This window comes from Manis javanica, chromosome 9 (assembly GCF_040802235.1).
Source record: "Manis javanica isolate MJ-LG chromosome 9, MJ_LKY, whole genome shotgun sequence".
In the NCBI taxonomy this organism is placed as follows: Eukaryota; Metazoa; Chordata; class Mammalia; order Pholidota; family Manidae; genus Manis; species Manis javanica.
The window spans coordinates 46,057,845-46,202,023 of record NC_133164.1 but is presented as its reverse complement, the minus strand read 5'-3'; the positions used below and the strand labels follow the sequence as shown (position 1 = coordinate 46,202,023).

The following is a 144,179-nucleotide window of genomic DNA, read 5'->3' as shown; positions in this document are numbered from 1 at the left end:
TGAGATATCATCTCACACCAGTAAGGAAGGGTACCATCCAAAAGACAAACAACATCCAATGTTGGTGAGGTTGTGGAGAAAGGGAAATCCTCCTTCATTGCTGGTGGGAATGTAAATTAGTTCAACCATTGTGGAAAACAGTGTGGAGGTTCCTCATAATGCTCAAAATAGAAATACCATTTGACCCAGGAATTCCACTTCTAGGAATTTACCCCAAGAATGCAGCACTCCAGTTTGAAAAAGACAGATGCACCCCTATGTTTATCACTGCACTATTTACAGTAGCCAAGATATGGATTCAATGTAAATGTCCATCAGTAGATGAATGGATAAAGAAGATGTGGTACATATACACGATGGAATATTACTCAGCTATAAGAAAAAAACAGATCCTACCATTTGCAACAACATAGACGGAGCTAGAGGGTATTGTGCTCACTGAAATAAGCCAGGCAGAGAAAGACAAGTACCAAATGATTTTACTCATATGTGGAGTGTAAGAACAAAAGAAAACTGAAGGAACAAAACAGCAGAAGCACAGAACCCAAGAATGGACTAACAGTTACCAAAAGGAAAGGGGCTGGGGAGGACGGGTGGGAAGGGAGGGATAAGGGTGGATAAAAAGAAAGGGGGCATCACAATTATTATGTATAGTTGGGGGGTATGGGGAGGGCTGTGCAGCACAGAGAAGACAAGTAGTGATTTTATAGCATCTTACTATGTTGATGGACAGTGCTGTGAACGGGGATGTGGGGGGGGACTTGGTGAAGAGGGGAGCCTAGTAAACATAATGTCCTTCATGTAATTGTAGTTTAATGATACCAAAATAAAACTAATTAAAAAAATGAAATTTGTGTTTTTATGGAAATTGCATAAAAATGTGACATTCATTCAAAGAAAATTTTGTTCTGTTAATCAATTAATGTATAGGAAAGTACCTCCAAAACTTAGCAACTTAAATTCACAAACATTTTATTATATGCTACAGTTTTTTTAGGTCAAGAATCTGAACAGAGCTTGGCTAGGCAATTCTGCTCCCCATTGGTCTGACCAGGGTCACTTGGTTTTATGGGACTGATTTAGGCTCATCTGAAGGTTCCAAGACAAGTCTTACTGATATACCTAATACTTATTAATACACATACCTAATTATCAGCATAGGCATAATTTGAACGTGGATGGCTGGAAAGCTCCCTCTCCATTTAGTTTTTGGGCGCTCCACATCATTTCTTTGGCAGGGTTTTTGAATCTCATGCAGGGCGTATTAGGTTCCAAGAGACCAAGGCTGAAGCTTCTAGCTTCTTAAAGGCCTGGACCAGCAACGAGTCACTTCTGCTATACTTTAGATCAAAGCATCAGATGCCAGCCAAAATTCAAGGGAAAGAGAACTAGATCTCACTGCCAAAAGAAAAGTGGCTAAGAATTTGTGGCTATCTTTAATCCACCATAGTGAACCCCTGCCCACAAATTATTTGCATTCTTCCAACATACCAAAGACAATTATCCCCTCCCAAGACTTGTGAACTCTAATTCCATTTCAGCTTCCATCCAAATAGTGAAAAGGAGAATTTCCCCACATAATAAATGGTGCATAATACAGTATATAAGACAAGGCTGAAATTCAACCAATACGTCTGTGGTGTATAGGAAATGTTGAATCATTAAAGCACTTCCAAAAATTGACTCAGCTGAACTACTGACTCTATTCTCAGCTGGCAGGGCTGTTCCCAGACCTAGGTTTTTGTTTATCTTTAGTTCTCACTATGCGCACCCCCCTTTGTTGCTCCTCAAGCAGAGATACCGCGATCTGGAGAAACCAGGTGTTCCCTAGCTCATATTAGGCTGCTAATGTGTCACGTGGTGTGGGTTTTTTTCCCTGCTCTGTCCTGTGATGTGATATGGTCCCATGCCTACCTGTTTGGCTGAAGCTGCCCCTGTTCTGCTGAAACCTTGGCTTTGACATTATAGAACAGCTCTATGCCCCTCCATACTGAGAAAGAATGAAAATTCAGAGGACAGCATGGGCTCTGCTACTGTTCTACTTGTAAATTATACCCCCTCGAGTCTTCATACCTGTACTCTGGCAGCAGCCATGTGTGTCAGTAAGCCCTTCCTTTATATAACATCGTCCAATGAAAATCTAAATCACCACTGTTCAGGCATTTGTGCATCCATTTAAAATTATTTGGTTTATCTGAAAACGGAAGACCCAGCATGTTAAATGAAAAACTAGAATTTATAGACAAACAGAAATAATGCATTTTGCCCCATTTCTTCTACAAAGGCTCAAACTTTGCAAAATTCACTGATTTCCATTTAAAAAAATAATGCGGCTTGTTTTCCAGGAAATCTTACATTAAGTCTTTTACAAATTAACTTTTCAATGAAATTTATTTTCACAGTATCTGCAGAAAATCACAGAGAACAAACAACAGCAAACAAATTTGGAGTCTACTTCTGGTAAAACAACAGCAGTTTTGATTATATGCATTTATAAACTCATCAGCTTCACTCTGACTGATTTTTTGACATTTCAATTTCAGTCTATACACCTGAAGTTTGTCTAGTAAAAAATTCAAGACCCCTATATGTCCCTGGAAATGTATGACATTTTCTACAAACATAACATAGCTTCTGACAGAGCCAATTACAAGCCATCAATTGCAACTCATACCACCCAGGTCATTATGTGAACAGCAGATCACATCCATATCATTCACTGAGCACTTTGTTAAATTATTTTTCTATTATTACAAACATAGGACTTTAAAAATGAACCATCTTTGAAAAAACCCAACTAAAAAAATTTCCAATGCTGACTCCTACTGGGACCTAGTATCTGGATAAACTATCTTTTTAAATTTACATTTTTGATTCATTGTGAAAAGGAGATCCTGTTCCATACTCTTCCTAACAAGTTATTTTCAAAAATGGGAAAAATCATTGATCTTTTAAATTCTTATTTTAAAACTATCCTTAATTAATTAATTAATGTATCATAATTCCTGAGGACCCTTTAATCACTGCTTTTGCCCTTTCAAAATAGAACATCTTATTTCTGAAAATAAGGAATATTAGGCTTTTTTCCTATATGTTGTGTTACTTTATTTGTTATTACACTGGATGAAAATTCAAGATAAACACAATAGCAGAAAAATGTCTTAAAATTAAATGGGAATTCTATATATAGTCTTATGACATTACACACTTGTAAGTTAGCAGCCTAGTATGAGCTAGGGAACACCTACTTTCTCCCTATCCCAGTGTCTCTGGTCCAGGAACAGCACTGGGAGTGTATGCAGTGCGAACTAAAGACATACACCTACACGGTTTGTATTACTAACTTTTTATCAGGTGTACATTTTATTTTATCAAACTTTTATTACCTGTTACATAGTTTTACTTTTTCTTTGACGTATGATGAATTTAATTATTTTAACATATTGAAACATAAATAGGCTGATCACATTATCCTTTCTGAAAATTCCCACTTCAGTATGTAATGCTGGATTTGCTTGGCTGATTTTGTAATGTACATACATTTTAAAAACTAAAATGTTCCCCTTAATATCTGAACAAGGTTTGTCTTTAGTATTTTTGTGTGTGTGTGCTATGTCTGCCAAATTTTGGTACCAAAGGTAGGAATTCTTCGCTTCATAAAATGATTTAGAAATTTCGTATCCTATCCTATACACTAGAACACCTTTACAATGTATATTTTTTAAAAGCCACTCTTGTCAAATTTTAAAGAATTCACCCTAAAAATCATCTGACCCTAATGTTTTCTATTTGAGATAATTAGTAGACAAATGATTTTGTTATGTGTTAGGCTAGAGGTCTAATTTTATTCTCCACTTCTTATAAAAGACCTACTAATCATTTATATTTTCTAAAAATTTTTCTTTTTGTTCTGATTTTTCAAATTCTTTTTGAAAATATATTTACTAAGTCATTCCCTTGTAATGCTATAAAATTTTTATTTTAAACTGTATGCTTCTTTTATCTCTTTTCCTCAAATTAACTAGGAATTTAAGTTTTCATATTAAAATAATTATATTTATTTTTAATTCTGCTACCTAATTTACTTGATTTTTAATTATATCTCTATTATCTCTCTTTTCTATTTTTATTTTGTATGCTTGTTTTATACCATAATTTCTCTTCTGTGAATGCTTAATTTTGGCCCTTGTTTTCATCCCGTGAGTCTTTGACTCCAGAGGGTCTCCAACTTATGACGGCTTGACTTAAAATTTTACTCTATGATGGTGTGAAAGTGGCACACACTTGGTAGAAACCTTTATTTGAATTTTGATTTTTGATCTTTTCCTGAGCTAGAGATAGGCAGTGTGATAATTCTCCTGTGATTCTGGGCACAACTCCACCAGTCACGCAATCATTAGGGTAAATAAGCCATACACTTAGCCACCATTCTATATCTAGACAATCATTCCATTTTTCAATTTCAGTACAGTATTCAAGAAATGACGTGAGATAGTCAGCACTTTATTGTAAAGCAGGCTTTGTGTTAGATGATTTTGCCCAAATGTAGGCTAATGTAAGTGTTCTGAGCACGTTTAAAGTAGGTTAGGATAAACTATGGCGTTTTGTAGGTTAGGTGCATTAAATGTGTTTCCGACTTAAGATATTTTCAACTTACAATAAGTTTATTGTGCTGTAACACCTTTGTAAGTCAAGGAAGATTTGTGTTTTGTTATAAACAAAAAAAAAAAAAGCTAAATTAAGGCACACTTGTTGAATCCGTTGACATTTTTAAATCTCCTTACTACACTACTACCATCACAACCCCTGCGAGAAGAGCAACTTGCCTACTATTTATTTGTTCAGTTGTACATGTCTACTTCACGGCTCTTTAGATTAGTCTATTTTTGTCTAATGATATGTGAAGAAATACTTTTCATTCATATCTTCCTTCCCAATGATTTATTTTCAATTAATTTTCTTTACTACAAAGAATATTTTGATTTATAGAAACATCTTAAAGCAGAGCATTCATATTTTTCTGTACTATCTTTAAATATTGTTTCTGCTCAGCTTTCTCTTTCTCTTCTCCAGCAAAATCAATAATCTCTTACATTTTCCCTATACAACACTAATTCAATTATCTACACCATTCACGATGACTTTCACTCAGATACAATACTCTGCTTCTTTCATTAGTGATCTGTTTTCTTTTGTCTTTCTTCTCAGGGAAATAATTAGTAATTCAACCAATTGTTCTACTATTTTTTGTGTTACATCTATTATTTTCTTCCTGATTTTCCCTATCAAACACATTTTCTTGAATTTTATTGTTAACAAAAGGCAGGTTTCTAATACATATTTCTTTTTTCCAAAAGCATTTCCCTATCTTTAGATGCTTCCATAATATCTTATTTTATGTTATTTAACTTCCCTGTTATATTGGAGAGAATAGTTATGTGTCTACTCATAACTTGAGTGAAAAAGGGAATATTCAAGTCTAGAGAGCAGTTTTGAAGACCACCAGCAAGGTAATGTTCTAGTCTGCTCAGGCTTCCATGACAAAATGCCGCTGATAGGTGGCTTAAGTAACAGAAAGTTAAAGTTCTGGAGGCTAGAAGTTGAGGTCAGGTGCCAGCATTGTTGGGTTCTAGTGAGGATGCTCTTCTTGGATTGCAGAGGTTGTCTTCTCCCTGTTTCCTCACATGCAGAAAGAGCAAGCTTCCGTCTCTGCCTCTTATTACAAGGACATTAATCCCATCACTGGGATTGCATGCTCTTGACCTAACCCAAATCTAATTTGCTCCCATGACCCCACCTCCAAATGCCTTCAAATCGGGAGTTAGGGATTCAGCATGTAGATTTGAGGGGAACATGAACATTTAGTCCATCAAAGGATTATCCTTCTGTTCCTTGGTTGCTATTAAAATTCTGCTATTTGATTTTAAGTTTATATGGCTGAGAAATATAAATATTCTTTTTTTATCTCAGTGTTTATTGTCACTCCAAGAAAAACAAAAGCTCTTCCATGGACCCTTTAAATTATTCACAGAACTCAATATAATTCTGGGTACAGCAATAAAAACTCTTACCTCACATTCTGTATATATATATAAAGCAAAGTCCTTGATTTGAATTAATACAACCATCTGTAGTATTACTGCTGTTTATAAATTTGTGATTTGGGTTAAGTATCCTTTTTCACTCAAATTTTTTAAAACCAAATACTTGAATTGCTCCTTTATATACTCATCAACTATTGAGTAAGGTCACAGATTTTTATGTTTTTGCATATACAAAAAATAGATTTGAAAGCATATGAATGTATTAAATGCATTAAAATATAGTTGAAAACATGTAAAGGGAACACAGTGTTATACCTGTTTTCTCTGTCATATACTACTTGTCTAGCAGAACTATTGTACTCCAAAATGAGCAAGCAATGCCACTGTTAACAAGGCTCTTTTTGGAAATTGTTAGTAACTTGGCTTTTTTTGTGTGCAGCTTTCCAAGTCTTAATTTTTTTTCTTTGGCTGGCCCTTAACACTTACAGGGTCTGTTACCCATCTGTATGTTTTGAATTCCCATCTTTCTGTTGCATATTCCCTAATATGCTGAGTTCAATCATCAATAATATTAGAAACCTTAATGGAGTATGTTACTGTTCCTACATCGTGGCCTTTAAAAATAAAAATCCCTCATATTCTCGTTTGTGTATATCTATACTTTATATAAATATACTTTGCTGTAAGCAACATTTGAAAATGTTTAAGGCTATATTCATGACTTTTAATTTCTTATTATTTACCTAATAATATTCTTATCATCACTTTGGGAGACTTGCCCAGTATATCAATAGGGCCACCACTACTTTGCATGAAATTTACTTGCATATCTTATCTCTCCAATTAGAATGTAGATCTTTTGTGGGTAGAGATCATATCTCATTCATCTGTGCATTATTGGTACATGGTATACCACTGAAAATTGTTAAGTGAACTAGACAATTTCAGGAAATATGTTATAGGCTCTCCATATAGGTCCTCTATAATTTAGGACCTGGTGCTATTTGTGGAAAGAATCAGTGGCAGAGACCAGAGTGAAGTCCCTGTGCTACAACTTAATGGCCATGTGTCTTCAAGCAAATTATGTCCATAAAACAAGATTAAAATTTTTGTATACCCCATAGAGTTGTTTGAGAAGTAACTGAGTTATGGTATAGACCACCTAGCAAGTGCTGAGTAAATGTTAGTCATCATTATTATCATATGGGCATGTTCTTATTATTATATGAATATGTTAGTTATGTAGTAAATAGTATTCTGAAGGGCAGCCTTAACATTAGTTGAATTACTTTCAGGTAGTTGTCATAGAAATGGAATTGACTATTTTGCTTGTTGGTGACCCAATTCTAGCAATCAACAAAGATCAGTGGTAGATTTGTATGATACAGCCATAAGGAAGATTCGAAATTCCTAGAGCTTTGTAGCCCAAAAACTCAATAGCTCATTAAAGCACATTAGCAAGACCACATGTTTGTAAGGAGACTGTCTGTGATCTGGGTGTTTATTACTCTGTCAGTGTTTATAACTCTATTTACTCCCTAGGCTATCATTTTATCTTTAAATCTCCCACACTGGCTACAACATTGGCAGATAGTAGACACTCAATACTTAAAAGTGCTCTTCTGTAAAACAATGGCCTGCTTATAAAATCTCAATTTATTAAGAAAATTAATTGGGAAAATTTGTATTCTTATTATTATTTGATTCATATTAATTAAAATAGAGATAAATTTTTCAAACTGCCTTTATTGATGTTGTTATTTTCCTGAAGTGGCTTTGCTTAAGAGTTCCTATGAGTTTCATGAAGTGAGTGATGTGTGGACAAAATCATGAAAAGAAGATTTTCTAATTTAAACTTTTGTATTTTGCCAAGGGTATTTTTTTATCATTTTAAAATTTCCTGTCAAAGAAATGTGCAAACGTGTTTAATCATGAGATTTAGGGAGAGAATAAATCTTGCATTCCAATATTATAAAGAATTAAGTATATTAATAATAAAGTTTTTAATTTTAAAAATGCTTCAAGAATGTTATTATGCTTGTGAAAATATGAAATTAAATTTAAAAATTTAATGAATATACCTTTAAAGGAACAGTGTGATTAGATAAGAAAGTACAAATTATAATATAGTTTCTCTTTATCTGTTTTTACTTTTTAGCCACTCACTAACAGTCTTTTATTGAATTGTAAAGTAACCCCAGTAAGAAGATGATATTAATACACATTTTACTGTTTAAATACTTAGAACATATAAGAATATCCAAGTACAGATTGACATACAAGTATATATCAGTTAAATCAAATGCTTAATCATGAAAACATTCAGTTTGCCATATAGCAGTTTAATCTTTTGTATTATTTTGGATGAGTCATCATAAAATGGTTCCATTCTCAATAACTGAGGATTGTGTTGCTGGACAGCTGCATCTGACGAGGTCTCTCCCTGCACAACAGGTGAAACCTCAACCTGGACAGGGGAGGGTTCTTGATTGTGAATAGAAAGAATTCTTGAGCAGGTCAGATAAGTGAGTGTAGGTAAGGAAGGAATTCAGTAAAGCAAGAGCAGCAGAGAATGGCAGCAACCATACAGGCAGCAGAAAGCAAGGGAGAACGGAGGGAGGAGAGGAAAGTTAATTGAACTCCTGCTGGCATAGGGGAAATTCCCTTGCCAATTCCTGAAGCCAGCGTCACCTGGCATCCTGTGTCCGCTTGAATCTGCACACCATGGGAACTAAGCCCCTGCCACCCCAGGATCTTGAGGAGCTACAGAGCACTGGATGGAGTAAGATTATGTTCTGAGAACTTCCCAAAGGCACATAAAGGAGACTTTCAGGCAGGATACTAAAGAGCATGATTGTAAAGTCACAGTCCTGTCCAGGTCACCCAGGCCACAGGAACTTGAAAGCCCAAATCAGAGGTCTCAGTGGCCCCTCCCTACTTATCTGAAAAGAGACAGAGAGAGTGCACACTTGTGCTTAAGTATAGAAAATAAAATGAAATAGCAAAGTAACAAAGACACTTAGGACTGGAAGAGTGCAGAGACAAAAAGCAATAAGTTGAGCAGGGAAAAGTTTTTATTTAAGACAAAAAAGTACACACTTGAAGGAAGAGGAGTGCAGGCAATCTCAGAGAGGAGGTGAACATAAAGGCTTAGGATTCTATTTTTTAAGGCTTTCAAGAATGGGGCAAAGTGTGCTCCCTGTTTTTTTAAATGGAATCTTAGCCTTCAGATGGAGTCCCTCCTGTTCTTACTATACTGTTTATATCTCAACATTTCTCATCATAGGCAGGAAAAGCTAATCATGATCCTTGCCCCAGGTCCCTGCCCTCCTTCAGTTGGAGACTGATTTATATCACTGAACAAGGAATGATGTGGTTGAAACAATTTGTTATAAATAAAAATTCAGAATACAAAAAACCTTATTGATGCTTATTAAAGGTAAGGCCTATATTTTCAAAAAACCCTGACTCACTATTAGAACCTCAGCATTTAGCATAATGCCTGACATATGATGAACATTTAATACATTTTTTAATGAATTTATTTATTAACACAGTTTTGAGTGAATACACATTTATTTTAAAGAATAAATGCAACTTCAGGTCATTATTATTATTATTATTATTAGTCCTTATTATTAAATGATTAATGAACTAAATACAAGTTTTTTTTGCTCCAAAAACTGGGGCCTACCAAGAATTGCTAAGACAAATTAGACTCAGTCTCTCCTAACTGAGAGATTACAGTATAGAGAGAAATGAATCATCTTGAAATGATGAAGTATTGTGGTAGGTTTAAAATGACATTCCTAAGGTGAAAAGAGCGAAAGGGCACCAACAAAGGAATGACTGACTAGATCAGAAGTCTCAAGAGAAGACTTCACAGGGGCCAGTGATGTATTAATAGACTTCAAAGTATGAGCAGGGAAGAGCGTTAAGAGTATTTTGGGCAAAAAGTGAAATAAAAGAAACTATTATGTTGGTATGTAGGAACACTGTGTTCAGCAAAACCTATAAATTATTTTTGTAAAAGGAATTACTACAGATGTGGACAAGAGATGATTCTGGATTGATCGTCTGGAGCCAGACTATAAAAGACTTCTGAACTCAGGTCTCTTGCTAGCAATGGAGTCAACAAACTTTTTCTGTGAAGGGCTGAATAGTAAATATTTTAGGCTTTGGGGGAGACATGTGATCTTGGGTATAACTACTCAATTTTAAACTGGTAGTGTGAAACAGCCATATATAATATGTAAGTGAATGGATGTGTTACTGTCCTAATAAAACTTTATTTATAAAAACAAGAAATGGACTATAGTTTCCCAAGGGCTGCTTTAACATCTGGGTAAAAAATTGTCATTAGATTTTATTTGTATTATAGGAAAAACAATTTGAAAACATTAACTTGATCTTTTACTTTACCCTTGTTTTGTGCTGATCTCAGCCTATTATTAACCAGTGTTGTGGCTGGACTAGCCTTTGCTGTGATTATGACTGCAAGATAGCCACAGTGTCTTATAGCCATCAGTGAACTTTGAAAAAAAATTAAAAATAACAAGGTTTTATTGCTTTGAAGTCCTGAAGGGTACATGGCACACCTGGAATGAGCCAGTTCCTGAGGTTCTGCTTCTATCAGAGCCTGGGGTGGGGGCATAGGGTTCCTCAGGTTCATTCTTTATTGGTAAATTTAAAACATAAAAGCAGGAATTTAAAGCACCAAGAGAAAAACAAGGGGACCAATGGTCTCTTATTGAAATCAACCAAGATCTCTAAAACAGAGGGGACTGGGGAAGGGGGATGGGAATGCCAGAGGAGGAGTGGCTCTTTATCTAGTCACGTGGCTGGCAAAGCTGTTTTTGAAGTGGTAGCTTCTTTGAAGTGACAGCCTAGGCAATCAAAGTTTAAGTCAGGTAACTCACATTACAAAAAGAAAACCTACATGTCAGGACTTACACTATAACCCTTAAAGTAACATTCTTTTCAGGGCTTCCACCTCCACCAAGCCATGAAATGTATTATCTCAAGGAAGAGGATCTGTGTAATAGAAACAGTGAGTAAGCTAAATTCATTATCATTCTTTTTTATCAAATAATGATTTGATCTGGCAAATTTGATAATAAAGGTTTAGGTAAGGAAATTCCTGATCAGGCAAGAAGTAGAAAATAGAAAAAATAGAAAAGCTAGCCCCTTCCAGTCCCAGGGGACTCTATTAAAAATAAAAGAGAGAAAAGCAAAAGAGCAAGATGCTTAGAATATGTCCATCACACTTAAAAAAAAAACTATAAATTCCTTTAGGCTTCAGGATTCCATAAGGACTGGTGTGTTAAAGGCAGGATATGGATTCACACATGCAATCGTAAGCCCAAGTGGATGAGTTGTGATAGGAAAGTGCTCCAAAGACCAAAGGAAAGATGCAGTGATGCCATATGAGACATGATGATTTATGGGGGACTTATGTCCAGGGAATCTACGAGTGGCTGGCTGGTGAGGTTGTGCACCTCTACCAAGGACAGGGAGGGAACTGCTTTTACAGGAGAGGAAACAAAGACTACCTATGTGCCAGAGGCAAAGGGACACAAACTGTGTGCTTTGTAAGTGTGAGAGGAGTGTTGGTTTTTTTCCTCAGTTCTTGTCTCTGCTGCAACAAAGAATTGAAGGGCAGTGACACAGTAGTGAAGCAGACTAAAATTTTTATTTAAAGTTACTTGCTTAAAGAGAGAAAATGTACAGATGACCTCAGGGAGGAGAGGCACCCTGAAAGATTGGAGAAAGTTTAAGGCTACACACTTAGAAAGTACAGGAGACCCCAGAGAAAGGAGCACCCTGAAGGGTTGAAAAGAGAACATTTAAAGTTAAATGTTACACACTTAGAAAGTTAGAGCTACCTCAGAGGGAGATGCGCTCTGAAAGATTGGGGGTTCCCCCTTTTAAGGATTTTTCAGGAATGTGACCAAGAGCTGGGGGTGCAGACTTGTTAAGTCATCTCTGAATATTTAAAATTAACTTAACACAAGGAATTTACTTCTCTGACTTTTCTCTGAGATACCAGCAACTTGGTCTGGAAGCATATCAATCAAGACCTCAAGGTGGGCTGAGTTACTGTCTGTTTCCTAAAGAGTAAGTTAAGAATCTTACTTCTTAACTTCTTGGGTTTTAAAATGCAATCCCATCTTTAAGAATGGAAACCTTTCTGCCTTTCACTATGTTGTTTACAGCTGGGGCTGCATGGTAAATTAATTGCCCAGGTTGCAAATTACTTGATTAGGGCTGAAGGAGGAAAAACAGCATAAAGATAAAGTTTAAAAATAAGCTGGGCCTGCATGATAAACACATTCAAGACATGGGCTATGCTGAGGTAACTCCTTTATCTGGGGAATATTCAAACATTCCAGGCCAAGTTGCTCCTGGCTTTTTGAGCTTTAACTGATTAACTCATTAACTCTAGGTCTTTTTTAGTGGGCTTTCCTGGCCTTATTCTCCTCCTACCCTACTCATATCTATTTTCCTGCCTAAAATAAAAAAGGATCATTCTTGTGTGACCAGTACCCCAAGGAACAAAATATTGGTCAGAAGGGTTTGCCTCCCAATAAGATGTTCCCATAGATAAGACAGGCCTGAATCTGGCCACCTGAAGGCCATCAACATGCCACATACATAGCACACCACCTGAAGGAGAATACAATGTGTACATATGGTTGTATGGTTGTTCTGGGACAAAAGGTTACAAGAAGATAGTGCTTGTTCCCACATGGGGGTTCCTATCTACCAGTCATATATGGGACTCTAGGAGATCACCTTCTTGGCTATTCCCCACACTGACCCAGGGGCGGCCCATCATGGTATCATGGTGCATATACCATGGTTAGTTGGAATCCAGTTTTGACTTTCCCTACTGGCTCAGTTCCCAGGTGCATTTGATAGTATGCAGAACCTCCTGATACTCCACGGAAGAGACAGATAAGGTATTTGACATCAAGGCTATTAGCCTGCATGGTGCCTACTATTCCAAAGGGAAAGTTTACCCAAAAGTCAAGATGGCATAGCTAGCAAAGGAGTCCAAGATTCAGAAGGAGGGCATGGCACACCTCCTGAGAAATCTACAACATGTGTCAGCTAGGTAGAACTGAGTGCATCGCAGTGCCCCATCAGTACCTGGACAAGCTGTGCGGGAGCAGACAAGAGTTACTAGAACCACCACACCAGAGGCCTATAAGTCAAGCTAAACCATCCCACCTCCACATTCTGAAACTTCTATTTGGGGCAGGTAGAGGGAAGGTGGGAGGGTTTGCATAACTAAAATTTAAGAGATGAATAACTTTTCCCTAAAAAGAATGAACACACAGAATAGACAACTTAAATTATTATAAAACTAAATATTCAAAAGTAATTTAAAAACTAGTTTTTTTCTTATTACACATTAGGTCAAAGGGCTTATCAGATTGAATCAATTATAGATCAAGTACAAAAGCTCAATTTTCTTTGCACATGTGTAGTTTCAGTATGATGTAGTTGATTATGCAATTCTGACTTTTAGAAAGCTAACCTTGAAAGAAGTGTAAACAAAAAGCAGGAGGAAAAAAAGCAGAGAGGAGAAAATATTCATGGCAGCGAAAACAGCCTAGGAGATTTGGTATATTATGAGTAACCTGAACTAAAAAATGTCTAATAGAAATAATGGAAGGACATGAATTGGAAATGATTTCTAATATTTTTATTCTTTTAAAAAATTATATGGTTTTATTATTTAATATAGGATCATAAAAACAAGTGTGTGGTTAATAAAATATTTTTATCTAACCTTATGTTCTTTCTCTAAAAAGTACATCATGCAATTTTCTTCAAAGTTTATGTTTCTCATTTTGTTTTTTTCTCCACTATGCATTCTAAAATTTAAATTGAAGTCAATGTATAGGCAATGTGAAGATGACAAATTAAAATTATATTCCAAAATCTACTTAACTGATAAAATAGTAGGATTAATTGATGGATTTGATTGTAGGTTAGATAGTGGAGATTGAGGGAAAGAAAGCAGCTGAGATTGACAATAGTATTTCTTATTTGTAAAATTAAATAGTGGTATCATTAAGTAAGATAATACAGGAGGAGTAAGACTTAGAAGCAGAAGCTAGTTAACTTAGACTGAGTTGTTAATTTTAAGTTGTTTGCAAGATATACAGAAGGTAATGTATGTCAAAACACAGGAAGAGCATAGCAATCATCCATAAACTGGGAATCATAAGAACGGACTATTCCAAAGATGACTCCAATCAGGAATAGCATCTGGAGCAAGTGAGGCTGATGTCTACCAGAGAGGATCAGCATTTATTAAGTGTGCAAAAGGAGAGAGATCAGTTAAGATTCCTAAGACGAAGAGTTAATTTCATGATAAAAGAAGAACATGAAAGTGTAAACTTACGAAATTTAAGGAAGAACAGTTTCACAGTTGTAGGGGATGAATAGCAATGTCAAAAGCTAACAACAGGCCTGATTGAATGAAAAAAACTTAGAAGAGAGTCACTTTTTGCATGGATTTCAGCAGCAACAGAAATTTCGAACGGTAGTCAAATGCTGTGGTTGAGATATGAATAGACTGCAGGAAGTGGAAACTTTTTGTTCTTGTAATTTGTTATTTTCAGAGTCTGGAAATGAGAAAAATCAAAAGAAAATACAACAGGTAAGGAAGGAGGCTGACACAAGAGGAAGATAAGAAAGGACTCAGATACAGGTAAGTTTGATCTCAGGGCACTGAGGTAAGTTAAAGCTTTGAGTACCCTTATCTGTTTTGCTCCAGACCAAGCTGAATAGGAAGAATGTGCCAAGAAAAAATTTGGAATAGTCATTATAGGAAATAAGAAAAAGACGGACTATGGACTTTTATATATGTGGCAGGATGGCATTGGGATTGTAGGATATATTTAGAAATCATCAAGTTGTAATTATTTCATTCTGCACTATTAGTTAATTATCTCCTTAGCAGGCTGGAAAAAGGGAAACTCCATTTTAAGATCCCAACGTGAGAAAAAGATTCTATATTTTTCTTATGTTAATCTCATTTGCTTGAAAAAGGAATAGTTCACTGAAATGTTTTTTAGCAAACACTTAGAAGAGAAATCATGCTTTTTTTTTTTTTAAGGATCTCTAAGAACAGGAATTGCATCAAGGATCTGACAAGCTCTAGTAAAATTAGTATAAAATCAGCTGTATTATATAACAAAATTTGAATTAGTCAAAACTTCTTAGAATTAAAAAACATTTTTAATCAAGTGTGTCTTATAAAACCAAATGGGATATATTAACCACCTGCAGAGGTAGGTCTCTTAAAATAACTCTCTTGATAAAGAATAGGAAGACTTAATTTGGAAATGCTTAAAACCAAAATTGAATGATATACAATAATACCTACAATATTACTCTTAATTTGCATTTGTATTGTGGAGCATCAGCATGGCAAAGTTTTAAACATGGACTTTATGAGAAGATCTGGGTTCAGATTATGGTTTAACTCCCACTGTATTTTTTTTTATTTGCAGCTACTTGAACAGTTAAAATCAATTGTTTGCATGGTTGTCTACATTAGACCATAACTGAGACAGTGGGTTTTGTTTTGTTTTGTTTTTGTTCTTTATCTCTATTGGAACAACTTACAGTATGAAGGAATAGGTAAGCCAAGGTTTGGAGCCTAGTTGATGCTAAATAAGTGACACTTATTATTGTTATTATTTTTATACACATTTTTCCATCAACTTTTAAGGAGTTACACTAGAGTGTAACTCTTTGTACACTACACACTAGAGTCCTGTATCTCTAGTACATCAAAGTAAGGAGAGTTTTCTTCCTACAATAAAAACATAATAATCACCCCCTTTACAACCCTAAATTGATTCATGAAATTGTTCACATATATTTTTATAACCCATTCAACTGATTGGCTAATGTGAAAATGCATGAGTTTTCTCTTGTGAAAAATAATGACCTCCATTTCGCAGCTAGAAGGTTAAGAGAATCATAACAAGTGATTTAACAAGGAGAGTGGTGTTAGAGCAAAAAGTAATGACTTATAGGAATTTCTATCTTTAGCAAATGCTAAAATTTTTGAAACTACACACAAGGTATTCTTTCCTCATGGATTAAAATTAAATGAGAAGGCAAACTTACTTTTCATGTAGAGTTGGTATACCTAATTAGGAATGTATTATATTATTATAGTATATGTGAAGCTCTTTTCCTAAAATAAGCTTAATTTTTCTTATTGACAGGATGGTATATTCACAAGCTCTAAATTGACTTTCTTAGGTGCAAGAACAATAGGCTGGCTACATGAGAGTCTCTTTATATTGTATGGAAACACAAAATACCAAACACATACCACTTCAGAGTCATATTTATTAAATTTCATTTTTTGGGACAAGACAGAGTTGAAAGCATTGTTAAAGTAATATTGCAATTACAGTTTGCGCTCACACCGCAGCAGGGGGATTCTAATTCTCAGTATAAATGGTTATATAGCTGGTAATGCAGATGTATCTTCTAGTTAGTCATTCTCATGAAAGCTTCTCCTGGGGTATGTCATACCTCCAACCCAGAGGAAACAGCAGCAGGAACAAAACTGGCTTTGGACTGGAAAACTAAGTAATGTCATTTACTCATGAATGCAATAGTGCCCCTGGTAGATTGTTGATATTTTAAGAAGCTGTGTCACTACTACTATTGTAAAGTGGATGCAGCAATTCAAAGCAAAACTTCTCTGCTGATTCTGCATTGTTATATGTGGAATGGCTAGTATAAACAACATGTAAGCCTTGCGGTATTTTAGGAGAGAAAGTATTAATCAACCACCAGGGAATTCACCCCATACTAGACCCCCTGAGGATTTGGAAAGTATTTTCAGTGGAGCAATTCAAAAGCTTCTGGCAGTCAAGGTTTTTGGTATGTTAAACTCAACTGCAATTCTCACTGAGAGGAGAGGGATGCTCTGCAATGCCTAATGTGACAGTGTGTAGCAGCTAAAAAGGTGTGGATTCTGTTGTTTATTCCTACATTTATTTTATCTGACAGAAACCTACTTATGTCCTGGGGTTTTAAAGTCATGAAATGTAAAGTGTGTATGTGTTTTGTTTTGGTTTTTTTTTGGCAGTTGGGCAAACTGCATATTTCCAAACAGAACTGAAAATAAAAGACAATCAAAAGACGTCACAGTACTCAAACTATTTTGTGGTAAATCAGGCTTGAACTTGGTCTAATGTTAGGTGATCATAAAAGTGATTAGATTCATTTTTCTTTTTATCATCCAACCCCTTTTAGATTTCTTGAAACAATTTATCCCATTTTAATAATATTAACTATTTCCATTACTACATACAATCCCTTAACTAGAGATAACTTCTTTATAAAAAAATACTTATTATTAGCTGACAACTGAAATAGAATAACTGCTTGCTTGACCTTGAGTCTCTGAACTTAATTTGGAGAGTTAAAAGTAATTCAGATAATTTACATGAGAAGAAGTTAAGAATATGATAAATAAATACATATACCAATAGCATTCTCTCACAACTTTTTCATATGCATGGCTTTTATTACCTCATTGTAGCCTAATTTAGGGTGTAGGGACAGGGTGAAAAAAAGGAAAGGGAGTAACAGGGAAAGCAGAAAGGGAGTACATCACTTACTTATAGAGAAAGTGATTGTAATGGAATGAAAGGCACCAGAGTTAAATTTTCTGCCAGTTTAGTTCTTTCCATGTCAAAACACCACATAAGCCTGAAAGAATTTTAGGAGACAAAATCTTTCGATATCAACATGTTGAAAAATATGGGAATGTTATAGTTATACACAGCATATTTAACAAAGAGAATAAATACTTATTATGTAAAATGGTATCTGAATATAAGAAAAAAATGTAAGGAAAACTCATGAAATTTAATATGAACTTTTAGAAGACACACACTCTATTAATACCTGCTTTAATGGACATAATAGCAGAAAATTCTGTTTGCATGGAAGGACGTGAAGTGATTTTATGTCTATACTGTGTATACATAACTACATTCACCTCTGCAGCTCTAGCTACGTTATCAATGTTTTAGTGGTCAATTTTCAGTTAGAAGATGATACATGCATGGAATTTGCAGCATTGTGTGTATATGAGTTATTGCAGATGCAGGTGGTATGATTAGTCCCAAAGAAAAGAAACCAGGATTAGGCCCAAGGGATTAAATTGTGCTCATGCTACAGAAAATGTCCCAAATTATTCTTATCTAGTGTTTCATGTAATTTATTTTACATCTAAATCACACAGAATTTCCACCATTTCTTGATTCTTCCATTCCCCTTTCCATTCTAGTGATTCCATTCCATGCCAATGTTTATTATTTCCATAAGCATAAGAATTTGTATGCCTTAATAACAATTTTAATATTGCAGTCATCATTAAATGCCATTCAGTGTTTTTGCTGTTGTTGTTTTAAAGCTATTCCTACATTGAAGTCTTCCTCTACTCTCTGAAACTTTATTTTAAGAGACTTGCCTCTGCCCATTTGGCAGGATGGGTTTGAACAAACCTGTTTTTAAGCAATTATTCTGAGGACTACCAAATTTTGATACAATGTTTGCCCTTTCTTATGGATCCTGTTACAACACAAACATAAAATACTATGTGCATTTGTTGCTAAACATATCAATAAAATTTATTATTTTTTTCATGTCATAGGATATTCTTATTGTGCCCTCAGACATGACTGCCCCTGATGCAAAATCTGATGTCATTCTTATTTTTGTTGTATTGTAGGTAACCAGGCTTTTGTTTCTGGGAACTCAGGATTTTTCAAATTCCTTAGTGTTCTGCATTTTGGCCTAGGTATATTTTAGAGGGGAATCTTCAAATTTTTTCTCCTGCTTTTATTCACGGGAATCTTTCAATATAAAAACCCATTTATATTCCCTTCCACTCCAGAAATTCTTTTTGTATTGTTTTGATTGAATTAATAATAGACCTCATGAATCTCTTCTCCATATACATATATTTTTTCTTTTAACTTCATATTTTTATTAATTTTTTTAAACTCGATAATTTTGGCTCTAAATATTTGTTTATTCTCTTTACTGTGTCTTCAAGATCCCTGAAGCCCATTTGAAGGAGTGTGGTTTTGTTACAGGATTGTCTGGATTCAAAATATGGCTGCTCATTTCTAGGTGGATAGTCTAGTTACTCAGTTTCCTCCTTTGTGCACTGGATATAACAGCATCAAACTCATAAATTTGTCGTGAGAATTGAATGAGTTAAGAATATGTCAAATTTATAGAATAGTACCTAGTCTACTATAACCATGTTGTTTAAATGAGGAGTTGATACAGGTTTCTTTCTCAGCTTTTTAGGTCTGTTTCCACAAGGAAGGCTGATGAGGGACTCCACATAAGAGGATGCCCACGCAGCGGGGTGCTTCCTGCAGCTGCTTGAACGGAGCACAATGGCCACAGTGAGGAACACTGCATTCTTTGACCACAATACTTCAGTAACTTTAGTAAAACTAGGAAAAGATGGTCTTGTATGCTTTGTAAAATTTTCCTTCCGAACTATGATTTCTTTCTCTTGACACCTGCGTTTGGAGCTTCCTGTGGCGTATCTGTCATTTAATTTGAAGACTGGGTCTCAGTTTTAAATCTGGCCACGACCGTTGCTGCCTGTGCTTTGTATGTAGGGCAAGGGTATGGAGAGGGAAGCTTGGGCCGGCTCAGATGTTTTAATTAAAGTTCTGTAATAAATTACCTAGACAATTTCTTCTTCTCATCTCCTGCTCTTCGGATTTATGGATCCTGAGTTTAGAGCTTGTCTGAGGTTGCTTGGGAAGGAAACTCTCTCAGGTGTTCACAAGTGCTGCTTGCTTTCCTGTTTCGTTTTCCTAAATCCAAACCCAATTTATTTTGTCTATATTCAAGGAAATTTCTGATCAACTGCTGTATACTTTTTTCTTTTAACCTGTTACGGTTCACCATTTTATTTTCTTTTAATATGACTACTCCTTATCTAGGGACAAATCAGTTCCAGGGAAAAAAAGAGTCACTACAAATAAATCATTTTAAAGCAATGACCGAAATTTTATATGAGGGAAGGACAAAATCCAGTTTGGGAGATTAGCTTAAAAATAAAAAAAATAAAACTCATTAAGATTCTATGCAAATTTTTCTTCATCAGTGGTTAATTATTTTAATACGGACATGTTGTGTATTACTTTGCATTTGATTTCAAAAGCGCTTGCAATTCTCTAACCTTACTACCATTGCTTTCATGAAATCCTGCATCTTCCTTCAGAATTTCAATTTTGATTGTTAAAAATAATACACTATGTTTATTATTGTCTTGTGGAGTGTTTGAAATAGAGGATTGTGGAGGAGAAAATAGCTGACAAAATTTTGATATAGTAAGTCAAAGATCAGCCGATTTTAAAGGAGAAGATGAATTTGTGGTCTTATTACAATGGTCCTTTTACAATAACTTTGGCTTTCACACAAGCCTTATAGGGGTTCCACCAGTGAAAACTCTAAGAACGCCTATGTATATATCTATCCATTCAATAGAATGAAAGGGCTTAAAATTTTTTGTTGTGTATTTTATTTTTATTTTTGAATTTTCTAGTGAACTTTGTCTCTTTTCTATATCAGAAACCCTATTTCCTGTATGCCATAAAAACCAATAATCTCAAATAATTACTAAATAGTTATTATAGTTAAACCTTGTTGAATATTTTGTCTTACAACACTTTTCCAATGTTGTTTCAAATTAAATAAATGGTAAGTTTTCAGTATAAGAATTCAGAGATGAACTCTTAGCAATGGTTACTTATTTTAATGCATTAATTAATCATTAATGTTATTCTATAAAATTTCTGTTTATTACTTATATATGCACATATTCTTTGTTACACTCTTAATTTACATCATCCTAACTTGCAGGAAGAGACATACTAAGATATTTTATTGGGACGAATCCCAAACATTTCCTCACCTTAAGCTTTATTTAATAGGATAAGGCCTCAATAATTGTTGCTTTCTTTGTAAAAGCCTTTTACCCATGATAAGACTTTTTATTCCTGCCCACCAAGAATTTACAAAGGTGCAATACCTTAGCAGTCTGTTACTTTCTGTATACTGGTCTCCTGGACATTTTCAGGAGGCCTGAGATACAACTGTGTACGTTTTTTTGTCAAAATCTTTTCTGTTTTTCCTTGATGGAGTGCATCTTGTCCCTATCTACTTATATATATATACAAGAGTGACTTAGCCACTCTATTTTCAAAACCACTTTTACACGGATGTATTTGTTCTATATATATAGCCCAGGGTCTTTCCATAGTATAACCCCATAGCCAAGTGATAATAAAAATTTTTCTGTAAAATTTCTATGGTAGTTCTAACATTTATAAAAGTCAGTAACTCACCTGTTCGTACTGAAAGAAACCTGCCCTGTTAATCAAATATGCACAATAATTTAAGCTAAATGCTCTGATCATGTTAACAGTTTCAGCGATTATTACCAAAGACTGACTAAAGCTAAAATAATTTTATAAGTTTGAATTTTTATTAATATATTTAATATTATTTCCAAGTATTAACCTATTATAAGCTATATGAATATGGAGCATCAGTGTTAATTCACCTCATTTTCTATAAAATTCCAATTTGATTATGTTCCTTTCAGTAGAGGAGAAACAACTGAAGTAATACTCTTATTCATTAACTGGGATGAGAGAATGATTGATTGATAGCTTAATATTTAAACTGTTCTTCCATGTGCATTGAATTAACTCCTCTGTTGATAGGGTAGCTGTCATGCATAATGCTTAAACAGCTTAAATAACGAATTATTTCATTAAAAGAACTGCAGTATCATCATTGTTATTTGTTATTCATACAAATTATGCTAATGATTACCATGTCATATTTTAAGAAGCCTAAATGAAGTCCCTTAAAAATTAAACAATAATTTTAAGGCAATAAAGTAACATACTAGGACATCCCATTTGCAAGTAGGGTTACATGAGCCATGATTTTAGAAAATGGTTTTTAATGATGACCATATATCTCATTTGTTTATGTATTCTGGAGATTTTATATCAATATCTGTATATAAACATTTGGATAAATAAATGTGTATCTTAGGTATAGTTATAGTTATTTGATTCCTTTTACTTATAATGATTTACAAATGATAAAGTTTGCATACTTTTTGCTTAATTTACAGGCTCAAATGTTATAGACAACTATTAAATGTGTCCTCATCATGCCATCATTAACTTAGCTGTACTCAGTGATGTTCAAATGTGTATCTGGGCTAGCTGAAGCCGGCTGAGAGGCATAATCGTATAGCTCTTCTCTTGCATTTATTGCATGTTGAAATAACTGAAGGGCTATACCCATAAATTTGCAGGTGTTCAACTAAGTATTCTGTCAGAAGGAACATAACACTGTTATACGTAGTGTCAGAAAAGATCAGGATAAGTTATTTTAATTTTTATTGAACAGATGCTATTTACAAAACTTTGTGCTAGACGGTGGGGCAGACAAAAATGGTACACATCTTTATCCTCTAGGTCTTAATAATTTTCAGATGGAGAAGAGTGATATAACAATTACACATAAATGATAATGGAGAACAAAATAAAATGTGTGTGATAAGAAATCATAAATATATTACCATAACAATCTAAGAAAAGAGGAATCACATCCAATTGTAAGGAATCAAGAGAGGATTTATGTGGGTGTGGGCTTTTTAAGTGCGTCTTAAAGGATATTAAGGTATGACTGTGGGATATGACTGTAAAAGGTGCTATGATTTTAACAGGTACAAAGAAAGTGTTAAAGGAATTCTAATTAAAAAGAAGATATATAGGAAAACATAAGGCATGTTTAAGGAATGGCAGCTAGTTCACAATGAGAAATACATGTAAAGCACAGTAGATATTATCTGAACACCACTTTATTTTAACATCTGCTTCTTTATCATTATTACCTTAACAGAAACAAAATTCCATCTGAGAAGCAAAACCTGGGGAAGGTGGACCAGATATATAGTCTTTCCTCAGTTCTGTGACTATAATGCTCTAGGTTTGTGGGTGTATATAAGAAAAATTCTCTATTATGATGCTAACTCTAAATGTAAGGTCCATATCCCTGAAGTAGCTAAATGAATATGCAATATTCTGTAAGGCTTTCATGCTCAATAGTAATGTGATACAACTATTTATCAGCTGTTCTCACAAATTCTCCAAAGAAATAAAGTAAATAAATGGAGGCATAGCAACTACTTGCCACCTACTTTCTAGAAACTTCCATGAGTATCTGATGGACAGAGTGAATGAGGAACATGATTAAAGGACAGCACCTTTGCCTGTCCCAATCCATTACTACTACTTGGGAGAGGACCTTGTCTGGTAATAAAAAGAGGAGACTTAGGCCCTACTATTATTCCAGTTCCTGATAAAGTAATGGCAAAGTTAAGTGCAGAGTTATTCAGTGATCATTAAGGTGTTCAAACTTAAGGCCCTGTTACTTCTGCAGTGTCCAAAACTTTGGTCACATCAAAGAGGTTTCAAGTAACCCCTTACTTGCTGGTTGCATACTGAAATACTGGGGAAGGAAAATGGCAAGGCATGATGGGTGAAGGGAGAGAGCTTAACCTGCTCATCTGCTCTCCCTAACCATCACATGTGTCCGCTACTCGCCTCCTGAAGGCCCCTCGGTTTTCAAATTGGTCTTGATTTCAGTGGCTTGCTCTAAGAGATCTGAGACAAATTTTGAAGCAAAATTAAATGTTACTTGATTAGTAACTAAACCCTTGCTAAGCTTATGTTCATATTATGTTAGGGAGCAGAGTTCTACTAAAGAATTTAAACTCACATGTAAAATTAATAATCTGTATTTCATCCAAAACCAAGAGAAAACAGGGTTCATTCTATTTTCAAATCCTGGCTTTGCTACTTACTAGTTATTAACCAGACATGAATCATTTTACACCACTTTTTTATAATTTCAGCTAAACTGTATCAACTGTGTGAGATTTGACTTCCTTTATAAATTGGGTAACAAGAGTTGCCATTTACAATATTGTTAATATTAATACCTACATTTTCACAGACTAGGAATCCAAGCCACAGAGAGGTTAAATAACTTCTCCAAGACCACATAGCTAGTAAGTGGTAGGCCCAGAGTTTGACTATGACAGTGTTTCCTGGAGTCCATGCTCACCACTGTGCCGTGAGAAGAAATCAGCAAAGGAAATTGGGAAGGAGTTTCATCACAGTGTACAGCAAATTGGAATGTTTAAAATGTCTAAGTCCAATTTCACAGCTTAACATCACCAGACCTTACTTATGACCAGAGAAATAAACACGATCTATTATTTACATAGCAAGTTAATGGAAACGATTCTAAGGGAAAAAAATTTAGTATATGTAGCATTGCTCTGTATCACTAAAATACATATTGGAAATAATCAAATCATACAACAGTGGGCAAAGATTTTGAGGATAATGTTTCCCTCCTTATTCCCCAATGACAACCTCCTTAGATTGGAAGAGACTAGAACAAATCATGTGGACCAACTCCAGCTACCATGGTTCTACATATACTTTTTTAGGTAGCTATTCTGAGACAGCCTTCTAAGCAGTGGTTCTATCCATTAGATGAGTCAACATCTTCTGAGCAGTGTGTTTCAATGTCTGTCATTGTAAAGAGAGTCAAGAAGTTGTTCTTCCTAAATTATAGCTTATTGTGCACATTTTCAGATAATTAATGTTCTGAACATAATGATTTAACTAATTATTTCTGAAAATAGCCCATTTTAATATATAACATACTCCTGTACTTTCTTGAAGTCACAGAAATCATATTGCTCACTTTTTTTAGTAGTTTTAAGAACAGTCACTTTGAAAAATAAAAAAAAACAGAGACTCAGAGTAAAATAATATTTTATACAGGATAATTTTGATCCATTAGTATTCCAGTTCTTGATCCTACTGTTCTTAGATGTCATGACCTTTTTATTTCCTATTCACCACATGCATTGTATTTAATATAATATATTATGACTTAATTTGAATTCATTAAACCATACAATTAGCTGCATATATTAATGTTTTTTGCCTGCCTTTTTTTCCCAAAATGATTCTCAGAGATTTGCACATTAAAAGCAAATGAAATGTCCTTGAGGAAGGTTCAGTAACTGGGCCTTAGTAAATATTATAAAAACAATAATTTCTTCATCAGTATGGGGAACTGGTTTCAAAAAGTCTGAAGAATATGAATTAAATGTTCTCTGGGAGAAATGGAAAAGGTTAAAATTCATCATTTTAACTGATAGGCTTTCTACAGGAAAATAAGTAATGAAAGGAATACCAAATATGGACTTAGTTTTATAGTCTTCCCAAATATGCTTTCTAAGGGGAAAATAATTGAATTATTTCAATTGCAAACAAGCTTCTTATGATAACTAATAATTTTATATTTAATTGTCCTAATGAGATATACTTCTTACTTTTAAAAACATCGAATGAAAAAATTTAGCACCTTTTTTCTTTTACATGCAGTGCAATCCATGAATTTTAATTTTAACTCCTTCATGTTTGATATGCTAGATCTCATGTTTCCTTTAGGTTTGAGCCTATAAAGGAACAGAATTAACTTCACTTGTAAACTTAAAACATCAATCTTTTCACAGGGGAATGAAATCTGATTTAAAAATAAAAACTATTATTCTTATCTTTTAGCTTTTCTTCATTTGTTGGGGAATAACGTCAGAGAAAGTTTAAGGTCATTAGCATTCTCCTGGTATGATTAAGAAAAAGAGAAATAGTAGTAGTAAAGCATGAAACTAACATGAGGAAGTTTTCTTCATTTCCAACCTTCATCTGATTAATGCCATGCAAACGATTGTTCTTGCCTTTGAGCACCTCTGGTATCACTGCCTTTACTTACAACTTTGGGGAGGTCTACAGACTACAGACTATTTCTAACACAGAGGAAGACCACAAATTTCCTTTCAGGAAATAGTTATTGAAGGAGAAGCAAAACTGTAATGGATGTAAAAGCTTTGGTTTTGTTTAAACAAAGGGGGACTTGCACAAGTGGTTACAAAAAGAGCTTGTAATACCTAGAGGAGCCTAGACAGCAGGACGGACATGAAGACCCGAAGACAGAGAATTCATTTCGTATCAGGGACTACATTTAGCCAGTGAATTGTGGGATTCTTTTGTTAAGAGTGGGAGAAATGGAGGCTTGATTTTTCCAGAAGCATTTTGTTTATGTGAGTAAGAAAGAGAAAGATTTGAAAGAGTTCATCCTTGATTCTGATACCAGATCAAAAGCCAAAGTGGAGCCCAAGGGCTAAGGTTGGCCAGGAAGTACCAAGACAAAGGCTTGGCTGGACAGACTACTATTAAACACACAGATCAACACTCAGCAGATGATTTCCTGGTCTTTACTTGTAGGACTTCAATGTAAAAAAACATTTCCAGTGCCTATTCTAACCCCACATTTCTTCTTCTTGCCCAATATTTTCTATCTAGTTTTCCATATATTCTGTGATACCTCAACATTTAAGAGAAATGGAATTCACTTATTAAAATACCAAGTAGAGCATTTAAAGCCAATCTTTTTCTAATCTTATTTTTAATCTTAGATTTGTTTTCCAAATATAACCATGATTTAAATATTAACTAGCCCATTACTACCTATCATCTTTCTCATTTTAAAATGGGGATAATCATTCATCAAATGTTGGGCTGGTTAAATGATACAACACATGTAAATCATCTGATAGTGATAAATAAATGATAATTATTATCATTAACTGTTAATGCTCTGTCATGTCTTTTAATTTTGGACATCTTTAATAATGCAGCTTTCCAGGGAACTGAAGATATAAGCTTAGTGTTTGTGGCACTTTGGGCATATCAACATGGTATGGACCATTTTCCTAGTTACCTTGGAGAATATAGCACTGCTGCTGTGTTTACTGTGGTACCAGTTGTATTATCCCAGGGCTGGAGAAGAGAGGATGGAGGTCAATCAAGTCTCCTCAGCACCGTCCAGCTACTCAGCCTAATGAGCAATTCATATCCACTCATCTTAAGTTTCCACTGTCCACGAAAATAGCATAAAAAACAAACTTGAAATATTAGCAAATAAAAAAGCCAAATAAATATATGTCTATGGGCAACACAAATTATCTCCTCTCATAAACTTAGATATAATTTTTATTTTAGTGGAGATGGAAGTGGCCTCAATTATTGGTATTATTTAATTATTTTTTTCTTGTGAGAGATTATTACCTTTAAGATATTTAAGTACAATTATGTTCAACACACGTCAGCTGACTAGCTCTTATACATGGTGTAATAAAGGCAAAATTAATCACAGCATGTTCCATTCTTGGTGCTGCATATCCTTTGTTCATACAACCATGTAGTTTTAAAGTTCTGTTTTATTACTACCATGTCTATTTAACTCAGTTGGTTAGCAGACACAGCTAATGAAGTGGTATGGTTGACATCCGTTTTCAGGCCAATTAATTTTACTCTGTCCACAGACCATAACCCTGACCTAAGGCAGGTTTTACTAAAACTGTAATGCCCTCTACTGCAAGGCAGCCAGCACAGGTAAATGTGATCCTTTTGTCCCATCTAGAAAAACAAGTCGACATCTATTTACAAGTCAAAGCGCTATTGTCTTACATAAACATAGCACACTGTTATTTCTTCTAAATTACCTTTACATGTTGAAATTGTTACCTTTTTCCCCCTGTTCTTTTGAAACAAGTTAGTTACCTGATAACTCAAATTCTTTTATTTTGATTAACCCTTGCGTATATACTCTGATTGCAGAGAGACTGACAGTAGTTTTTATGGTATTCTATCTGGATTTCGAGTTAGCATCTTTACAAAAATAGTCTCAACTTTCCTCTCCACAAGTCAACAAATAGGAATATTATTTGAACTTTCAGGTCAGTTTCTGTTTCAGCATTAAGTTTGATTGATCACCTCTACTCATAGCAGTATTATGAGCTAGGTTTATGACTCCCATAGGGGTGTTGAGCCTTTAGAACTGTATATATGTACTTCTTACTATTAGTTAGCCCCTAAAAGTGTGGCTGATCATTTTAAAACAGCTTATAAATCATTACAATTAACAACTTTCAAACTGCCCATCCAAAGCAACTGGCTTGACATGCCATCTGTTATTTTTCCTTTAAAACCCTCTCGTCTGTTTATCTAAGGCAGCCATTTAACATTTAAAATGATGTTCCTTTTTAAGGTGTGTGATAGGCTGACAAAGACAAGCTTTTGTTTTAATCATCAACAATTTCTGTGATGCGATGTAAGTTTTGCAGTGCTCAGGGCCCTTTACAAATCAAAAGGAATCCAACTAAAACAGTAATTAATGTCAAATGACTAGTCACAAAAGGCCCTATTTAATTAAAAAATTCTAATCTTTGATTAAACCTCATCACATATTCTCCTGATTGCAAACTGTTGTCTGAAAAAGAAATGTAATTTGGTATATAGTATATTGTCTCTCTGAAAGGAAACTTGCAAATTATATAACATAACTATAGTTTGCTTAGAAGTTGAAAATCATTTTTATCTTATATTAATTGTTTTTCTCTTTATGCCACCATACTTGGAATTCTTGTTTTCAATTAATAACATGCCATTTAAAAATAGAGTCAATCATTTATCTATGATTTATTAAAAATCCATTTAAGGATATTTTGGACCAACTATATATTTTTGTGGTTGAAATTAAAGAAACTAACCTCACTCATGCCATTTTGAATCAAATCATTATGGCATATTTTGTGCTTTTATTTGGAAATATTTTCAAATCTAAGAGATTTTTTTAATTCCTCTTTTTTTATGCTTCCATGTTCTAAGACCTATTGTCTCTTATTGCACATTCAAATCACTTTCCATTTTACTTATTTTATTTTGTGATCACAGCATTAGATTTAATTATAATTCTCCTAAGTTTGGACATAGATAATGTGTTATTTTAATTAGGTCATTTAAAATATAGATATGATCTTAAATGGACACAAAGACAAAATTACTGTTCTTCTGGGAGGTGCTTACTGCCATGCTTTTTCTCCATGTCAATGACAAGGAGCTAAACCATATGCACTCCATTAACACAGTGCTCATTCATGGTTTAATATTATTGGTTGACAGACTGATCTTTAATTCAGTGTTTTATTGTTATAGCTTAACCCACATTCAGTTTTTATCCATATTCACCAACTTTATGCCAATTTTATGTACCATTTAACCTAACCTGTGTCATTCTAACCATTTCTGTTGTTCTAAATAAATGATTAAAATAAGGATCTAAGAAAAGTTGGGGAGAGGAAAAGCAAAGGCATTCATTCTGTGTCTACTATTGCTCTATGTGTAACACTTAATGTACATCACTTTACTTACCAACTAAATTATTACCATGTACACTTTAAACAAAAAGCTCATTTTGTACATATGTCACATGGAATGTGTATTAACAGTAGAAGAATATGTAAATATTTTTTCATTATATTGATTAAAACCATATAAAATATAACTTTAATAGCAAGCTGTAGCACTTACTACAATTTGGCATCTCATAAATTATTTTTAATTCTAAGATCAAGCTAATGACTAAAGAAATAGAAATGTTTTCTTGAGACTTCATCTTAAAGTAGAATTGAGTCCTTGATTAATTATTACAACACATCTTAAACTATAGCATCAAGTCATTTATATGTATGACTTATAGTGAAGCAGTTTGCTAAAATTTGTGGATCTGACACTTCAGTAAAAAATGAAATTAACTCCATAAAGATAATTGAAACAATAAAGCAAGTTAAAAGACATACCATAAAATGATTCCAAAATTAATCCTGTCAAGTATTTAACATATGATGTCAAAACTGGTAACTATCTGCCTAAAATGGAAATATAAATATAAATTCTTACTGAATTCTGATGAGTCTCTTCTTTGAAAACTTAACAGACTACTGTAATTCTTTTATATAAAATAATGTAATAAATTCTCTAGTTCTGGAGACAGTTTCTGTGAAAAGACATATAAAAGAAAAATTCCACAAGACCAGTTAAACAGACAATGAAGACTTTATAAAAGACTATTGTAATAGGGAAGAAAGATTAAATTCAATTCCACTGAAACAAAAGGTAGGAGAGTTTTTAAATGTTGGGTGAGCTAGTGCAAAAGTACTAGCGGACATTGGTGGGTAGGTTTGGCCAGTGTAATTATCTGTATTTGCTGATTGCCACTCACAGAAGTTAGGCTCTAAGTTCCCACAAACTGGAAATAGGGGCCCTATATTTCAAGATTTCATTTCAAAAAGAGGGACAACTTCTAATTATTAAATAAATAAGTCCAGGAGATGAAAATCATAACATAGGAAATACAGTCAATAATACTTTATAGCTTTGTATAGGGATAGATGGTAACTGTTCCTATCATGGTGAGCATTTTGTAATGTATATAATTATGGGATCACTATGTTATAAGGCTGAAACTAATATAATATGATATATCAACTATACTTCAATAACACAAACAAACCAACCAAATCGATGGCTCCCAAGTTCTTGAGAAAGATATTCCTTGGTAATAGTAGATTTGTATCTCAAAAGGGCAGAAAAAGAATTTACAATTGCAAATTTCCGAAAGTAAGGGTTCTAAGTAAAGGTAGGTCAAGGGACTAGGGTCAGGAAGAAGCCTGCTGACATTTACTGACGTTGAAGGGCATGTCAAGTCCATTTGGTCAGATTATCTGTTTCATTTTTACTTAAAATAATGAGCATTTTCTGAAGAGGTGGGGCATGATATTAACAATAATTTGCCAATTTTTCTACTGTTCATTTTGGATTCACAGTAAGTCCCTCTTAATTATTAATGCCCCTTAAACATAAAAATTTAGAAACATTTGGCTTCCTCCAATTGTGATTCTTACAACACCAGCACTGAACCAGGTCGTGTGTTATAATCACTTGTCAAAGACCCGTTTAAGCATCATTAACACCACGCCGAAGTAGATATATTTCTGTTATCTCCATTTTATAATTGAGGAAAAGGAAGTATGGAAACATTTACAAAACTTGCACAAAGTCAAACATCCAGCATTTGCTTGAGCCCAGATACAAACCCAGGTAGGACAAGAAAGCACACATTTCTGGGTTTAATTGTAAAAGCATCATTCGAAGGATGAAATTAGCATCAGTTATGCAAAGACTTCTTTGTTTTTGTTTTTGTCTTGGAAAATGGAAAGCAGAGATGAGAGCAAATTAATACTCTTTGAGTCTAAATTTTTTCTTCGTATTGACTTGACATATTGAATTTGGCTCTGTTATATACCTTCTCCTAACAAGATAACAACAGATAATGATGATGATGATGGGGATGGGGATGGGGATGATGATGAAATTTGATTATTTAATTATTACAGATCCTGGGATTATGGTTTAAGTTCAATAGCTGATTTAACACTGAAATACCACAAGGGCTTTTTTCCCCTCCAGTGTTGTTGAGTCATTTTATTAGGTCAATGCCATTTACTTTTATTTAAAATCGTAACAGTAATAATAAAAGTATTTATTTGGTGCTTATTACTATTCAAGACTTCAATCAAGGATTTTACATCTATAGCTTACTAACTACGTAAAGAACACATAGGCACAGACAGAATAAAAATGTAGCATACAGTAACACAGCAAGTTAATGGTGGAGCCAGGAATTGAACTAAGGAAATCTGATTTCGTAACATTCACTCTGAATTGCAAAGCTCAGCTGCCACATCGGGTACTCCCAGTTTTATTTTATATTATTAACACACAGCAGAGAAAAATAAAATAGATTCAAAAGATCGTGAATCATTAGGCTATATTAAATAAGCCGTATTTTCTGAATGCAGTTCTTTGCCATTTGAAAGCTCTGTAACCCTGGAAAAGTCTTTTGATCTCTCTTACGCTCAGTTTCCTCTTTGAAAAATGAGAAGGACAATTTCTGAAATGCCTATTTGAGATGGGTTTTGCATCATTAAAATTAGTGTGTAAAAGTGTTTTATAAACTACAAGAGAGTATATAAGTCCTACTTAATATATTTGTCATTATTGTCACCTCCAAATATAAATATATAAGTAAAAATAAAAAGTAGGCCTCTAGACCCAGAAAATTGCAATTCAACACCCAATTTTCTATTGAGAAAGAAATGCTTCATTTTGGCTTTAAAAAGTAAATAAGTATACTTAAAGATATATTTAAGTTAAATTAAGCAACCTATTTTTTGAAACCTTTAAAGTTTTCCTCCATTTAATTAATTTAAAATGCAATAAATTTGTTTATTTAATTTAATAAATGTATTGGTTTATATGTAAAGAATTTGATTTAGGCTGTGTGTTTTTGTTTTACTTTATCAAGGTATCCAATCTTACACAAACTTTTTTACTAACCAAAGATAAGTTTCTTAAAAATCAAGCACAAAACTGATTTTTAGAAAAAAAATTTATATATTTTTTATATATAAAGTATAAATTGCTAATAATCAAATTGTAATTTTTCCTTTGTTTGGCAATGAAGAAAAATATTTTATATGCAGAAATTGACAGCGAACATTGTGGTGAGGTTATAATTTGGTCCTGCTTTATTTCTATAATTTTTATTTTGATAGTTCCAAATGTAAAGAATAATTGTAAGAATAGTTCAAAGAACTACCATGTATCCCTTACCCAGCAAGTTCAGGCTTCTCAGTAAAGTCTTTTGTAGTAAAAGATCCAATCCAGAATCATCATTGCACCAAGTTATATGTTGCTGTCATCCAAGTGGGAGCAGTCCCTCGATTTCTCCTTGACTTCTCCAGATTTGACATATGTCAGTCATTTGTTTAGATTGCCTTCATATCAGTTTCTTATTACTACTGTAATAAATTACCATAGACTTGGTGGCTTAAAGCAACACAAATATAGTATTTTACCATTTTGGAGGTCAGAACAAAGTGGGTCTCACTGGACTAAAATTAAACTGCCTACCTGATTGTAATTCTTCCTAGCAGATCTAGGAGAGAATCTGTTTCCTTTCCTGTTTGAGCTAGAAACCACTCTCATCGTTTGGCTTGTGGTCCCATTCCTCCATTTTGAAGTCAGTAACCTTGGGTTAAGTCTTCCCATATTGTCACTTCTCTGGTTCTAGCTCTTCTGAATCCACTTTCCATTTACAGCGTTCTTTATGATTACATAGGAACCACTGAAATAATCCAGGATAATTTCTCCATTCCAAAATCTTCTGATTAGCAGCCTTAAATTCCATTTGTAAATTTAACTCTCATTTGTCATGTAACAAACATATCAACAGATTCTAGGGATTAGGATATAGACATCTTTTGGGAGGTAATTATTCTGATTACAACAACCTTTCATTTTGGTTTTTAATAATGTTTCCTCAAGTATCTTCAGCAGGAATATCATAGATACTCTCTCTTTTTATTGTCCCTTTATTAGTGGTGATAACAATCAATTGACAAAAATAGCTCAGTGTAGTTTTTCCAAGGTAATGGTACTTGTTACCATTTTTTAATAGGTGACTATTTTCTGGTAAGATTCTTGAGATTATGTAAATATTACATATTTATCCCACTCTCAGTCACTACTTATTTTAGAATCCACTGATGTATCTTGCCTAAATTAATGATCATTCAAATACTTGCCAAATGATGATTTTCAGCATCATCACTTCTTCCATATATATTTTTTGACTTTCTGATATAAATAGCACTTTCTCTTCTCTGTTCTTAAAAATGTGTATCAGTGTGCACATGCAGTTTCTTATTTTATTCAAAGAGTTATAATCTACTGCATCATTATTTTGATACTCTAATGTGTCAATCTGCACAGTGGGAAAATTTTCAGGTTGGCTTCTATGTGTTTTTTACTATATCTCTATCATCCCTTGAGCATCTCTTTACTTTCTTACAAAACAAGATTTTGTGGGTTCATTTTACTTTTTCCCTACCCATACCTAGATTCAACAATATCTTGAAGGATACCAGGTTCCTGAATTGTAGAGTGATGTATGAAAAACAAATTGGGACTAGATGAGCTTACCACTACTGGAGTGTCACTTGTCCCAGACTTTTGCAGTGGAAAAAGCCAGAAAATATGTGTATGTCTGTACCATATACACATGCATCCTTATTTATTTCCGTATCTATTCATATATGTTGATAATCATGAGTACAGATTATTACTTCCTATTCCACTACAAAACTATATATAGAGTTCACACTGCCTCTACCCACTTCCAAATTTGTACCTCCCTTGGTGGAGTGTGAAATATGGTCAATCCTCTTGAATGTAGCCCATCTCCATCACTGCCAGGCCATTGCACCCTAGTAGAGCAGTCCCTACACCAGCTTAAGCCTGTCTAGCTCAGGATGCCTGCCTCATTTGAGTTTGCCAAATGGATTTTTGACAATGCTGGGAAGGAAGGAAAGCATGAGAGTGGAAGACAGAAGTAGGAAAGCAGTACATACATCTTAAAGAAAAGGGAGGGCAAAAGACAGAGAAACAGGAACCGTTAGTACTGCTTTTGTGAGAACAGTTTGTAAATGTCTATTGATTTTTACAACTTTATACTCAGAATAATTTCAAATTTACAGAAAAGTTGCTACAATAACAGTATTACATAGGACACTATAAATACTTTACAAGATTTATCTTTTGTAAACACATTTCCTCTCTCATTCTCTCTCTCATCTTCTCTCTTCTTTCTATGATTTGTGTGTATAAAGACATCCATCTATATAGGCATGTATGTGTATACATATGAGTCTGTGTAAACACGCACTTTTTTCCTAAATCATTTGTAAATTTCATACACCATGGCCACTTACTATTAAGTATTTTAACCTGTACTTCCTCAAAATTAGAATATTGCCTTATATAACCCCAGTAATTACAGGCATTAAAAATGTAATATTGATACTTTTTTTTTGGTCTAATGAACTGTATATATTCCAATTTTGCCACTTTTCCAAGAATGTTCTTTATAGCATTTTTAAAATTCAGTACAGAGTTCTGTCTAGGATAAGTTATTACAATTAATTGTCATGTCTCATTCACCTCCTTTAATCTGAAATATTTCCAAAGTCTTTCTTTGTCTTTTATGACACTGACATTATGAAGAACACAACTCTCTTTTTAGTAGATTATATGTTATTAAAATTTGCACTTTTGACATAGCTAATTTGTCACAAATTAACTTTATGTGAAGAATATTTGCGTGTTTGTAAAAATATGTTAATTGTGTCAATTTCAACATTTAATAAGCAAACTATGTATCTATTAAGAGGGAATTAGTTATATATATGATTATGTATCTACACAATGAAATCCTACATATGTTTTTCTAAAGCATAATGTTCTGATATGGAAAGATGTGCTAGATTTATAATTACTGGGAGAAAAAGAGAGTATATAAAAATGTCATTAGTATTCTACTCCCCCCTATGCATACCCTACCTAAGTGGTAAATCCTTCCAGTGTGGTAGGATATTGCTGCTTTTATAAATGCTATAACTGAACCACAATTTTTTAAAAATTAGATTAATATTATTTTCTAATAAGTATTTTATATCAAGCACACAAATTAAAAGTATTACTCAAATTACATTTTAATACTAATCTAAGTAGGTAAAACCTCTCCAATAAAAATATTTATAAATTACTATTGAGCAGTTTTCTGACATTAGTTATCTGTAAGAATATTAATGACATCTAAACATATTATTCCAACCTCAAGTATTTTATTCAGTATAGGACTTCCAACAGCAAATTTTATTTACAAATTCAGAAAAGCAGTATCCACCAGTGTTCTGGAAAATATAATTGTTATTAATTCATTTAACTAATAATTTTTAGTAACATGTCTAGTATACAGCCAATGCTGAAGCTAAATGTATATGCATCAAATAGCTATCTAAATAATGTGTAGAAGTTACCTTTTGAATAATTTGTAGACATTCAGCAGAGAAAACCCCATGTAGAAATATCCTCTGTATAATCAAACAAGCATGTCAATTCCTCCCACTCCCCAAATCATGCAAAAGACAACAGAATATTGCTGCTAATTGGTTTATGTTTTTCTTCTACAAGTGAAAATTCTAACCTTTTACTTTGACAGATGTTTGGGTAAAATGCCGTGTAACATTTTGAGAGCTTATCTGTGCTCTTTACAGTTATGTTTATGCTGCCACACATTCAGGAGCAAACAAATGAAAAAGTAAACAAGGGTAAAAATATGACCCAGTTAGCTATTTACAGATAAACATATAAATCAAAAGCAAGTTAACTTGAAATATATAAGGTATTTAATAGATTAATCAAACATCAACCTAAAATGCACATTTTCAAACATTTTGGAAGTTTGAGAACAAATGTCATGTAAGATAGTCAAGATATTAGCAATTATAAATAGAATTCTGTATTTTAAAAAATAAATTTATAATTCTTTAATGTCTACTGTACTCATTTTTGTTATAATTTAGCTACAAAATGGACTAATACTATAATAATAGTGACAACTATTTTTTTAGAGTTAGCAAAATCCTTCCCAACTATTATCTGGTCCCCACAAATTTGTGGAGGGAGGAATTAGTATTTTTTGAGATGATAAATTTCAGTCTCTGGGAAATTAACTGATTTACCTTCTGGACCACATGAAACCAAAGTCTTCCAATAACAATTTTCAACATCATTAATGACACATCCTATCCAGAACCATCCACCCCTGCCCCACACTACAACTGTGAGACACTTTTAGGCAAAGTTAAGATGGCCAATGATTCTATGTACTCTATTATGTACTCTGATTATATTTATGAATGATTTGTTGAATAAATTTATTTATTAATTCTTTTGTTAAAAATGCTCACTAAGTCCACATAAACCAAATAGTTTTCCTTAGCTCTTGTGTCATAGATACCTTAAACCCATCAGGATGAATGATAAATATATTCAACTGGACAGAAATGCAGACAACTATGAGTTTCAAGGAATTAATCCACACTTCTATAGGAAAAATAGTATTTTATTAATATGGCACTAATCTAACTGATTCACTAAAGAATCCTATCAGATATGGACTTCACATGTATAATAATATTGAAATATCACTTATGCCTTATCTGAAGAGTTAAGTCACATAAATACAAGTAATAAGGGCTAATATTTTCCCTTTGAAATGTTATATTACTGTATACCAAATCAATGGGTTCTTATTTCATTTACCTGTAATTAATTCCTCTCTTCAGTATTGACTGGTTTCCCAGCAATGCCACTAAAATAAAAAAGAATGCTATTCATGGACCTACCCCAAGGATGTTACTGTTCTATTGAGGGATATTATTATTTATGATAGATGTAACAGTAGAAAACTAGAGAAAGCAGTTATAAACAATCAATTGTGTCTGGTGGACCTCTAGTGGGTTTTTTTCTTTTTGGTATCATTAATATAAAATCACACAGGCAACATTGTAGTTACTAGATTGCCCCCATTATCAAGTCCCCACCACATACCCCATTACAGTCACTGTCCATCAACATAATAAGATGCTATTGAATCACTACTTGTCCTCTCTGTGCCTTACTGCCTTCCCAGTGGCCACCCCCTACATTATGTGTGCTAATTGTAAAGTCCCTTATTCCCCTTCTCCCTTCCTTCCAACCCACCCTCTCCAGTCCTTTTCCCTTTGATAACTGTTAGTCCATTGTTAGGTTCTGTGAGTCTGCTGCTGTTTTGTTCCTTCAGTTTTTCCTTTGTTCTTATACTCCACAGTTGAGTGAAATCATTTGGTACTTGTCTTTCTCCGCCTGGCTTATTTCACTAAGCATAATACCCTCTAGCTCCATCCATGTTGTTGCAAATGGTAAGATTTGTTTTCTTCTTATGGCTGAATAATGTGGACTCTAGTGTTTTAGAAAACTAAGTGACATCTATGTAAAAAAGACTTGCCTGGTGGGAAGAAGAACAAAAGCAAATGTAGAAAATAATATTGTTTATATGAGAGGTAGTGAAGTGATTGAAATTAATGTATTGGCGAGCAGAAACATACTATTAAGTTATTTACATATTTTCTTTAATATAAATTGTGTTCTTATGAGAAAATTATAAAATTGAAGATATTAAGAAGTCACCCACAACCCTATCACTCACACAACAATACTTATGGCATATCCTTATAAATACTTGATGCTTATCTACCTACTTATTTTTTACATATAAATGTATTTTTTACATATAAATGTATACACAAAGGAAGTTCTAATGTTGAGTGTATATTCTGCTTTTATAAATGTTGATTAATATAAATTTTTGTGTGGTTCCATTTTGCTAATTTTTCTTACATTAACATTTAATAAAATTCTAACAAATAGCTGTTCTATAACTTTTTTATCCAATCCCTCTCTGGTAGGCTGAATGCTCTATCCAAAGATGTCCACATCCTTTCCCTGGGATCTGCACATATGTTATAGTACACAGAAAAAGGATCTTTGAAGATGTAAATAAGGTTACAAACTTTAATTTAGAGAGATTGTCTAAGTTAACTGAGTGGACCTAATCTAATAACATGAGCCCCTCAAAGCAGAGAATTTATTCCATCTGGAAGAAAAACAGATGCCACAAAAAGGAAAGTCAGAGATTCAAATTTTGAGAAGACTGCTTTGCTAGTTTGAAGATGGAGATGGTAACGTAACAAGGAATGCAGACAGCCTAAAGAAGCTGAGAAAATCTGGCTGACAACCAGCAAGTAAACTGGTGGTTCTTAAAATCACTTGAACTGAATTTGGCCAACAATCATGGATCGTGGACAAAGGCCTTCCTTTGTCTGTCTTGTTCACTATTATAATTCCAGAACCTCTCAATTTCACATCTCACTTGTAAAATTAATGAATGAATGCATTATATTTCTGTTTTTGTAAATTGTTTTTTAATATCACATGTACAGGGGTTTTAGGAGTTTTTTTTTTTTCTCTTATGAGATGATTCCATTTTTCTTGATTTGTGGGAGCTGGAAGTTCTGTATTAAATTTGTAGTATTGGTAGGATGAGAAATTTATTTTATAGGAAGAAAGAAATTCACCAAAGTGGGTTATTTGAAATAAAAAGAATTAATTTAGTAAAATAAGCAAAACACTGTATTGTTCACCTAATTAAAGAGAAGAAACATGAAGAAGTGTGAAAAAAAAATTGCCCATCTACTCTGCTGCAGGATTGGAAAAAACCAAGAATGTAGAAGGACTCTGATTATTTGGAGTCAAAGTTTTATTACAGATTGAAGCATCACTCCTGGTTTCAGGGAGGAGTGTAGAATGAGTTTGTGCAATAAATGAAGTCACAAGGGGAGAGGTATATATTATTTATGAAAAACTTAAATTGAGTCCAAATGCTAAAGAGCTTCTGGGATACTGAAGAACTGTGGTTTCTTCCACTCTTTAGGTACAATTGTTTGCCTACAAATCAAGCAGTTAAGCTTCCACTGCTGTGCTCTTCCCATCAGATTGCTCTCTGAAAAGATCACATGTCCTGGAAATGGGAGACACCCATTCTTACATTGGCTAGTGGGTTTGGGCTTGAACAAATGTAGCAGGCTGCTGCTCACCCTGCTGTCTCTAGGGTCGGGGAGCCCACCCAAACCAGCAGTGGGGAGCATAGCAACTTAAAGTAAACACTTAATTAATTTTTATTGAGTTAAAATTCAAAAATCAAGGGGCTGCTTCTGTGTTGGTTTTTACATTTTGCTTAGTAGTCAATGAGCTATTTCAATTAACAAAGCTTGGCCTTTTTTCACACAGAAAACCTTTTTCTCCTTATATTTTTGTGGCTACAGATTCCTCATTTCCCCCATTATATATTGTTCTCTCTTTTTATAATTTCTCTTTTTTATTACTCTGTTGTTATTAGATATCCTGCACTTGTCATTCTGTTTATTTTCCTCTGATTTTGTTTATTTCTTCATTGGATTCTTTCTTCTGTGTTATAGGAAAATAGCTGAACTTTTTCATGTGTTTCTCTACGTTTTCTGTAATATTCTATATCTATTGTGGTTTTGCATTTCAGTCATGACTTTTAAAATTTTATGTTATTTCTCTTTCATGGCCACCTCTTCAAATTTCTTGGATTCATTATATCCAACAATATTTTTTAGAACATTAACTAGAATTTTGGAAAAATTCTTCTGTTTTGGCATTAATTCCACCTCACAAGAGAATACATGCTTTGATTCCTCAGTGCAGTCCTGACAGTTTCGTCTGTAGTACCTATTTTTCAGAAGGAATGAAGCATTTACCCTATTCATCTTCATAGAAGGAGATTATTGAAGGTGAAGACAGTTTTCTTACAAGACTGTGCAGATTTTGGTCAGATCCAGACAAAAGTAAAGGCTTAGTCATTTGGTGCACTTCCCAGGACCACTGATAAAATAAAATGTACAACCACCCTCTCCCCACACCCAACTCTTGGTTTCTTCTCTCTAGGGTACATGATACATACATTTTTTCAGGTCTGTTCCTCTTATTCCCAGGGAAGGGACTCTGGGGAGTTTAAACTTGAGATATTTCCTTCAATCAGATCTTTTAGTTACTCGAATATGTCATTGTTGCCCTTTCCACAATGATGCACAATTTTTTAAAAAATTTCCTTTATGTTCATGATATTGTCAATGACAATTTAGCAAGGTTTGAAGCAAGGGATGAATGAGTGACATCTACACATATCATCAATTCATTTTGAAACTAGGACAAGATTTCAGACTTTGATTTATCATAAATATTCCTTTCTTTTAATGTGTGCATGTATTTAAAACCAAATATTTCAGTTTCCTTCTGCAGTTCTTACATTCTTAACCTAAACTACTTGGACTGAAACACTGCTACCCAAAGTGCTCAAGATTCTCCTAATTGGGAGTCCATGGAGACCAAGGAATTCCAAGGGGTGTTTCTTCATAAATGGGCCCTTAAAAACTATGTAATATTTAAGTGTATGTTTTATATTCAAGTGTATTAAAAACAAGTTCTAAAGTATTTAGCAGATTCTTGGAAGTGTCCTTGACTCCAAGTGTCCTGGCTATACCTACTGTGGTTTTACATTTCAGTCATGACTTTTTAAATTTTATGTTATTTTGAGTCTAGTTACCAGTTTTAGAATATTGTTAATGTATACTTGTTGAAATGGCTGAGCCATAAAATAAACTTCAAAATTTTCACCATCTTTATGCTCTTCTCTGATTGCTCCTGCCTATTCACATCAGCGGTGCCTTTTACTTTTAACTAGATAGAATTAGGTGTCCATCTTTTACCAATAATATCGAGAAAGATTCCTGTATTGCAATGTACTTATTGCTGCTGAACCTGAATAATTAAGTGAAAAGGCTGCTCCTTAGACAATCTTTTACTTCTCTGCTGGTTGTGAGATTCACTTGTATCATAACAGTTGTAATCAATTGAGCTTCCCACTGCAAATGAAGCTGCTGGTCAAAGTACAGGAAGTTCTTTCTTTTAAAAAAATGGATTTATCAATTAATAAAATATATCTCATATGATACAGTGCATCTCACAAAATTGTCTCACCCTCTCTTAAAAATTTAATATTAGCAGAGCAAAGCTGCTTTTTGATTATTTTCCAAAACAACACTACTTCAATGTTTGTACACAATGAATATGCTAATCAGGTATATACAATGCCTGTAAGTATTCATGAAAATATTTGTACAACCTGAATTTATAGATCACCTGTCAAATTTATTGAAAAGGGGTCCTGTAGCATTCAGTAGATTCTTAAAAAGAGCCTTGCCACTAAAGAGTTTAGTTATCTCTGTTCCTTATTGATACACCTTCACAATACTGCTAATTTATATTTTTATAAATGGCTGAACTATTTCTATGGCTATACCACTTAAATGGCTATACTGTTAACTTTAAATTCTTCCTTTTTTATGCTTTTCTCTGATGCCTAAATCAAATCATTTAGATGGGGAAAAGAGAACATCCCAATTCATGTAATTATTGTAGCTAATATGTTTCAGATTTTAATCTGTGTTTTTCTGAGTTGGCCAATATTTAAGTAAGTACTCAAGCACCTAAATTCTTTTGGCTTAATACTATATTTATGGTTGTCACATATGAAATGTATATTATAATAATCACCTTTGGTGAGAATAAAGATATCTTACTATTTACTACCTAAGTAGGACTTAAGTTCTTCAACATATGATTAAAATATTACAAATCACTTTATTTCTATTTTACTGTTGGCAGTTTGTAAATGATCATGGCTTTTTTTTCTGCATGTTCTGTTCTTACCTTCTCCAGAAACAGGTGACACTGACTCAGAAACCTGTGGACACTAAGAATTCTAGCTTTGAAATTAGGCTTCAGTAGCTCCACAGATCAATCCAGTCATGATAATTTTAAAGAAAATTCATGCTAGTGATTCTTTTATTTAACATTTAATGTGATTTTTGAAAACATCACTTGAATAAGACAGAAATCATTTTATTGGATGTGTACTTCCAAATGTTTAGGTGGAGGTTTCTAAACAAAGGTTCTTTACCTAAAACAAATGTGTGCTATTTCCAGGGTGACAGACAATAGCTGTAACAATGCTTGGTTTTTTTGAACGGCTCCAAATTTTTAAAAGATAAGAGGAAATAATATGCCCAGCTCACTGAAAGAGGAATTTACTTAAGTGGAACATAATTATCCAAGTAAGACCTTGTAGCTGAGACTTGGGAGGGTTAATGGTGCTGCTGATAATTGAAATGCACAGAATTTGTAGAGTACTTATTTGCTTTCTGAAGAGGTCAGTGTACGTTCCTCCTGTACATTCTTCTCCTTGATGTCTGTATGATAGCCAGATAAAAGGACTTCTAAGTATCTCAGAATAATGGAAATAAAGGTGTGACCTTTTATAAAACCCTAAGTGCTTACAAGCTTTTAGTTTTGCCTCACCTGAAAGGCAGGACTTCCTGTGACTTAGCTTTTTAAATATTTCAGGTCAACATAACAAAACTGACTCTGAGGAAAGAGTGCCACCTACTGAATCAAATTTCCTGGGTTCCCTCCAAGGGCTGGTCTTGCAGCTTTAGAATTGTCCTAATATACTTTACTGTGAGAAATAATGGTATTGCAGTGCCATGCATGAAATACTATGTTTCTCACTTCAGGCACCTTATTTTAATGATCCAGAACTCACATCTACAAATTAACTATTTCATTCATAAACTTTTCATTTGTTTTAAAAAGTACTATACAAAGACTGAACAAATCTAACCTTCGTGTGAAGGAAATGTCCAAAAGAAATGCCTGCACGTCTCTCTTTATTGTCAAAGGAACCACAAGGGGGAGCTAGCATGTAACTTCTTCTGGGGCAGGAGAGTTGAGGTTTCAGAATTAATTGAACCCTTTTATTTTGGGCTAAGTCTGGAGAAGCTATAAATACACCATTTGGAATTTATGAAGTTCAAAATAATTTTCTCAGAATTATATCTTGTACTATGTAACCCAACTTTCCTTCTTAAATACATGTTAACTAATACATTAGGTATAAATTTTTCCTCTGAATATTCCTGTTTCTAAATGGTCTTTATCCAAGTACTCTAAACACAAGCACACACACACACACAGCTTATTTGAGCCACTCCAAGTAACCTTCAATTATAATCTTAAATATAAAAATCTTAAATTAACTTTTAAATTTGTTTCAATACTTTAAAATAAACATCCTGAAATATGTGTCACTGTTCTAAAGTTGATAATTGGCAACAAATTTATGAATATTTCCTTCTGATTTACATACTTAGAAATACATGTAAAATACATGGATGCCAGTTGGAAATTCACTTAATTTATTGTGGGAATTTCAAATTAATACAACCTGTATGTTTTAGTTGAGTTAATCCTATAACTTTTACTTTTGGCTATTCATTGGGAACTTTCTATGTGTGAGACGAGTACACATTTATGTGTATATGTTACCGTATTGTAATACAACAGACACATATAATACAGAAAAATATTAAATTGTTTCCTGATGGGAATTTTTCTAATAGCAAGATTTAATAATTTTAAAAAACATTTAGAAAAAAATTAGCATTCAATTTAAAATAGTGTTTATTTCTGGAGATATTTCACACTTTTTTGTTCTTATGTAGGAGAGAATTAGTTCTTAAAACTTTAAGAATTATGTAATATTTTCCCTGAAGCTTAAAAATTATAGTTAATTTACATTGCTTACTGTACTTCATATTTATCATAAGAAGAAAAGGTATGTTGTAGTGGTTTTCCTATTAGTGGTGTCAATTTGTCATTTGTTGAAAGAAAAAGCTGTGATTAAGAGTCAGCAAATGCCAAATAGCAGTGTGATAGAGGTGAGCCACTGCTATCTCCAAAAGATGATGGGAACTAGGAGAATTAGCTGTGATGAAATACTATAATTTATTTTGAGATTTATACAAGTTACATTAACCTCTTGTATTTATTATATCTAAAACAGTTTAACTGTTAAATTTATTTTTGAAAGTCCTCTGTCAATGAGTAAAAATATATGAAACTAGGTAGTCAAATAAGGGTAAAAATAATGGAGAAGGAAATAGTGGAAAGAGACTTTTTAATTCATATATACAGTAGCTGTGTTGAAAACATCAGCATGTTTTCAAGAATATAGCAAGCAGGATAAGTATTTGAAGAATGTTCCAAGTGCTGCCATAATGACTCCATGCATAAACTCTCAAAACTACAACTGCAACTTGTAAATATGGATTTTAAAGAGTCTCTCAGAAACAAAATTTAAGATTTAAATAACAAGATTTCATAAAAAAGCACCTTTAAGATTATTTCTTAGAATAACAATGATATTCTTCAGTTATTGATTTAATGCAGTAGTATTAGTTTTTTTAGTTTGTAAAAATAGACCTGAATATTTCTCTGAAGTTATTCTAACATAATGATTAATTTATCTTAAAACCCACCTAGACTAGCATAGTATCTTATTAATGTTATGTTTAAGTCTTTCTGAGTACTTTTTCCCAATGAGTGCACATACACCTATATTTTCTATTAAATCACAAAATCTTTGGATGTTCATGTATAATATTAGTGTAAGTTGAAACTATCATTGGTAATTATATTTCATGATTATAAACCAGTCTCTTAAGGAATGTGAGATTGTAAGTATTTTTAGTTATGCACAACACTACATTCTTCATAGATTCCTCAGCTAGGTCTTATAGGTCCACAGCCTAGTATGGTATAAAAACCAATATTTATATAATCTCTTTTCAAAAATAAGCTCAATATTTTAATCATAATCAGAAACAAATTCCTCAATAATTTTATCACAAACAGAAAAAATATTTGGAGAAAAGGATAGGATTTATGAAATGGTTAAATATTAGCAGCAATTGTAGTTTAAAAAGTTAAAGGGAATCCAAACAATTGGAAATATCAATTGGTCCATTTCCTGTGTCAATAAAATAGAGATGAGATATAAAGATAAAAGTTAATTATTTGGTGTACTTGTCAGTCTTTACCAAGAGAACTCAACACTATAAATTAAAGTATAGTAAGATACCTGATAAGATCTTCTAGCTTCCTCTGGCCGACTACCACAGGAGTATTCACATAAACTTGGTAGTTCTCTATCTATACACTAGGGGGTGGTGTGACATAATTACTCTGGAGGGGTGGAGGGCAAACCGATGTCTGAGGATGTATTTATCACTGGACTCTTCTTAGAAAACACTGTATTTCTCCCCTCATTTGCATAACAGCACATCTAGTTAAAGTTAATCAAACCATATTACCCTTCCCTTGAAATTCTTTAATTCTCTTGTTTTTATCTAATCATAAACCTCAAGTAAGGATATTTTATGACTTCCCTTGAATTAGTAAATAATGCAAAAAAAAACTATGAATTTGTTGTATTAAGAAAGTAATGATAATAAATGAGTGTGTAATCACTACCTCATTACCTTTATTTAAGCTGGCTAATGCTTTTAAAGTTTCAAACTTTAGCTTCCAAGATAATTGTGTTGGGACAGAGATTATAACCAAAACAATGAAAAGGTAAAGTTTCATTAGGCAGTATGGTTAGGCCCTTAGCAAAACAACTCAGATTGCTAAAGCTCTAGTTCAACTGTTTAGCAAAAATGACAAACTACATATTTAGAAAATACAAGACTTTAGGACTTTTTTTTTTCATATTTTTAAGAATTATGAGATTGTAAGTATTGATAGTTATTATGCACAACACTACGTTCTTCTAGATTTCTCACCTAGGTCTCATATGTCCATAGCCTACTATGGTATAAAAACCAACAGGATCTTTACACTAAAAAAAAAAGTGAATAAAAGGAAAAAAATTACAAGACATTTTAGGATATTAAGGTCGTATAAAGAGTTTCTCTTTGAATTTTTAAATGATTAAAGATATCTTAAGGGAGTGTAAAATTTTGGGTCCAGACGAGACTGCAAAGTCAGACTACAGGTTGTCTCATTTAATCTTCCAGGAAATAGCTTCTTTATCCAAATCTTTAAAAAATTATTCAAACAACAATCACCAGAACTTTCTTGTAATTGGTTTGGATTTAATTTTCTTGAAAATTAATTTTCATGAAATTCTGAATGATTCATGTTACAGACTTGTACTGGTCATTGACAATTTATAAATGGCAACTTAACTTTAGTATTTATGAATTGTGATCACTACTGTAGCAATCAAAACACTCACCTTTTCTATTTCAATATTTCAATTTTCTTTTTCCTTCTTAACTCTTTCCCAGGGTGGCTGGATCACTCGAACAAACCAGTCCTTGCTTGCGGATGTTTGTGATAATAGTTTGGGAAGAAAGAATCTCTGAGATTAGGAAGTGGGAGAAATAAAGGAACCAGGAGCCTGTGTGTGTGTGTGTGTGTGTGTGTGTGTGTGTTGGGTTGTATTAGAAAAAGTCTTAGCAGATCTCCCACTCATCTGCCCTCCCTTTTACATTCTATGCATGGGAGCTTGGCAAGTGTGGTTATGAAGTCCTATTTGGTCCTGAAATTCTATTCAAATTGCCATATGGAACTTTAAAAACAATATTGAGGTGAGCAAAACACTAAAATTATCGTAAACATTTGTGTATTTGTGTGACTGCTTTCCTCGAATCTGGGCTGAGATGCGGGTGACTGAAAAGGGCCCTAAATATTATTTAAACAGATATCGAGTTTTAACAAGCTATAAAGCTTGAATTGACAGGAAATCTTTCTCCTTAAAGGAGAGGCGCTTTTCCTCTGGGGAGACACGACTGCTCTTTCACTGGGCTTCTGCTTTTCTTCTGAAACTCTTTCATAATCAAGTGACTTTCCTTGCATGGGTGCCTGGGGACAGCTGATTTTTCTCCGAGGATAAAGAAAGTTACATATTGATTGCTGTTGCTCGTGGTGTGTTTGCACCAGCTCTGGCATAAGCGGGCGCGCTAGCGCATTCTCGCATTCACACACATTCACTGAAATACTCATCACACCCCCCAGAAACACAGACGCACACACTTAGAACACATGCTCACACACACACACACACACAGCAGGCACGCACACACACATTTTTCTGCACCACATTCAGATACGTCCACGCGCAGCCAATCTGCACTTCCCTTGGCGTGAGTGTATGGTGTGTGTGTGTGTGTGTGTATGTGTGTACAGAATCCCAAGTGGAAGACAGCAGCTACCTTATTCTGCAAGCACGCTGCGATTCCAGTTTCCTGTGTATATCGAACAAAAAATTTAAATCGCTGTCAAACTTTTTTTTCTTTTAATTCTCTCTTTTCCAGAGGAAGACGATGGAGGAGCTTCTCCCAGTAGTTGAAGACTCAGAAGACCTGGCGGCGAGGCCCTGGGCACCGCCGCCAGAGCCGAGCGCCAGGCTGGGCTAGCCGGGCTGGTCCGCAATCTAACTGATCTAATCAATGACTCTGAGGAGCTGGGGATCCTGGCCCCGCCCCCACCAGTCTCTTCTCCGCTTTCCATTGGGCGCAGAATGAGGAGGCAGGGCCTTGTTCAGCAAGTGGATTGGCTGGCAGGGAATCAGTATCAATGTTTAAGCGGCGGCGTGAGGTGAATAGAGTCAGTCAGCAAGAGGCGCTTGGAGAGAGCTGGGGCTGCGAGCCCTGCGGATGCGGCAGCGCGGAGGGAAGCTGGGGAGACGCTACTCCAACTGTTGAATTTTCACCTTTCATTTCCTCCGATGCTTTGCTTGCGGAGATGGATTTATTTGCTTTGAAATCCGCACGTCTTCCGCAAGATGTGAGCTGATCCTGACAGGCACCATTAAAAGAGACCACCAGTGAACGAAAGGAGGAAAAAAAAAAAAGCACAACCCTCCACAACGGACTGCACAATTAACTATGCACACCGGTGCTGGACTTTGTGAATAGAGAACACAGAGGAAAATCGTGACTATGATGCGAGGCTAAGCCGGGCACAGTCACTGGAATCCTGTGGTTTTTTTTTTTTTCCTTCTTCTTTTCACACAGGACTCTGAAAGATTTGGGGTTTCCTCACGCCTAACCAAAAGAAAATATATATATATTTTAAATAAATAAATAAACAAATAAATATACCTAGCAAAACAGACGCCTTGTTTTCCGGAGCCTCGGACTCCAGCAGAAAGAGGTAGAGTAAAAGTGCTGCTGGATTCAGCCTTCCCTTCCTCTTTCCCTCCACCCCTTCTCTCGATTTTTTTTTTCTTTTCTCCAAAACCTGAATCTGGCATTTCTTTCTATAGAGTGAGTCAGAGAAAGCGTTAGGAAGAAGCCGCAACTCATGTCTGTGAAGGGAGGACGGTGAGGCGAGAGTGAATACGATTCGTTCCACTGCTTCTGACTCATCGGGCAGATCGGAACACCTGCATTTCTGGATGTGTCATACCCGAGGCGCCTCGAGAACCTGAAATACTGTGCAGGCAGACCTGCGCCTGACCTCCCCGCCCCGGGGTGGGCGCCCCTGGCCGGGCCGCCGCGGCCGCAGCTCCTCACCCCCCACCCCCACCCCTGCCTCCTCCCGGCGCCCAGAGAGACTGTGTGAGAGCGAAGACTGCAGAATGCATCACGCCAAACCTTGATGTTGTTTCTTTCATCCAGTCCACTCCTACTATAATTTTTTTTTGAAAAAAAAAAAACCCCGCACTCTATTCGCTTCAAATATTCACCACTTTTATTCCTCGCCAAGGTTTTCCTTCCTCGATGAAGAGGACTGGGAGGCAGGGCCACTGGAAGGAGAGACTGAATAGAAAGAAAAGAGAGGCACTTGACAGCCGAGCCCTGTGAATGCAGAGACTGTTTCCCTGCTAGCGAGAGACAGGCAGAGTGTGTGCGCGAGTCCTGGGAGGGTGGCTCCCCTTCCTTTTTATTCCGCCTCCCCCTCCCCCTTCAAATCTGCACATCCAACCATGAGTTGCCTGTTGATTTCCTTTCGCCTGGGAAGACGAGCAAACTGGAATTAAACTGCATCGAGAGAAGTCCTTGCTCGCGCGGACAGAATGGGATGGTAGCGGCGGCGACAGGCTTGGCCGAGAGAAATCAGAGTGTCTACGAGCGGAGGCGGGGATATTGCTCTCTATTCCCCCTCCCAGTAGACTCACACCGCAAGCGCTGATCAGGCTGTGTGGCTTTCTTGACTTCGAGGGAGAGCCTTTTCCGAGGAAGAGAGGGAGGAGCCTGGTGGAGGGAGGAAACTACAAATCGGGACACTAGCTCTTTGCGCTGCATTTCCTCCCCTCCCTTTGGCTGCTCGGAAAGGAGAGAGAAAAAAAATACGCTGGGCTGGGAGATGCAGTCTGCCGCCGCTGTTGCCTCAGCCAGCAGAGCAAGATTAGATCTCTAAATGCAGCAAAAGACTGCCTGAAAACAGACTAGCCCGCGAAGCAAGCAGACATTTCGCAGGGCTCCGCGGAGGAGTTAATATATATATATCTGACTCTCTCTCCATCGCTTCTCATCCCCATCAATTTCAGCACAGGAGGCGAAAAACAAGTAAGGATTTCACTTTCCTATCTGCCTGGAGACACACCTCCCCGCTCCCTCCCCCACCCGCTGTGAGGAGTATTCCGGAGGCAACCGCCGCCGAGTGAATTTGCAGCGCCCTAGCGCGAGCGAGGAAAACCTACGGATTCTGGATTCTTTAGCTCATCCATCATCCCTCCTGGACGCTATTTCCTTCTCATCGCCTGCCTCACCCCTCAAGTTTGAGTCGCCCGAAGTCCGGGCCGGAGAGACAAAGCCCCAGGCTCGACCCCAGCCGCAGGGCGCCTCCGCCTCGTTCGGTGCCCCTGCGGCTCCGCTGCGCCGCTGCTTCTCGCCCAGTGCGGATGCTGTAGATCAACAGGTTCGGGGAACTTGAGCGGAATAAGGAGAGACCGCCCGGTGCCGCAGTCGGGGAGCGGAGGGAAGAAAGGACCCACAGACTTGTGACTCGCTTCGCGCACGCACTCTGCATCCGAGCCCCAGGCTGGCGCGCGCCCACTCCCTCGCCCCTCCAGTCCCGCTGCTCCTGCCCCCACCCCACCGGTCTGGGATGTACCTTTCCATTTGTTGCTGTTTCCTCCTGTGGGCCCCTGCCCTGACACTCAAAAACCTCAACTACTCAGTGCCGGAGGAGCAAGGGGCCGGCACGGTGATCGGTAACATCGGCAAGGATGCTCGACTGCAGCCTGGGCTTCCGCCCGCAGAGCGCGGCGGCGGCGGCGGCGGCGGCGGCGGCGGCGGCGGCGGGCGCAGCAAGTCGGGTAGCTATCGGGTGCTGGAGAACTCCGCGCCGCACCTGCTGGACGTGGACGCCGACAGCGGTCTCCTCTACACCAAGCAGCGCATCGACCGCGAGTCCCTTTGCCGCCACAACGCCAAGTGCCAGCTGTCCCTCGAAGTGTTCGCCAACGACAAGGAAATCTGCATGATCAAGGTGGAGATCCAGGACATCAACGACAATGCACCCTCCTTCCCTTCGGACCAGATCGAGATGGACATTTCAGAGAATGCGGCCCCCGGCACGCGATTCCCCCTCACCAGCGCCCACGACCCGGACGCCGGCGAGAACGGGCTCCGCACCTATCTGCTCACGCGCGATGACCACGGCCTTTTCGCGCTGGACGTCAAGTCCCGCGGCGACGGCACCAAGTTCCCAGAGCTGGTTATTCAGAAGGCACTAGACCGCGAGCAGCAAAACCACCACACGCTAGTGCTGACCGCCCTGGACGGCGGCGAGCCGCCGCGGTCAGCCACAGTGCAGATCAACGTGAAGGTGATCGACTCGAACGACAACAGCCCTGTCTTCGAGGCGCCCTCCTACCTGGTGGAACTGCCCGAGAACGCCCCGCTGGGCACCGTGGTCATTGATCTGAACGCCACCGACGCCGACGAGGGTCCCAACGGGGAAGTGCTCTACTCTTTCAGCAGCTATGTGCCCGACCGCGTGCGGGAGCTCTTCTCCATCGACCCCAAGACCGGCCTGATCCGTGTCAAGGGCAACCTGGACTATGAAGAGAATGGGATGTTGGAGATCGACGTGCAGGCCCGAGACCTGGGGCCCAACCCCATCCCGGCCCACTGCAAGGTCACTGTCAAGCTCATCGACCGCAACGACAACGCGCCGTCCATCGGTTTCGTCTCCGTGCGCCAGGGGGCGCTGAGCGAGGCCGCCCCGCCCGGCACTGTCATCGCCCTGGTGCGGGTCACTGACCGGGACTCGGGCAAGAACGGGCAGCTGCAGTGCCGGGTCCTGGGCGGAGGGGGTCCGGGAGGCGGCGGCGGCCTGGGCGGCCCGGGAGGGTCCGTGCCCTTCAAGCTTGAGGAGAATTACGACAACTTCTACACGGTGGTGACTGACCGCCCGCTGGACCGCGAGACACAGGACGAATATAACGTGACAATCGTGGCGCGGGACGGCGGCTCGCCTCCACTCAACTCCACCAAGTCGTTCGCTGTCAAGATTCTGGATGAGAACGACAACCCTCCTCGTTTCACCAAGGGGCTCTACGTGCTGCAGGTGCACGAGAACAACATCCCAGGCGAGTACCTGGGCTCCGTGCTCGCCCAGGACCCCGACCTGGGCCAAAACGGCACGGTGTCCTACTCCATCCTGCCCTCGCACATCGGCGACGTGTCCATCTACACCTACGTATCCGTGAACCCCACCAACGGGGCCATCTACGCCCTGCGCTCCTTTAACTATGAGCAGACCAAGGCGTTTGAGTTCAAGGTGCTTGCTAAGGACTCGGGGGCGCCCGCGCACTTGGAGAGCAACGCAACTGTGAGGGTAACAGTGCTAGACGTGAATGACAACGCGCCGGTGATCGTGCTGCCCACGCTGCAAAACGACACGGCTGAGCTGCAAGTGCCGCGGAACGCCGGCCTGGGCTACCTGGTGAGCACAGTACGCGCCCTGGACAGCGACTTCGGCGAGAGCGGCCGCCTCACCTACGAAATCGTAGATGGGAACGACGACCACCTGTTTGAAATCGATCCGTCCAGCGGCGAGATCCGCACGCTGCACCCCTTCTGGGAGGACGTGACGCCAGTGGTTGAGCTGGTAGTGAAGGTGACCGACCACGGCAAGCCCACCCTGTCCGCGGTGGCCAAGCTCATCATCCGCTCGGTGAGCGGCTCCTTGCCCGAGGGGGTTCCCCGGGTGAATGGCGAGCAGCACCACTGGGACATGTCGCTGCCGCTCATCGTAACTCTCAGCACTATTTCCATCATTCTCCTAGCGGCCATGATCACCATCGCCGTCAAGTGTAAGCGCGAGAACAAGGAGATCCGCACTTACAACTGCCGCATCGCCGAGTACAGCCACCCGCAGCTGGGCGGGGGCAAGGGCAAGAAGAAAAAGATCAACAAAAATGATATCATGCTGGTGCAGAGCGAGGTGGAGGAGAGGAACGCCATGAACGTCATGAACGTGGTGAGCAGCCCCTCCCTCGCCACCTCCCCCATGTACTTCGACTACCAAACCCGCCTGCCCCTCAGCTCGCCGCGGTCGGAGGTTATGTACCTCAAACCCGCCTCCAACAACCTGACTGTCCCCCAGGGGCACGCGGGCTGTCACACCAGCTTCACCGGACCAGGGACTAATGCGAGCGAGACCCCGGCCACTCGGATGTCCATAATTCAGGTAGGAGACTTTTAGCGTAACTGGGACTTTATTGCTGGTGTTGGAGCTGTCCTGAAACCTTTGCAACAGGACAAGCCACACTGGCAGCAGCAGAGAGAGGGGAAATTTTTTAAGTGAAAATGGTTTACACTTTTGCCACTATGTGTACAACATATTCTATACATAACCCCTTCCATGTAAATAGCCTAAAATCTATAAGATGTAAATGTCTTACTTTTTGTGGCATTTTAAAGTTTATTTTTACAGGTTTAAAAATGTTAGCAGAGTTCAGTATTCATAGTTTATTTTACTTTATTTTTATTTGTTGGTCTGCATTTCTTTCCATCACAAAGGATTCTCAGAGTACAAAAAAAAATTGTTTTAGTTAATTCACTTTAAAGGTGTTTAATTCCATATTAAAAAATCTGATGTCAAAAATGAAAGAAATGTGTACCCAAATATTAAGAAGTTAACCACTTCCAGGGAAAAATGGCAAATCATTCAGAATTCCAGAGCCTGAATTAATTTAAGCTAAGTTTTATGCCCCTGCCCCCCAAGTCACTGTTTTGTTTAAAAACTGTTTTAAAGGACTTGAATCTTACTTATTCTCCAGCTGAACCTGCTGCTTTATAAACCTATGCAGTAGCATAGTTTAAACTTTTAAAATGTGAACTATGATCTGAAGCTCTTACAAATGTTTGAATAAACATAGGCTCTGGATAATGACTAGTAACTATGAAAAACTTATATTTATTTTGTCCTGTGGTTTTCCTGATATGTCCTTTGGAGTTATTAAAGAACAGAGTCACAGACTCATTTTGTGATTTTGAAAACAGGAGACTGAATTGCACTAAAGACACTTAATTGCCAAAAAGAATTCCAGGATGCATTTAGTTTGCATACTGAGTTTTTCCAGTATACCTAGGTGATGTTTAAGGTATATGAGACAGTATAATCCAAAGTTACTAATAAATGAGGGAAGAAAAGCCTAAATGATTTCATGAACATAGATTCTAACAATAGCAGGTGACTATTATGTCTTGTCACTGCTTAGTATCTTTTATTCACTATTGAGTTGTGTCAGAGAAAAACTTAATTCTTCCTTATTATGAATGCTGTTGCTACAAATTACTCTGGATGAACAGTACTTGAAATCCAAAATTGAGTTTAACTCAAAGTGACACTTTGGGAGGAAGATTAGTTTGGGGCAAATGAAAATGATTTGTTCATAATTTTATGCTTGGAAAGCAAATAACGTTTAATGACACTTGACTCAGCAATGTTTTTATTATTAAAATGCAATAGGAAATTTAATAATCTTATCCTCTCTAACATGATAAGTGCAAAAATACTAAAATTGAGTGAAACATATTTTCTTATAATAGTATAATGTCCTTGTAAAACAGATTCTTGTACTTGATGCCACTAAGGTATCAAATGTAGTACTAAATCCCACTTTTGCAGTGTTTACTATATAGTAGTAATCATGATTTTTTTGAGATCTTTATAAAACTGGACACGAAATTCCTCCCTTAAAAAACCTATGATTTCTATGAAATTCTTTCTGTGATTGTGTAAAACTGATATTTATGATAATCTCTGTAGAGGGAGGCATGTGAAAACATATAATTACAGATCTTTTACAGTCATTTTATAAATACACATATGTTATGTATCTTTCTTATATTTTTACCATTGATAATTACAAAGATACCACTGAGGGTTAATGCTTAATCTTCCACTTCAAATGCAATGAGTTGGATTCTTATTTAGGTTCCAGTAAAAATGAACTTGGTGCAGTAGAATTTTCAGCAAGCCTGATTCCTTGGTCAGATTAGTAAGGAACAGTCCTGAATCAAACATCCTGAAGAGTTTGAGGGACAGGGGTGCCTCTACTGTGCACCATGCTGTCTCGAAGCTGTTCATTGCTCCAGGGATGGGTGATGATGGTGGTCATGATGATGATGATTCCTCTCATTAGCAGTAAAACTTACACCAAAGCAAATCATACACACATGAAAGGAGAGAGATAATTTAAACAGAGAACAAAGGACAAACTTCCTTGCCAATCCCTTCTTCTAGAATTTCTTCTGGAAAATAAATCTATGCTATAAAGACCGAGGAAAAGTTTAAAGTTCTCGAAATTGTTTTGAAAGTGACTCAATTTCCAATATTGCTCCTGCTATGGAAATATCCCATCAAGTGTGTTTATTGGTATGTGTATTTACAAGCTTGCTGAGGAAACACACTATTAATCTCACGTGTATTTCTGGAGGTAGAGTCTTAATCCACAGAGTACACTCGGAGTAGCAGCTACTAGGTCTGCTTTATCTTTTATTTTCCAGCATTTGTATGTGTGTGTCCTGTTTAGAAGGTAGAATGTATTTCTCATGATGGAATGAAAAGAGTCTTCTACAGTTGTTTTGAGATACACTGATAAAGACTGGTGATAGGAAATTTAGAAACTTCAGTATTTGTAAGACTCATGTTATAGCTCAAATTAAGATTTAAATATCCAAAGATTTTGTGTGAGACACAGGGTCTAAAATTTCAAGGTTAAGATCTGTAGGTTCTTTGGCATAAGAGTATTTTTATTGAATATGGATGCAGAGCAATCATGTAGGAACAGTGTAGAAACAATGGTTTGTGAGAAGAGATTTTATTTCAGGTTTGCTTCAAGTCGTTCAGTCAAAGTCAAGCCAGTCTACGAAGTTTTTAAACAATAGACTAGTGATTAAAATATCCTCAATAGTGTGGATCATAATACAGTGTTGTTATAACAAAATATTTTATTCATTTTAAAGCTATAAAATAGATTTTTAAAAACAAGAGCACAGATTTTGTGGTAGGTAAGGCAAATAGATTGTTGTCCATATTTATACAAGCACTTTTCAAAGGAATAATTTCCATGTGGATTATTTCATATGTTAACATGAGAACCTAAAATCAAATAGAGATCACTACTACTACTGTCACACGTAACTTCCAACTTATACTTATCAAGAACTATTTGTTCAGTCTTAGGGTAACTTCTCAACAGGTGTTTTCAACGAAGGCCTGGCTGAGACGTGGGAGGAGGCTAGGGACTGCTTGCTGGTGGGAGAATTTCCAGTCTTGTTTGAACATCTGTGTTTTCAGACTTTTTGTAGCACTACCACAAGTCATTTTAATATGCTTTCATAGAAGAAAATATATTGAGCCAGCAGAATAAGATCTACTAAAATAAATTTTTAAAAGGAATACATTCTTATGAAGTATTTTATAGTTCAATCTCAAAAGATTCACATTAAGTTTGACTTTAGACTGCTGGGAAGAGAAAATCCTCTTGATATACGTGCATGGCCTTTTCAATAAAAGAAAATTAAACACATGGCAAATACTTACAGTCAATCCAAATATATAAAAATGAGATTGAGGCATAGAGGACTAAAGTTTCATAATGTAGACACTAAACTCAGTATTTTATAATGAAAGGTGAATGAAAAAGTGTATCTTTACTAGCAACATTATCCACAGTCTGCCTTTATTGCCACTTCTCTATTAAAAAATTGTTGTAAGCATAGTTGGTACACAAAATTATATTGGCTTTAGATATATAAATAGTGGTTCAACAGTTACATACATTATGAAATGCTCACCACCATATGTATAGTTACAAACTGTCACCATACAAAGATACTACAATATTACTGACAATATTCCCTATGCTGTGTTACAGGGACTCAGATGAGATCCCAAGATTGTGATTTTCAAAACCCTATATTCCTGTCTGTTAGTGATTTCAGTAACAAACACAAAGCATGTCAACAACTTCTTCATTTATAATTGTGAAGACATTTTTCTTCAGTGTCATTCTAAGATGGCATACTTTGATGTTACATGCATTCGTTTCCATAAACTTTATATATATATATATATATATATATCTCTATTTATAGTGGTTATGGTGAGCTGAGTAGGAAAGGCATATCCCTTTCTTGTCTTGCTTGCAGGAGTGTCTTGTCCACTTGTCTGTTTCTTAAAGATTTTTTAAAGATGTACCGATTAAATTAAATCATATTTTAAATTAACGAGTACACAATTATAAACACTTTTTTTCTGTTTAACCACATATTAAAAGTAGTACAAATAACCACAGTTGAAAAGATAGTCAGCTATTAAAGTGTTTTGAGTGTCTTTGGAGAAGAGTAAAAAGAAATTATCATCATTCTAAATATATTGCTACTGTTATTCTTAGTTTTGTGTGCACCCATGAAAATCTCAGCTCCAGTATAAATCTGTGTGCATTTCTCTAGTTTGGAATAAATGAAAACACAAGAAGTACAATTTTTAAACTATATGCACTAGAAGCCTTCAAATCTTATTTTTAATGTGTTATGTAACTACTCATAAGGTAATAACTTCTTTTAGTTTTTTGTTTTCAATACAATTTCCAAAATGTCAGTTAGGTAAAATGCTTTATCATCCTTACACTGAGATAATTCATCACTGTTTGAAAAATGTAGAACTAAGATAATTTTAAATTTTCCTTGGGTTTGTGAGTCAGATCTATAATTTTACTTGACTTCTCTGAGTTAAAGTTATAATTTAAATAAATACTGTCATATGTATCTACAAGCAGGATTTTGAAATTTTATCCTTGACATCTTCATGTTATTTAAGGCTGATGGTGATCATGAAAAACATCAGACCATAGAAAAGTATGCCCTAAAATTCCTATCACAAGTACTTGGACATATTTTTTAGTCAAGAAAAAAAACTTCCATATTCTAAAACATTATATATTCAGTGTGACTATGTTCCAGCCACCCCCTCAAAAAATCAATCGTATTTTCCAGAAACTTTTCTCTATAAAGTGGAAGTTATACATATTATTCAGTTTTTCATACAGATTTAGGTATGTTAAAATAAATTAATTATTCTTAAAATAATCCCAAATATTATCTTTTTGAAAGGACTAATAAATATACATATTTCAAAAGAGGAAAATCTCAAAAATCTTCATGTAAGTATTTAATACTGTTTAAAAATATATTTATATTTTATCATGTTTCACTGTTACTGTCAAGTTTTGAAAGTCTTCACTGTTAGTGCCGCTTTTGTAAAACAATGCAATAGAAAATACATCTATAAAATAAAAGGTATAAATAAGAAAATATTTTATGTTAAGATCAATAAAGGTTTACATGCATTTATTTCAGTGAAGTTTGACTCTGCCTATACTTATGAAAATGTGCACAATAAAACTTCTCGGCAAAATTAAAGAACATGTATACATGTATAAATGTCTTTATATTTTCCATGTAATGTGTGTAAACATTCAAGCACAAGTATTAGCCCATTATTATACTTATTTACTTCCAGTGCAGTTCTCTTCTTCACACAGATAACTCAAACCTTCATTTTTCTTGAAAATATATTAAAACTTGATGATTTTACTGTTTTAAAGCCTTGAACGCTTTGAAGTTCCTTAAAGTAGAGTCAGGCATTCTAGAGCAGAGAAGGTAAGGAACAACTGTCCTTCAGTGGACAGGTTGGTGTTTATGTAGATTAAGAGAAAAAAAATCTCTCAAGTTTCTGATTCTGTGAAACGCTGGCGGGATGGCTGGAGGCATCGTGAGAACATGCGTTGTGAGCTGATGATGAAACATCAGGAGGAATATGAAGCCACTAGAACTGGGTTCATGCCAGTTAGGAAGTAAAACTTAGGTCCCTTATGCTGAGAAGTCTTGCAATACACTCAATAGTGGGTAAATTCTTACAAATGCACCTGCTAATTATGATATTAGTCATTGCTGCAGAACATATTCCCTGCAGTGATACTTCTGTTTAATAAATCCCACAGGGCATTCTCTTGAAATCATATTTTAGTCAAGCCATTAGGGAAGCTATTTTTTTCTTTTGTATTGAATTCCTTCAACCAATGTATTTGCTAGAGAATGGTATAAAGTTCATTTTGCCTATCAATTTGAAGATAGTGTGACTTCTGCCACCCACCTGCAAAACACTTTTACAGTTCATCCGACCTACACTAATCTATTGTCAACTTACTCTAGTAAAGGAGACGTTGACAAGAATTTCCTTCAATGGCACACAGTATTTTACAGTTAGCCGTAGCCGTCACCACTAGCTTGACAGTGATATATTGCTATCCTTTGGCCTCCTGAAATAAATGATCTATAATAAAGAAGTCCTAAATGACATCAACATTCCCTGCTGTGACTAAGCTTAAGCCTGCTCTTGCTTCCTTGCTACTGCAGAAGTGTAAGTTCAATATCTTTAAGGTAAAGCAGGAAAAAAAAAAAAGACAACAAAATACAGATGCAAAATTTGTGGCTGTGTGGGTGGCATCCTTTACTTGTATGCACTAAGTTCTTCCAGTGGAAGACTGTAAAATTGGTTTCAGACAGTGTTTGAGAGAATCTATTTATATACACGTGACATACTTCTTCTGTTCTGGTCCTAGTGACATTCTGATCACTGGTGTTTGTAGGCCTTGCCCTGGATCTGTTCCAGGCAGTTTTATTGTAGTGAAATGGTTTTTACAGTTCATTGAGCATCTAGCATAACAGCGCTGAATATGATTGGCACGTTTGTATATATTTATTCAAAAAATAAGGCAGCTAAACAGCGTAATTATAGGAAAATGAATCATAACAATAAAAGACCATTTAAGTTAACAAGTTTTGTGATCAAAGGATAAATCTAGGTTGGATAAATGAGATTTTAGATGTAAGTAGTCTATGTAAATAGACTGGTCTGATTAAAGGAATGGAATATATTAAAAATAATTTAATGCTATTAGAAATGCATTTTATTTCAGTCATTTTGAAATATTTAAAGACCTGTGTTGTTGTTTTTTTATGTTTCTATTCAGTAATATAGTCATGACCCATATTTATGTTGGATGAAACATGGGCAAGGTAAAGAAAAAAATAATCTTCTAAGTTTCTGACTGGCTCTGGAATACACCCTTTCTGAATATTTATTATTTTTTAAACTTGCAATATTTTTTATTGATTTTTAATTAGTGGAAGACATTAAAGGGACCATTTAAAGGACAATTTCTTGTTTACTCTCTTTATCAGCTAAAAGCAGCTTTTGTGAGAAATTTGAAAGTGAGAGCATTATAACTCTATTTCAAGTTTTCAAAGTTATACATTCATAATTGTTCTGTATATGTATATATATATGTATTTATACATATATACTGTTTTTAAGAGACACTGGGTACATATTTGTAAGTTATATAAATACATAATGTAGATAATGACTTTATAGTCAGAAAGGTTCTAATGCTCTTTTGATAGCATATATATTTTTAAATAACAGATTAACTTAAAATATAACTAAGAATTTCTTTTCAACAGCTTTGATGCTTTTAGATACATTTTCTTCAGCTTCTTTTGGTGATAATATATTAAAAATGTAATTTAAGAACAGGTCATTAACTGCTATACTTCACAACATTTCTACCTGAATTCTTAATAATCATTGCTAAGCAATGATTGGATTATAAAATACCTAGAATTTTTGTGTCCTCAATTCAATGAAACTCAAATTAAAACATGCACATGTATCTTAAATTGCAGTATCTTACTTTTATAAAGCTGGAATGCAACAGGTATTTTACTGTAGGCAGAAATGGCCACAGGCGCCCATGTATCTTATTCTTACAACCCAATTTTACACCATTAATGTCTTAGATAAATTCTTAAATTTTTATTTATTTGCAATACAAACGCTTGCATCAGTTTTGAAACCTAAGACTATATTTTACACCCTTAAGACATAATATTCCTTTTCAATTCATAGACCTCTAACATGAAAATACCTTTGCTTAAAGTTGTTTTTTTCTTTTTTTTCATGCAGCATATTTTATCGAAGTATACTGAGATTATTTTGGAACTGATAATCAATAGATTTTTTGCTGTTTCACCAGAGCAATTGCATTTGCAGAACTGATACTTATGAGAGCAGTTCATCTATGATCACCATGAGGATTATTGTACCACAGTATAAAGTGGCTAACATGCACTTCTTTCCAACGTCCCCACTTCAGTAGATGAGATGGCAGTATGAAATTAGAATGTTTGGGAAATAATATGCTTAAAATCTCAGCAAAATTTTTTATTAAGGTGTTATTGATATACACTCTTATGTAGGTTTTACATGAAAAACAATGTGGTTACTACATTCACCCATATTATCATATCCCCCCCCATATCCCATTACAGTCACTGTCCATCAGTGTAGTAAGATGCCACAAAGTCACTATTTGCCTTCTCTATGCTACACTGTCTTCCCCATGATTTACCCCACACCATGTGTAAAATCTCAGCAAAATTTACTAAGAAAAAATGTTATGTAGTATATTGGAAAAAAAAATTTTCAAAAGGGGAATTTTTTCACCTCAAACCTGATCATTGCTTAATGATACATCTTTATATAAATATTTGTTATAGAAACTTTCTGAGCAACTTTAAAGGTAATTTGCTTTCATTTCCATAGTTTTGCCAGAAAAAAGCAGAATATTGTTGTAAATGTTGGTGAATTTTATTGCAGTGTCTTCTTGGGGCACAAAATTCTTGCTTTCAATTTTGTTTTTGCAGTTTTTCATTAAAAAAGCCTATCCCAAATCAACTCATTGCATTAAGAATGTTATAAGAAGAATTGTAAGTCATGCAAAATAAAAGATAATCATTTATTATCATTAAATATAGAATTAAAGATTTCATACAAATTTGCCTTCGCATAGTCTCAAAGCAAAACATTTGATTGCATTATTTTTATTATTATTTTAAGCTTTGTGTAACCTTGTGTTAGCTTAATAAATTATTATTTTTTTCCTTTGTTGTTTTAAACCAATGACTAATCTCCTATTTTAATCTTGGTTGATTAAATCAAAATTTCCTGATTTAAAAAGGTTTGGAAATGCACATTGACTCTTACATGGCATGGTATGCCTAAAATATGTTTGCTATTAAAAAAAACAATGAAAATAATGTTGGTGCTAATACATACATCTAAGTGTAGAGTAAGAGAGGATTATTGACAGCAGATATGTATGTGTATGGCAAACATTTTAATAGAACATATAGATTGAAAAACATGTCTGTAACCTTGCACTTTTAGTATTGGCATATACACAGATAATAGTCATTATTAGCTAAATTTCTAGATTGTGACCTCCTAGGAAAGCTGCTATTTGTACCTAGATGATAATAAGTCAGGAAATAAGAGAATTGTCTTATTAACAAATTCCACTCACAGCAATGTGTAAGATATTGGCAAAAATCTATTCTACAGTGTGGCCCTTATTTCAGATGTGCCAATAGCAACAAGTGAAGCAATATGCCTAAAGTGGAGAGAAACTAAAAGACAAGGAATACATTTAAGGAAACTTTTTTTTTTTCTGATTTTGAGCAATAGACTTTTCACGATTTTTTATAATCAAGACAATTACATAGTAATTTGGGTTAGAATGCATGCCCAGTTCCCCATCTCAAAACCCAATTTGTTACCACCTGTGGCTATTTCTATTAAAAAAAAAAGAAACATAATTACTATGAGTCTCAGCAGTCTTAGAGTAAATTTTTGCAATTACAATACCTCCCTTGGGCAGATGTGTGAAAATGGTAGATTAATTCCTGCCAGGATCTTTCTGTTCCTCATGAATTTTTAGGTTTGGTGTCCCCCGCTTATTCGAGTGGCTCTGTTTATTCTGGTTAAAGGTTATGTCAGTGTTTCCATAGTAAATCTCTAGAAATAAAGATCCACATGTTGGCCATTAAATTTCGCCTTAGGTGAAAAGTTGACATGTACCGTCTTAGCAAAGGAATAGATAATATTTTCCATCATGCTCCTCTGTTGCCTGGTTAAGTTTGAAGCAAATTGTAGTAAGACCATTTGGCAATGTTGAAAAAGCAGGACTTAGACTGGCAGGTGAAAAGAAAAGCGTAGTGTTTTGAACTATAAAAGCATTCTAATCATCAGAAGTTAGTGGAAGTATTTCTATTCTATGCTTGATCCTAAAGCTACTTAGTACACAGAATTTTAAAGAGCCATAATAAAGATATTGAGACTGGATGACTAACAGGCGATTTAACACCTTACCAGTTTCCACTGTGGGTGTAAACTCTTCTTGGTAAAGATCAAATTGATCTACAACAAAAATAAGGAGTGTTATTAAGTCTTAACAGTTTTAAAGCAATGGATCATTTTTGTAAATCTTTATTAGTATAATTAATTTATCACAAAGCAGTTTAGGTAGCAGAATGCTTGAGGACAGATACAATATCCATTTTGTTTTTCATTGCAGTTAAGATACCCTAGCATGATTTCTAGTACATAGTAGCCACCTAAAAAAAACATGAATTCTTTGTAATTTCCTATGATTACTGATCAGATATTAGCTGAACTTAGATCAAAATCTAGGCATCACTAAGGCCAAAGTCTAATATATTATTTATAAAACATGCTGAAATAATGACCTTCTGGTAAATAATTATTTGAAAGTGGATTATTTTGACAATTTTTATTTATAATTGCTTCCTTTTTAGTGACTAAAATGAAAATTTCTATACAATTCTATTGATATGTTGCAAGTTCACAGAAATGAAACCAAATGATCAAAGTTCACCATTATGCACATCAGGTTTTCACAGAATTGTTTATGTGTGTGTGTGTGTGTGTGTATAAACACATAAATATATATATAGTATATCAAGAGAAAATAGTGTTGATATGAGCATGTCTTTCATCTTTTGTCCTATTCCTTGGTATGGTTTAGAAAGTATTGAAACTGTGCAATTAAGATATTATGCCTATTTCTTAAGATTTTAAGGATCTCACAACTCTGGCAAGCTATTAAGAAATTAATATAATAGTTTTTTCTATATTTTAATTAATTTTAAGGTAGTTATATTTGTGAAGACTTTCCATAAAATGTTTTACTTATTTTCTATATGTCTTAATGCAATTATAGGTAACTATAATGGTAATTTTGAGATTACATTTATTTATATTCCTTGAGGTATAATTTTATGATTTAATCACCTTGTTACCAACCGTTTGCCATTTGATAATGGCAAAAAAAATCATAGAAGGTAATTATTAAGTGTATATAATAATATAACCCAACTTAAACATTTTTTCCTCAGAATTTTAGAATCTGGCTTGTGTAGATGATATTAAGACTTTCCTGGACAGATTGAGGAAATAAAGCTAAGCATTCCTATAAACAGTATGATGGCCATTTCAGTATTGTTATTTAAAATACACTCACAACTGTCAGATTCCTTCAATCCATAATAATAAATTAATTAATTAATAATGAAATAATTTTAAATCTCTGAATTGAAATAATTTACTACTTAATTACCATTTATCTGAATTTTAGCTCTTAATTTTAAAATCCATATCAAAGAATAAGGAGCTTTGATAGAGTAAAGGCTTCAAGCTGAATGTGCTTTCAAACTGTGTTAAATATTTAATTAATCCCACTTGCCTGAGTAGCTAGGATATAAAATGAAGGAAAAAATAATAAGAGATAGAAATGTAAATTTAAGAAGTTTATAATTCATTGTTAATTGACATTGAAAAACAAGAGAAAGACTCTGAAAGATTGAACTAGTATTTTAATGTTTCACCTAGTATTTAGTGTTTAAGTTCTGTATAAGATTAGCCCACAAATACCGTTGTCAATGGTAGCATTTATATTCAAAATTATCTAAATACTGTAGTTCAAGACCATCTGTAAATACACCCTGGAATAGTTAGCATTTGGAGAAGGCACATAAGCAATTGGAGCTGCTCTTTGCAGACTGGCTGCCAGGCTAGGTCTCAGCTGTGCGTCACTGCAAGATGCCTGAGTACTGGGAGCAGACACTCACTCCCTCAGTGTATCAGAAGCTGGACTAGTAATACTCTGTAATCTGTCTAAATTTTACTCATTTCTCTGAATAGGCTTTTTCTTGAACTATCATACATAGTGCCTTCTAAAATACAGCTTAGAAATTTGCTGGAAATGTGACTTACAATGTGTAGATATGTGAATGCTTTGCAAATGTACCAATTTTCATGAATTTATGTTGGTCTTAACATAAAACTATATAACCTAAAAACACATGTCATTTGTCTAAATACTTAAAAAAGTTGTTTAAACATTTGAAAAACATCATCAGAACACACAATTTGAATGAAGCAAAAGGAAAGTAATTATTTATGTCTTATACTGACTGTCCTAATTCTTTTCCTCTTATCCTTGCCATCTGGTCTCTTCTCTGAATAATCAATTCAGAGAATATATTTTTACAGGGATATCTTAAGGAACATGTACATTTACATGTAATCGAATTTTTCTTAATTCACAAATATAGATAGATGAGACCATGGTGGTATTTATCACCAGATTAATGTTTAACTATATGTACATTTGGACCTGAAAATTATACAGCTGATTTTGCGAAGTGGAGCTATATAGAGGTGGGTCATATTTAAAGATGAGTTGGATTGAATAATATTATGTTTAGCATTATTAAAATACATTAAGAAACGAAAATCTTTAGTTTATTAGCAAAACAGTTTCTTGGATTTCCTTTAATCTAGACTTGAGTATATATTTTAGGAGATGAAAATTTGATTTTCTTTTACATAAAATCAATAAAATAAACCTTTCTTTATGAGTCCCTCTTTTTGTTCCTCAGGCAAGAGTGTGCTCTATTGAGATGTAATAGAGATAAGATCTTCCATCTCCTACTTCTGAAAATAGAATGTTTAATTTTTTTATCTCTTGATAAACATTCTTTATATGTTTGTACCTACACAGATCAGAGATAGAGATGATGTATCAGTTCATAACATAAAGAAAGGGAATTACAGTTAAACTTCATCAACAAATTCCTTAATATTATTTTCATTTAAAACTTCCCATTGAGCCTTGGAGAACTTGAGCTTTATTTTAAATACTCCTCATTTAACTAGAGAAATCAAATCTCCAAGGACTTATCTGTTATTTAATAATGTAGTTGGGGTGTTGTTTGGTGTAAATGTAGGATGGGGATGGAAAGGCAGGAGGGGTGGGAGATGGAAAGGAGCTCTGATTCAATAACCCCAGGTAATATGATATAAATAATTGGAAAATGGAGATATCATTTCAGTTGGTTAATTGTAGTAAACCTATTATCTTGTTAGAGCATTAAGGTAGAATCAACATGTTGGGAAACAGATAAAAGGTGCATGAAAGCATTTAAAATGCAATCATTAGGTTTCATTGCATCCATCTGCTCCCAAGAAATATAATCGGAAATTTGATACATTGACCTTCAGCAGCTATTTTAGAACATACTTTCAAAATCTATGTTTTGCAGTTGGACATTTGAAATTAATGTGATCAGAGCCATATTCAGTACATTTTTAACCCAATTACTTTTGAACAAATTTTGAAAAAATAAAATCAGGCTAATGACCTGTTGTCTATTTGACAAAGTTTCATTGTAGTTATTTAATCCTGGATCTAGTTAAAGGTAACTTAACTAATGTTCAAATTCATTAAGGTTTCGATTAACTAGAGGGACTACTAAACTTCTCACTGTTATTTTATGCAATAACTCCTACCTCTCAGTTATTCTCTGGGTCCACATTACATTTATACTTACAGAATCCAGTTACACTAAAACTGTACACTATGACAAAAGGAAAAAAAGCGGTATTTAGTATTTCAGGTGGTTATCCTGAATTTCAAAAATATATGCAGCCCTGTGAAACCACAGAACCTTCCTAAAATATTTCTTATGTCTTCACTTAAAAGGGTGATATATGATTAATTATATACCTACCACAAGAAGTACATTATGTGACTTGATCATGATTTCATGTCAGCAGTTGTGTACTGCTCTGCTCTCTGAAGTTCATGTAACTTGGGAAAGAGTCATGATTAGACAGGTGTTTCTTCAGTATGTGAGATCAAATTTCTGAATATTTATATAGTGATGAGCCACATGTACACAGCTTAACCTTATAATCCCATTTCACAGCTTTTCCAAATACTTGGAAACTTGTTAACTATGAAGCTGATTATTTTGGCAGCATATCTCCATTATTAGGAATCAGATCTTCCTTATTTACAAGCCAGTGCTGTTAATATAATCTAGTATATTAAATCAATAGGAAAACTGAAAAAGTAGAATCCATTTAAGGGCCAATTGACAGGGAATTTTCTTCTAAAGATTTTTTATTTATTTTTTATTGATGTCATAACGTCAGAACACATGATGCAGGTGAATGATGTAAATATGTTGGACACAATTCTACTACCGTTTTGGTATGAAGTAGTTATTTCTGATTCCTTGTACTTCTGTCATAATCTTAACATAAGCCATGTAAGATCATGCATCTGTCCTTTACAAATATTTCTTTCAGCATCATCTCAATTGCAAGACTTACTGTCATTTGACGTGTGAAATTATTTTAAATGCACTCATCTATTTTTTTAATGAATAGAGGCAATACAGAGTAATGTAATAATGTGTCATAGTTTTCATTATGCTTATTTATTGGTTCTGCAATAATAGACATAGAATTTATTGTTATGCTTCCAGCTTGAGCTATTTATGCTCTGTGCACCATTTCATATTTGTGATGCTCTGCCTCTCTAGATAAAGGGTATCAGGATCCTTAAATCAAATTAGGCTAAGGGAAGAGTTTTATACTTTGTCTTTTTAATATTAAGTGTGTAGCTTTTATAAACTACCTAACTCTGCTTAAGGAAACTCACCCTCTTTCAGAAAAAGGAAAAACCTGTTTCTCAAACTCTGCATGACAACTTGATTCCCTGTTTGGAAAAGAAGGAAGGAGAAAGTAGGGTATCAACAAAGAATAATTGTTCTGCTGTTTCACTTCTTTTTGGGGAAATTTGTCTACTGGGTTCTTATATTTACTCAAAAGTGTTTCTAATGCACCAATAAAAAGGAGACATAATATGTCTTGAAAAAACATAGAATTAGGTAATTTATAAAAGAAGAGTTCTTCCAGGAGAATTGAGATGTAAATATATGAGGTTTTGGACCCTTGATTTTAGTTTTTTATTTATTTTTATTTTGTCCCATGACAGATATTCCAGAGAGGAAGCTACTTCACTAAGACTATGCCTCTAGACCTCTGTAGCTGAATTTCATTTACCAATTATCTAGTACCTGTTGAATTTCTTTACTTTTAACATTGAACTGGGAATTTGTAGAATTGGCTACATTTGACTGCTTTTCTGTTTGACTTTTAGCAAGTCAGTAGTTTCCCTACAACAAGAGACTTTATTCTTAGGAAAAACAACTGTTATAAAACCATAATGTACAAAAATAATTTCATTAAAATAATTTTAAGCTGTTCGCATTAAAATAATTTCAAGTTTTTTCCAGTATATGTTTCTTTGAGTCTCCTTCCTTTTCATTTTTTTTCAAAATTAGAAAACTATATTTTTCCCTCATTTTAAGAGGAATTCTTACTGCAAAAATTTGACTTAAAAACATACCTAAAAAACAGCTCCTTGTGTGCAGTAACATTGCATACTTGTGGACTGAAAATAAAGTTGCATTTAAAAAGTTGTAATTACTAATAATTTAGTACTCAGAGATAGCTGTTGCTAACCTTCCGTTCCTAGCCGCAATCCCTTCACTAACTAAAAAATCCAAAGGACGCAGACCTCAACTGATTCAAGGTTACTTTTTATTTTCTTTGTTTCACTTAGTGTTAATATTAACGTTTTTTATTAAAGAAATATTAATATGTTTGAGATCTTGTACCAGTCCCTGCTGGGATGGATAATACATGATATATACACTAAAGTATTCTGAAATATGAAAGAGTTAGGGATTACAAACATGTCTGGGGTTTTGAATAAGGGATTGTGAGCCCAAATGTTTTCCCACCTCCTATGTGCACACACATACATGCACACACACTAGAATTTTTACACAAAGTGGTATATACTAAACATAATATAGTAAGCTAGTTTTGCTTAATTATTGAATATATCATGGACATTGTTCCATGTCAATGATGTAGTTTCTCACTGTCTTAACAAGAGTGTGATTCCGGACCCATTAATGAATAAATTGTAATTTGCTCATCAGTTACTCTCCTATTGACAGATTCTTTATACTTAGATTCTATTCTCAAGGTCCTTGATTTTTTTAAAAAATTAGGTTTATCAGTCCCAAGAAAGTTGCTTAATTTTTTTTTCTGTCTTATCTGGTGTGATAGTGTTTGCTACTCACAGGGCTGTCATAAGAACTAAAGATGAAATATGATTATGCATATAAAGAATATGATCGGTACCAAATGCTGAATAAATATTAACATGTATCATTATTGTTGTTAACAGCAAATGACATAAAACATTCTGAAGCAGTTAGCCAATGTTGGGGTACTGATATGCACAGATTCTTTATAAAAACAACATTTCAGTTAACCTAAATGTGACCAATTGTACAAAAGTACAATTTTATTCCACAGTACTTATGATTATAAAGAATAATTTTACTGGAGTGCTTATTAATTTTATTGCAAATTTCCACTTTCACCTCTCTAAACCAGGATTGATCACTTTTGTTTTAATGTTAAATGGATATTTTTAAAAGTGCCAAATTTTTGATAGATTTATCTTGCAAAAGTTGGTTTCCAGATAATCTTGAACTTCCTAAACTATCAGACTCTGAAGTGGAAAGATATTAGTAAGTCTTCCTTAGGAACTACACTCTTTATGCAGGAAGACCTTGTAGTGAGAAAAACTCATACCAGATGGAAACTGAAGAGGCGTTTCCACAGAAGAACGGTTGTAGGGCAATGAATACTAGAAACTTAGAGACATATGATAGCTTCTGATTTCATTTACACTTCGTTTCATGTGGGAAAAGTGAAGCACAGAAATGTTACCCACGTATAAACAGCTAGCTAGGAATAGAGAACGAATGCCATTTGACTCAGCATTTGGGATTTTTTTTCTCTTATAACATTTGGGATATCCTGTTTTATATGCATTCTGTTGAGGTATCGATGGAGTATGAGAATATCTTATAACATGAATAATTGCTCCCGTGAAGTACTGCAACTTCATGCCTAGACTGCAGGTCAGTTTGGAAGGGAATTCTGTAAGGTTTCTATGCAGTAAGCATCAAAAACTTACTGTACAACTCATTGCTAATGGGAATTAGCAATTCTTTCAAATGGGAAACTAGTGGAAGTTTCAAGAGTTTCTGTAGGTTGGCTCTAATGTAGCACAAATAATTCCAAATTTGGGAGATTCCAGAAGTAGCCTGGGATTCTTAGATTTGATCATTCAACTGACTTTGATCTTTGATTCTAATATTCCAGTAGACCTCATTCCTTTTAATTTGTGTTTTATCTGATTCAGAGCTGAACAGTTAAAGGAACACAGCCATTCAAGGTGGTGTGATCTGGTATTAGAACATTGATGAGCAAGCATTATTAGAATGAAAATGATCTAACAGCAGACAATGGTAAATGGAATAGAATAGAATAGAATAGAATAGAATAGAATAGAATAGAATAGAATAGAATAGAATAGAATAGAATAGAATAGAATAGAAAGCAAATCATAGTACACACATCAAAGCAAGATGTGTCAATATGGTACTTGCAAGCTTTTTTATTTGAAAGAGTGCAAAATTTTGAGTCAAAAGAAGCTTGTTGATATTACTTATATTGGGACCTCCAGCTAGCCTTTCATTAATTCCACAGGCCTCAGTTTCTTCATCTATACAATAGAAATAATTATAGTGGTGCCAGCTGGTGAGGTTAAAAGGAAACAATTGAAAAACAATGATGAAATGTAAAATATATAAGAAAGCCCAGGAGACAAAGGACCAGGAGCTGAAGAGTTCTTTTCACTGGGAAAGAACAGGTTCCTTACTTCCACTCTAAGTACACTCTGGAGAACTTGTGATACACTTCAGGAAGCTTCATCTAAGTGCATTTTGTTTTCAGGTGTTCCCATGATGGCACTATTTCCACAGTTTTAAGTAGTTTGGAATTGAACATAAACATGCTACAAATCACCTAACACTGAAATCCACTTAAAGAATATGAACAGTTTTTCAGTCAGACACTTTCTAAATGCATACTCTGGGAAGGAAGTCAGTGTCCTACAAAGGATGAAAATTACTTGTGATTTTTCCTAAACTGTGACCTAATTAAGTATAATGCATATGTGACAATGCCTCATTAGTATTTTATCTACAGGAGTGAATAGAGTAGAAATTTTAATTTTATGGCTAACAACTTTGACTTGTTCTTTCTAAGCCAGGAGCCTGCAACTTTTTCTATTAAGGTCAAAATAGTAAATATTTTAGGGTTTATGGGCCATCAGGTCTCTGTCACAACTATTCAACTCTGCCACTGAAGCACGAAAGCAGTGGTAGCAACACATAAATTTAAAGGGCACGGCTGAGTTCCAGTAACATTTGATTTTCAAAAGTAGGGCAGTTCACCATCTACTTTTGTAAGGCATTACTGTGAACAATGTCTCTTAGTTTTTTTCCCATTTGTATGTTTGTAAAAAAAAACTACATCTTGTAGATCACAAACAGTTTCAAATAAAATCAAAATGGTTGTTATTTCAAAACTTAATATGGAAGAATGCCGGCCTATTGTCTCATGAGTGATTATCTAGGTAAGATTGCTTTTCAGGAGAAAAATTCTTAGAATTAAAGTCTTCAAAGAAAGAGCTGGGGATACTTGAATTAAGTATTAAGTGACAGTCTGATAAAGAGTACAGATATTTCATTTTGTGCCTAATGTTTAATTAAAAATATGTTAACATTAGTAAAGACACTTAGCTTTATTTTAATTTCAGGTATGAATGCCAACCTAAAATAGACTATTTCCATTGAGTCATACATTTTAAATGTGATACTTAGTCTTGTATTTCAGAGGGAAAGTGATAAATATCCTAGTTATCTTATACTCATACATTTGATTAATAATTAATATTTTCCTCTAATTTAGGAATACCTTTTCCTTTGTGATAGTCATTTCTGAGGGCAGGTCTTCCAAATTCCTTGTATATTATCTCCTAATTTCCATAATTGCATTCTCAAATTATTCTTTCATTTTCAAAACAGAACTTCAAATCCAATAGGTAAATTTTTTGGAAATTTACATTTTTATTTAATTTTTTCAAATAAGGGCTAGTAAATTATCTTTAAAACCCATGCAGAAGGTTGGGGACTTCAAAATCCCCCCAAAATATTTACTAATTATTATAAAATATATGGCTTGTTTAGCTGGTTGGCTGAACTGTTGCTTATAATTATAAGGAGTTAAAGGATTCTCTATATGATTAAGAGTTAGAGGAAGGAAAAAATTAGAAAGGTGTTGAATCATTCAATTTCACCTTGAATTCCTTCTGTCTTTGTCTCCTGTTAGGCATTGGAATGCCTCTATAGAGGTGATGACTTGAAAGGCTGATGCAAAATCAGACAGGAAACTGACCTTGTTGATCATTTTTTCTTTCATTTGTAAAATGTAACCCACTATCAAAATAATAATTGACTGTATTATCTGATTAACAATTTAATATTTTGAGGAGTAAAACTGGTGAATTGTGTTTACCAAAGTCATTGCTTTCATAAAGTTTTTAATTTTAGTGTACTGTGAGAAAATAAACTGACAAAATGGATAATAAACATATAGTTTGGTTCACCTTTTAAATTAGTTATTTGTTTTTGGGGAATTTATATAATGATTAACTAAATGTAAAGATAAAATTTCTTTCGCACTTTAAAAGGTAAGTGCTTAGAAGTGCCTATTTTGATAATCTAAATGACTGTTATGATGGTAAGTAATCATACAGTTAAGCCAGTGCATTCATTAGAATATTTGCAATAAGTGGCCATTATTTCCATTTTATATTTTTGGCCAAAGGAAAAAATCTAGTTACTGGAGTTATATAAAACATTCAGCATCTTAAAATAATTTAACACAAAAGTATAGAAAGGTAAAAATTCAGACACTTTCAAAGAGTCTTGTTAGTAGGAGTCACAGTAGTACTATTTTTGCTTAACATGTAACAATAACATTTAAAAGCATTTCAGCAACAGCAACTGACTGGTCCTGAAAGTCACTGGCAAGTGTTAACTGTTATACAATGAATTGGGCATATGATGGGCTCTATGAAAATCTGGTAGCTGTAATTTCTATTTTTCAAAAAATGTAAAGAGGAACACTACTGTGTCTCTTAGGGCAGTTGAGAAGGATGAACACTAAACACCAACACTACTGTTTAGTAGACTCTAAAATAATACTCCAAATTTTCTGGTACAGAATGTACATAATGACACATACCTTTAGATTCAGTGTAGTATAGTTTTAAAACATGCCCATATTAGCTAAGTTAATTAGACTAAAAAGTGGTTTGAGTATAAATAATTCAATTTGTAAAAGTTTCCTTTTACTTATTAGCTAGTTCCTTTAAAATTAATAGAATAAGATTTTAAGAAAATCTATCTCACTGAAGACTTGGCATTCATTGTGACAGCAAGTAAAATAATGTGTCATCAATGCCTCCCTCCCTTTTCTCTCTTTCTCATCATATATTGAGAATTCTAGAAGTTGAAATGTGTAATGAACTCTCATTGGCTACATATATATCTTCGAGTTCTTAGTCTTGGAGGCCCAATTGCAAAGAACCCAGTTTTAGATATTCCCTTCAATGGGAAAATCCTTCAGTAGTCTTAATAGAGATGGAAAATAGGAGGAAAGCACAGGGGAGCCTCCTAAGATAAAATACCTGGCTGAAAGGTAATAGAAAAATGGGAAAGGAAAGAATTCCAACCTTTCCCCACTATTATCACCACAGAAGAAAAAGGGAAGACTGAGTATTGGAATAGGTTTGGAGAGCCTGACCACACTGAGAGAATGGATTAATTGGAGATGTTAAAGTTAACAACTCTGAAGTAAGTTTGGATTTTTTCCCTAAAACATCACTCACAGCATAACACTAAGCTATTGCCAGAGAGAAAGCACAGCTAGCATTCAGTGGCATCTCGGTGGCCTATGGGCCTCCAGCTTCAGCAAATACATAGAGAATGTGCAGCATTCTCTATGTTGTGTACTTTTATACATAACAAATAGCATTCATTGTGTCTTTTCATTACCTCAATTTTCCTTCTTGTCAAAGAAGATTTTCTCTAAGATTCATAAATTACATAATTAAATTGTGGCACACAAGTTATTAACATTATCTGTGTCATTTATAAAAGAGTTAACATTTGCAAAGAGGTTTTAACGTATTGCTGTCTCACCTCAAAAAAATCATCTAAGTTATGGTAACTGAACAGTAGACTTAAAATTCTTGTTTACAGGGAGTGGCTGTTCTTCTCCTCCCATTTTTAATTTAAAGTAATGCTTTCTTTTTTTGCTAAGTGTGGTAAGAATTTCTCATATTTTTATTATGCCTTTAGTAACAGAACACAAATATCTACCACACTATACTTGTATAAAATGTGTTATTTTGAAAATCACTGATAAATACAGTTATTGCCATTCCTCATGCACTTTAAAAATTCCAAAGCCATAGGTGCTGTCAGGTAACTTTATAAGTGGTGGCTTAAAACGGTGTTGCTTACTTCAGCTAGGGAGAAAGAACCACACCATATATTCTGTAGAAGGCAAAGCTATCAGAAGCAATGTCAGTATGAAAAGGCTTAAAGTGAATTATTCACCTCTTAACACTCCCTTGTGTTCCGTCTGCTGCAAAGAGAATGCTTGTTATCAATGTGAAAAGCAGTGCCTTTGAATCAAGGGAAAATTCAACTTGTTTGGTTTTGTTTTCAACCCAATGGCTTCAGTATATGCAATCAACCTTTTGTCTAAAATTCAAAGGAATTTTCAAAATTCCTCTCCCATGTGCCCCTAGATCAGGAAAACACGGATTATCTAAACCTAACTGAAGCTATGATATGATTTAACACCATAACTACACATCCAACCCCAAATTATTCTGTGAGAATTAAGTTCTTGTTAATAACTTCAAGAGCCAAAGACATACTTTCATTTTTCTTTAATAATTACTATTCTAGATCAATGCCTCTAAAATTAAAGTTTTCTTCATATTTGTATTGCAGCTTTTGGGAGATCCTTTTTGCATCTGACATAACCTTCTTTACTTTTCAGTATATTACAAGTTTATAAAGACAATGTTGACACAAATATAGAAAGCTTACACAGATAAACACAAAGAACAAATTTAGTATTTATATATTTTTATATTTTTATTTATAATATCACATTTATAGGTATACTGGGGAAAATGCTCTAGAACCTGGTGCAAAATGCAACAGCTTTTCTTCCTCAGTGTCTAATCTGCCATCAGTCCTATTCAGTGTATTGGTAATTACAAATATTGTAGTTTTCATTTTTAGAAGTTCCATTTGGGCCTTCTTCTAATCACCTATTTCTCTTCCTCAACCCCAAGATTAAGGCGACTCAAACAGAGGTACTTAGAGCTCAAAATTTAAGGAGGCAGTCACTCTCAGGGTAATGTTTTAAATCCCTGAACATATTTTTAAACATTCTAATAGACTTTAAAGGTCCTTCCTTATTGGTTAACTCCTTCATCTTTTTTATGCCTAGGTGTGTTTTTATTGATTGATTTTTTTTCCCTAGGAATGGGTTTTATTTTCCTGGTTTGTTGCATGCCTTGTAACTCTCGATTGGATCTCCAGATGTTGTGAATTTTACATTGTTGAATGCTGGATTTTTTAATACTGCCTATAGTCTGTGCTAATTGTGGAATGAATGTATCTACTGAGTCAAAAGTCTGATCTTTGGTAAAGAAATGAATATAGAAGGGCAAAAAGGATATCAAGAATGCCAGAACTTTATAAACCACTGCCTCCCATGTTTCCACAGCAACTATTCTGGAAATGCCAGAGCTGTTTGGTTTATCGAAATGTTCTCACCATAGGAAATTTCCTGACTGGCCATGACCTCTATAAGGGGAAATACTAGATAATATAGGCAAATCAGCACCAAGATAATGTGTACGTGTTTATCACCTAGAGATTGCATTAGTCGCAGACTGAATTCTAACATTTACTTATATAACATCTATGATGGGAAAACTACAGAATCCAGTTTTCTCATGCTCAACTTATTTTTCTCTTCCTTTTGCAGGGATACATTTAGAAAATAGTACTCTGTATTTTTCCTTATAAACTCTTTAGGTATTTGAGACTCAGAATGATGAGGTCTTTATTTTTCTCATCCCACAGTGGTCTCATTTTCTAGGAACTCAAGGATTGTTTTAAAATTTACCAAACTTTCATCTAGTTATCAATATTTCATGATTATTACAGTGCTGCATGTAGCATTTAAAAATATTTAAAGTTATAGCAGGAATTGTACTATATAACTAAGAAATTTTCACATATTATCTTATATAAAATATAAAACCAGTCATTCTAGATAGCATTATACCAATTTTACCACCAAATTTGTAATATCATTTTGACAATATTTTTCATATACTTTGGTATATCTTAGATGCTAATAATTTCATATTAAATGTGCTTAGTCTTTACAAAGATTCTATGCATTTACTTCCAAATATAAAATTAATTTTATGAGGTGTTATCTAAATTTAAAAACTCACCAGTTCCTAGTTCTTCATGATATTGCTGTTTCCTGCATTGAAAGGAAAAGCTAGCCTTTCTAATAAATGCAGTCTGAAATCTTTAAAGTATTTATTTTATGGCTGGGTAAACTGCACACAAGTAAAACATATTTGAAGAAAATGAAAATTGAGCTAAATAATTCATATTTAAGGCGATTGTCTTATAGAGCTATTGCTGGATTTGCTAGTGTAGCTAAATAGATCTGTATATCCTGAATCCGTTTATAGTCTGTCCAAGTGAATATGGGATTTCTACATAGGTTTTGAAACTTGGTTGTATAATTTTAAATTACAGAGTTCAGAAATACTCTTTATTGAGGATATTTAATAAAGTAACACTTAGTTTTATAATTTTCTATGAGACAAAAGGATCCTTAGTGTATATGAGATGCAGATTGCAAATGATCATTTTAGATATAATTTTGGAATTATCTTTTATTAACATACAGTAAAATGAACCTTTTTTATTTTTTTAGTGTAAAGTTATATATGTTTTTATTCATCTTTAGCTTCATGGAACCACTGCCACAATCAGGATGCCCACAGTCCTGTCACCCTAAAAAAAGCATCCTCATGCTATATCTCTATAGTCAGTTTTTAACCCCTGGCATCCTCTGATGTGTTCTCTGTCATAATCATTTTTAGTTTTTTGAGAAATCTTATAAATGGAGTCATACTGTGTACAATTTTTTTTTCCACTCAGCAAAGTGCTTTTGAGATTCAACCAAGTTTTTGCATCAATTGTTTTTTCTTTTTTAACTAGTTTTCCATTATATGTATTTACTACAATCTGTTTATCTTTTCCCCTGTTGCAATATACCTGAGCTGATTCCAATTTTGTCAAAGACAGCTCCAGCTAACAGTCATATACAAGTTTTTGTGTGAGTGTAGTTTACATTCCTTTAAGGTAAATGACAAATTACTGGATCAATTTACATCTCTTTTTTCTACGGTTCATACTTTTGGTATCATGTCTAAGAACTCTGCCTAATATGAGGTCACAAAGGTTTTCTGCTAGGTTTTCTTCTAAAGTTTTTTAGTTTTACATTCATATTTAGATCTGTGATCCACTTTGAGTATTGTTTATTTTTTTCTTTAATAATGTGTGAGGTGTAGGTCCAGGTTCATTTCTATTGAATTATCTGTTGAATTGCATTTTTCAATTTTGTTAAAAATCAGTTGGTTGTATTGCTCTAGGCTGCTTATGGACAGTTTCTTCTGTCCCATTGATCTATGTGTCTTTTGCATCGACAATACTACACTGCCTTGATAGTGTAGCTTTAGAACTCTTAAAAAATAAGGTAGTGTGATTCTTTCAACTTCATTTTTCTTCAAAATTATTTTGGTTGTTGTAGTTCCTTTACCTTTTGTTACAAATTTTAGGGTACTCATGTCTATAACCACAGAAAATCATTCTGTGAATATGAATGTTACTATGTTACATGTATAGACTTTTTAAGAAGCATTGACATTTTACCATGTTGTGTGTTTCAGTTCATAAGCACAATGTATCTCTCCATTTACTTAAATCTTAATTTACTTCATCAGTTTTTGTAATATTTATTCACACAGACTAAATGTTAAAAAAGTTATTTGCTAAGTAGTTGACTTATAGGGAACTATTACAGTTACATTGCTTTTGAAATTTTGTTTTCTAATAGTTCATTGTTAGGATATAGAAATATGATTGATTTTTGTATGATTAACTTGAATGGGGCAAGCGTGTTTAACTTATTTATTAGTTCTAAGAAGTTTTATTTTTGTTTTGATTCCTTCTTTTTTGCCTAAACAATAATATTATCTATGAATGCAATAACATTATGAAAGATTTTTCCCTTCCTTTCCAATTTGTATGTCCTTTATATAAATTTTTTGACTTATTGGACTTATTAGTACTTTTAGTTCAATGGAGAATAGAGGTAGTGAAAGCTAGGGTGAAAACTTTCAGTCTTTTCCCAGTAAGTATGACGTTACCTTTTTTTTTTTTTTTTGGTAGATGCTCTTTACACAGTTGAGAAAATTTCCTTCTATTCCTATTTTGCTGAGAATTTCATGATTAATCAGTGCTGAATTTTGTCAAATGCTTGCTGTTTTTAAATTTTCTATTTTTACTACTTTAAAAGTAAAAAAACATATATTTTTACTCATTTTACTGTCCATTTTGAATTCAACTTCTTTAGGTACATGTAAATGATAATATCAAATTAATCTGTTTCCACAAATAGATTTCTCAATTTCAGCATATACGTCTCAGCTTCTTTTTTCTCAGAGACACTTGTTTTTCAAATCACGGTTTGTGTTTTCAGAGTTCTAGTAGGATGAGCAAGTTGTAGAAGATGGTATCATAGCAATAGTTTATTATTAACTATTACTGATAAAAATTATGATTTTGAGTATCATTTATAAATTTACTACAATTTTCTGAACACTAGTAGAGAAATGCATAATGGCGTATAATCAGAGAAACAATTTATAGGTATGCAGGCTTTATCTACTTTGATCACTTGATTACTTGTCTAATTTTGTGTTGTCTGTACAAAGGGAAGTAAAGAATATATAAATTCTTATCTTCATCAAAGTAACAGGAAATAAATCAAACTAGGGCATACTCAATTTTATAAGTCAGTTCAGATATATTTTGTTATAAGCAAAGAATAACTTTAGAAAACACCAAAACTTTTGTCTTTTTCTTCTGAAAGAGACAGATTATAAAGATCATTATGTCCTGAAGTTTTTAAAGTGTCTACTTTAGAATTTTTCTCTAACTACCCACCAATTCTGGGTACATATTTTTTATAATGAATTACACGTTTTAAAACTAATAGTTAAAAGTCACTGCTTTTGGGTTGTGCTTGAAGGCGAAATATTCTAGTGATTGGTTTGTATGGGAGAGGATAAAGTTTTCCAAAGTTGTAAATATTCATATTTAATTACTCTGCTGAGACCTGAAAAGCTACAAGTGTCAGACCTCAAATTTTACTTTCTTCCTAGACTTAAAAGTTAAGAAGTACAAATGTACAAGGTAGAACTCAGTTTTTAGAGTACAATGTTGGAAAACATCTTAAAGCCCCTTACTTCTAAATTAAATGATACTGTCATAATATGGCAGTTTTGGGGGTCTATTTTTAATTTTTCTGTGCAAATACAGTTATTTTATATTCAGATTATTTTAAATGAGTTTTCAGACACCCTTGGAGCGTGGATAATGAAAATGTTATTTTCTATATTAAAACCAGTGTGGTTTTTGTAGTGAATTAGTTATTTGTTAAAGGCCAAATGGCTATTTCACTATGGTAATTATAAACACACAGAATTTTCACATTCCTACCAATTTTAATGGATGAATGCTGACATCATTAGTGAACTTCTGATACTCTGCTACTAAGTTACTTTGTGAAATTCTACAATAATAAACATTTTTCTTTTTTTACATTTTTATTTTTCTCTTGCCTGTCTCCCTGCTTTTATTTTTCTCCTCTTTATTTCCTTCCCAACATCCCTTCTCTTCTAACTTGTACTTGTTTTCCTATTTTCATCAGAACAGTATTTGGTAGCAATACCATTGCCCAGTGTTTACCAACACTGATACACACACACACATAATTCAAAAACATCTCTTCACTCAATGGAAAATCTATTTTATTTCCTAGTGTAAGTCTCTTACTTTATTAGGAGTGCTTAGAACTTTAATACATGCAAACATTTTTAGGTACGGACCCTATTAGAATAAAGGAAGAAACATTTCCCCAATTTGTCTCCCGTGTCTAACTGAATAGGGATCACATCCTGTGAGGCTCTGGCTAATTAAAGCCATTCAAATCACAAGATTACTTATAATAGCACTTGTATTTTCTAACAAGAGTTTCCACTTTCATTTTACATTTTATTCTCCCTTGAATACCAGGATTCAGTTGTTTTTTTTTTTTTTTGAAGTGTTCTAAGATACTCATACTTAGCTTTTAACTGACAGCAATAATGGTTTGGATACATGTTTTGTCCAAATTCAAAAGATGGACTGGGTCTTATTAAGTTATAACATGGAGTTTCTAAGTAATCATAGATTTAAAAGTTGGCAAAATTCCTTTGCAAACATTTTTGCCTCTCGTGTTGGTTTGCATTATTATTTTTACTGGAAGATCATAGTATCCTTAAACATTGATAGTTTGTCATTATGGAAACAAGAACTAAGGAGCTTCACAGAACCTAGAAACTAGTAAAACATGCTAATTAAAAATGTCTCATACCAACTGCTGTTAAAGTGAGTTTGGAGAAAAGAATCTACCTTGTGTACCTTTATTTTTGCATTTATTTTGATGAAGTTGATTTGAACACCAAAAAACAATTATAGATGAAGAAGTTTGTGGGGGTTTTCCCCCAGTTTCTACCAGACAGTAAAATTTGGATAGTACTTTAAGTTCTTAGTATTCTATGTATTTCTTTTTCCAGTAATAGTTCAAATAGCCAAATAATTGACATTAGTACATGGGAAGAAAAAAAGAGTACTGTTAGTTTAAATTAGCCTTATTTATAAGGAAAGCACATATTGCACTACATTAAGCCTTACCTTGGGCCCTCTGCTTCATGAATTGCATGCTTCTGTGTCATGGATACTTGCATGCTGGATGGTCTTGTATGAGCCCATCGCTGCTGCAGAGCACATGGTGTGATATAAAGTGATGCTGAAAACAGGAGTGTCTTTGTTGCTGAGTCAGCTGCGAGCAGAAGTAACGTGTATGAATGTACAGTACAGGGACAGCTATGAAAGATCTAGTCTCTTTCTCCCAAAAGACTCTGTTCCATGATACAAGGAGAATTCAGTTCTTCTTGGCAGACTTCCACGTCAGTTTGGAAGCAGTAAAAACAACCACAAAAACAAGCCTGGTTTTTCAATGTCTTTACTCTCAATGTCTTAAGTAACACTTATTTTTTATTTTTATTTTACTTTGTGTTTAATAACCAGGAAGTAACACCCCTTTCCATTGCATTGTTTGAGTTCAATTTCCATTGTAGGGATGTAGATGAGAATGAATTGTATGTGTCAAGCTTTTTATTTATTATTGGAAAAACTTGAAGGAAAGGCCCTGTGTCTCTTAATTGAGGAGTGGATGACTTTAAATGATACTATGTCAAGGAGGGCATAGAATCCCAGCAGATGATGTAATTATGTTTAAAAATGAGTAATATTAAATAATTCACACTTTTAATATGAAGAAATTAGGTCATTTTTCCACTCCTCCCACAAATATTCAATCTTAATATCTAAGTAATGAAACAACACAGTGTCATCCATCCTGGTACTAACTGAGAATGCCAGTTATGACAGGCTCATTGTTTACTTTAACAGGTAATTTGTGGACCGGAATCATTTAATTGTTCTGAGTACATAATTACATGTCAGCAATTTCCAATTTAATTAAAATGTACAAATCTGAAGATTAAGGGAATTTTTGAATTATTAATCATTTTTCCACTAGGAAATCTTGTTGCTCTGCAGGAGATTTGTCCAGTGTACAACTATACGTATTTTTTTCCTTCTCTTTCACAGACAGACAATTTTCCCGCAGAGCCCAATTACATGGGCAGCAGGCAGCAGTTTGTTCAAAGGTAAGGCCTGTTAAGTAACTTTCTCAGCTTCCCCATTTGCATTCGTGTCAAAATTGCTTTGCAAGAGACTACACTTCAGATTCAAACTTGTAGAGACAACACTTTCTCTTCTTTTTCTTTATATGTATTTCAGTAGCTCCACGTTTAAGGACCCAGAAAGAGCCAGCCTGAGAGACAGTGGGCACGGGGACAGTGATCAGGCTGACAGTGACCAAGACACTAACAAAGGCTCCTGCTGTGACATGTCTGTTAGGGAGGCACTCAAGATGAAAACGACTTCAACTAAAAGCCAACCACTGGAACAAGGTGAGTGAAGCCTTCCAATGCTTACACAGTGTAAAGCTTCAGCGGTCGTTACAAACCTATTAGTACTAGAGGTGCAGTTTATCACAGTTGGCATGGACCATTGATAATTTATCAAAAGAAACAACAAATCCTGAAGTTGTCCCCAACAAAAAGCAACTGTTCAGTATCTTGATAGCCACAGAAAAAGGAAGGCCATGGATAGTCATTAGTCTGTAAACTTCTTAAACTGAGAACTTGACCAAAGTTACTAGATTGATCTTACCTTTATAGACATTTCCCAACCTTTCCTATTTTGCATTGTATTAACAAGGAAAATATGGCACATATTAGATAGATAGGCTAATTATAATTGCCTAATTTGCAGTATTAATGTTAGTAAATTTAACATTTTTACATTAAATGAAAATTTGGTTGGAACTGTATTAGTTTGTAGCAATACTGGTTTATATTTAGTTAGAATTTTAGCTTCCAAGTAGTTTTTCAAGAGTCAAATAATAGCTAAGCCAGAGTTTTGGCTCCTTCCTCTGGTTTACATTTAAGTTTTCATGAATCTCAAGTAAGCATGAACTTGTTTACCCTGATAGAAAAAAGAAATGCTTCGTATAAAATACATGTATCTTTTCTAAAAGTCTATCTTAAATTTATTTGATATGCCTTTTTATTAGCTGTGATGTTTTTATTATTTCAGACATAATGGAATATTTGGTAATGATTCATCTAAAGAGATTTGGGCTACTCTTGTATAAGACTTAGACACTGTGAATGTGTTTTTTATGTCTGATTATAAAAAACAAGCAGTTGTATAAATTGATCTCAGAATTAAAATGAATGTTGTATTAGTTAATATTAGTTTTCAAAATATAAACAGTAAATAACTACTTTTAATATTCAATTTTTACATGAGAAACTACATTTAAAATGTAAATAGTATGTAACTATTTTTAATATTATTTCAATTTTCCATGGGAAACTACTCTTAAACTAGTTATTTTTTTTCTAAGTCATTTACTGATTGGTGATTCATAGAAATTAAGTTTTTGCCTATAGTGCAGTCTGTCCTATTACATACCTATCAACAGATGTAATTCTAATATGAGAATTTCACTAATCACACTGAAATTTCTATACAAACATATTAACACACAAACATACATATATTCCATACAGAAGTACATATATTCAGTACACTATACCTATTAATATTTCTGCACTGAATATAATTATGCTGGATTTGTGTAAGATTGGCCTCCCAAAAAGCCTTCCAGTAATATGTGCCAGATATACCATAGTAACTTTTTGTGTAACAATGCAATGTTGCTTTTTAAATTATTTTTAACAAAAGCTATTTGAATACTTATTAATATTCACAGTTCTTACAAATTTGAATGTTTCATTGAAGTAACTTAAATGGTCTTGATTAGTTTTGACTATGTAATACTGTATGAATCTTAGAGACACGTTGTAAAATAATAGGTTATTGGAACTTGATGTGTGAATACATAGTCTAACATAGACTCATCTATGTCTGTAATAAAGTGACTGATAGATGATTCAGTGGCTGCTATTTGTAAAGCTGCATGGAGTAAGTAAAGACAAAATATTTCTTGTCATATCTCTTTGAGAAACTTTGTTAATCAAAGGCAATTAATATGCTGTTCATATTAACTCTTTAATTCATTTTCATCCACTAACTAATCAATATATTTAATGGGAATGAAGAAAAATCCCTCTAGAAAAAGGAAGTGGTTTCATTTATGTTTGAAAATGTAATTTATACTAAAAAGGTTTTTTTTTCCAACTTTGATATCAAAAACTAGTATCTTAGAAAGGTGGCTACTGTTCTTAAAAGAACGTATATTTGGCATGTATTTCAGTTAACATTACACATAAAATGATTGCTAGTCTAAAAGTGAGAACACCAATAGAAATATCTCCTGTAGAGCAGGTTGTTGTCACACATCCTTATTAATAAATACAGGAAAGTTATTATGAAACTGAAAGTCACACTTAGGTAATCTATGAATTGTATAGGAGAGAGACTGATGTCTACTTTAAAATGTGATTTTTAAAGATTAGCTAACATAATTTCATTGATTGACTGTGTTCATTAATTCATTTATTTTATAAATATCTATTAAATATTTTCAATATGTAATGAAAGCTAAATTCTTCTAGAACATCAAAAATAAATTCAACTTGGAGCTGAGTCTACCTTTAAGAAAACTGTATGTGACCACATACAGCTGGGAGATCTCTTTCTCTCTTCTCTCACCTATCTCATTTACCTCTGTCTGTCATCTACCTGCTTATTTATCTACCTCCCATCTTTCTCTCTCCATCATTTACAGCTTGCTTGCTTTTACTTCCTCTTTTCCCTCCTTCCTTCCTCCCTCCTTCCCTTCCTTCCTTCCTTCTTTCTGCTGTATATGTTTATATCTATCTGCCTACCTATCTAGATTCAGAGAAGACTAGCACTTATTGAGTTCCTGCTGCTTATTATAAACTGTGCTAGCTGCATTTCAATATTAGCTTATTTAACCTGAAAACTCTAAAATAGTTATCATTTTTACCTTACGTATAAGAAAATGAACTTATAGGAAATTTATTAACCTGTACAACAGGTTCTTCAGGGAGAACATCCAAATAGCTCATAGGCATTGAGTGAATTATTCAGTACCTAAAACTTATATCTTATTTAGTTTTTATTGCATTTATATATTGGTAAGTACTGTTACACCCACACTTAATTGACGTTAAGAAACTTTCTCAATGTTCTGTAGCTACAAGTAGTAGAGTCAGCATTACAAGTAAAATAACAAGTGTTCAGAGCCTGCCCTCTTAACCAGTGCTTTATGCTCTTCACATAATGAATGGTTTCAGAAATAATTTTAAAATGTTTGAAGAAGCAATCAGGCTTTGTCTTGGTCAGTGTACTCAGTATTTGAAAAGCGTCGTGAGAAGCAATACCAAATTAATTTGATACACACTTATAAAGAATAATTTTCTTTACAGATGAAAGATGATGACAGCCATATTCCAATAATTAATCTGTTAGATTTAAAATATTAAATGCCAATTTTTTATTAATATTTAAAAAAATAAAAGTAAATTCCCTCTTAGGAGAAAGAACAAAAAACTTTACAAAAAGAAACCTGTTTACCAGTCTTTTTCTCTTCCTAAAAATTTGTAGTAGTGCCTTAACATATTTCAATTAAAAATCCATAGCACGTTATATTTTGCATTTTTTGTATTAGTTTATTGGCTTTTTTCCCTATTTAAATTACCTCCATCAAGAAAGATGTTTTATTTCTAAATTAAAATATTTCTTTAATTTAGAAATTAAAATCAATTCCAAAAACGGTCTTCACATTTCCAGTGGAATTTTCTATGCTAATAATTCTTGTCCTTTGATAATGACTTAAGTCTTTTGAGATTTTATTTTATTTGTGCAAATGTTACTTTTTCATCTCTTGCACAGTTAGATTTTTTTCCATTTGTTCTGTTCTTGATGATTGTGTATTTTTGCTACCATCAGTTTAATCATCCCAAATATACAGCAGCAGTATGTGTTGCCCATTATTTTAGCAAACATATTTGAAAGGGTTCAGTAGTTAATTGAGAGTGTGATGTACTGCACTACAGCTGAAGATTTTATGTTAATAAACCCTCTAATAGAAAGAGGTTATTTTAGCTTCTCTTAGTGATTAGAAGAAATTCTCAAAGAATGTACTTAGTTTCTATTTGCACTTTTGTGCCCTGGCTCTCTATTTGTCAGCTAGATTTTCTCCATATACCTTCATCAAATATTATAGGTAGATAGGTGGGTAGACAGATAGATAGATAGATAGATAGATAGATAGATAGATAGATAGATAGATAGATAGAGATAACAATCCAAATGATTCGGGATTTGTATGGTACCATACTTGTACATTACTTAGAAAGGCCAATATATGTATTTCTACCTAACAAGCTACTGTTGTCAGTAAATCATGGAAAATTGACAAAATACATTTATCTTATTTGCTGATTTTATTTTTTGGAATGAGAAAAATTGATTTATATCAAGAACAAATTAGAATACATACAATGTTATTTCTATAAAGAGTCACATACAGTTTTATAAAGAATAAGACTCAAAGGTTTTTGAAGGTAACTTCTTATGTTTCAGAATATTATTTATACATTGGATTCTTTAAGGTAGTATTATACCTTTCAATTTCTATCTGCTGGAAGCCCGGTAAGGTATTTTAGTTGTTAGCAACAGCTAGTTCTTCCTTTTAAGGAGTTAATAAGCTTTCCCCAGTATTCAGTAGTCTCTGCTGATTCTTAAATAATAAATGTGCAGTTTTTATAAATGCTGGCTGATGATTTCTCTGAGTTCCTTATTGATAACTCAGGGACTTTTCTCAGTTTTGTAATTGAGTGAAACCAAGTTCTTTCAATGATGCCTGAAAGTAGTGGAACAGCATTCATTGTACATTGTACATGCTGACAACCTGTGCAAGAGATCACAGTGGAAACATCACTGTCACGGAATCCAATGTCCCTATTGGGTGGGCAGCTTTTGGTCCCTTCCTCTGTGACTAGATTCCAGGACTTTCCTGATCCTTAGGGGTTGTCTATTCAAATTCTTTCTCATTTCTCATCCTATTGAATTGCCTTATAATTTCTTTTTTTTTTTCTATTTGATTCTGTGCCTCCCCTGTCCTCTCTCCACAGCTAGAAAATCTGACTTCTCAAATTGCATTCTGGGTTCAAAACATTTCACAATGCAATCCCTAATAAAAATCTAATAAAAATAAAATCAATAGAAAGTTGAGAATAATAGAAATACCAAATAGGCCAGATTTGCCCCAGTGAATTCACTTTTAAACTAAATCATATTCTTAAAGGTTGCCTCCCTCTTCCCGGAGAACATTAGAAAACTACAAAAACTAAAACTAATGGATTTATTGTGGTTCCTTTTTTCTTTATGTAAGGGCTTGAATTTTGCTTGTGGACCCCACATTTAGAACAGGATTAGGCTAGTTTAAACGACTGCAGTATTTTTTTTGTATGATTTCAGAGTTTGGCAAGTCTCTGAGCCCTCTCCTTCAAATCCCTCTCCTAATTCACTGCATAATGACTTCAGTTTCACCATATTTCTAATTATGTCTGGAAAGGAAAGAGTTTAAGGTTTCCGTAACCTATATTTTACCACGAAGGACTTATTTAAGAAAGTAGTAATAGGGAAACGAGATAATAGAAGTTGAAGCGCTTGTCCACCTGAGTGAGGGTGGAGCCACACATTCAGGATTTTGGGGGAGTTTTTGAGACAGAAGATTAGGATGCACTCAAACTTGACCTACATGGTAATTTCCACTGGAAGTCACCTGGAGTAGAAAAGTGCTAGGATGGTACTGTTCTCTTTTCTAGGGTAGTACTGTTCGGTTTCCGTTCTGCTTTCTCTTCTGCATGATGGTTCCTATAGTTCTGATCCTCCCAATCAAGCAGTATCTTTTCCCAGACCTTCCATATCGACAACGGGAAATCCACTTCTACATAAGCAAGGACACAAGGGTGACGACTATACCCATCTTCTCGGCAGCCATCTGGAAATCTCTGAAAATAAGTTTTAAAAGAAATGCTGCTATAAACTTATTAATAGTCAGTTTTCCTTAGGAAGGAAATGAAAAATTGCTATATATGGGGCTGAAGAGTGGGGGGTGGTAGGAAATAACTGTTGAATATTTAATGCCAGGAAGAATCATTTACAAATTTTTAAAGGCATAGTGCTTTATGATTCACATATGTGGCATTTATTAAATTGTATTTTTGCCAAGAATTCTTACTACTTTCAAGCCCTATATGTTTTTATTAGACTGCATTTATTTAAGAACATCTTAACATCAATTTTCCCCATCTTTTGCTGTCTTTTAGAACATTCAGAATTCATCAGGCTTTACATTTTACTGGATAATATTCCCCAAACTGTGATTATCTTCCATTTATTTTTGATTACCAAACTTTGCAACTGTCCCATAGTTCACCTAACTTTAAAAGTTTCAATGACATCTCTTTTTCTCATGTGCAAACATCTGCTTCTAGAATCCAGCAGCTGGTATCATGAAAATAGAGATTTTATCACCCTCACATTTGCTGTTCATCGTAAAGCCTCTCTAACAAGTGTTGCATGATTTACTATAGACTCAATGTGATTTTGAGATGCTCTTGCATTTAGTAAGCACAGCAATGACTTTTGCTAAAACATTCCAATTAGAGAATGTTGCGACAGTGTTCCCCAAACTTTTAAAAACTCATTTTGCCTCATACTTGTAGACAGGGGTATCCTCCCCAAGAGTAGAATTATTATATCCCTCAAATCCTCCCACACAACCAGAGTATTTTACTCTTTGTAGTATGTTTTTAATAAGAACAATATATTTTTTATTTTTATACATAAAATTCTATACTAATATTATATATATATTTATGAAACTAGGAGTATACCTATAAACAATAAATCTAGAGTGATTATCAGCTCATCTGAAAATGAAAAACTATAATAAAATAATGATGTGGGGTCTAACTTTTCCCAGAAATTTTCCACTATTCTACTTTGGTAGCACTTTCTACTACTGCAGGTTCTCTGTACTTTTATAAAACATGTGACAAAACATTAGGGTAAGAAGAGTCCTTGAAATATATCTATTTTATATGTAAGAAAACAGACAGATTAAGTGAGTTCTGTAGTCTTCAAGTTAGTGGCAGAAACAGTACTAGCTCCAGATTTATAATCTTCTCATCTTGGGCTCTTTCTGTCCTTCCATCCATACCTGTAACATGCGATGGAGACCTTAATGTTACCAGGCAGGTACTTTAGATCTGTCATCACATTTCATTTCCATATTAATCCTGAAGTGTAAGCAGCTATGCTTGAGACTTTGATTTTTGATTCTTTCATATACATTGAATAGATATTTAATATATTCATTTTATATACATATATTGAATAAAAGGTTCAAAGATATATCATTCCAGATGCAGACATTGACACTCCTGTGTTGTCACCAAGCACTGGGATGTATATATTTCTTCAGTCTGGGCACAATACCTACACTTCTAACTATGTGTCCCTGAAACTTTCCTAGTGTACTAAAGGATGGTGGTTCAGTAAAGATTTTCATTCATGTATATATTCAATCACTTATTTTTCTTTCAGTATACATTTGTGCCAAGGATACAAAGATGAACAAATGCACAGACTGGGTCCTTGAGGAGCTCATACTGTAGTAAGATAATCCGACATATAAACTTTGAGGGTTGTTCAGTGAGAGATATAGCCTGAGTGTCAATGGAGTCAGGAGAATGGGAACGCAGCCCAGATTTGGGGGATCAAAGAAAATTCCGAGAGAGGGAGATGTTTGAGCTGAACCTTCAGAAAATGTTTCACTCACTTGGCAGAATGAAGCTGGAGGAAGATGACAGGGCACCCTCAGAAACACAGCTGAACTGAAGCAATCTATGACACGTTATGTTTAGATGCTTGTGAGTAGTGATGTGTGAGACTAGGAATGGTGGACGAGACTGGGGAGGGTGTGAGAGAAGCCCAGTGATGGCACAACTGGAAGGAAGCCCTTGGAGGTTCAGGAGGTGACAATTCAAAGTTCATTTTAAAAGGATGAGGTTTATGGCAGTGCCTGGGCACAGAAATACTGTTAGCAAGCTGGGGAAGTAGTTCAAGCAAGACAAAATGAAGCCTGGAGTAGTAAAGATGTAGCAGAAATGGAACAAAGTGAAAAATTGAAAACTCCTTTTTGTATATGCCACTACTTTTATGATTATAATGAATTGCTTAGCATTTATTTGAATAGGTTTTGGGATAAAGATTTCTGAAGGAAAAGAGTCATTTGATACCCAAATAATGGACTATCGTTTTAATTATTTAATGCCTTTAAGTATGTTTTTATTTAATATGTCCCACATATACTCAATTAACACATAAATTTTTGAAACTTTCACCATTTTCTGTAAATAGCCAATGCCTATTTGTATCCTGGAATACTGGAATTGACTTAGTATGGAAACTTTACAATTCAAAGACGCTGAGAAAAAAAAACAACAAAAAACATTTCGGTTAACCAGATCGTTCAGAGAACTTTCAGAAAGCAGTGAGGTAATACAAAACTTAATGTGATAATGAACTTAGGGTCATGACTTGGGTGACTGAGTTCACTTTTTCTGAAGTGGTAAAGACAGGGTGAGGTCACTCTGGGGAAATTTGGAATGTAAAAAGTTTAGATGAATATCAGAAGAAGTAACTGAAAATTACAACATGACAATCAGAGGGGAGGTCAGGAGGTGTAGATTTGGAAGCCACTGACATAGGATCATACTTAAATCAAAGTAAATTGATGAGGAAGGTAGAACAGAATCCAGGATATTAGATTCTAGGATTATTGGGAGAACAGGTCCAGGATGGAATCCTGCAGAAGATGATATTTATAAGTTGATGGGGAAGTGTTAAATAATCATTCAACCTGCCAAGAAACATTTTCAGTATGTTCTGTGACAATGGAAAACCTGGAGACTCTGGGGATGAGTTATTTGACTGAACCTTAAAGAGATTTTAGATTAGATTTCCAAGCAAATACAATTGAGAAGTAGATTGAATCAATATATTAAGTAAAGGTATATAATGCAGATTTTGTTAAAAACAAAATGATACTGAGCTGGTTCTCTTTATAAAAATTTTTCAGGAGTCTCAGAGGGCTCACTTGAGAATTTCATGCTTATTTGAATGTAAACTCCATGTAACTCATGAACTCTTTGTATATTATCTATTATGTATATGGCACTATCTTATAAGTTATGTTGTGTGTTTATTTAACACATATTCATTAGGTTCCTGGTATGTGCTTTTCCAAGAGTTGAGGATTGAGTAATAAGCAAAACAAATATTCCTACCCACATGAAGTTTACATTCAAATAAGCATGAAATTCTCAAGTGAACCCTATGAGACTCCTGAAGCCCATTTTCACAGAACTTACAGGTTAGTAATGGAAATAAAATATATGTCAAAAATATACTAAAGTATACAAGATAATGTACTATTGATTAGGTAAATAAAAGGATCTGAGGGAGAGAATATTGATAATTATTTAATGAAGACTGTGCAAGAGATGAAATTTGAGCCAAGACTTAGGAATGAGCAAGGTCTTTGAGAGATAGAAGAAACAAAATAAATACATGAATACAATATATACAGAAAGTACATACAAATTTGGGGAATAATGAATAGTTTAATTTGTTCAGAGAAAAATGGAGAGAAGAAAGAAGAGACACCAATGAAAACAGGAAAGAGGTTAATAAGGGAGGAAGTAAGTGAAGCCGTAGTGTCATTAGTAACCAAAGACATATGAGGAAATAGTCTGATTCTTTAGAGAAATCTAAGCAAATGAAACTCAAGGAACAACTATGCAGCCTGATAGCTGACAGGTCACTGTTGATTTTCATGAGAGGAGTTATGATGGAGTAATGAAAAAAGAAGAGATTTCAAAAGGATATACCATGGAAGAATGTTCAGGAATTGGAGAGAACAATTACTCTGTTATTTCTAAAAGAGTCTGAAATAATGGGAAAAAGAGAAAAAAAAGGAAAATAGTAAAAGAAGATGGTACAATAGAAAATGCTTTAATTATTCAAGGTAACTGAGTATCATATATACTGAGGCAAACAATCTAATTAGGAAATACTGAACGATTGGACTAGATACAGGAGTTTCATAAGAGCATAATGGAGATGCTAGCTTTAAAGTAAAGTAGACTGTTTCTGTTAAAGACAGAAAGGAGAGATAAATTTGAAAAGATAAACAGCAATGTGGAGGGAAAGGGAAAAGGGAAAATAATTATAGGAGCTCATAATAGAGGGTTCCAATCTTCTTTACAAAGAGCAGGGTGAAGTTCATCAATCTCATTATTTCACAAAAGTACTTATATCACATAAATGACACTCAGATTTGTGAAAAGCCAAAGCTCAGGAAGTTACCAAGATATTTTACTGCAAGTTACACATTTGTCAAAAACAGATATGGCCATTACTTCATGTTTATAACTGTTAAAAAACAAGAAATAGAAACCTGTCATATATCTATGTGGTTATTATATAGTTATGTATGTATATAATATAACTAATATATTCAAATTCATTCCTTCTGTACTTTTCAATTTCATGGTTTGCATGAATTTTTGAAGCTGATATTTTGATGTATAGGCCTACAATTCTTAGAACCAGATGTTTTCCAGAATTAAGAGTTTTTCAGATTTTAGAAAGGTGATACAATGCCTATACCATATATTATGTAACATCCTGACTAGGATCTGTGAGAATTGACTGGCAATCAAGCACATTAACAATTTTGTAGTGAAAAGTCTGAATATTGGCTGTAGATTAAACAGATACTATAAATAGCTTGTGTCAGTTCAAGTCAGTTTTTACCACCAAATGAGTAACAAAATAATTTCGAGGTAGTGAAAAGTCTGAATATTGGCTGTAGATTAAACAGATACTATAAATAGCTTGTGTCAGTTCAAGTCAGTTTTTACCACCAAATGAGTAACAAAATAATTTCGAGATCTGAAATTTTTTTGGATTTCAAAATTATGGGCAAGGAATTGCCGACTTGTGTTTCATTTTCATGTTGCAGTTTTGCTTCCTAAAAATTTTGACAACCAATTGTACTGATGAGTCAAGTTGCAACATAATGAAAAAAAATTTATCTACCACCAAGAGAAATTATTTAATCCAGTTTTCTACTATATCTTAATAGATATGTGCAGTTTGGGTCTTGCTTCAGACCAAATACAGAAAAAAGTTGTCTACCATCCCTGTAATAGTTTTAATGTGATAAATATTTACTTTGAGAAGCTAAAAACTAACCTTGCACCATTTAAATGTTTAATCACTTCAAAAGATCATTTTGAGGTACTTTTAGGATTTGCAGACCTATTACAAATGCACTCCCACCTCTGATATAGGGTGTATTTTTGAAACAAAATACATATTTCATAGAGATTGATTTGTCTGCCCTGGATTTTACCTTCTTTGAGGTTTTGAAAATTCATATTGAGAGATGAAATTGTTTTTTGTTTTGTTTTTGTCCTAGTCACATCCTTCCTACTTTTAATTACTGTGTTTATTACATAATATCCTTTATATAAACATATGACCTTTTACCCAGACTAAAATTTAAATAAAATATTTAAAAGAAGAATGTCAAATAAACTATCGAAAAATTTTAATACATGGTAAATGACTTATAAGGTACACAAGCGTTACTCCACACTGTCAGAAAATAGTAGACATTAGATTGAATCTTAAGTAAATATACCTGATCATTTTTTTATACTTATGAAGTTGTACTATGACTCTTGCTCAATAATAGGTCTCATTGCCATTTATTAGTACATTAATAAATTAATTCAGTAAATATTATTTTAACACTCATGTATATGACTCTCTGCCTTCAAGGTGTTTGGTAAGTCTCTGAGGATGTCAATCCTCTATTCATCTAGCTATAATTCCATTAGTTGAATACAATGATAAATGTATAAATAAAATTCATTCTACTAGAGAAATGAACAGTGAATAACTTCACATAGTAGATGTTCTTTTAATGTGGTCTTGAAAGTGGAATAGGACTACAAAAACAGGGTGAACTGAGTATTTGAAGCTAAGAAAATAGCATGATCAGACTTAGAGATGTGATTAAATCAGAGATTAATCAAGGAGTGGAAATACCTTTAATGGAATGTGGGGTAGAGAGTTATAATGGAGAGAAATTGGGCAAAATGAATGGGCTAGGGTCAGATTATGAAAGACTCTGAATGCCATATTAAGGAGTCTGAGTCTATAGGCAGTTGAAAATTTTATTTTGACTGGGGTTCTGATCAGGTTTTTATTTTAGAGTGATCAATTAATAATAGACCAGAGTAGAGTTGGAAATAAAAGGAGCCCAATGGCCAAACTGATCAATCATCTAGTTTCGAAAGGGCAGGGGCATGTTTGATAACTTTCTGATTTTTATAAATCATAATGTCATGCAATTTTATTGCTTTGTCCAAGAGATTTTATTGAAGTTACTCTAAGGAATAAACATAATTCAAAAGAAAGATTACTCAATTTAAAGTATCATCTGTTCATATTTGTTGATGATGATCAAAGTTGATTTTCCCCTTACAGCTTTATTTTACAGCAGAGCTATCTAGCGGCCCTACCTTAAATATAAATTCTAATGAAACTCTTAAAAAAATTATAGATATCTGACCAACTGTATCAACTTACTCAATCAGATATCAGAAGACCAGCTTTTTAGTGGTAATAGGGAATTAAAAAGAAGGAAAATATTATTGCACATCTATTGTGTGTCAAGCACTGCACCAAGCACTCTTAAACAGATTTGTCTTCATGGTAGACTGACGAGATGGCTGTTATCTCCTTCAACAGATGAAAAGCCTGTACATCAAAGAACTGAAATAATTTGTCCACTATTGATGCCCTTAGCAGGGTAGCAGTTGTCTGTCTGATGTCATGTCTGTGTTCTTTCCATTAGAGTGTCCCTTTTGCTTATTTACAGTGTTCAATAATGTACAAATTAGAGGTCACAAGGCAGTTATACCAGCAATGCTATGTTAAAAATAGGATATCTTACTTTTGAAAGTAGAGGTGAATCTGATTCTGTATGTTTAAGTATATAGATTTATCAAGGGCCCTTCAATACCACCTAGAGTCATCTGATTAATTGCCATTATTATTATTATTTTGACTTGCTCTGCGGCAGTGTCTTGTACTGAGGCTATTTTTGGGGGTACCTTATGTTGACTAGATGCTATTATGCAAAATAAGGTTTACTTAATTGTTACAGCTTCTGCAATGAGTACTGGTCAACCTTACTAAAATGGACAGAAAGCACAAAATGTACCATGGTAATATGTTGGTACCATGTAGAAAATAATTTAATTTCTGTATATTTCTAAAAGTCACCTTCATATATAAGGGCTGCCTTATTAAAAGGCAATCACTGGTAAGAAAACAAGATATAACAAGATTGTTCTAGCTATGTGTTCTTTCTCCCCATTCATTGCCTCTTAAGTCTGACAAAATTGTATTTCTGATATTTTTGAGCAATGAATAAATAAATCTTGTGTTTTAAATGCTGTATGTATTAAGCTTTAGCATCGGTGTTACTTCTATAACTATGATAGACTAGGGATAATGTAATGTAGCTTTATTGATACAAATATAATTCCACTTTAGGTACTTTTACAAAGTACAATTTGTAAAACACTGTAGTCCCTATAATACGTATTTTTACATTTCACAGTTCTCCAGGTATTTGATCAGAGTTTTTGTGCAATTAAAATGGAGCAAAAAATTTTGAATAAATTCCATTTACCTCATTTTTTTCTCCATCCAAACCCAGACAGTATTTTTCTCTACTTTCCCAAGCCTTCCCCAACAAGTTACTTTCTAATCTCAGTAAATACTTTATACTTATTTTGAAAATTAAGATCAAAGAAAAAACTCTTCAGAGGCCAGAGTATTCAAAATTTCTTCCTTGCATTTTACTGAGGGTACCAATATTATTTCTGCTCCCTCTTTACTTGTATAAAATGTTGATATTTTTAAAAACTAAGGTATATAAAACTCCAAAGGGCAGGAAATACATCTCCTACTATACTGTTTTATGATTTACAACTGTGACTTTAAATTTGTTTGATTACAAAACTTATATTCTGTTTTATACCCACATATATATGAAAATACACATGAGTTTATATATTTATAAATGTTTATCTTCAAAATATTTTATCTTCATATTTAGATAAGTATTATCTAGTTTATCTTCAAATTTTGAATGGCAAATGCTTTTTACATTTTTAAAAATTATACTTAGTCAACATTCACCAGAATATCATTAACTTCTCATATGTATTGTAATTATGCCTGGAAATTAAAACAAGTTACTAGAAACTTGTCCTTGCAATTTTAAAATGTATGAACAATATATAGTAATCACATAGATTGATTAACACAAGTATTCAAAATCCATTAACAACCTAATTACTCCTGTGTTCACATGTTACTATTTTATTAACCATCATTTAAAAATTTTTGCATGTTGGAAAGAGTGAAAGAAATAGCTTTTTGAAAGTCATAGGCTAGTTATTTGTTTCAGGTTATTAGTAATATATTTTTATGAAAAGCAGTTACATATTTTGCCTAAGTAGTTTTTGGAACCATGGTGTTATGAACATAAATACATACATTCATTTCAACATATTTATTATTTACATATCATCAATTCATTTGAACACTCTGGATACACTGTTAATACCATCAAAGTTGAGTGATATACTATCATTTTCTATGAATGTAATAATTTATTCTCAGATATCAGTTCATTAATGTTAAACCACTCAAATTCATTTTAATAATACAGCACAGTCATTAGTTCTTTCTGGGGAGCCTATCTGCATCATGAATTCTTTAAAATGAAGTCAGATTTATATTTTGCCTTGATTCAAAGACTTACTGAAATTCTAATTGAGTCAATAGTATGTTGCCATATAAATCCTTATTAAATCCTCCAAGATGAATAGATATGATAGACAGTAATTAGTATGTATCTATAATTTCCTTCTAATTCATTTGAGGGAAACTAAAAGTAGTTTGTCCCTTACTACTGTAAGTATCCCCTTATAATTATGTTTATGTTCTTAATATGCAATATATGTTAAAAAGTATTGGACAAGGTAAACAATCTACATAATAATAATAATTATACTGAAGTATAAAGCATTACTAAAGTTTCAAAGAGGTATGCATTCTTTCCTATCTTCTCAAATGTAGTTTGCACTGGGATGATTCAACATTTCTTTGTGTCAGACACTATATGAGGCACTAAGGAATGAAATTATGCACTAAACAAACCTAAGTCCTGTTTTTCTGTGGTACATGTTTGTGTTATTCAAAGTTCTTGGAACATCTTTGATTTGACTTTTTGTTATTGAAGCATACCTGTCTGAAAAACACACCTTAGATCTACCATGTGAAAATCAATGAATACATGAGAGTTGACTTTAAAAACTGGGAGGAGTAAAAATTAATCTAATCTGCAGTTGTGGAAGCTGTAAGGTAGAATTTTTATCCCCTTCACATAGATAAAAATATTAAGGAATGATACTCTGCAATAAATTCTCTAAACAGGAAAAAGATATAAGGCAAAAACTAAGGAAATTTTAACAAAGTATGGACTTCAGTTAATATTAATTCATCAATATTGGTTCATTAATTTTGTGACAAATGTAGTATCTGAATATAAGATGCTAATAATAGGGCCAGTTTGCTATAAGGTCCATGGGACCATGTAGTATCTTTTCCATTTTTCTGTAAATCTAAAACTATTCTCCTATTAAAAGTTTATTTAAAAATTACTAACTTTGGACCTCCAAAACTGAGGACACCCAAATGTGCAAAACTTCAGATGTTAACCTAAGAATTTGAGCATTTTTAATAATCAGTAGGAAGCCATTGAAAATGTATGGGCTGGAGCATAACGTAATTAATGTAACCATTTAAGGAAACTCTGTGACTGCACAGACTGTAGGAAGGGAAATGTGGCATCCAGGAGACCAATCTGATTCAATAACTTCCTTATAAAGTAATGAAGACCAGAGTGCATGTGGTAGTCAGTGTGAATAGCAAGTTAAAGATATGACACAGTACAAATTAGTAATTAACAGCATTTAGCAATTTGTTGGATACAAACTCTATCAGAGAAGCAGTCTGAGGACTTAGATAGGAGATTTATAACATTCTAAACTGGATATAGAACAGGAAAGTAATATATAATTGTATACTTAGAAACTGCAGGTGCTGACAGTATTAAGTTAGGGTTAAAGGAGATGTTTTTGAATTCCCAAGGCTAAATGAAAGTTTAATCATTTCCTCCAAGACTGTCCCATGGCTAAATAATTTGGAATCTCTTGAACAGTGAACAAGAACAATTTGGAATTTCTGGCCCTAAAATGTCAGTGTAGTCTGTTTCACAGTATTTTTATAATAATACTTGTGTTCTTATTTGAAATATTAGTATTTTCTCATAAGCACATAGTGAGCTATACCCTCAATGATAAACTAAGAATTAGGAGTAAAACAGGAAAATTTCTAGCTGCCAGACTATCACTTAATCAGTAATCTCTAATAGTATTCAGAATATTAATTAATGGTTATAAATGAAGTCTAAAAATGGCACATTGCTATAATTCGAAATTCACTTGATAAAATGAAATTTTAGGTAGTTAACTTTTATTCTCATTTACATTTCTACTTTTGATTATTAAAAGTAATTTTATGTTCCTTTTTTCACAAGTGGAAAATAAGTTAATTCTGAAACTTTTAAAGAAGGGTAAGTGATTGGAATTATCAAACTTGATCCGCAAAATACCAACAATGAGAGAGAGAGAGAGAGAGAGCTGAAACATATTCCCATTGCGTGGAATAGGTCCCTTGATGTTAGTGGAGGTTCCTAGAATGTTTTTGTAGGTGATTTGAAGTGTTCAAATAAGAAATAACTATTAGATTAAACACAATTGCAATTGAAGTAAAATTTGCATTTATAGGTTTGACTGGCTCTTTGGGGTCATTCTTATAGAAGAAACTAGCTCTTCATTTAAAAACATTCTTAAAGCACATCTCAAAAAAATGCTACAAAGTAAATTCTTTGGGTTGGGGAGAGAGAAATCACATTCATTGTTGATCTGTACAGTGCTTTTCACTGGTTTCAATAAAGTGTAACTTATAATTGTATGATTAAAATAGATGAAAATATATACATTTGACTACCAATTTGACCACGAATACTTACAAAGGATAATGGAATTTTGTCCACACAGAAGGCTGGATACCACAAACTCTTCTGTGATGAACTGTTGTCTCATGCCCACTATCAGTGATGTCCAAGGCTAATGCTGTAGAGGGAGCTCCTTCGGGAGAGCAAAGATAATTTATTTTCCTCCATCAGTTGCAAATATTTTTAGGATGGTTGGAATCCTGTGAGAGTATTTAATCAGGATAAGTCATGTAATAGAGACTGTTCATTTTGATCACTCATATTGCTTAAGGTACAAACATCTTTGGAAATTTTTCCTCTGCTGAAAATGTTTCATACAATCATCTCCCACCCCGTTTGCTCTCTTTGAAGGTCATAAGCTTTATCTTTGGATAGTTAGGTAGTTAGTGCATTTAAAAATTCTTTGAGAAAAGTTGTGTTTGTACATAGCAAGTATAATGAAAATCTATTTTATACCAATCAACACATATTAATGCATTGGGGTTATTTTTTGCTCAGAAAAAAGCAAGGTTAATGACCACTATCTCTGAGGCTGTTTGTTTTGTTTTTCTACAAACCCGTACTGATATTTGAGTATCAACTACAGCTGCCTAGTATTTGCGGAAGTGCTACATATTATATAAATTGTCTTAATATACCATCAAATATACAGAAGACTTGAAACTTTATTTTCAGCAATCCTGCTGTTGCTAATGATGAAGATAATGATATTAATAACTAAAAATATCTTGAGCAACAAGGTTCATTCAGTTAACATTTTTTACTGATTACTTACAATAAACCAGATACATTATTGAAAGGCTAGACAGGATTCATCATGGAAAATATGGCACTGTAGTCAACATACGATGATAATGAGGAAGGAGAGCCATAAACGTAGTGAGAAAGTACAGCCAGGCAGCTCTTGGGGAAGAGTCCCAAGCAGAGAGAATGGCCAGTGCAGTCCCTCCTTGCCTGGCATATTGAGTAAAAAGCACAAAATCCAGCCTGGCTGAGAATGAGAAGGTGAGTTTGAGCTAGAAGAAGGCATTAGGGAATGGATAAAGTAGTAAATGGATAGTTTAAGGGCACATAGTCATAAAATATGGAGAGAATACAATACCTGGTTAATCACCTTACTGATGATGCTTGTGATCTGTTTATTGAAAGAATCATCTACGTTGGGATCTCATACAGTAAAACACCACCCTTTGCAAGAATTGTGGATTATAATCAAACTTGCCTAGAGATAACATTTGTAAACATGTTTGCATGTTTCTTTGGTAAGTGCCTTTGTGTATGTGTATATGTATCTCAGAATTGCATCCATCCCAAATATATAATTTGTGCATTTGCTTTAATATTTAGTATTATATTTTGAGCAAATCTCTGATCCCTGAATTTCTCCAAAAGCATTAATCTTATTCAATTCAGTATTTAAATGCAGTATTCAAAACTGGTTGAACAATTCTTTATTGAAGTATACCCCTGTTTTGGGAAAATTCCATATAATACACACCTACACACATTTTATAATCATTTTTACAAATAATGGCTATTTTATTTACTCTTACAGATAATGTACTGTTGAATTTATAGTAATATCTCTTATTATTTCCTTAAGAATTGATTCTAGAATCAAAGGTAATGTTTCAAAGAATATGAGTGTTTTTTAAGGTTCTTCACAAAAACTGAAAACTCATAGGAATTTAAAATAAGATCAGCAGGTATAGATTCCTCAAAACTTTCACATGCAAATCAGCCCAGTATATTTTTCCATAAATGAAGTATTTTTTAAGAAGGAAATATAATTCGTTTGCCATATTTTGTATGCAATTAGGTCTCAGAAATCATGTATGAAAAAATATTATTTTAATTTTTAGACCAGTGCCCTAACCATATTCATGCTGGGTTTTTATTATATTGCTGGCATTATTTGGGTACAAATGTTTTCACAAATTAGTTTGGGGGGGATTGTGGTCAAAGATTTTTTATCCAATTAGAATGTGGAGATCATTTAATAAAGTAAAAGAGTTCAGTTTTTAGATATAGTTGCTTAAATATAAAAACCTAAAATTATTGCCATAATACTCACCTAGGAATATACCTTTTATCAAATTATGCAACTGAAACTGAATGGAAAAGGTAAAAATGAGCAACATTATTCATTTTTCAGTGAAAAACAATATCTAGTATGTAGGTACAATCAGAGAATATGACTTTTGAATAAAACTGAAAAAACTCTCATGGGTATAAAAAAATGATACAATGTGTAAGCCTATAATACAAATACTTTATAATGTCATTTATGTGTGATGATGTGTGATGTGTAAATTGTGTGGTCTTTACCTTGTGCCAGATACAATTTTCAAATTAACCATGGAATGCCCACTAACTGCATTACTCTAACTAGCTATGTTGTATGCCCTTCATTGGACAGTATAACTATATAACCTTTGAAAATGACAATCCTTGTGATTTTTAAATGCAGCATCAACCTTTTTGCAGATATTCAAGTCAAATGCATTTGAGTTAAAAATTAAGTCTTCTGAAAAATGCGTGCAACATATTTTCTTCATCTGATTTTGCTCATTGGAAGTATAATAAGTGAATAATTCTTTGGTGACTATTTACCTTTTCATTAGTCAAAAGTGTTTCCCAAGAGTGAATGTGAAGAAATTATAGACAAATATTTAATTATTTCAGCTAAAATTTTATTAATATAAAAAAGTATAGAATAGAAAAAGAAAAATGAAAAAAATATTTTTGCTCATTTGAATTGAACTGCATTCACTCATTAACTCATAGCCATAACTAATAATTATTTTAACAACACTTAGTGAGAGATGACCACATAGTTTGTTATCCAAAGTGGCTCATTTTTTTAGGGTAAAAGTATTGAAAGATACTTTTAATACTTTCCCTTGAGACAGATTTTTCAGGTCTAATCTGAACCTATGGTCAGCCTAATATATAAGGATTTTAAAGTAATGGGATTAACAGTAATTATGCAGGAAAATTGAAATATAGTACAATAGAGAGAAAAAAGTGAGAAGTAAAAATTAGTTCTTTTCTATTTGGCTCCTCTGTGATTATTTTTTAATGTTAAAGCTTTTAACATTGGCATTTTAATTTTTAAAAAGAACGCAAGCTATTTTTGTTACTTATAGATGCAGTGTGTGTACACATCAATTAAAAGTTTAATAGCTTTACAAATAGCTTTATACATTTCCCTTGTCTATTTAGAAGTGGAAATGGGTAGTTTGAAAGAAAATCCATGAGAAAGAAAATTATTTAAAGTTAAATTCATAGACAAAATGGCCTACCTAGAATAATTTTAATTGTTACCAAAGTGACAGTATATCGTCCTCACATATTCTACCTTTGCATAAATCAATGAACATATTAATATTATGCCAGTTAATAAAAAGTAATTTTTTAAATTAAAGCTAAACCTATATTTGAATGCATATCAGACTATGCCTTTCTATTCTGAATGTATACTAGAGCTTATTAAATTTTAATACAAGTAAACCAATTTAAGGTGACTTATGGCTTAATAAATGCCAGTGAGAACAGGAAGTTGAAAGGCTTATAAAATTCAGGAAGATAATTTCAACTTGATAATGTTTCATGGTGGCAGACTGATAAACTATTCCCTTACCATTTCTTTTCATCCTTTATTTTCTGGTATCCAGACATTTATATTTAGCACTTTCCTGCTTTGAATAAAACTTCTATGCTTATTACTAAACTGTCTGTGATTTTTATGGATAAATAAATGAGTGATTCCCCATTGCTCAGTCATATGCCCCGGCAGCACACTGGCAGTTCCCATTCCCACCCGTCGGCTAAATATTACTTTAACTAGCTGCTCTCTTGGTTTATCAACAGTTAATTATATCTATATTAGTTTAGTTTTACTTTTCACCTTTTTAATATTGTAATATGTTTTGAAGTTAACTAGGCTGATACTTGACAGTCTTTTTACATTAAAAGAAGACTTTCAAAGCCTTTTGCTAAAATGAGTTAAAATGTGCCATAAACTAGTACAGCTACTTCTACAGTAATTTAAATATATTATTTAATATAAAATAGTTCTATCTGGGAATTCTAAAATGCTGTGTGTTTTCATATCTCTTTATTGGAATGCATCTCTAAAAGTGGCATTACCACATGAGCTAATGTAATTTAAAACAGAAGGGAAAACCACAGACTAACTTGTATTTTAATATTCACTTATTCTCGATTATTATTTTTGCTTTTTTCTCTTTCCTTTTTTAGTCTCCCTTTCACGCCATCCCTCTCAAAAGAAGAGAAAAAATGTTTACTTAACTTTTCCAGCTCAATAAACATAAACCTCATTTTCAAAATTACCATTTCAATTAAGCAATAAACATACAGAATATATAAACATATTTGACAGTAAAATGATCTATATGATGCAATATTTGATTTCATATTTATTTGTAACTGTTTATAATCAAATTATTTTATGCCCATTTCTCTCATAAATAAACTTTTAGGAGGTTTAAGGATTTCTTCAGTAAAAAGAATAGAGACACTGGAATTTCTCAGCTTTCTCATAGCCAATCCATGACACAGATGAGACTGAAGGTTATGGTTCCTGACTCCTCTTTTTAAGGGATGTGCCTGTTGTCAGTACTTCTACTTTCAGATATTTATAGTTTTCAAATACCAATGAAGCTAGTGCTTTTGAAGAAGTAAAGGTGAACACTTATGAATGCATATTAACATTTTTTCCAATTTCAGTGTAATAACTCACTGTGATCTGAAATATTATTTGCAGTAAAAATTTTTTAAAAGGGATCTGAAATACTAGCTTACATTCATTGGTATATCTAGGAGTTGGAACACAATATATATTCTATCAAATAAAACTCAAATTTTGAGTTTTAAATCTACTAAAACATTTTGATTGTTCTTTCATATTTTCCTTCACAGTTTCAGCATACTATTAGAGAAATTTCCAGTAGATCAGAGTGGAGGTAAATCCAATATATATCTTATTTGGCAATGGGAAATGAAATCAAAGTACTTAAAATAATTTGGATCCTATTATTTAAAATATTATGGTGGGGGGACAATATAATTCAACACTGATGTCTGCTTTGTACTTTACAGTTCAGCTACACAGAAATGTCTTTTATAAGAAGGATTAAATTATTACACGGCAGTACACTTTAGTCAAATAATAGTTTTCTTATTTATATAAGGCTTTTTAGGTTCCTTTTCTCACATTTTATGGTCTCTTATTGTCTTTGCAGGATGTACACAATGCCAGAAAAAAATTAACACTGTTTTATAAATCCCTGATTTAAGAAGAAAATCTAAAAAATTATTTCTACAGTTGCATATCTTATAATATTTTATAAAAATTTAAGTCAAACCATGTCTTCAGAGACCAATTAAAGTCCAAGTCTTTTGCAAGGATACTTCCAGTTCATAAACTGTACATACACAAATTTTAGAGACCATACTGCAGCATTCAATGCCATATTTTTTTAGTCTACATAAAGAATGGCATATCAGGGATGTACAGATAGTAGATGGCAACTCTTCTTGGATATTTTATAGACAACTTCAATATTTTTTTCCCAGATAAAGTTAAATGCAAAATGAAATCAGTCCCACCTTGATGTGGAAAAAAATTGAATTTTGACCGAGTGATTAAGATGTGAAAGCTAGAAGCAGGTAAACCAGTCCATGTGTATGAGTCTTATGCTGTTTTCTCAGCCAAAGGTGCTTATTGATAGAAACACCCGATGTACAAGGGTTATCTCTGCAGTAGTTTTTGGAGCACAGTGTAATTGCTACTTAATAGTAGCTCCTTTATCTGTAAAATTATGTCGGCAATGCCTTGCATACTTACCATAGAGAGCAATTGTTAGAATCCAATTCTTAATGAAGATGAAAAGGTTTCAGTGAGAATGGACTATCCTTCTATTAGTCTTACTCTTACATGCAGGAATTTTCCCATGAAAACTGTATGTCCAGTATTAGGAAAAGAGCTATGAAACATTAGCTAATCCAGAAGCTAGAAGCAAAATTTTAACCTTGAAAATTAAATCTGTGTAAGTGGATTTATTGTTGAATAATACACTTAATCTTACTTTCAGTCTCTAAAACTGTATGTTTGGCACATTTTATCTGTTTTTTTTTTAAACATTATCCTAAACTGAAGTCTCTTTTCTTGAGATCAGCATTTGATTATTTAAAAATCTTTAACCTTTTCTTTTTTCTGTTTTATTTTGTGGCAAACCAGAAAACAGTTGCAGTATATGGTCGTATAATTGTTCCACTTTAATAGAGTCTATTTTTTCATCAGTCCTCAGAGAAATCCTATATAGGCCATCGCGAGATGCATCATTCTAGAGTATATTAATCAAGGATCTGAATCAGGATGGCAACTCCTGTGTGTGCAAAGAGCTGGGTCAGGATGTTTCTATAATTCCCTGAGAAGGAGAAAGATATTGGCCCTTTGTGCTTTATAGACTTCAATGTTTTGTATTTTATTAACCACTTGATTGCTGCTCAACATACCTGCTAAGTAGGACACACTTTTGTTCAAATAAGTGAAAGTTTCAATTACCCAATTGAACATAATTTTTTAAAAAGTTCCCCACTGCCTGCAAGAAATGAAATCAATGATATTTTTCCTTTCCAAATAAATTAAAATCAAGCATATAGAGAAGGAAAAGTTGAGTTGCCTTTTCTCTTTTGTTGAGTATTGATATAAAACAATAAAAAAGTAATTCTCAGAAAGGAGAGGTGTGGTCACAGTTAGCTTGTAAATTATTGCCTCTTATTTAACAAATCCATCTTTACTCCTTGGTTTTGAGATTTTGCCAGAAACAGTCTATCATATAAAAAAACAAGATACAATAAAGATTACAAACTAGGGAGAAAGAAAGGAAGGAAAGGAAGGAGGTAGTAAAAGAGGAAGGGAAGAAGGGAGAAAGAGAGGCGTAGAGGAAAGGGAGAAGATTTGTTTTCTTAAAAAATTATGTCTGCAGGGGAAATTGTATTTACAGCAATTATTTCAACAAGAATCAACCCATTTTTAATTTATAGTCTGCTGATTATCATTCTCCCCCACCCAAAAGTAAGCTTTTCTGAGGTAAATTTTGGATAGGAGAATTAGGCCAAACTTAAGAATCATGGACCAGCGCAGTGGAATACCTATCTGCTGTTTACCACACCTCTACTTTGTATGCAACTCTATGGATATTGTAACAACTGTTCACACAGGTGATGCTGTTTAGATGTTTAGTTATTAATTTAGACGTTATTGCCATGTTACTAAAAAAAGAGATTATGACTCGGCAATTATTCTTATACTTTAAGTCTGCTCAAGTTATCTTGTTTCATGTAGAAGTACAAAGTGATGCAGAAAACCTGGATTCTGGTTTATTTTTGCCACTTGTCTCTTTAACTCTGGATTCCAGAGTCATTTTAATATCCAAAACTAATAGCAGTCCTGTCTTCTTTAGATATGAAGTTCAGGTATACTGATATGAACACAGCATGTAAACTCTGTAACTCTATATATACATGATGTTATTATCACAGTTGTTCTTAAAAGGTATAGGAATAAATGGTTGATCTTTGTATTTTCTTTGCAACTGTTACTTTGGTTTTCCAAACCAGTTACTTTTTAACAGACAACATTTTACGAAATTATTATATTGATTCTGATTCAAAAAGAGGACTGCAGATGTTATATAAGTATTTAAATCCTGTTTTAGACAGCCAAATTCTTCCTATTTTATAAATTTTCAAAAGGGAGGATTTACATAAGGCACTGTTGCTTAGTTGGTTAAAGCATCTGTCTAGTAAAAGAGTGGGTTTGCAATTTTATATCAACTAATTGCATTTAGTCTTAACATTTTAAGAAAAAAATCGTATTAGTTGTATAGAGAAACATTAAAATAGAGTATCAGTAGAATATGTTGATGTTAATTCAAACAGATTATTTTACCAAAGAAAAATATATATATTTTTGTAAACCAAAAAATGAGTGAAATAATTGGAATGTTTTTAAATGCCTTAGAATTAACTTTTTGTATGCTATCTTAAACTATACCCAACAAAAATATATCACACATTTCAAAGCATTATAGTGAGGTTTAAATTTATTTTTATCATTTACACTGGATTAAGGAAATTGGGAATTCTCTTTTTCAAGCAAGGTATAAGATTTTACACATTTTGGGTATTAACAATAGAGATTAGAAAGGAATTATGAAATGAAATTCACGAGGCAAAAATATTTTTCTTTCTAAATTCAGAGAAACTGCTGAAGTTTTTAATCTATGTTAGTTATCTAATTTATGTTTTCATCTATTTTAATCTGATTTATATATTTTAATCTATGTTAATTTTAGAAGAAAGGAGTCAAATATGAAGGTTGGCTGTGCTTTCATCTGCTTAAATTCCTCCCACATCCATAGGTGATTGACACTGTCAACAAACTGATAATTGCCCACTTGATTTGTTTTAAATAATTCTTACATTCTTATGATTTTTAAGTAGACTTGAAGAAATCCTTAGGAAATACTTGCATCAAGTGGAATGATTCATTTGGGTTTTTTTTGTCTTTTATCATTTATTTATTTATTAAACTTCACTTTTTTAGACCAATTATTTGCTTTTTTATTTTTGCAGTAGGGGATTCATCTTTTATGGAGACACTTGTCTCTTCATTTAGGCACTTGTGTTTTCAGATGCCTCTCTCTCCATGGAGCTTCATGTACTTATTTTCACTGAAGTTGAAAACTCCATGAGTTCAGGCTGGCTTTTCACTCTTTCTAGACCTTCATGGCTACACAGAGTAGTTTCTATTTATTCATGAAATAAAATGGTATTTGTTCATATTAGCCATATTGCTGAATAGTGATTTAGCAAATTTTTATATGAGTGTTTCATGCTAGAAATCTGACTTTTTTCCTGAAGAGTTATTAGTTTTTAAAGCTATACTTTTAGATGTATGTTAATATGCTTAATATCTACCATGCACAACTCATATAGAAAAGAATGCAAAGATCTTGCTAAATCAGCCAAATAGGGAAATGATGTTAAGAAGTCACTTTCACATACCAATAGGAATAGCTCTGTTACCATCTTATCTGCTACTTAAGTTTATTATAACTTATTTCTACCAGAAGTGAACTCTGAACCATATGTTACCAAGTCATGCTGCTTGGATAAGAATGACTGTCTTTATATACTCCGCATATAGAGTAAAAAAAATCAAATATTTAAGAATGCATTTTTTAAAAGATCATAAAATATTAATAATGAAATAAAATAGAGTCTATGCTTAGCATTTTTACCCTGTAGATCAAAATAAATGATTTTTTCAGGCTACAAAGAAAGTTGGAAAGGGGGTCAGAAACAAAACAGAACCAAAACTCCAAGTCTGGCATATTTCACATTAAGTGAATTTCAATTATCTTTATTACATGAAATCCAATAGATTATAATTCTATCTTGGGTGTCCATCATTCTTTCAGATACATTAAAATACTTTAATATCCCAAATATATTTCAGTTCCTATCACGGATTGCCAAGTCATAGCAGTGGAGCTATGAATTCAATGATGGTAAATGTCCATAACCTTGATAAAGAAGTGAAATGTTTACTTTGGTATAACAGTGTACCCAGAGATTTCAGCCAGTAGATGTTTCCCTTGACCTGATGTATTTTTATAGCATCATAGATATAAAATGTTTTGAATTGATTGCACTCATATATAAATATGGAGAGAGTATAAAAAGAGATACACAGAGAGAGAAGAGAGGGCTTTTTCATTTGTTTTATTCTGTTAATTTTCTTTTTACTAACACAAGATATGCTTATTTTAAGTACCATTACTGAGAGATAACCGCGGGAACAAACTTTTCTTATTGACCAGATGAGAAACTGAGGCTACAGAGCATACACATGCATAGAGTCACAGTGTTGAAGTCAAATCAGGCTTCAAATATTTCAGGGCTTCTCAAGATCATAGTGCTTACTCTTCATCTTCCTGAGAAACAGAGGCTGATTACAAAGTTCAGGCAATTATTCCTGCCCATGTTACTGAACCACTGATGAGCAGTGTATTGTGTTTATCTCAATTGCTGTTACTAATTTTGAGCCCTATCTAGTGAAATGAATTTACCTATTTTACAGAAATCATTGAATAGTGTAACCCACTGAAAAATATTGCAACATATCTTATTGTCTCTTCCTGTGAAGCTGATTCACTCAGGTCATAGAGATATAATTCTCAGAGACGTTGTCAAATGGCCTTGGACGCTGCCAAAGCTGGCTTTCAGAGCTAATAAACTCATAAACAGTCACTTTCGCATATGTTGCATATATTTATAGGGAAAGAAAAGTGATCTTTGGCACCTTGTGGAAAATCAGGATAAAAATGCTAACCATTTCTCATCAACAATTGAAAGGATCAAACGTGATTAGAAAAGCCTTGACATCTCTATTCCCCCACTGTGATTCAGTTCGGTGTAAACAGAGCTCCATTTTGACAACTGTTTAGCTCAAGGCACAGATTTGAAGTATTAAAGATAAAGGCAGATTTATTAGATTAACTTTTTCCAGGATCTGTACGTGTCCCAGATAACCATGGTACATCTGAACGGCTTGGGCATGTGTATTATGGTTAACGTGGACGTTCCCTTCTAGGCATTGATATTGTGGTAAAAGAGGTTCTACATTTAGTCATGTTTCACTGACTTGTGTTTTTAAAGTTTGTGGGGATGTGTGAAATAATTCATCTCTGGTTCATTTCTTCCCCAAATTAAGAAAAAAGGTGAAGCTTCCTTTCTGTTAATTTCCTGAATTTTTAAGAAACTTATTCTCTCAGCTATCTTTCTAATTTTAATTATTGATCTGTCATTCTTTGATTACTCAAGTGAGCACCATCAGAACCCCTTCATCAAATCTGCACATTATATTTCTCCCTTCTGTTTTGTATGATTAATTCATCCAGTCTCTTTGCATACTTGCATTTTCATTCTCAATCTAATGCCTTTTTATCTTTTTATTTTTATATGTTGCTCTTTACTAGCTGTTTTAGCCATTATATTTTTTTACAAGATATATTTTATTACTAATTTTTATAACTTTTTAAAAATTTTGCTGTCATTAATGTACAATTACATGAGCAACATTTTTATAACTCTTAATTTGATTTAAAGAATTTTGATTAGCTTAATATTTCATATGGATTTCCCTAACACTCCCCTATTTTTGATGCCTTCTGTTTCTCACAAAAGCAGTAAAGATTTTCTACTGCAGTTTTCTATGTATATAGTCCTCTTTTAATTCAGTCTATAAATATGAAATTGTTTTCCAAAATTTCATATTTTTTCTAGAAAAAAGTGTTAAGATTATTGATCCCAAGTGAAATCTTTATTTGTTTTATTTTTTAAATGACCTTTCCACAACAAATCATAGGATGCTAAAACTTGGTCTTTCTTTACTTCCAGGGTAAATTATCATTTGTCATTATTTACTCAGAGAAATCTTTGTCTATACCTATTGTCCAGGATTAATAATTATTAGTGGACCTTATCGTTAAAAAAATACCCTTCTTTGTTTCAAAAATATGCTATGTGGTCATCCTGTTATGGGTGACTACAAACAAAATAACATAAAAAGAAACATAGATACACCTAGCGTCAGGAAAGAACTTTGGGATCAGAGGATTAAGTTTTGCTTTGCCACTCACAATTCTGCACGTCAATTTTCTTATCTGGAAAATAAAGACATTTTATTACATAATCTCTAAACTTCCTCTCATCCCTAAAATACAAAGTGTCACACATAAAATGTATCTCCTTTGAGAGTCACACTATACAAAGATTGTGTGCTAATATAAACAATAGGTACAAAGAAAGAGCTTAGGTGGATATGCTTGATTTAAGAGAGCCTGATTATGAGAGTGACTATTTGTTTTCTTTTGTTTGGAGTAATGTTGATATTGTCCATATACATTTGGAAAATATAAATTTAAAATAAATTTATTAATGTAACCATCATTCTGTAGGAACAGCAGGTCATACACATGAAAACCTGAACTAAACTCCAGGAAATGTTCAGGCCAACCAATTTTGAAAATAAGGTTCTTTCCACAACATTCAATTAAGAGTTAAATAAGATGTACTTTTTTGTGTCACCAGTTCTTTGAATGTCAGCAAACCATGTGTAAATAATGAATGCATGGCCAAACTAAAAATAAACCTTCTTCATTATTCTCTTCCAGTGTTAAGATCTAATGAGAGAGAATTGTATAAAATGGAACTTAGTTTTAAACTTAAAAAATCAAAGACCAAAGCTAACGACCTTTTTCCTAGTTTATCAAATTACCTTGTCACAGTGTTACTTTGTGTCTTTGACTTCTTGATTTTTGTTACATATATTGTAGAAGTGGAGGGTGGAAAAAGAACCTGCAGGGTAGACAGGGACATGCTATCCAACCTTCCATCTACTGCTTGTTTGTGTGTGGCCTGGGTCAAATATTTTTACCTTTCTAGCATATTTCCAGTTTTCCACAAACAGATCATTCCTAAAGGCAGAGAACAGTAAATGCATACTTATGAGTTGTCTAACAACTGCTAGAGGTATTTGATTCTTATGTTTTAATTTAGAAATAACCATAAATTTCTGTTTTATAATAATACTTGTTTTAACAGAGAAGTAATGATTTAAATTATTTTCTACTTGGTAATTTTATTCTTTAAGAAAATGTGTCTGATCTATTTTCAGCTTTGTGTGCAAGAACACACTTATTAGAGAAGCATAGGGATAGATCATTCTAGAATTCTGATTCATTTATTTCAAAAATACCCTAGAAGGTTAGAATACTATATTTATGACCTTTTCACCTCTACTGCAAATTAATACCATCCCAAAAGCTTAGGCATATTATTCATAATCTGCTTCAATTTGGAGTGAGAAGTATTATATTGAATATATTAAAAATAAGAGTAGCAACAAAAACTGTTGTTTTGCTCTGTGATGCCAAAATGCAGAATCCCCAAAATAAATGGCTTTCAGTTGCATTCAAACTGAGTTTGTGTTTAAATTGTGATGTTCTTCCTATAACTTGCCAACCCTGCTCTAGAGTTGTAACCTAATGGTGACATTCATTGAGTCATTTTCCAAAAAGGGCTTTGCATGCATGTGCTCATCTAATACCCATACACCTCTAGGAGGATATCCCCATTTTACAGATGAGGAAGTGAAAGAATATAGAGGTTAAGCAATCTGACACAGAACACATGCATGAAACTTCAGATTCAGCTGTGGGTCTTGCCAAATCCAATCTCTGCCCTTTTCCAGTATTCTGCCAAACATCATTTATATATGTAAGAATCCAGACAGATCAGATAGCTCCCCAAACAGAACAGATAGCTAAAGTCAAAGACGGTCCGGCGGCACTCTCATTGCCTCCATTGTGCTCCCCGAGTACTGAAAGAGCTCAGCAGTGGAATACGCAGCTGCACTAGCAAGACAGGCAGGAGCTGGCTTATGAATGACCCACATACACAGAACACTCTCCCTTCCTCATTGTTTTTGCCACATTCTGAACCCCTGCTGCGTACTGAGCCCTTAAGAAGTGGGCGAAGGAAACAGCTATTAGAAGCCGACAGCCAGGGATGCTGGCAGGCTCCCGTGTGACACTGGCCTTTCTGTCTCCCTGAAAGTGCGTATGTGTGCAGTTGTGCAGCAGACATGCAGTTGTGTGTTCTGCCTTGATTGTGTTTTTACACCACCAATTTACTTTTATTAACATTTCTCAAATGAGGCCATTAACTGGTTTGGCAAATGTTTCCGTCTTTGTAAAGACATAGACCCTTTGGTCAAGAAGTTAATTAGACCAAAAAGTTAATTAAAAAGTTCATAAAAGGTACCTTACTTTTCTCTAACTTTGGAATAATTAATGAGTTTGTTAAGTCTTATGATTTTGGGTATTATTTAATCAGCATGCTTTCATTCATGGATGCATAACAAATGCCAGATACAAACAGCTTGGCACGAAAGAAAGTTTTTTTGAGATGAAACGTCTTTAGGTAATTGAGGAGCAAAGCAAATTTATGGGGGAATGAATAAGCCAGGGAGATATTTCCCAACTGGAAGAATAAAGGAAATCTACTAAAGTGAAGAATGAGAGAATGTTAAGTGGAGGGGATATAGGGAAGGGAGAGCTAAGGAGATGGGAGTACAGCCAGAGTTACTATTCTTAATACCATTGTCAGCCACCCTACAAGTTTAGTGGGTAAGAACCTATTTTGCTATGACTTTTTAAAGTACATTTTGATTTCCTCAAGTCAGAATAATGAATAAACTTTCAGAACATAACTCATTTGTAATTGTGGGATGTATATAAGCTCAGTGCGTTTTGCTTTCCATCATAATCAGAATGTTAGCTTATCTTTTTCTTTTTACTGTCATTGTTATTTTGTAGAGGGAATTCTCAGAGAAATTTTCAGATAAGATTTTTTCTGACTTAGATGTTTCAATATTTTCAGATACCTGTCCTCTGATTTCGAGACTAAAATGAATGAGAATGCAGCTATATACGTTTGTAATCTCTGAAATTTAATCACAACCAGCCTGTACCTGTCAGTGTGCCATTTTGTTTTGACATCAGAGTAATATGGATTAAATGATTTCCCTCTTCTCTGTAGCCATCGTCAAGGATAATGATGATTACATGGCTTATTATGCCTTCACGACTTTTTGGTAAGCATTACAGATTACAAAATCTGCTCACTAAAACAGTCTAATAGGCAGCTGAGGTTTCAGTAGAAAACTTGAGTCTATCAAACATTTTTTTCCCTCTGATTATAATCCCGATATTATAAATCCGTTTTTGAAATCTAATTTTGCATTATTGTTCCAGGTCAGCATAATGATTGAGAGTCAAAATCAGGAAAAAATTAATTTAATAGCTCTTCCCTATTGTAAATCCTGGCTTAGTGACTCAGATCTCTACCAAGAATCCACTGAAATCTAAGATGTAGGCATGGTACTTCGAAGACATTATTTGAAACAAAGTGATGGGGTAATTTGCTATGCTACAATAAAGCATGCATTGATTTTTCACTTAAAGAAACTGAAATAGCATGGCAGAAAGATCCCACTGTGAACCATATAGCAAAACAATGAGATACTTACTTGCATTTGTGTGTGAGATACTAATGTCAGTTTTACACACCATTAGATTCAGGCACCTTGAGAGATATTATATAAGTTGGTGGATCAATTCTTCAGCTTTGCACTTGCAAAGGGCACATAAATACTTGATAACTTACATATGCTGATATGTATATCCTATACGAACATATATCTATATGTGTGTGTGTATCATATATATGTAATATATACATACATATATATATTTTCATATGTCATGCTACAGTTTGTTTCATTCTTAGGTAGTTCCACAACAGACCAGTTGTTAAGATTTGACTCAATATCTTCTTAGAATTACTTGACATTTAGCTTTCTCCTCTCTCACAGCATTTATTTTCTTTTGTGATTTAGAGTGCTAGTATAGACAAATGTGTCCTCTCAAATTCATATGTTGAAGCCTAATCCCCCAATGTGGTGGTATTTTTATTTGAGGCCTTTGGAAGGTGCTTGGGTCTTGAGGGTGGAGCCCTCATATATAGGATTGTGTTTTATAAATGAGGCCCCCTTCCACCATTTGTGGACACGGTAAAAACAGCCTTGCATGAGCTAGGAAGCAGCTTCTCTGTGAACAGTGAATCTGCAGGTGCCTGGATCTTGCACACTATTCTCAGCAAGAATAAATTTTTGTTGCTTATAAGCTCCCAGCCTATGGTAATTTGTTACAGCAGCTTAAATGGACTAAGGCAAGTGTCTCACATAAAAAAGATGATTTAATATTAGTATATTGTGACAGGAAGCCCAAAAGAAACACAATGTGTGTGTATGTGTGTGTGTATACTAAGGTAAAAGAAAATTATTGCTAATGTATAGTATATTTAGGGGAAATTTAGTATCATACTTCTTAAGGAAAATATATTTCTGACTTATTTTTTCCATTTAAATGAAAAAATGTAGTCAAATGTCTCCTAAAAATGTATAAAAATTGTCTATTTTAATGTTTGTGTGCTTATTTTCCAAAAAAGGTGGAAAAATGCAGTAATATCTGCTGTGAGGTAATACTGAGTATCTGTGGATTTGAATCATTCAGCCATGCTATCAATAGCTAAGTTTTTTACTAAAAACTTGCATATATTTGGATCCAGATTTATAGATACGGAAATTTGTTTTGTCCTTATAAGAGACTTTTTTGTTGTTTTTAATCCAAATACTTTTCATACATGTGCACATACCTACAGTCACACATTTTAATAGTTCACTCATATATATGGAAATTTTAAGCAAAGTTGCCATGCAGATGATACTGAAAATGTTATTACTATACATAAAAATCAAAAGTAATACCAACTGAAAAGAGAAATCTTAACAATCTTAGAAAATAAGCACAAATTTTCAGGCATTTTCAGAAAATACTCTATTTCAGAATATTTGATAAGATTTGGAAGTCTTACACACACACACATACACACATTTTTTCTGGGTGATTTCACTTGATTTTTATATGGCATCAATTTTACTGGCATATGTACTTATTGCCTATGCCAAATTTAGTTTATAGAAGACAACATTTTAATTTAGTCAGTCTTGTTTTACTTTTCTAGAATCTACTTTTTAATTTGCCCCATTGTCATTCTCACAACAATTTTTCGCTACCTGGGTTTTTCATATTTTGAAGTTTCTTCTTTTGACAGTCTGTATTAGTTTCCTAGGGTTGCTTAATAAAATACTACAAACTGGGTGACTTAAAACAACAGAAATTTATTCTTTCACAGTTCTGAATACTAGAAGTCCCAAATGAAGGTATCCTCTGATCCATGCTCTTTCACAGCTCCAGCAGAGGATCTCAAACCTTTTCCTACCTTCTGGTGACTGCCAGCAATCTTAAATACATCACTTCCATTTCTTCTCCTGGATCACATGGTTTCTTCTTGTGTGATTGACTCTTTGTCTCTTGTTTTTCTTATAAGGACAGCAGTCATTAGATTAGAACCCATCCTAATATAATTAACTGACTTCATCTTAAGTAATTATTTTTGCAAATACCCTGTTTCCAAATAAGGTCATCTTCTGATTTTCTAGGTGAACATAAATTTGTGTGTTGGGGGACACTATTCAACAGGATCTACCATCTGGGCCCCCAGACTCACATCTCTTGCATTTACAAAATCCATTCACTACCCCCAAAATCATCCAAATTTTTTAACCCATTACAGCGTGAATTTCAAGTCCCAAATTTCATCTGCATAGCAAGTCAACAAATCCCAAATCTCAGCATCTAAATCAGGTGTGGTTGAAAGTCTGAGTATGGTGGCTCATGGGACAACATTCCTCTCCTTTCACAGACCTATCAAACTGGAAATAAAAAATACCGTGGTGGAACAGGCATAGGATAGACATCCTCATTCTGAAAGGCAGGAAATGGAAGGAATAAAAGGATTACTTGTCGAAAGGCAGTTGACAACCCAGCAGAGCAAATTGCATTTGGTTTCAAGGCATGAGAATAATACTCTGTGCCTCAATGCTTTACCCTTTAAGCCCTCTTGACCGTTTCCAACCCGCCTTTCCTGGTCCCCGTATCTGTGGCTGTGCCCTTGGGGTCATTTTTGCTTCATCTCCTCCCACTTCTGTCTCTCTCAGCCCACATTAGTAGTGTTTCTGCTAGTATAAGATTCTCAATAACTTCATTTTTCTTTTGTGGGTTTTGAGGGGATTGACACCATCAGACGAGTGTGTCCTCCACAGACCCTTCCTCAGTAGCCTCATCTCTAATCCTGACTTCTCTTGAGATGGTGGCTTGGATCCATAAATCACACCCTAATCTCAGTAGTGACTGCCCAGCCACACCCCTGTCCTTGCTTCCAGGGTGTGCTATCTGGACGGATAGAAAACTTGTCTAGATCCAGTGCTGGTTCCTTTTTGCTTAACTTTCATTTTCAGTTAATTTCTTTCCTCTCACATTTTACTCTTGCTAGCAAGAAGAAATGAGGCCACACCAACTACATGGCTTGGAAATCTCTTCAGTTAAATATCCAAGCTCATTGCTTACAAGTTCTACTTTTCACCCAACAATTTGGACAACTTTTATGCCACTTTATAATGGGGACTGCCTTCCAGTGTTCAATAACGTTTCCATCTGAGACCTCACAAAAGACACTTTTAACACTCATATTTCTATCTACATTCTGTTCCTGATGAAATAGCCATAAGTGATAGAAACTTTCTCTGCCGCTCTTCTACCTTCTTTCTGAGCAATTATAGAGTCATTTTCCCCCCTCCCCTCAACCCTGGATCTATTATTCATTTATTTTTTAAATTTATTATTCAAGTATAGTTGACGTAATATAGTAGTTTCAGGTGTACAACAGTGATCTGCCATTTATATACATTACAAAATGCTCATCATGACAAGTGTAGTTACCATCTGTCACCAAAGTTTTTACAATATTATTGACCATATTCTCTATGCTGTACTTTTCATCTCTGTCACATATTTTGTAATTGGAAGTTTGTACCTCTTCATTCCCTTCACGATTTTCTCCATCTCTCCCGCTGGGGCCCCCGTTGGCAACCACCATTTTGTTCTCAGAAGAGTCACTTTTAAAATCTACAATTCTTCCAATATTCCTCTCAAGGCAAACTTGGCTTTTTAAATCATGCATCTCAAAACTCTTTCTGCTTATTCCCATTACCCAGTTCTAGAGTCACTTCCACATTTTTAGATTTTTTTTTTTTGCAAAAGCATCTTACTTCCTCATACCAAAATCAGGATCGGTTTCTTAGGACTGCCATCATGAAATACTGTATCATGCATGCCTTGAATTAACAGAGGTTTATCATCTCCCAGTTCCAGATGTCAGAAGTCCAGAATCAAGATGTCAGCAGGGCCATGTCTCTGGTGGCTCTAGGGGAGGATCCCTCCTTGCCAACCAGCCTCTGCTGGTTGTTAGCATCCAAGGCACAGCCCTCTGGCTTCTACTTCCATTTTCACACAACATTCTTCCTGTGGGACTCTCTCTGTGTCTTAGTTTTCTCTTCTTATAAGGACACCAGACTTTGGATTAGGGCCCACTCTAACCCAGCATGACCTCATCTCAAGTAATTACATCTTCAAGGACCCTAGTTCCAGATAAGGTCACATTCTGATGTTCCAGGGGACATGAATACTGCAGAGACACTGTCCAACCCAGTGCCTAGCCTAAGCCTGTTTTTCTCCAATTTGGATGAGGTATATTTCTGAATGAAGGAATTCTATCTTATGTTCTCTGGTTACATTATTTTTTTAAAGTATGATGTATTTTGAAAATACCTAAAATTTATTAGGTATTGATTGCTGAATTTGGGTTATTAGCAAATGAATGTGAAATATCTTTACTTAATAAAATGATTAGTGGATAGAAAATGTCTACTTACTGGTAGGACTGAAAATTTAAGAGAATGTATCAAATGCAAAAAAGTCTGGTAACAAAATAAAAATAAATAAATGTCATAGACTACATTTTTCCTTATATGTCTTTGCAAGAACTAAATTGTCTCTTCAGAATTTTAAATTGAACATGGTAACAAGGTGATATACAGTTTAATTATTTTTCTTTTCCTATACAGACATTCTCTATTCTCTTTACTGTGTTAAATATCACAATAGACATCATTTAAACATGTGCGTGAGGCAGGCTTATTTTCAGGTGTTTCCATCTGTTGTGGGAATATACTTACAGAATAGAAGAGAAACATACACAAATTAAACACGAAGCCAGGAGAGAAAAGAAAAAAAAATGAAAGAAACATCTGCAGGGCAACAGTGTGGAAAAAATGTTTGAGCTGCCTGTTATTAACTACTCAACCTGTTTTACATTGGAATCCTGCATAATTACATTCCAGGGGAGGGGCAAACAGATGTTGAATAAAGGTTGAAAATAAGAAAATGAGACTATTTAAAAAACAAAGCTACTTTTGCTCACTGGCAGGCATTTTTTTTGGCAGGACTTTTAGACTGCAATTGATTTCATATATTCACTGCACATTTCAGTAACATTATGCAAACAAAATGTTTTTTTAGTCGAAGAAATTGATCAGTTATACACATCCATAATATATCTAAGTTAGAGGTTCATAAAAAGCATAACAAAAACAAAAAATGCAGCATTTCCTTAATTTCATATTACATAAATGCTTTATGTTTATGTGGATAAAAATAAGAGTAGATGTTGTTACAAAAGATGTAATTCTCATTACTGAAGTCAATATGCTTTTAAAAATTAAAGGTTTCTAGGTGACTAAGAGTGAAATTACAAATAGTCTGTTGTTTCAAGTTCCAGACAATATACATTGTGTAACTAACATAAAATTTTTTATAAAAGTCTTTCTCTCTAGGGACATTAAAAAATAGTTTGCAACTCTAATTTTAGTGGCCTGTTTGTTTACATCCTCTACCCACTATTACAGAACAGTTTTTATTTTATTTAGAATATATGAATCTATCATCATCATGAGGGTATTTTTGCTACTGACCTAAGCATTTATATGGTTATTTTGCACTATTTCTGTCTTGTCTAAACTATTACAAAAAAATATAATTGTCTTTCAATAAGACTTTTGTGTTTGCAGGGAAATTCCAAAGACATACCTTTTAGAGACCGATCAATCTAAAGAATTTTAATATAAATTAGAAATCAATAGAGAAGAATTCATGATTCAGTTGGCCCTTTTTTCCCATTTGGTTTTTCTACTTGTTAACTAAAAATATTTTATTTTTCAAGCATTCCCGACTTTGCTTTCCTTTGCTATCCTCACCCTACACACCATCACAAGTAGACTTCAGTCTGTTGATCTGCTTCCTCCAGGTGAGCAATCTCTCCATCTGTTAGCTTTCTTCTCTGTGATCTGAATTTTACTTGCTAGATGATGGCACTCTTAAACTATACACCCATATAGCTATGCAGAACGTGTAGACTTGATTTCTTTAAAGAGAAATAGCATAGTAAATAAGTAATTCATTCTTTTATGTCTACCTTGATTTTGATAGTATTTCATAAAAAGCTGTGTAATCTTAAGGGTAGAAAAGAATCTAAACATTGCTTTTTATTAGGGTTTTTCATACTTAATATTCTTAAGTGAGCTTAAGTGGTCCAATTCTATCAGTTATGAAAAGATCTACCATTTATGCTAACTTCACTTTGGAGACAGTGCAGGAAATGCTCAGGAAGAAACTGATGGAATGGAGAATGGGCTGGGTTAGGATAGGAGACTGATTATTTGTCTTGCATGTTAGTTATGGGTGTAGAGCAAGCTACATCAGTATTATAGCCTGAAGAAGAACTGTTTTACCTGAGGAATTGCACCCCCAAATTCTACTTTCCTTTCAGACAGTCAATTACATTCCATATTAAATAAGTGCTATTGTGTGGAAATATATTAAAGCCTTCTTTACACATTACTTTGAAAATCTTTACACATCACTCTAATATAGGTTCCTAAAGGCAGGGCAGAACCAAATTCATATAAATTGCAACAGCTAGTGGAGCTCAATATTAAAATCCCTTAACTCGATAATTTTTGCCAATGTATTTTACTTTCTAAGTATGCTCTGGGTGTGTCAGATAATCTGGGAAAGCATACTGAAATTCGCAATAACTGGATGAACTAAGTGAAAAGCAGGAAAGAGTATCTATGTAAGGTGAAATTTTAGCTCACCACATTGTTTTTCTATGTTGGGATTGCATGTAGTCCAAAACTTTGAGTCATTTGAATGCTTTTGAGAGACTTGATTGTTTAATAACTGTACAAGGGAAACAAGCCAGTGGAGAAAATTATTATACCAGGTTGTTGCTATGCTTGAAAAATATACATGTATGTTATAACAATCTAACAATCAGTGTTAAATTTATTTCTGTTGATTTATTCATGCCAGAAAAGGAGAAGTGGTTCCTCTATTTTATTATGTAAGGAAATGGATGGAAATTGGAGACAAAATATAGGCAAAGGCCTTAAACAGGTAACATTATAGTTAGGAAAGTTTTACTTCTCCCTGATTTTGGGGCCATGAGGCAGGAAATCACACAACATGAGTGCATGTACATATTACATACACACTCACACATCTGTATAAAATCTTCCTTCTTACCCTTAAGTAGATGTGACTTCATATTCAATAAGTTATAATCAGTTGGAAAATAGTTTTATTTTTCAATTCTGTAACAATTAAAATTCAAGGACAACATTTTTATCAGTAAAGCATTTTATAATAAAGCTTTTGGAATGTAAATTTCAGTACATTATTTTATGTGCTCTTAAAAATTATCTCTCTCTTGATCTGACATTCACTTTATGCTCATGTGCATATGCATGCTTCTGATACATGTACATGCATGTATGTGGACACACCTGTGCCTTTCTATGACTGTCTACCAACTTGAAACAGAGCCATCTGGTAACTGTGACTGAACAGGAAAACCAGAAACTATTGTATGGTGGATTAAGCCTTTGTTTTTTACATCCACTAAATGGTTCTAGATTTTTGCCATTAGGCAAGGCTCTTTTCCATTCATTTCCATCTGGTATAGGAATATGTTTTTTTTATAATGCATACAAAGGGTACATATATAAAAATATTTATGTTTACTTTTTTAGTTGTATTTCTTTGTTGATAGTTACCTGACATTGTGGAAGTTACCATTTCAAAACTTCTCTCAAAGTATCAAGAAAGTGAAGCTTCTGACTATTTCTATTAGCATATATGCTACAATAAAACTCCAATTTAGAACTAAATTTTGGAGCTTAATGAATGTAATCTTTTTCTTTTTTTGTATGTGTATTTATTTCTTTGATTTTTATACTAGAATTATTACATGTAACATTTTGTGTGTATGTTATAAAATAATTATAATAGCTATCTCTTTTGCTTTAAATCATTATTATCTCCAAATACATGGCTCCTGTAGATACAACCCTTATGTTTATGGATAATAAGATCAATGAGATATATATATTAGCTGTGTATTTTAAAATAAATGCTTAATCTTATAAGGCATCATTTATATTTGGAATTTTATGTAAATCACATACAGGTCTATGTTTTTAATAATAAAAATGCCTAATAGATAAGAAATTTCTGTTTGCCAAATACTTCTTAATTATTTTTCTATTTTGCAATATTGCAATGATCTTATTTACAATAATCATTCACTATAGAATTTTCTTTTGTAATTATATATATTTATTGTTTCAATGAACAAACATTAAAATAAATACTTTATTAGAAATTTATAGAATAACATTCAATATTTTATTAGAAATTTAATTCCATTTATGAGTGAAACTTGGGTTTTAATAGTAGATAACTTTTAGATCAAGGAGTATACTCTCTTGAACCTGAAAAATTAAAAAATAAGTCACCCAAAAACTCAAGCTTAGAGCAACACTTTCTCAAATTCAAGTTGCTCTCTCCTTTGTGATCCCAACTAGATACCAGTAGCAGGTTCCACATTCTCCAATTGACTTAGGTAATTACAACATTCTAAAGAGCTCTTAGTTTCCTGTTAGAATACTGCTGCCATTTTCCTAAAGATCACAAAGACATTTGCTCTGAAACAAAGTGTAAGAATTTGACTTACAGCTAGAATTTAAGTTTATTTTTTCTTTGATGATAGGATTGCCTAAATGACTTATTTGGGCCATATTGTGGAGGTCTTTGAACACCAAACTGAGTGGTACAAATTTTTACAACCTTTAAATTGATGACCATGGAAATTGTTGAGTAGCTACTCAAAAGTAGTTTTGGCAGTAAAAAAGGATCATTTCTTTTTAAGATTGAGTCTACATATTTTTAAGAGGAAAAATTCAAATATCGCATGCATGAATTTAAAAAGACTGCCTCAGTGAATTTGCTCTGCGATGTCATGAATTTCCTTTTAGATTAGATTTAAAATACAAATCTGAAAGTAAAACAAGTTCTCATTTATGTATACTTCTTTCCCTGTTATTATTAATTGTGGGGAATACACTTCATTTTTATCATCTGCTTTTTGCTCCAAGTATGATTGATTATCAACTAAACCACAGAAAGGACTCCCCAAGAGAAGAAAGTGTTTCAAACACCACTGCGGGCACCTTTTGATGTTTATATTGCAATCATGTATGAAATGGCTTCTGTATCTTTTAAAAACACATTTTTTATCTTTACTCTGATTCAAGGACAGTCTTTCCCACTACCTTTTGATGCTTGGTTTGATTACACAGCAGGGTGGTCCAGGGGGCCACATCTCCTATCTTCCTACATGTGAGTTTCCCGACCATTTCCCCCAATTTCTTCATGCCTTCAGTGTGTTCTAATGACTACAAACTATTAAAGCTCTTACTAGAAAAATGACTTGTCATTGCCAGTAAAATCCATTACAAGAAACACTTCTGTATATTTACTCTAAAACATGGGATCGAGTGTATTGATTTTGCTTAAATTTTCATTCCTGGGATGACCCAGTCATACAGAATGAAAAACATCAGCTTATAATAAAACTTAGAGCCCACTGAAGGCACCGAGAGCAGAATGGCTGTAGAGAAGCAATTCCAAGAATAGGCTTTACTTCAAATGGCAATGATCTTTCCTTTCTTACTACCTAAATAGATTTTAAACTATCCACAATAATAGTAGCAATAATAGTGGTAGTACTAGCAGCTTAGTGGCAGGAGTTGTTTTAGTAAGATCACGGGCAAATGGTTTATGTGCAAACTGTAGTTTATTCTGAAGTTATCTTTGGGATACTACCCATTTTAATGGTTCTCTCAGAGGCATTTACAGAGGTGTTTTAGTGAAAATACATATTTTCATAGCATTTGTGTGTGTGTATGTGCAGGTACATTGAGGACATTTAGTTCCAGCTTATTTTTTACTTGCAATATAAGTAACTTTTGTAGGAATTATTTATGGATAAGTATCGTTTTATATATATTTCCCATTATTCCTTTAACTCTTGAAAGAAAACATCTTTTGTGTTTCTTCTTTCTTTAAAAACAATTATATGATTTAAATACTGATCTGAGCAAGGCACCCATCTGTTCTTTTGGAACCATGTCCATCTAATTGAAGGTAACATATTTGAAACTTTAGCTCCATCTGTAGATGATTGAGAGTAGAATTCTATAAACTTAATGAATTGAATGAAAAACTTTTGGGGAGAGTAATGTCACTAAACATAGAAAGATTTTTAATTTTTCTTTAAAAATCCATCCTCTGAGACTCCCAAGTCCTACATTCTAACACCAACACCAGACAGGTGTTGATTACTAAATAATAAGCATGAGAGGATTAGTTACATCTGAATTACCTCTGTTTTCTAAGAATGCTAAAAGTGGTACCCAATTTTGTTTACTGTCTTTAGCAATTAAAAATGAACAAGGGCTAGCAAAAAAGATGAACAGCAGCATCAGACACTGAAACTAGGTAGACATTCCAAAAGAAATCAGGTAATAGGCATGAGAAAAAAACACTAATAAGACTATGTTGCTTGCTTCTTACAGACTTTTAATAGTCATCTTTCCATTGCCCTTCCTTACCAGATTACCACTTTGCTAGGGGCATGACTTGAATTTTAGATATATTCATCTATGTCATCAAAAATGTTGTCATTGTCAGAGATGGGGTTAGCTTGCTTGAACAGGCAATAAAAGCATAAGGAAAACATCTCTCTAAAGATGAAGAATAGTAGCATATTCAAATAGTCTTGGATCTGAAATTCATGGTATCATTTAAGTTGCTAGCATTTTAAATTTGTCCTTGTAAACCAAACAGCTTTTACTAACTCTTGCACGCCAGAGCATAGGTTTCTCACTGCATATAAATCAGGTTCCTCTGGAAGCTGCATTAACCCTTGCAAGTCTCTAAAATTACTAGGACATACTAATTTATATATTGATGTTGGTGGTCAGATAAAATATAAGATACAGAGGCAGCTAACTTAAAAGATAAAAACTGGTACATTGGACACAAAAATGCAGTAGAAGCAGAAAGGACAGAAAGAGAGGAACCAAGAGAGAAAAGAAACCTATTGATGCTGAGGTGTGAGTTTTCAGGATACTTAGTGTTTTCAATAATTTAAAATTATAAAGAGGTGATTATTTAAATGCAGACCTTAATTTCATTAACAGTGTCACTGATTTAAAAATTTCCCTAAGAGGAAAATATTCTGACTTTCATGTTTCAATGGATACATGTTAGGCAGGATTTATTTTCTTAATTAAAAAGGTTCTGTCAATAATAAATAGAGAACTTTGTATTTTTATATAAACATGGTATTTAACAGGCAGATCTGATGTTATGTTAAATACTGTATATCTCCCAACAAAAGAGTTATTGTGCATAACTTCATTTAGGTTCTGGGTTCATTCCAAACCTGACATCATAGTGTCACCAATGAACGGTGTTGAAATGAATACTTTTGAGGAGTGGTTACTTCTTATATAGATTATCAATGGTATTTGGCACCTTCTTAATTTAATCTTCCTTTACATCATGGTAGCATTCACATATGAATACTGAGTGTATTCTATGTACTTAAGCAATGGAACATGAAGGAGTATACCACAGTGTCAGTGTTGTGATCTTTAAAAGGTATAAGGATCTCAGTGAGGCAAGCAGATTAAAAAATAATAAGGAACAATGGTAGAGTATATAATTCAATGGGAAATAAATTCAATGGAAAAATGATGGCACCAACTTCATTCAAAATAGAATGCTTATTTTGGAAAGCATTTTCAGCAATTTCTTTTATTTATTCTTCTTGACATCCAGAATCAACTTTAAAAGGTTTCTCACATTCAACATCTACCTTATTTGTGGCCATTCTCCTTTCCTTGTAGTAGTTATTACCTCTTTCTTAGATACCTAGAAAGATTCCAGACCTTCCTCCTTCTGGCCTTCTAAAAGAATACTTTAATCTTTCAGATATGTGACTATAAGCAATAGTACAGTTGGCTAATAATAATAACAACAAATTAGAGAAAGATGGAGAGAGATAAAGTAGATGTTAGAAGAAATGAAGAAATATTTTCCTAATGCAGAATTATATTATTAATATAAAATACCAGTTGAATCAACATACATGAAGACTTTCTTTAGTAGAAGTGGGATGAGATGCAAGCAAAATGGGGTCACATTGAGTTTGAAATGACTATGCCAGTGAATCATGCTAGGCCCTATTGTGCTTTGTTGGAGATAACCTGGTAGGGCCAAAACTTTAGATAACTGTTTACAGAAATAATGTTGATTAGAATACTACTTGCCCTATGGCCTATGGCAGCTTTATATGTTCATAAATGTCCAATACCTTTTCAGTCAAGCTCCTAAATATTTCAAGGATCTTCTGATACACACAGTAGAGCTCTATTGCCTGCTATATTAAAGTTGGTCTCTTATCAGAGCTTTTTCATTCCATTTGAAATCCTAGTCTATTCCCAATGTTATTACTTTTTATTTTTTTACATTGTAACGTATGTCCTTTGACCTATAAGGCTGATCTCTTACTTCCCTGTGAAACAATGCACACATCTGTGTGGTGATTGTTTTACTTCCTAATCCCTTCACCTGGATTACCCTCTCCTTGCTCTCCACTATCGGTTGAAACCCTGATCATCTTTGAATTGCACCTCTGGTGCAACACAAGGTGCAACACATTTCATAATATTACAGTCTACACTATTCCCTGTATTCCTATTGCTCGACATTTGTATGACATAGTTCAAAATGTAATCGACCATGAATTCTTTCTCCTATGCTGGTTTCAAAACTAGTTTCTAGTTTCCAGTTAAAGTGTGAACTCCGTGGTGAAGAGATATTGTCTTACAGACTGGAGAATTTTAGAGGTGGATAGACACAGGTTCAGTTACCAGAAATCCTTACTTGACATAACACCTATTCTACAGCACTCTATTCAAGGTGACTTTGCGTGAAACTTTCAATGCCTAGGCACAGAGTTGGTGTTTAATTCATTCTTGTCTTCTGAACGATTGGGTATAATTTTTTAAAATTAACTGCAGAACAACACACATCTAATGTTCCCACAGAATTTGAGCTGTCTTTATTCTGGTGGGGTAATTGAGTTGTATTGTTTTTCCTTGAAAAAGTATGTCAGAGGTCTTTTCTCAAATAAATAAATAAGTAAAACTTGTTCAATTAGTATGGTTTGAGGTACAGAACCAGTTCTCCTCAGGGTGCTTGTTAAGAAAGGGACAGTCCCATTTATCTGTGCCTTCACTTTCAAGCATCTGCTACACCAGGTGATGGCTGCATCTCCAGTTCGGGGTTGGGGGAGGGAGGGCAGATAAATTTTGAATGTTATTCTCAGAGCATTGTGCATTGGACACAATTGTGTTTGTGCCATGGAATCCCAGAACATGATTTAAATTTTTATTTTTTATATTCCTGGTGCTTTCATGTCAAGTTTCCTTATAGCATTTTTCTTTCATTCCTTAACGGGTATCCATTTAATTTAAGTTTTCTACATCTCAGAGCATATCTATGTTTTGTCAATATATATGGCGGAAAATTCACTCTGGTAGACATGTTATTTTGGCCAAAGTGCCACAAACACTTCAAAGGATCCCTGAAGGTGTGCAGGTGCACTGACTGGTAAGTGCAAACGCTCCCAGCACTCCAGAGACCCAGCTGCAATTGGATTCAGTTGAATATGATACAGACCAGGGATTTCTGGGGTCTGCACGCAGCCGTGGCAATCCATTCAGAAACATTGTGCCGTGCAGGTGCATCCTAGAGGGTTGGTACTTCAAAACTGCCACAGTCTGACTATTTGATAGTATTATAATAACTTCCTCTTCAAAATGTGCTCTCCACCTATGAAAAGCAGCTAGATTGGCATCTCACAACTAATGTAAAGCCAGATTGGCAGTGCATCCACCTAACCATACATACATTTCTTTCATTTATATTATGTCAACTTTGTTTCTAAATTTTGATTCCTTATAACCAATGATTAGGAAATAGTTTAACTTCCTGGAGCCCTATACCTAGTGTTTCATCAGTATATGGGTGCCAGCAATGAACAGTCATCCTCGTGAAATGGGCAAAGGGAGATATTATAGCAAGATGCAGAGCCCTGTTACATTAAAAAAATAAAAGAAAAAAACACAGCCCGCATCTGTGTATTTGTGTAACAGTGATGCCGGCATTCTTGTTCACAGAGACGAAGAATGAACTTCATGAACAGACAAGGCAGGATTACAGAGAGTTTTATTCAGTTAGAGTAAGAGCTTTATTCAGGATAAAAGAAAGTATGGAACTCCCCGTGGGGGCAGGGAGGGCCAAGTTGGTGCTTGGGGTCTCCGTGTCTAGGGTTTTATGTTTGCTGCAGCGGGGGTTTTCTACACATTCAGCCAGAATGCTAGTTATATTTTAACCTATGTCTGTGAAGGTTTCCCGGACACTCTATTGTAAGCTAATGGGCCCACGCGACTATGTGCAATAAGCTGTTGTATACCACTGGGTCCTGATGGGGAATAATACATTGTTACATTGTTTCAATTTCAAGCACCCTGTTTTGTAAGAGTGTGCTTTTCCAGGGTCCACACTGTACTCTAACTGGGCAGGCGTTATGCCCTGGTGCCTCCGTCTCAACAGCTACTTGATTAGTAAAACAACACAGATACCCTGTGCGAGTAAGAAACATGGGCAATACAATGCAACGCAGGAAAGATCACTTAGCTAAAATGAAGGGACTAGTTCTCTGATGTCACTTTTTTCCTTCCCCTTTCCTTTTCTTCCCTGCACAAGAGAGACACCAAGCTTATTAAAAATTGCGCCAAAATTAAGCCTGGTAATGATGTGAACACTAGAAGAAAAACTAAAAAGCATGTGCTAAAATTGTGATATTAGAATATTCTTTTCTCTTTTATTCTGACACAGGGTATAATGTTTTGAGACCACTTTCCAACACCGTCTTTAGAAATAATATTGGAAGAGAAATTTTTACCCTTCTGGTAGTCAGAGTGAAATCAGGTTTATTATGCTAGTAAATGGGACATAGAAATCATAAATGATGTAATTTGAATGAATATAGATTGTTAAGGTGCCATTTACACGGAATGACTCACCCTATCATCAAAACAAGTGTAAGGAGTTTATAGGATGGTAAAGGGAACTAAGTGCATAATACTCAATCTTGCCAAAAAAAAGAGAAGAACTATTTAGGTTAGAAAAGTGTCAGTTCACCGGATCGTGCAAATTGCATAAACTTACTGAAAGAAAAAGTTTGTTAGAGGTTTGTTGGATTGTATTCTGGTGAGATTTCTATTTCAGTATTGATATTTTTCTCTGATATATTAGAATATATTTGTATAAATTGTAAACTGTTGTGCTCATAGAGCAGTGTGTGTGCATGTGTGAAATTGTGCATGCTGAAGGAAAAAAGAAAATTAAAATCAGCTGTTAAGCCATTAAAACCTTTCAGTTGAAAACTACTAGTACACATGAACTACCAGTCTAGGTCTTGGCTTCTCACTGTCTGCTGGTAGATAATCTGTGTTGGGTGCCTAGTTTAGATTCTGTAGAGTCAATCTCCAGAACACTTGTTCCAGCCATAAATAGAGATGGGTGCCTGCTCTCTGCTTTTCCAGACAGCTAATTAGGTGTTATGAAAGCTTACATTGGTGAAAGAAGGTAAATTGGAAATAAAAAAGAAAAATGAGAACAAATAAAAAATGGACTTCCGTTTATAGAGTTGTCTACTTGGAAACAGCTCTAATTTTAAGATGCTGTTAGAAACAGTAGCAACCACCACACTAATAGAAGAACACTATTCCTATTTAAAGCTCTTTACAAAGCAGAAATAAAACTATTTTTGTTGACAGTCAAAAAGCAGAGGAATCTTTCTTTCAAATATCCTTCTCTCATGGCCACAGCACTTTAGAACTTCCTCACTGATGCCCTGACTTACAGATTTTGGTTTTCAGATTTCTAAAACACAGACATTAATTTCTCCACGGTAACAAATTAAATCAGATGCATATCTGAAACTCTTATGCTGGAAAGGATATGCATGTTTTCAGATGTACAAGTATGTGGGCTCCCAAGGCAGCAGGCAAGTTTGAAACTAAGAGGAGGTTGTGTTTTCTAGTTTGCATTTCCCTAAGTAGTAACAAATTAGTTGCCAAGTATCTCTTTGGGCTGTGTGATAGAGTGCCTCCAAGACAGGGAAAATAAATTCAACTTTTAATTTATAATAACCCCCTGCCTAAGGGTGAGACAGATTAGAATTAAAGAGATAAATATAATCGGAAGTAAGAAATTTCATGGACTGGCTCCCTGACATATTTCCTTTGCAGTGAACGCCACGAAGTCAAAACATGCAAGGATATTCCTCTCTGATTTTTCCCAAAATGTTGAACTATGTTCAACAGAGGTCCCCTTAATCTTTCTTAATCCTTGCTGATTCAAATACTGTTTTGGTTTCATATTTTAAACTTATGCATAGTAATTGTTGGCACCTTTTACCCATCACTGAAATGGCTATGCACTCCTAATGATATAGTGATATTACAACATTAAAATCACATTGTAAACATTAAGCTATGGTTTAATTTAAAGTAGCTAAAGATTGTTAAAATACAATAATTTCAGATTAGATAATCTGATATTTTACCTAAATATTATTTTCCTATATAGATATAACTTCTGCAATGTTATTTCCTTTGAAAGTATATTTTGGCACAAACAATTGCTTGCCCAATATCTGTAAGGCAAAAAAAAGAGAGTGTACTTTCAGACGTTTGCCAATATGAATATGCAGATTTCATACATTTTTATGTCTAAATGAATCTGAATTACATAAAATTCTAAAATCAGAGCTAGTCGAGTTGTTGATCCAATCACAAATTTCACATCCACAGTTGCAGGGCAAAGGGAAAGATTATAATGTTGGAGATTAAAATATTATTGAAGATTTTAAATAAAAAGATTTATACATATGTACATTATATATAATGTTTTATATATATAAATATTTTATATATTCTTATGTTAGCCCTTAAATTGTGAATGTAGAGCTTTCCTGTGCACTTCGCTGATTCACCTGTATTTCCTCTTATGGCAATTACTGAGTCAATTTTCGGGAACACACTGGATCTGCATTTGAGTTTTCCTGAAGAAAACTGAATTTTATCACACATGCACATACAAATAAAGATCTATGTGTGTGTGTGTGTGTGTGTCTGTGTCTGTGTCTGTGTGGTTTATAGTGCAGCTGAAATGCAAGTTCTATAGTCATTTGAGTGACTTACTATCTTTTGCAAAAAAGATCATATAAAGTAAGATGTAAAATTGAACTAATTAAGATGACGGCACTTAGATCTCTTCCTTTGGGAGCTTGTGTTATAGTCAGATGTGGCTACAGGATTATAGCAAATGTAGAAAATGATTCTTAATTCTAAACAATTATTTAAATTTATCTGCTTGTCACATGATTCTTCAGGGAATCATACATTTTAAAAATTAGACACCGTAAACTTTCCCTATAGGCAGAACTACCCAGAGTTCCAGCTGTTGGACTTCAGAATTGTTTTCTCTTTGCAGTATAAACAAGTTTATCTCTCAATTTCTTATCTGCATACCATTTGGATTATGCTGTCTTTCTTGGCAAAGGGTGCATTCTGTGAAAGGATAATTATGTTATATTGAGGAAAAAATGAAAATGAGAGTAAATAATTTCTTTGTAATCCCAGATTTGGTCCAGAAGAAAAAAATGAATCTTGAGTCAATTATTTTTGCTTTGATTTCTTCTGTCCAGAGTCTCTGAATTTGTTTTCTGATACAAATATTAATCTGTGCAAATAGTGGCTGTCTTTATAATTTTCTTCTTTTTCATTTTTATAGTTTGTAATTCAACATATCTAGATCTAGGATCTTAAGAACCAGAAAGCAGTTTGTCTACCTTTATGGCTCTAGGGCTTGAGAGACTATTCCACACTATTATTTCTTATGATACACACATATTTTATTGAGGGGATTTAAAAAATGTGTAAGGAAGGTACACATGGTAGAAGTCTTCTCAGTCCCGCTCCCCTTCTCTTAAACCCCCACTCCCTCCCACCTTGCTTCCCTCCTGCCCTCACTCACTTCACTTAGCTTTTTTTCTTTTCTTCCATTTTTTCCTATTTTGCTTATTTCTATCTAATAATTTTTTATCATTCATTATATACTACTTATGTCTCTTTTATGTACCTAACTATTCATCCATTTATTTACGTTACTTCAGAAAAAATTCCACTCTCTTGTAAATTCTTTCTTGACCCTTGTCAGCGCCAGTTCACTTTATTTTCATAGTTACTGTTGCTTGTACAAAAGCATACATTCGATTTTCTTCACTGTGAACTGTTGCCACCAAAATTACAGTCTAACTACAAGGTGAACAGCTTATAATGTATCACAATCAATACTCAAAATATGCTCCCTAGGATGTGACATAAAGGAGTCCAGTAAAAAGCTGCAGCTTTTCAGCAGTGAAATGCAAACAATCACCTTATGTTGATGGTTTTAGATTCAAGGTCGATTTATACTTTCATACATCTGCATTATTCTGGCTCTTTCAGTCTCTTAAATTCATATTGAATTGATGCTGTGCTAAGTTATCCAAATTGCTGAAACTGAAGGCCAGTCAATATTGGAATATAAAACTATTTTAGGCTGTTTCAATGACAGTGTATGGGTGATAAATGAATTTTTTTTAATCGCAGCTCTAGAAGATAAAAAAGTACTAAATGAAATAGATAGCAAAGTTTCCTACTGTATTTTTGAAGGATAAAATTGGTTGAATGGAATGACACTTTTTTCCTAATACTGACACAGATACGGAATATTTATAATTTACAATATTTATTATATCTGTTAAGAATAGGCAAATTAAACAGATAACTGATATTAAACAACATTTCTGATAGCCTTTTGTTTTTAAATTTCTGTTCTACTTTAATCCATACAGGAAGGCTTCCTAGAAAATTTTACATGCTCAGATTCCTCTGCTACTGTTTGTGTCCATCTGTCCAATAACTTTTTAAGTCAGAGATAGAATCTGTGGGTGGATGGTTCCGTTTGAAACTACATTAAAGCATTTTTGCCTATATTACATAATAAGTTTAAAATATTTAATTCACTCATAGGTAAATATATTTTTAAAAACATGAAAAAAATTAAAATAGAGACCAGCTACCTAAGTACTTCTTAAACATTTCACAAGTGTGAATGATACATGCCATAAAATACCACAGTATTTTGTTCTGTCAAGATACAATTTTGATTCCTTTCTAAAAGTTTTACTCTCATAAGAAATTATGTTACCCCGACACCTTTTGAGATCAATTAACCTGTGGTTTATTTTTTTTCTTTTTGGATAAGGAATTATTTATGTGTTTTAAATATGAACTCAGATTTTACATATGGCTTTGAAAAGTCACTATAAATTCATCAATGCTATGGAATTTGCTGCTTTCAAATATTTTTCATGTGGGCTATTTCCTTGCACAGGATACTGCAAATTGTAGGAATCCTCTCACATCAATTAAATGGCAATCCCAATGGCTCCAAAATGTGTAGGGAATTCTATTCCCATTGCACAGAGGTAAATTGTAAATATCCTCTCCTGAAAAAAGAGACTCTGATTTTAAAAGGATTATTAAACATAAGGGGAACAGCTATTTGTGGATGAAAGGGACAACTGGGAAGATGTAGTTCAAATTAATAGTTTAAAATATTGGGGTCATGGATGTATACTGCTATTGTCATAATGAAGGAATTTGCTTTCCTGTTTTCTTGTTCAGCATCTTGGAAATAGGGATCATTAAAAAATGCTTTATTTAGATTCTCTATCTGCCTACTGGCAGAAAAGAGAAGGAAAATTCTCACAGAAAGCATTATCATTTAAAATAGGAAATCATGACTTGTCATTCACTCTGAACTCTGTTGACTAAATCCATTTTCACCTACTTACAACACAAATAAAAAGCTGAAGTGAAGAAAACTGATTACATGATCCATACCCATGTCTAATAAAATAAGAATGTGCACTTTTTGACAAGCTTATTCATAACTCATCGTGATAGAAAATTCTATTTGCTACTCTCGGAGGGAAAAATAGGCTTTTAGAGGAAATCTTTTATTTCATGACTGTCACCAAAATAACAATTACAAGCAAAACAGGGTTAAAACGTAAAAAAAAAAAAAAAGGCATCTTAGGACTTGTGGAATTTTGCCATCCAGTTTTTGTCCCGTTACTTGATTTGAAGAATTAATCCTGGTAATCCTTTTGAAGTTCACTGTCGTCAGGATGAGTTGTACAGAACAAAGCCTAACTGATATCCCCAGGCGACTAGTTTACAGTGAGGTTCTATTCTACTGAGAACGATTCTCCAATGGCCACCTTTTACTTCTTCCCAGGCTATAGCAATTCGTTAATATCTGGAGAATAGACTTAAATAAAACCATTGTCTCAAGCAGCAGGTTTATGCAACCGTCCTGAAATGTTTTAATTATTGTTTTCTTTTCCTTTTTAATTAAGAGAACAGAGGTCAAGTAAGCCCACTGAGAGCTGATCGCAGCCTCAGTGGAAATGTAAAGGCAACCCTAATGACTGGACTTGCTGTTTTCTCTTCTATTGCAGAACCAGAAGAGTGTGTTAATTGCACAGATGAATGCCGAGTGCTTGGTCATTCTGACAGGTGTTGGATGCCACAGTTCCCTGCAGCCAATCAGGCTGAAAATGCAGATTACCGCACAAATCTCTTTGTACCCACAGTTGAAGCTAATGTTGAGACTGAGACTTACGAAACTGTGAATCCCACTGGGAAAAAGACTTTTTGTACATTTGGGAAAGACAAGCGAGAGCACACTATTCTCATTGCCAATGTTAAACCTTATTTGAAAGCCAAACGTGCCCTGAGCCCTCTCCTCCAAGAGGTCCCGTCAGCATCAAGCAGCCCAACCAAGGCATGCATCGAGCCTTGCACCTCAACAAAAGGCTCTCTGGATGGTTGTGAAGCAAAACCAGGCGCCCTGGCTGAAGCAAGCAGCCAGTACTTGCCCACTGACAGTCAGTATCTGTCACCCAGTAAGCAGCCCAGAGACCCTCCGTTCACGGCATCCGAGCAGATGGCAAGGGTCTTCGCAGATGTGCATTCGAGAGCCAGCCGGGATTCCAGTGAGATGGGCGCTGTTCTCGAGCAGCTTGACCACCCTGCCAGGGATCTCGCCAGAGAGTCAGTGGATGCCGAGGAAGTCGTGCGAGAAATTGATAAGCTTTTGCAAGACTGCCGGGGAAATGACCCTGTGGCTGTTAGAAAGTGAAAGGAAAAAAAAAAAAGCATTGGCATTTTCTTGTCTCTTCTGTTGATTTAAAATGATCCCTCCTGGTGACAACCCATTTTCCAGGGATGACGAAAGACCAATGCTGCTTTAAGGCTTTTAGTGAACATCTGAAGTGCCCACAAGTATGTCCTTTTCACTGCTGTTTCTTTTTCAGAGATAACAATGGTTTTGTTTTGACCAAACTTATACAGAACAGAATTAATGATGCTCAAAGAGAAGAAAAAGTACAGAAGAGATGAGAACAAATGAGGAGGCGAGTTACCTTTTGACAATCTGTTAGGAAGGTATGCAGTGTGAGGATTTCTGATCACGCTAAGACTGTCGTCCTCCGTGATTTATGCTGACTTAACTGTTTACCTATAAACCCCAGACAAAGCAGGGTCATAATTTGTGATCTGTGGTGGATCCGTCTAGCTGTCATCACAGGCTTCTACTTAAAGTCCCGACAAGACCTTGCAGTAGTCCAAGCTACACCAAACATTAACACATATTTGTGGTAAACATTTCTGTATAAAGTTACCTGCCACACATATAAACACCAAGAACATTCCATATCATTAGTCGAAAAAAACAAACTTGGTCATTTGTAAGACACTTCATGTCGTATTAAAGTTAAATGTAAAAAAGATATAGTCCATTTTGTCCTGTACACACACACACACACACACAAATTCACTTCATTAAAGGAGAAAAAACTTAAAGGTTTAAAATGCCTCTTTAGCATTTTAGTGTCCAACAAACATAAACAACGATGGCTCTGTTTTTAAATTTGACCTAGAAAAGTTCTGAAAAATAGTTACCATTGAGTGATAATATTCAGAGAAAATTAACATGATTAATACGTTCTATTCATTTGTGGACACTAAAATAGCTCAGGAAAGTAAAAATGTCTTAGACATACACAAATCACATGACCATTTAAATGTGCAAGTGTAAGAAGATTCAATGTGTTTACATCAAATGACATATTTTTATTGATTTATTGAAGATTCAGTGCATATGAGCCAAATTGTTGAGTGTATAAGAGCTATATTGTGTATTTTATTAAATTAATATATAGTTGTGTTGCAAAAATATTTGGGCTTATATTGTAAATGGCAAGTGTTGCCTCAGTAGCTGTCGAACTCTATGAGTTTTGTTTTTTCCTGCTTCCTTTTCCCCATGGAGCGTGGGAAGCAGTGCCTCAGAGCAAAAGTCTCTCGTTTAATGTATAGTCTACCAAGTACTGCAGTACATAATCTGTTCAAAATGTGTTTGAGTGAGCTGATGGCGCTAACTGGAAGGTCGAGAAGTACATCGGTCCGTCATGGTTATGTGCAGGTCCTTGTAGAAGCTTTCATTCAAGTCACGTTAAATCACAAGAATTGAATTTGTACCAATACCTGAAACTTCCTGTCTTAACATAACATACAGCTTCTGCCTATGTAGACTCCATACTGTTGATTGGTTCTAGAAAGTATCTGAAGTGGTTCCAAGTGTGTGTTCCCATTATATTTCAAAACCATGAAAAATGCATTAATGCATGTGTGATACCAGCATTGGTTACTTGCATTGTGTAGTGTTTTTCAATAAGTCTTTAACAAAATGTCTTTCCTCTTTCTCAGCGCTCTTCTGCCTCTTTCTGTTGGTGTCCTTTGAGAACAATACACCTTCTATTCTTTTATTTGTTTGCAACTTTTCTGGTGACATTTAGCAAGTTTCAAACTTCCTTATGAGGTGAGGCAACCTCAAATTTCAGGAATTGGGAAAATAAAATTAGCACTTGAAGAAGTAGCAGCAGATGGGAAAATGCCTTGATTGACATTTTCCTTCAGCTTTAAAATTTTTTTTTGGCATTTTACAGCTTCATGACAAACAGTTTCCAGCCCATACCTTAGGAAATGTGGCGCTGAGTTAAATAAAGGCTGTTTATGCACTGGAGCAGAAAAATGCATTATTTGCAAACTGGTGGGGAATTCTGTGCCTTCTTTTCTGGCCACCAAGCCAGTGCAGAAACAGCATAAATGTCATCAAATCCTTGTATCAAAAACAAAAACAAAAGCAAAAACAAAGATGGAACTGAATTAAGTCTTATGATTTGAAACCTCAAAAAATTCAGCTGAAATTATTTCTGTCAAATGCCGTCAGGATGTTAGATTATACCTCGTTTGCAAAACTGCTTTGAAAGGGAAGAGTGGACAACTCCCACCAGCCTTATTCTCTTGAGAACTGTATGTGGTTCCTAGTAACAGCCTTTCCAAAGCTCTACTCTTGGTTTTTACTATTCATAAATGTTTAAATTAGAGAAGAAGGGATCTTGTACATGTGAAACCGAATTGACTCTCTATATTTTGGACAATTTATGTATCTGAAATGTGTTGTCTCTGTTATATGATGTTATTTTTTGCCAGGAGACTACAGGTTGATTTAGCTTGATAAATGAAATTTGATGGAAAACTGATTTCCATTTAGTCTTACCAAGTGTTGCCTCTCTCTTACTAGACAGATAGCCACCACCTAGTAAAATCTAAGGCAGTATGTAAATGAAATCAACAAAGAGAGTAGGATTATTTTTAAAACATTCTTAACACAGAGTAACCAGTTGTTCAATTTATTATATGTGTCTGAAGACATTAAAACACTATAAGATTTTAAGAATTGGTGTGCCAATGTGTGAGGGATTTACCTTTAGGCTCTCTGTCACCAGTGATTTACTGGTGTTAGCTGTTTAACACATTGTCTGTATTTAGTAGTGATTATTTATTTACAAGTTGGTTGTAATTCAGCAGTCAGGACTCTAAGCTTTTATAGTTGAGTTGAGCGAATCTAGCTTTTATTCATGTGGCTGGCATTGCCTTTATCATAGAACTTTGGTGCTTGGCTTCCAAGGAAGTTCATGAAATGCCAAAATCACCCCTTTGGGGAGCAACTTGCTTCAAGGGGTAATTAATGATCAAACAGAAATATTTCATGGGGTTAGAGCATACTTCAGAATGTGAAAATTCTGTCTTAATTCACATCCTCCAAATGATAACCCCTCAAAAAAAATCCCACACATTTAAAACAAACAATTTGATAATACATTGTCTTTCAGGTTCTTAAATAACTGAAGTCAAGCACAGAAAAAGAATTTATATAGGAATTTTTGTAAGAAAGTCAAAGTTCTAAAAATTGTTTCATGGTGAACTAAAAATATCAGTACAAAGCAATCTTCATTAAATGTTAATGTTGAAAGGTCTTTACATCAAAGTGAAAAGTAGTGAGAGTCAGTGTTAGTTGTACCTACACCAAAGTAAACATTAACGAGCATATCATGCAATTTCAAAGAATGCTTTCATTTTATGTGTTAACCTGAAATATACAGATCCTTACTGTATACAAAGATTGGCTCACTACTCCATAAGTTAACTGAATTCCTAGTTGGGAAATTGACTTGTTTTGTTTTCATAAATTAGCTGTGATCTGTAAAACATGACTTCCCTTTAAAGGCTCTAGATACTACTCAATTAAAAAAATGACACCATTAAAAAAAAAGTCATGTAGTATGTCATGTAGAGCAGTATGCTTTATTAGAATTAGGTTAAAAGCTGTTTGTTGCCTAATGGAGTAGAAGTTGCTGAGGTCAACCAGTAGACTGAGGTCTGGCATTATATATGCCCACTCATTATTGTCTAATTATATTCTTTTGACAACAGACAGCATTTATCACAGCATTAATTCAAATGAGAGTTTTGGCTATCAAGATGTGTTGATTCCAAACATAATCGAATGACACCTGATTAAAGTCTGACTTTCCTGGCCCCAGTGTTTTGCAGGTCGGCTATTCCCATTTATCAGCCCCATCACTCCATGAGGTTCTTAGCTGCACCAAGTGATTGGTGAACAAGGACAACTACAAAAGCAGCATACATTGTATGGATTTATCTCTATGCTATTGTTTAATGGCTGTGTTTAATGTGACCTATCTGGAACATGAGGACTCCGAATAAAAAGTTATTACTAATAGTGACGTTTCCTTCCCTTGAATTCATTAACAGAAGTGATGGGTTATACAGTAGGTACCACAGGGACCGTGATCATGATTATTTTGGAGAGCAGTATGACATCTGTTTTTGCTAGTTATTTGTTTGCTAGTAAAACAATTTTTTTTTCAAGTATTTAACAGTCTTGCAATTCGATCTCAGGGGTTAACAGTCTTGCTGATAGCTTTGATAGTTTGCTAGTCAAATAATTACCATGGAGTCATAGCCTAAGGATAATGGTGGCTTTTAATATTTAGAATTGATTTGAAGATTATTAAGTAACAAGATCCTAAAGGGCTTCAGAAAAGTCATCTTTATAAGTCCTCTCATAATCTTCCGTGACTAATGAGAACATATATTTACAAATGGCATTTTAAAGTAAATACATTTTTATCCTGGCTTCTTGAAATAATAAGCCTCTTTTTCTACTCATTCAATACATACCTACTGAATGCCTGCTGTGGGATTGCCCTGGGCTGCCATGCCCCAGGAGGAGACAGTAAACACTGAGTGGGGCTTCGGTAACCGTCTGTCGAGAGAAACAAAAAGGTAAGTGCCAATACACCTTCCTCTTTGTCAACTGGATTTGGTTGTTTGCATTTTTCCTCAGTTACTGCACATACCCCATGTTTCTGCTAACTCAGTACCAGCCAGTGGCATCCCCTAAATTACACACTAACATAATATTCTGCCCATTTGGATTTTTCTTTTATTTTAACTTTCTTCTGACAGCATAGCACATGTCAAGAAGAGTGTATTGCTTTTCCATATTTCAGAAGATCTTTATGGTTTAGGCTAATTAGGATAGACTAACTGACGTAGCTTTGCATTGTTTTTCTCATTTATTTGCTGACTTCTCTTGTTTCTTGTTCATCAAACACCACTTAGGTGTCAGGTGCTATACAAGGACCCTCTCGTACAAAGAACTAAGCCAATTACATTTTGCCCTGAGTAAACACTAACAAAGGAAGTAACTTTATGTTGCCTTGACACCATTACCTTTTCATAAAGAAAATGATTTCACTTTTGCAATAGGAAAAAAAAAAGCATGTTTACCATTCCATTCACTGCTTTCAAGTGTAAGAGTACAGCAAGCTGTCAATTAACTCAGCAGCCACTATCTGACCAGAGTTGAGGCAGCACTGATTCATTCAAAAGAAGAACCTACCTGGCTAGGCTGCAGTTAGGAGGAAGTCATGAATGGAACACATTATACAGGTTCACTACATGTCAATGAACAATTAGGACCCTTCACATGATGTGTTTTAAGTAGATAAACCAACAAGATACAATTATTTGACTATAGTAAATTCTTCATAGGATAGGAATTTTTAAAGGTCACTGCAGCACCACTATGGCACACACAAATAGATTAGCAAGTTAATGGACCATCTTCAAACTCTTCAGGACATGCTTCTGGAGCTGGTTGCACAAGGTGCACCAAGGAACTACATCATTTCCTGTTCATTTTAGATGCTCATGATACTGGACAACCCACTGTATATTAGAGATTAAATTCTCAGTATTCCTAAAAGAGGGTACAATTTCTTTTGCTGTTCTCCCCTTTTAATATTTGAGAGTGTTATCAAAACAGTTTTTTTCAAAACTTTTATTATTATACCTATTATTAGAAAAGAAATTTTTTCAAAAATAAGTTTTTTCAAGCTATTTTAAATAGATACTATGTATCTTCCATTCAGGGATTGATTAAGGCAGGGATCTGTAAGCTTTTACAGATTCTGTATCATGCTATTAGCTAGGAAGCCTTAAGGTCACACTTAAACTAGAAGCCCAGTTCTGTTTGTTCCAGATTTTTGTAAATTCTGTAATCTTGCCTATTTAATATCTTGCCTCTCTAGTACCTTAAATTTATCATCTGAAAAATTAAATTACAGTAATATGCCTTCCCCTTTAAATGAAGTTATATCATGTAGTTTAGATAATCTCTATGTTAATAGTTTGTAACACTATTAAATAATTTGAAAAGCAGAGAACACTGATTGTAGTATCCAAGAAAATGAAAACATCAGAAGAATTGTGCCTCTCTTACAATTGCCCTCAATTTTTTATTGCCATCTATAAAATGTTTCACAACATCGGTGCTATGTTCTCCAAAATATTCTAAAAGAATATTATGGAACATTAGTTTTTCTGTGAATTTCGTATATTCTCACCTGGAAGTGATCCCATAGACTTTATTGAATGTCTTTTTATCATGAAGTTTTGCATATACTAAACTGATAGGGTTACTAATTAGCTTCTTAGAAATAATTATATAAGCTCTAGTGATACTGAGGAGACATTTAAAATATTACATCCATGCATATAGGTTGATATGTACATATAAAGGCTTGAAAGTAAAATTATTTTAGGAAGCAGTATGACAAAGGAGAAGAAGGAATTTAAGCACCAGCAATATGGCTAAGGGATGAACAACACATTTTTTAAATTAATGATTTGCCTCATACACATTTGATAAAATATTATATCATTGGCTTCTTCAATGATCAGATGAAAAAGAGGGATGGTAAATGCTATCAAAGTCATTTTCCGACTGAGTAATCAAAAATAAAGTTGTTCTGATTCTGCCTGAATTTAACTTACTAGAACATTATTTAAAATCTCTCTTTACAATTTACAGAAAAGCAACCTTATTCTCAAGAGATCTAGAAATAAATTTTAATGTCCCTTTAACACTAATAAGTTATTTTATGTTTGGAAGTCTAAATTCAAATAAATGGGATGTGATATCCATTATTTGTTTTATTTATCTTCTGAATATATCAGGACTACCTCTTTAGCACATCACATCATATTTTATTATTATTCTCCCTTACTATTGCGGTTGAAAGATAAATCTTCAACATAATATTTTGCTTTGCAATAAGATTTTTGAACTTTTACTCTTTCCCTTTCAAAATAAGATTTTTGTCCATATCTGTTTATAGTATTAAACTTTCTGTATTTATCTACTGTCTTGCATGTGACTGTCCTCTTATTTCATAACTTTCTCAATATCAACTATTATATAGTCTTTTTCTTATATATTCCCATGAAATATGTTCATTTATGTGTATATATATATATATTTTTCCATATGAATTCATGTTTATGGATCAATTATGGAGGCAGTGATGTCTCACCCAATAATTATATCAGGTGGGAAATGTTCGAACTGCTTTTGTTTATACATAGGAGATATACATAGGTAAATATACATATCCAATAGGAAAACTAACAATATTTTCCATGTGGAACCTCGATGAAGTGTTAAAATTGACAAAATGTAAAATAAAATTTAACAGAGTTACACAAAATAGTGAATAGTTTAGGATGCAGGGTCTTAGTTAAAGCATTATGCACGACTGCCTGGATATTTCATTGAAAGGTTGAAAAAGTGATAGAAAGTGGACCATCGTACTTTGATGATTATGACTAATTCCTATGTGTTAAGAGATCTTCATTTTAATAGCTCATCATGTGAAATGTTTGGTTTTGATCGAAGAAAAGACCCTTGCTTCTGAGATTATGTGCTTAAGATTTTTCAGTCTGCATTTTCTTACCCAGACACCCCTAGAATACAACTATTATACATATGACATTATTTGTTTCATGATGGATAACTTCTAACATTTACTCTCTGTCCATAATCCAGAGAGGAAAGGGAATGAATGAATGGGTCAAATGAGGCTTCTCTGGTGATTTTTCCTTCCTGAGAACGTGGCATTCCCAATTCACTTCATCACTAACTGTGGAGCATGGATCATGTTTTTTAATACAATGGTGCATACAGATATTAACAAAATGCAGTCTCTGTCTCTAAAGAATTTAGACTATCCTGGGATATGAAGATATTTACACAAATACAGTCTGTAGTTCGTACTCGGACAGAAGTGTACGTTGCAGGAGACAACAAAAAATACCAGA

General features: G+C 34.1%; 1 protein-coding gene across 3 annotated transcripts; it reads left to right on the top strand.

Annotated features, from left to right (window-relative positions):
- The first annotated feature begins 48,163 nt into the window (after positions 1-48,163).
- On the top strand, positions 48,164-140,233 carry PCDH17 (protocadherin 17). 3 transcript variants are annotated; one of them, XR_012121055.1, is made up of 5 exons: positions 48,170-53,278; positions 82,492-82,550; positions 82,684-82,856; positions 135,548-136,535; positions 140,036-140,233. XR_012121055.1 is itself a non-coding variant. In XM_037022955.2 (4 exons), exons 1-4 carry the CDS (start codon positions 50,687-50,689, stop codon positions 136,228-136,230), a joined length of 3,504 nt encoding a protein of 1,167 aa, XP_036878850.1. In that variant the 5' UTR covers positions 48,164-50,686; the 3' UTR covers positions 136,231-140,233. The 3 variants fall into 3 exon arrangements, 2 of the variants coding, with proteins under 2 accessions (XP_036878850.1, XP_036878849.1); XM_037022955.2 differs by having other exon boundaries at positions 48,164-53,278; positions 82,687-82,856; positions 135,548-140,233; XM_037022954.2 differs by having other exon boundaries at positions 135,548-140,233.
- The last annotated feature ends 3,946 nt before the right edge of the window (positions 140,234-144,179 follow it).

Coding starts and splice junctions, on each gene's coding strand:
- PCDH17 (XM_037022954.2), top strand. CDS start 50,687: ATGTACCTTTCCATTTGTTGCTGTTTCCTCCTGTGGGCCCCTGCCCTG. Junction 53,279..82,491: donor CTCGGATGTCCATAATTCAG/GTAGGAGACTTT, acceptor TCTCTTTCACAG/ACAGACAATTTTCCCGCAGA. Junction 82,857..135,547: donor AAGCCAACCACTGGAACAAG/GTGAGTGAAGCC, acceptor CTTCTATTGCAG/AACCAGAAGAGTGTGTTAAT.